Source organism: Amblyomma americanum, chromosome 6 (assembly GCF_052857255.1).
Source record: "Amblyomma americanum isolate KBUSLIRL-KWMA chromosome 6, ASM5285725v1, whole genome shotgun sequence".
In the NCBI taxonomy this organism is placed as follows: Eukaryota; Metazoa; Arthropoda; class Arachnida; order Ixodida; family Ixodidae; genus Amblyomma; species Amblyomma americanum.
In genome coordinates, this window is record NC_135502.1 from 87,491,883 (window position 1) to 87,636,061 (window position 144,179).

At 44.8% G+C, this 144,179-nt stretch overlaps 1 pseudogene across 1 annotated transcript; it reads right to left on the minus strand.

Annotated features, from left to right (window-relative positions):
• Positions 1–28,370: 28,370 nt before the first annotated feature.
• LOC144094822 (uncharacterized) lies at positions 28,371–73,784 on the minus strand (annotated as a pseudogene). Its single transcript, XR_013306587.1, has 5 exons — positions 73,542–73,784; positions 34,371–34,721; positions 32,509–32,823; positions 29,407–29,658; positions 28,371–28,513 (listed from the first exon to the last, which is right to left on the minus strand). The product of XR_013306587.1 is annotated as an uncharacterized LOC144094822 (transcript).
• Between the last annotated feature and the right edge of the window lie 70,395 nt (positions 73,785–144,179).

The following is a 144,179-nucleotide window of genomic DNA, read 5'->3' on the forward strand; positions in this document are numbered from 1 at the left end:
CCATTATAAACACCCTTACTAAAACTTGATCTTCAGAGTGAAGCAGATACGCACAGCAAGGCTGTTTGTCGGTTAGTGGTGCAGGTGAAAACTTTCTAAATTGTCATTCGTTACGATTAAGGGAATAGTCAGGGAACTGTCTCTATCACTTGACAACCACGAAACGGAATTTTTGGAGGGTGCCTTTGCGGAGTTGTAGGTTTTGATCAGTGTTGATAAGTTCGGTTTTTTAACGTAGTCTTGGCAAGAAAGGTATAAATGTATGCAGGTATAAAATTATAAAATATAAATGTATAAAATTTAACTGAAAGTTATCACTAGTGTTGTTTGGTTTTTTGTTTGTTCACGTAGTCCGCGGTGTTATACTATGACTAAGCGAACAACGTGACGTTTTCGGAGCTGTTACTGAACTGTGAACAGTTGAGTAAAAAAAGAATGTGAAATTTTTGCAACCTTTCACCCTTTCAGCACATCCAAATGCGAAGACCAAAGTTGAAGGGAGCATACGCCACGCAGCAAAAACATTTTGCCGCTTTCACCGCAATCTCAAGGCTTTTAGGCTACCAACCACCTGCAGCTCTTTGAAATAATGTAATAACCACCAACAGCCCATGTTCTTGCTGTTTTATCCTATGTTATGCCATAAATAATAGAAGTACACATAGTTTGTAAGAAAGCTTGCACATCAATTCTGGGAAGACAGCAAAGAGTAAGAGCTGAATCCGAATAGGCGATAAACCCCGCAAAAACGTGCCTAAGAAGGACCCGGTTAAGCGATTTGCTGACAAGTGACCGTGATCATTTCCCGAGCCAAAAGAGAAAAAGAATAAAGAACCAACTAAGTGCTTCATACTAGACCTTACTGAGGCTAATCACCCTTTTCACTTCAGATTGTTCTTTTGGAATGAGGCGGTCAGCAATACAACTGAAGAAACAGACGTAAAACAGAGGACGTAAAAAATGACTGCCTCCCTCAATTCGTTTCCCACCAGCAGATAAAGCTTAGCGTTTATCGTTCGCTTGCAGGTGCCGCATTGATTTATGTGCTCGTCGATGACTGTCAGAAGGGATCTAAAGAACACATACAATAACCACGGAGAAAACGCACTTCTAATGCGTCGGTGTCCGATGCCATTCATCAGCACTACCCCTTGTCATTTTTCTTCAGGGCACTCTAGATGAGGTTTCTTAGGGGGGGGGGGGGGGGATGTGTGCGGCCGCAAGTATTTCTTTCTCGAAAAATATAATTCCGATTACTGTTCCTACGCTTGGTGACGTCTTTTTTTCGTTTGGAATCGTAATAGAACAGAAAATGCTGGAAGATTTACATTTTTTTTTTTTGCTTTTTTGAGGCGATAGCCAACGGCCAATAAATATTTTCTCGTGCGTTCACAGGAGGACACTACTACTACAAGCGGTCAATTCCTTCTTCCGACCATGTAATGACTCCTATTAAGAATCGATCTTTCCTTCCACAGAGTTATAAACTAACCCCCATGAGCAAAATTTAACACAAAGCTGGAGTATAGGCTTCCTCAAATCGCCAGAATGTTATTCCTAAGCATATACTGCTAGCTGACGAAAAATTTCTTCTAAGATGTGAAAGGCATTTTACGCGCTTAGACGAGCATGTCAAGCCTCGGCCAGAGGCCAGACGGAACGTTGTGAATGTTAAATCGCCGCACGGAAGAACCTGGAAACCTCCGGACCTTCGTATAGCCATTTGCTGTGCACTAAGAACCAATTTTGAGTCCCAGAAAACCTTTTGTATATATCGTCGTCGAGACTAGATGCAATCATTCAAAATGTGTCGCTATGAGTGTCAAAACTGGAGTAGGTTTGACTTTGTCTTTCTGCCTTTGGCTTTCTGCTTTTTCTGGCACAACTAACTACTGAAATCGTCTTTGCTCAGCAGTTTCCAACCTTGTTTTTCCACTCAGTGACCATAAGTTCTCATTGTCGTTTATAAATTTGAGGTACTCTTTTTTAATTGAGACAAAAAATGACCTATCTTGAAATTAAAACTGCGCTAGTGCTGTAAAACCCTTGACGTGGCAACATTGGTAACAGTTGGCATTAACTGCCTGCATAGAAAGATCAGGAGCATATCTTGTATCTTACTGTAACAACGAAAAATGTAAATGTTTTCTGTTAGGTTACCAAAAGAACATTATTGCTGCGATTGAATCGGCTCCTGGCATTACACGGCTAAGAAACAAGAATTGTTAAATTTTGGTGGTTCGGCCTTGAAAGCAGGGTTTAATAGAAACTCAATTAAATAATTAATTATATAGCCTTAGTGACGCTTGTAAGACAAACTTCTTTAAGGATTTTTAAGCACTCTAATTTCATTCTTAGAGCTTCAGTCGTCCTGAGAATAACGAAGGCGTCATTTTTACGCATACAAAATATTTTTGCACCCAGAAATACGGGCATACGCCGTGACATCGCTTTGCAAACATTATTTCACAAGTACGCGCACTCCAATAGATCATGCTCATTTCACCTAGATGTCCCATCTCGCACATCCAAAAGATTGCACAATCATCTCAGTTTTACTCGCATCTATGGTGACACATTAGCTTTCAATTCATCAGCATCTCCGCGAGCCATCAGATTATGGAATAACCTCCCAGACCATACTGCCTCGCTGTCTAATCCTGATACCTTCCATCATCATCTCATTGCATATTTCACTGAAGCCATCTTAACATGTTGATGCAATCTCTTTTACGTTTTCTGTTACGCATTTCGTTTACTTTTTCTCTCTTTTTGTCTGTATTTCTGTTTCCAAATTTTGTTGACACTAGCAAACGTGCCATGTGCTTTTTAATTTTGTTTTTTGTGTAATGTACCCTGTGTCCCTTTTTTGGACTTATTTTGGTGTTCCTATGTCAACTTTACCTTTACTTATCATGCGTTTATATTTCAGTGTTCCTATGTCAGCTGTCCTGTATTAAATTGAGGTGTTTCAAATATTTGCTGATCATGTATAGTGCCTTGTTTCCTTGTTTATGCTTGTCCCCTATTAAATTCTATCTTAATGTTTTGCCGCCCCCCTTACACAATGCCCTAGGGGCCTGTAAGGTATTTCAAATAAAAAAAAAAGCTGGTGGCGACGTGATTATATTTGCGACTACTAAGTGCTGCTGGCCTCACAATAATACATGCTGCCATTATTCAGTATATGCGAATGCGTGCGATATCATTACTTTGTAGGTTTTCTGGCTGCTAAACAGCCTTATTAGGTAGCATCAAAAGAAAGCTGGGCAGTACAAAAAATTGCGACGTGTATACGCGGTCGTAGTGTGTATTAATCTCTGGCTGGAACATGCGTGATTTCTTTTTCTAGAGGAGCCCTATACAAGGAAACAGTCCTCCTCATGTAGCATTCAGGTGTGGGATAAAAAACATCATGCCACTCCTAAGGGATCCTCCATTTAATCTCGTGATTTCGAACTGGCAGGTGTAGGCGCCAATCTGTTCTTTTTCACTGAAATCCCTCAGGATGGCGCGAACACAACACGGGCATTTGTTTAAAAGCGCGGCCATCGAGTACCTCGTTTTTTCTCATAACATATAACATAGAGATGATTTACGGGGCAAAGATGCCTTCCAGAATGATTATGTTTCATGCCTAAGTGACGAGCAAACAAAAAAATAAACACCACGGCTGTTTTTCCGGGTAAAAAATTAAAACACCGCTGTCACGAGCACATGGCGGCGTTGGAAGCCACGATGTCCGGCCAGGACGCTTCACTGGACAAAACAAACCGCTTTATCCGCTCGGGTGAAGCCGTCAGCGGAGCCTGACAGAAACGCAATCAACTCGGGGCTTCTGACCGAAAGCGGACAACAACACGTTCTGCTTTTTGTTTTTTTTTTTTTTGCCGACGTATACGGAAAAAAGCGCACGGCATACAACTAATGCCTGAAAGTCAAAGCTTCTTGCGTTTATGGACGACGCTCTTCGACACCTTGTTGTTCACTATAGTGAGGGAAAAAATTCTATACTCTAAGGATTTGGCGTTGATTTTTTATAAAGCGCTACATAATCGTAAACATGTACTACGCTATTGCGCTTACTGTTCGAGTTGTCGCATTCCATTTATCTAATGAGCACAGTTAACGTGTGCGCTTTCGGGTATAAGCTATATACGCTGAAAAATTAGGCGCTTTGCTTCATGACCTCTCGAAACTTCGATAGCAGAGTTTGGCTGTTCTCTATAGAGCGCATCTACGCTTCCAGAGCTCTCTTGCGAGCACGGATTTTTGGACCCACAGTTAATGCGAACGGTTTCTGCGCCGGAATACACTGATTACTATTCTGCTTACGGAAAGTATGACGTACGTGTACTCTTTCCTGTGGCATCCTTTGCTTACAGTCTCATGCTCTTTTCCTTTCCTTCTTTTATCAGTTAAAATACGATTAACATTTTAAATAAAGCCATTATGAAGGTAGCCATGATTTCAAGAGGCAAGGAAGGCAGGTTGGCCGGCTGCTCTTTAACTGCGTAAAACATGTTTGGCACCGGAACGTACTCCGGCAGAGAGAGCTCGACCAGGAAATAAAAAGGAACATAATATATCAGAACGAGAGAGGTGCAGCATCAAGATTAAATGAATGAAGGCAGCATAAAAAGCTGCGCGCTTTACTAAAGCCGATTTGTTGTATGAAAGAGTGAGGGGAACGTTATCGCATCAGATAATGGTGACAAAAAGAACTTGAGCAAGCACAAAGCAGGAACGATTCAAACACAAACACAAAGACTAGCGATCAGTTAATTTTAATAGCCAACTAACTTTCCACGCAGGGTGTGATGGTTTTCTCCCTAATTAAATCTTCAAGTTGTGAATGTTCATCGAAAAATGAGAGTTTTTGCCTTTCCGAAATACTTTTTCTTGTGGAGGGATACATTTTTGGTAGACGTTAATTTCTCTCGTTCCTTAATTTTGTGTTATGACTTCTTCGATGCTGCTTTTTAAAGGGTTGGAAATCAGGGAGGCGTCATCAGTTGCACCGAATTTTCATTACTCTCTTCCAAGACATTCTAGCGAGCATATATATTGTAGACTTTTTTGGCTGTTAATTAGTCAAGTAACAAATGAATTTTTTTTCGCATGATGCTAACAAAATTGTCGTGCGAACGATTCATTACGACTTCGCTGAGTTCATACGAGCGATCATGCGATAAAAAAGGCTCGCTTCAAAGGCACACGACGTTGGCTAGTGTTACTCATAGAGCAAAATAAGCCCCCTGAATTAAGTGAAATTGATTGAAATGAACACGGTTACATCTTTTGTAGCGAGAGCTACACTATGCTACCCTGTCGAGTATTTCGCCGTGAGCCTGGAGGCTGATAGTGTGCATGCGCGAAACCTGAAAGGAACAGCAGATGCGCGGCGCATGACGTCAGAGTTCGCTGCCTCCGCCTCCGCCGCCGTCGCGCGAGGAGCCGTGCCGGCGTGACTGAGCCCGCTGGCGCCGCGAGGGAATTCGCATGCGCGGCATCCGGAGAAAGGCAGCTGGTGCGCGGCGCATGACGTCAGAGCTCGGCCGCCGCCGCAGCCACGTGTGGTGTTGTGTGGATAAACTGCGTAGGTGCGGCTGTGTGGATAAGAGCAGAGGTGATACGACTCGGTGTGGAGATTTCAATAGGGAACAAGACTCTCATAGTCGATGCGTGAAAGATAGTTTGATTTTAATTTAGCTAGCAATCCTCGCATTGAGACTACACAGTTGGGAACTGCCTTTGACCTTGTGTATCTCAGAGAACGCAACCAGTCTAAATTCTGTGTAGGCAGCATTGAGAAAACTGCGCGTTACTTTACCGATCATCGAGCAGTGTTTATCTCTGTAAAAACAATTGAATAAATAAACAATGTCCTTCATCGAATACTAATTCAGAGCTTAACATTATAGTCACAACAACAAGCTCGACATCATGCGTAACCAGTGGGGAACTGCCTCTATCGCTAAGTATGTTCTGCCATAGCTGAGCTAAGCCACTGCCAATTTTTTAAAACCTTTTTCTGGACAAAACAGAAATGTTAGTCCATACCTGAAAAATTGGGCCAAGCACTAGAAAGTTCTGAGATTACTTGTGTTTCTTACAGAGCCGAGCGGGAACTTAAACATGATACAAAGAGATATTTTATGCTCATGATCTGCGTCGTATGTTCGCCCTGTGGTCTCTAAGGGTAAAATTTCACCACCATTTCCAGCTGTCCATGTTATTGAACTAGATGACTTTTCACAGAAATTTTTAACAACGAAACTAGAAATGGGAATGGAGGCTTAAGCTTCATCTTAAAGGTACGACGCGATAGAGTTAATGGAATAATGGCCATATATGCGGAATTAGTCATTCTCGACCTTACATTCATATGCTTAAGCGATCCGCCACTGCCCCGCGATGACAGGTGCTACCACCGGTGGGGATTGTGGGATCGAATTTGCTCTTCGCGAGCAACCTTTTACGACCAATCATTATATTAACTGCTACCTGCCACGGTGGGCAGTTTGTCCACAGTCCGGTGGGCAGATTAAGATGATGCCGCACGCTCTGTGACCTAGGTGATCTAGATAGGTTGCTTCTCCGGGGATTTCTCGCTCCCAACACCAACGACGGCTACGACGACGACGCAGGATTTCCTGCAGAACCGGAGCTTTAACGCTATCGCGTTAAAATGATGTCCATCAAGATGTGAACACGGCTCGTAAAAAGCGCAAGTCCAGCTTTCCAGTGTACTACTCGATCATGAACAAAGAAAAACGCCCCCGCCCCCAAACTGCATTTCTGCGTTTAACTTCCTTTTCATCTTCATTGAATAGAAATGACATCAATGTGCTAGAAAAAAAAAGGAGGGTTGAAAATGAATAAAGGAAATAGGTTAAAACAGAGGCCCTCACTTACGCCAACAACAAGCAGGTTTTAATTCTAAGATTTGATTGTCGTGGCACCCCCGTTTTTTAATAAATCAATGCAGCACTACCTGATGATTGTTAACGAAACACTCCTGAGCGTAGGAAAACAGATTGAAGGAATTGAAGAAATCTGTGTGTGTCTGTTTACTCAGGTTTAGATTTTTGGAGCTGTGTGTGTCGTTTTTGCTACGTTGAAACATGGCATGGAAACAAATGTATATATCTTTTTAAGCAATACCCAAACCTTATTTCATACCTCCACGTACTGCTTTCTGCACATAGTGGCCAAAATTACCAAATTTGCTTCGCTACTAAATTTTGCGTGCAGCCCAGATCTCTCGTTCTTTTCAATTCCTCATAATTTTTGTTTTTCTTCCCAGATTCTAACACTGATTTCTAGAAACCATGAATTTTCCAGAAACGCAAGTTATACTTTACCATGTATGCACGGGTGTATATCACAAATACCGGAAACGTATTTGTGATATCCACCTCAACATCATGAGCACCGATGCCTTTTTGCCTTCAGCTTGGTGTTTTCAACCACCGACAAAATATGAACACTAAAAAGAGCATTCATCACACCGCTAGTGTAGCGATATAGGCCAACTTAATTCACCGGTGAAATGCAGAGGCTCGAAGTCCGATATACATGATTGAATGCACAGACGTTTTTAGTCGCGCTCGTCTTCGGTGGGTGCAAACCTGAACGAGATAAAGGTTCTTTCACTTCTCGCATGACCTTGGATGTTGCTGAACTTTGTTCGCCATTACTTACCGCAGTCTTGTTATTTTGCTTAAGAAATGCTTGTCAAAGAGTGTGCTATAGAGGCAGTCAAGAAGTGAGAGGAATTGACATAAAACAAAACAGGATATGACTGCCAACACACAGAATACTAAGCTGTGCTTCGTTTGAGACAGTGGCACTGCAAAGGGAGGCCTCATTACACTGTCATCGAGCGCCTGCTCTTGTTTCAAAGCCTTAGTCGTATTGGAAGGGAACAAAGGAAGCGTGTGTCGAATGACGCTTATCTTTTTTTTTCATGATACCCACCACGCTGGCCAAAGAAGCATTCGCTTTCTTCGACGCACACACGAAGGTCCTGATAGCAGCATAAAAAATAAGGAAGGAACTGGCAGCAGTAACAATACAACACGGTCGAGCGCCGCATTTTCGGTCTGCAGCCGACATCGATGTTTCTCGTGGACGAACCCGTTGTTGTCTCTCGACGTCGCCGGAACATGGGCTCTACGTGTGTGGTGCGTTTCTATTTTGCCGCTTTTAAGTTCTTGCTCGTTTACGTCAGGCGTGGTTGCTGCTGGAAGAAAAGCGTGCGTGTGGGTAGGGGGAGGGGAGAGGGAGGGGGCATTTCCAGCAACTCGGAGCTTCCGGCCATGTAGCCCTGTGCTGTTCGCATCAGAAGAACCAATCATTGGGACGGTCCACGTCAGCAAACGGGCGATGTTGTCATACTCGCAGCTTCGAGCGAAAGCCCTCATTACCAGGAATTTTGGATTGTAAATTCGAGTACTTGCGCTTGATCAATATTATTAAAAGTGAGAGAGACAGTGAGCATGGCCAAAACGAAGGTCAAAGCAAAAGCTTTTCCTTGTTCTTATGCCTGCCTCGGCGATTTTCTGCGCACTCACTGAGCGAAGGTAGCTGGAGCTAAGCAAAAACAGCGTCTTACTACACTGGTGGTTATCCAGTGCCGTTTTTCATGTCATACACCTGCATTCCTGTCTTCTTTTTCTATACCTCACGGTTCGAATCGTGCGAACGAACCGAAAGCTAGAAATCGTGGCAGTCTTTTATGCATGTAGCTTGTCCTCCCTCCTCCCTTTCTTCCACTATTTTGCCTCCCTCTTTTCTCCCCCTCTTCACCTCTCTCATCAAATAACATTAGCTCTATCTACCGTCGCTCAATGCTACTCTCCTAGCGTTAGGCACTGGCGATAAGTATGCATAAGGAGCGAACCACGTCACCCACACGCATTTTATGTCCGAAGTATATAGTTACGCCTGGAAGGTTCGCCAGAAAAATGCAGGCAGATTGAAAGCAGTGATTAACTGTGCACGGTCCAGTTACGTCGAGGGAACCGTAATCACACGGTCCGGCAACCATGCGTATTGGTTTCCCGCGACAGTGCCGGCCGTGAGTTTCCTCAATCGGTCGCGATGAACGCTACGGTTTCAGGCGTGGCACGAAAAGAAGAAAAATATGTCAAAATTTTTATTACTTTACTTTCTTGAAAAGCCACCCGTGAAAGTGATTATTGCCTAGATATATATTCTGTGTTGTGGCTTTAAATCAATTTAAGGAAAGGTTTTTTTAAAGCTTTTTCGGTCGTGCAGACCAAGGATTCATGCCGACGGTAACTAAGAAAAAAGTAAAAGCGAGATGAAGGCGAAATTCTGAGCATCATCGAGGACATCATCATCATCATCGAATTTACATCGAACGGAAGCATCGAGTCATCATTAGAAATAAAATTTGAAAAAGTAATATCAAAATTCGGACTTTTCCTTGTTGCTATAAGCGGTTTCTAAAACGTGTTACCGCTAGTTAGGACAAGCATGTTCAAACTTTAAATTGCCTGGTTTACGCTCTTTTTGACAGCGCTTTCTATGCTGCTGATCCTTTCCAAGCGCACGTGTTTGGAGTAATTGGTCAAATTACGAGGTAGTGATCCAAAATGCGTAGTGCAGAGCTGTCCCGGTGTAGCAGCTCGGAACGCCAAATTCAAAGACTACTATATTTTGCAGCATTTTGCATGTCTTTCAGTCGCGTACTAAATGTCACGCTTTTTTCAACGACTTCACCACAAGGAAGTTCTAGTGGCAATAAATTTTATTCATTACAGGGCAGAAAACTTCCAGAACATACGGTCGAGAGGCAGTCCATACTACGCTAGAGACCCAGCTCTGAAGCTAGGCGCACTAGGAGAGTACATCAGCAAGAATACATCAGCAAAAATACATCAGCAAGATACAAAGAAAGGCTTCCATTTTGATAATATTCGGCCGATAGCTCTAACATCCAATTTGGTAAAGCTCGTAAAAAGAATTTTGCACAGCCGCCTATCGGCGCAGGTTTCAGAAGTCGACACATTGAGTTCTGCCCAGATTGGCTTTCGCCGCGGATGCTCCATATGGTCTGCCCATGTTGATTTAGAGAGCAGAGTCCGCCTTGCTATGCACAAGTATGAAGTATAAGCATTAGTGACGCTTGACATTGCTAAAGAATACTACAGTGTTAGATATTCGATTCTTCTCTCTCTATATTGGCATTACTACACCCGCCGTTGTACATTTATGCATGAATCCGCCAATTGTTAACAGGACGACAGTCCTTTTGCTCTGACGGTTCCTTCACCTCAGACACCTATGCCCAGACCAGAGGTGTGCCACAAGGTTCTGTGCTTTTGACACTGCTATTCAATATGCTGATGTGTGACATTCCCGTATACCCTGACGTTACAGTATATGTTTATGCAGATGACATAACCTTCTTTGCTTCTGCAACAGGCATTCATGCCCTATATCGTTCTCCCCAGGCTAACCTCAATTCGCTCGAGGTTTGGCTGGATTAAATAAATTTGGTATTAAATTTGCACAAAAGCACTGTGGTAGTTTTTAAAACCAACATGCCTTTATATATCTCTCTACATTATCGCTCGGACAGCATACCGCAGGTATAATCTTTCAGGTATCTAGGTGTTATGATGCCAACATGGATTGGCGGCCCCTCACCAAGAATAACGTTGAGAAAGGTGAGCGTGCACTAGTTAGGCTACTACGAATAAGTATAAGAAAATTTTGCATGCGCCGGGACAAGCTTGTACTTCTTTACAAAGCCTATGTCGACCCATTTTGGAAATTGGTTGCATATTCTTTTCTGGCTCCCCTAAATATAAACTTCATCCGTTGCTGCTGTTAGAAAGGCGCGCATTGCGCCTCGGCCTAGGTGTTCCTCAATCAGTTTTCACCACAGTTCTGTACCTGGAGGCTCGTATTCCTGACATTATAACTCCCGTTTTCACCTTGTAACTGTCAGGACTTTTTTGCGGGCACTTGAATCGGCCTCTGTGTGGCTACACCTATTTTCGTCTCTCACCTAGCCCCTTTTCTCACTCCTCATTGGCCAAGATTCCGCCTCCCTCCAGTGGTTTTTACTCAGAACCTTTTATCGAACATTGGTGTGGATGTCAGTTTTGTATGCAGAGTTGGTTGGGGAACGTCACCTGTGGAGATTGCTTTTTTTTATATTTTTCTACCTAATGCGAAGCATCTGCCTGCAAGGACATTAACTGGACTTCTCTTTGATCACCTTGCCCATTTCCCGCACCATACTGTGTTTGCTACAGACGCGTCTAGGGCCGGTCAGAAGGCAGCGGTTGGTATTTTTTCAGAGTCTCTCTCATGGAGCTTTTCGGTTAGAATCCCGGATGACACAACTATATTTCTAGCAGATTGTATGGCTTTTGGGCTGCCTGCTTTGAACATTCCCACAACTGTTTCTCAGGTGATATTCCTCTCAGATTGTCTCCCTGTATTGTTGGCGCTGGAGTCCACACGAAACGTTTTTTTGAGATGCTAACTAAAAGTGTTCCTGGATGGGTGAAAGAGGTGCGCTCTGTATGGATATAAGGTCGTTGCGGTATTTAGCAAAATGAAGCAGTATATTTTTTGGCAACATCGGCTCTAAACGCACCTGTTGCCTGTAGCGTCCCTAATCTTGTTCTTTTCGGAATGAGTCGATTTCAGCGTTTCCAGTTTATAACCGCCATGTGCAACGATTCCTTACTCTCTACTGTTGACTACCAACATCTCATGTACCCATGGAAGGCTCGTGCGTGCAAAACTCGGCAGTGTGAGGTAGCGATGGCACTCATGCGGTCCAGGATTCCCCGCTTAAATCTTTACTTATGTAAATGCGGGTTCAGTCACACAAACCTTCTTGCGGCTTGTGGCGAAGTCGAAACATTGGAGGATTTCCTACTCTCTTGCCGGCGGTTTGCACATGAGAGCAGATATAAAGTTGGGACTCACTTTGTCGGTTCCCCTCCTCCTCTCTTTCGGCGCGAGCGCTAGTGGTTTTGCATTGCATCAAGTCTGCGAATACCTCCACAATTACATGCCAGCTACCGGCAGATTCTCTTGCCGATTGTTTCCAAAATTTAGGCATTTAAAATAGCGTTTGGGTATTTTCATATATTAAATTCTCAGATATTCTCTCCAGATATTTTTTTCCTTTTTAATTGATCTGAAATTTCACCCAAGGCACAATCATTAGCTTGGCACCATTTTACCCTCTTCTTTGGGCTCTCCTCACTGAACCCTTGCCAATCCCCCGTCGTGGGTATGTGCCATGTCACGAAGGCAACAACAACATCAGCACCACCTGTAAATTATGCTTAGTGGATAAGGCTGGCACCTATTCTGCAGTTCTTACGATACGTCTCTCATTGTGCCAAGAGTTCAATAGCGAAGTGGCTGGCAGCGTGTTCCGCTTGAGTTTCTATGGCTCGCTCTATGCTGTGCGTTACTTCGCACTTTCATTTTATCTGAGCACAAGAAATCAGATGTACACAAGGTTCTGCAGTCCTCTTATGCTTAGCGACTACATTTATAATGCGTGAGCATTAGATGGGTGATGTGAAGAAAGTGGCGGATGAGTGAACAAAGTGAAGCCCTACATGAAGCCGTGTCCACAGAATTGGCTGATGTTGCGGCGTTAAATGTAGATAATGAGAATGAAGACGCGAAGAACGAAAAATAAAAGAAACTAAAAACAACTTGGTGCGTGGCCAGTGAGCGCAGTTCGTAATGCCGACTGCTCAGACATTACCGTCGTGTCGCCCATGCCAGCGCCATTGAGTTTTTTGTTTACTTTTTCTACGTGTGTGTCAACACTTTAGCGCCCACTGAACCTCCGCACGTGCGTTTCTGTGCGTGAGAAAAAGAAAAAACTGGCCGACAGTTACGCTTCTCGGTAGTGCGATTTTGAGATTTCAGGTTTTAGGTATATCTTGCACACTGTGCGCATGTTGGTTTGAACACGGGAACTTCGGCTACTGATCCGGAGTAGTTTCCGGGTTCGAACCCGACCGCGACGGATGCGTTTTTATGGATGCAAAACGCTAAGGCGCCCGTGTGCTGTGCGATGTCAGTGCATGTTAAAGATCCCCAGGTGATCGAAACTATTCCGGAGCCCTCCACTACAGCACCTCTTTCCCACTTTCTTCTTTCACTTCCTCTTTTATCCTTTTCCTTACGGCGCGGTTCAGGTATCCGCCGATATAGGAGACAGATACTGCGCCATTTCCTTTCCCCAAAAACCAATAATTATTATTATTATTAGATTTTAGGTGTTTAGATTTTTGCATCCAAACACATTCGCAGTCGTTCCACGGCTTTCCACTTGCGATGAGCTGCCTGAGCTTCTCGTTGCGATTCGAGTCGCCGCTCCCTCTGTCCGGCAGTCTCGCGACTGCGCTCTCCTCCACCAGCTTCATCATTCGCCTCTTCTTTCTCGCTCTTCATCCGTTTCATCAACACGTTTAGCAAGGTTATACCTATACCGTCTTCACCACTGTGCTTCAGCTTGCCGCCTCGCTATTGCCACTGGATCTGTTGACTCACATAGGCGCTCTCTTCTTTTGCATTGCTGTTCGTCTCACCGAGTACACGGTGTGGCTTTGGAATCTGTCGGAGGCCTTGCTTTTTTCATGATGTTCGGTTTGCTGCACAGCACATTCCTCTGGCGACTTCATCCTTCACCTCTTCTTGCATCTTCGTGTCCACGCAAAAGCGAATCTCGCTCTTCATCTATATTCGGCTTCAATTGGCACGACCCCCTCCTCCCATTGGCTGCAGCTGGAGCGCAGCTTTTCCGGGCTGGCCCGAGCTGCCTTTCATTGGCTGCAGTTGGCGTGATCCTCCGAGCTTACCTTAGCTTTCTCCCAATGAATACAGCTGGCGCGACGCTCCTCCAAGCTTACCAGATGCACTCCCAGGCTTCAACGTGATGAGTGACGGGTTTTCCGCTATGACCCATCTTGTGCAAGCTCACTGAAAGGAGACAGAATGAGACACCTGCTTTTCGGGAGCAATTCGCTCGGTGCGCTGGCTAGAGCGGTCGCTTTTCCTTAAGTACAGCCACCGAGTAGGACTTATCGGGTCTATACCACTGCAGCTATACGCGCAGCTTCTTTTTGCTGTTTGTTTTTCGAGAGCGCATTTGGCGGAAAATACTCCAAAGTCCTGCGATGCGTTCAAGTCTATTTTGCCGCGGCAGCTCCTGTAGGCTGCTTAGTGTTCACGGCTCATTCTGGAAAAAGGATGCTTAGAGGATTGCCGCCAACAAAGGGCCTTGTACAGGACAACAGAATTTCGGCAAACTCTGCATTGCGCGGTGCATTTTGCTCCAATTTCACACGTCGAAAACTCTGCTGGTACAAAGCCTCAGAGAAAGCCCGTCACGTATCTTTCTGGCACAGCACTCGAAACCACTTTACTGTACCTGACAATGCGGCCTATTCAAGATTTACCGAATGTGAAATTTTATTCCCAGCAGGCCTTTCTACGCCGCTTGAATCGCGTAAGATTCAAAAGAGCCCTTTCTCTGGGAAGCTGGCGCTTTAGTCTCATGTTTATTTTTAGGAAGTAATCCGGGTTAAGTTGTTTTGTTGGGAATTTGTTCGTTTTGAGTAGCTTGTTCCTTTCATTACGCTTCTTCTGATAACCATTTCTCATTTTTTTTTCTTTTATGCTATTACCTCTATATATTTATATTTTTATTGAGAGGCGACAACTTCAGCAGAAATTTCTCTTTGCGTTCACGAACAAGCGTCACCTTAGTGAAAGCCCGCTCTGGCTTGGCTTACTTCTCGGCGCGCCTGATTTTTATTTCTGAATTTTAGTTCTGCTCAAAAAAGAATACCTTACCGTAGTGATTAACAAAAAGTAACAGCAAACAATCGGAAGAATACCGAAAACCATTTTATCGACAAGATTTTCAGATGTCTATGTTATGAGATTTTGACGGCTTTGGACCCATGTAAGAAAAGCTGTATTTAAGAGTGAGTGGACAATTCTGTCTTCTTATTTCTAAAGAAAACACGTTCAAAGCAATGGAGAAAGAAAAAACTACATCTGAAACATCGTACTGTATATTTGTTTTGGAAGACAACAAGGGGCCACTCGCTTTCGCGTAAATTGCTTCGCAGGAGAAATAAAATTATTCCAATTACTTTAAAAGAGATTTGACCAGTGGGCAAAACATGTGGCATGGGGCTGACCAGAAACTTAGAAAAAAACGCGACAAGTAATTTTATTGGAATAACTAGAGCAAGCGGCGCGCAAAACCGAGGACGAATACAGAAGCTGAGAGGACAGGCGCCCACCTACCAACAATTTATTGAGAGCAATGAGCAGCTTTTTAAACACCGGCCAGGACCCACGCTGCTTCCTCTAGTCGTGCATCCAGACCAACGAGCCCAAACCACTACTCTAGCAATTCTATTAGGATGACAGACACTCGAGGACCGTAATACATGGCGTGCAACTTAACTTGGTACTTGCATTAAGGATTCAGACGCGTGTGCACTTGTGCTAATGCATGAAAGTTGGCAGGTGCCTTCCATATGCAATGAATATTTTGCTTTCTACTTTTGTACGTCCAAAGCCTGATAAAATTTCCTTCAGATCTTGAACACATTTTGAAACTTTCGAGAACAAAAGGCATACGACACTGAAATACTTCGTCTCGTGCTCCGCGCAATCCACTTCCGCTGTGCTCATGTGATTCAAGGTTATTTCAATTCCTGGTCTTCTCTGTCACTGCGCGAAGTTCTCACGTTAAGTTTGCAGCGGCGCATGCAGAATGTTTTTTTGGAAAACTTTGTGCATCCAGAAACAGATACTGCAAGTATGCAACGTCATTTCAAAGTCGACGTATTTTTAAAGCACCTCAATATGTGAGCGCCGGAGCTACCTCGGGTGCAGGTGCCGGCAGGAGCGCGGCGCATAGAAACAGCTCTAAACAAAATTTTCAAAATTATGTTCTTACTTTGCAGCATCCCTATGAAGGTGCCCTTTCGTTAACCGCTAGCGAGTACTTTAAAGAAGACCTTGAAAAAATAAGTAACGTAACTTGGAAGCTGATATCCTTCTAAAACGTTACAAAATGTGTGTTGTATACCCCTTGAGGCACATATCCTCTCTGTGCTTCTCTCCAGATTGCACAAGCGTCTCGAGGAGTTCAACGTGCTGTTGCGTGCGCTACATGTCATCACTCGGTAAAACCATACAACGTAGATGTATCTACGTGTTCTCAAACAACATAATATGTTCTCAAACAACATATTTAGCGAATGAAAGCGAACCGCGGAGCTCCGCAGATGACCACACAGACGACACCCCCGGCCGCCTCCGGCGTCCGCGAGTGCCCCTTGTTGTTCGGTAAAACTCTCTGCTCGGCGAGTTGGTTTGTTATGCTATTTGGGGATGCACCGAGCGCGACAGGGACGACAAAAAGAAAAAAAAAAGCAGCAGACGGTTTGCACGGAAACTTGTTTGTAACTGCGCTGTTAACTCTACGGTGGTGTTAGTCCGTAGGCAAACGCATCTCTTTGGCGGAGGTTTTCAGCATGCCACATGGAGCTAGCGGTGCTGTCCTGTCATCATAGCGTCAATCGCATGGACCTGAAACTGTCGCCTCAGCGCCACGTGATAAGCAACCTTGCGCGCGACGAGCAGACTACACCTTCGCAAATTGCATGTTTCCTTCTTTCCCACTAGTCAATCGGCTTTGTTTATCGAATATTCGAACTTTCAGCATCTGAATACAGAAACCGAAACACAAGTCGCCAATGGCCACCGCACGGCGTCACCGTCACACTTTTCGCCATTCTCAGTTTGCGTTTGTATTCGAGCAGCGTATCTAATTTCCATTCCTAGTTGGCGTCTTTATTCGAGCAGCGAACAGAGAGCAGATCGCAGGGGCTTTACAGTAAATGCCCGAGAGCGGAAGGTCATGTGAAAAACGCCCGGGGTACTAGCAAGAAAAAAGAAAAAGCTAGGACAGGAGGCTGAGATGATGGCAGCTCTTTCAAAGCTTGGGCAAAGCGACTATTTTCCCCCATCGTTGCCACTGGGAGAGCACGTCTGTCTACGTGTGCCCAACAGCGAGTGGCGCACAAGCGCGCCATGCGGGCCGGCAAATGCTCCGTCACGACCCCGTGATTGTGGAGTTCGCGGCGACGGCCGATAATCGAGACGTTAACGCGACGGGCTGTGACCGTATGAGGACGCGGCGGCGCTGAAGAACTGTGTATCTCCGGTGCTCGGGAAAAACCAGCAGCTGGCAGGTGTTGAAAGTGATGCTTCTCGAATATTCTGGGACAAGTTTTGGCATGCCCAGGAAGCCGAGGCTGCCGCCTGCTGTGGTGGACTGCCTTTTTTCTCCGTCCTGTTTCGTCTTCGCTGTTCGTCGGAAGGCACATTCAACCTTGCGCCGTATTAGTGCCAGCTCTTTGTGACAGTGTTCATCCCGCTGTGTGCATGTTCCCGAGCACTTCGTCTCCCATCGGAGTCCTGCCATCAATGAGCGATGGAACATTCCTCGAGATACTTGAAATAACGGTAAGCAGCGGAACGAGATTGATTCGAAAGGGTAAGCTGTGTTTATACCTATCCTTACATCTGCAGGAACCGCCGTACTTATTGTTTTTAATTTTCGCCCTCTTCTGAGCACTGCTGACGAACTTGATACCCATGTTGAAGAGTTATACTAAGTTTGAGACTCTAAAGGCCGTGTCCGCATTCCTTTTTGTTTTGTGCTGTTTTTTAACGTAAACTACGCTTGCTAGTACAATGCAACTATTTTGCGGGTTCCTTTTGTCCCACAGAACACTGGACAGACGAATCACTAATGAAGGAGCTTTCCTGGTTGTATAGAAAACGAAAAATTTGTGCAATATTCCTCCCTCTTCGCGCATTTTTTGCCGTGCAGCGTTATACATATTTTTCTCCTAGTGTTGCTACAAACAATTTTCACCATGACAAGAACACCTTTCGGTGCCCTTCTTCACGTTTTCTGGTGTTTGACTAGCTTGCTTTGTTTTCCTAAGTGGGGTGAAAACGCTGAAAACAACGCGAAAATTCAAGAAACTTCCACCATTATGCGTCGCATTTCATTTTATAATGACAGAACAGAAGCCGTGCTATATTCTGCGGCACTCTCTTGTTCATCCGGAAATAACACTGCTGAAGGCTATGTGAGGGCTAGTGGAAACCTACTGCGCTTCTTCCGCCTCCATGCTAGTGGCAGGCGGGAACTTCTAAAGGCGATTCATAAATGATGCATTGCAGCACGTGCAGTGGTATTTACGAAGTCTATCATTATATCTTCACGGAAAAGCGTATTTAACCTTGGGCCTTCTTTAATTTTGTATTTAGTTTTGCTTTTTTAACCGAACCGCTATGTAACGTTGTTTAACCTTGAGGTATACTCTAAATAACTAAAGAATCGAGCACTATATTCAAGTATAGACCAAAAAGTAAACTGGAACAATAGCTGAGCAGGAGCCGTTCATAATCGCCTTCCTCAGTGAAGAGCTGCAGGCAGACGAGACTACATCACGAGAACAAATGCTAAGGCTGCATGATAGTAAGAGCGAAATGAGAAAGTGTACAGTAAAAGGAAGAAAGGATCGTAATCTGTGAGCAGCCCCAAGGGCTTTTCCGAGGGCTGGCTGACGCAAGAGAACGGAAGAGACATCTACCCCTTTGCCGGACAGAGAAGACGCGCTCACACACATTACCCTGCTTGCCATTCCTCAGGGGGACAAAGTTCATTTCGCAATGGAATCGCTGCGAACTACCGCTTGCTCTTCTTGTCGCGCTGTATTTATTTGTTCGTTTTATCTCTGGCTTAAAGGGCGCAGTACCTGGGAGGAAGCCAGATGACATACGGGATTCCTCTCTGCTGGTTATCGCGGTCATTCGTCACCGGCATTTTTATGCTCAGTGTAGGCAGCCTTTTTCGTTTCTTTTACACTGGCACTCCCTTGGTGTGCTTCCTTTATTTCTGGAAATTAGCAGAGCTGAGCTTTTTGACCACCTATTCCTTCACCTCCAGTCTTTGCTCGAGACACGTGGCTGTTCTAAGTCGTACGCGATGAAAAGGGCAACTTGAGGAAGAGAAGCTGTTTTTACTGGGTGATGGTCATAGGCGCACGTTTAGTGAGAACGGGCACTTTGCCGCTAAGGAGCAGAGGACTGGTACTTAGCTTGAATGCGCGCAGTCACTGGTTTCGCGTTTACCTTGAACTCACTGCACTCCCGCCTACGTGCTTCTATATTTTTTTTTCCCGTGGACTGCAATTTCCTGGCTTTTCTTCTCTGGTGTCCCAATAGTGCTCGTGTATCGTGCCCATCAAAGCAACCTGATTGCGTGCAAGCAGCTGGGCGTCTAAGCAATGCTTCCTCAGCTCATCGGCGGGCTGAAAGCGCTCGGTCTCAGATGCACTCATGAGCTGACTAGTCATCCGTTCTCTGAACAGAAGTGCAAACTATGTTCCGGAGTACCGCCTGCGGTGAAGGTGCATTGTCAACGAAATCACTTCCCATTTAAATTTGCGTTAACCATGCTTGATAATAATTATTTTTTGTTCGGGTTTTCCTTGCTGATGGCTGTTTTACTTGGTACGAAACAAAATCCCTTTTCCGGTTCTTTTACGGCCTAAGCTTGTAGAAATTCGTAGCCGTGTTCTGGAATTGAAATAATGCTAAATAATTTAAAAAGTTCTTATAAAAAACAGCGAAAGTAACTGCATGTGTATGCGTCTATTTAAATTAATTCAATGGTAACTATGTTTGCGTGCTTCCCAATAACAAATGCCGCTTTTCTTTTTTTGCCAATGACTACGCGTGGCGCTTCAAGTCAAATGTAATGCTGCTGGTGATAGTGATAGATAAAGCTCTGTATACTAATACATGCTGGTTTTAAAAGTCTACATTGCAATCGGAAGTCTACTCGGCATCCACGCAGACCATCACATGTTTATTGTTCTTATTATAGGGCTATTTGTCACACTTCTGGAAGCCTTTACTGGATTTTCTGAAGTTGCTTCTGCGTGCGTGTTAAGGAAACAGTCCGCCAGACAGTCGAGTCTGTTAACCGGAACAAAGCTGATTAAAACAAGATAATTACGCGTCAGCGCACGAATAGTATTTCACTCAACAATTGCCGGCATATTTGCTCTGCAGTGTTCGCAGTGCGTATTTCGGAACCCACCCGACGTGCTGGCTAAGTGGGTGTCACATCCGGCCCCACAGTACGATGTTGCCAGCTCAAACACCTGTTGCGGCGGCGCCAGCTCGATGACGACGAGATGAAAAAGGCGCTTGTGTGCTGAGCGGTACGTGTGTGTACGTGTGTCTCATGTGTTCTTCTCTGTCTGCCGTTCTGGCATATTTTCGTATTAGTCTCCAACCAGCTCGTCCACCAGTACGCGCTTAGTCAGAGTGCGTGAAAAAATCCGAGGCGGTGGAATTTATTCAGGGTCCTCGAGAGTAATGTCACTCTTTTCCTTTCTTTTCTCCGCCCTTCGTTCCTTCCCTCAGGGCGCTTTTTACTTGTAAACTCTGAGCGAGGCAGTAAAAGCACCTTCCCTCGCCTCATAACTAATTATTGTTGCATTATCCTGCAGGCGGGGACGTGGGATAAATGAAAATTTACATTAACATTCTTACACCTTGTTGATGGTTGTCGTGGCAGTGAAGACGAAATAACATCTATAATGTGGGCCAAAATTATTCTTAATTGAAAACTTTATCTCTCATAACTGCGCGAAAACGGGTATTCTGGCTCAAAACAACGGGAAACGAAATTATATCCTATGGTGGTAACCAATCTCCTTTTCGTTCAAAAAAAAAGAAGATTGCTATTGGAACAAGCGCTACTTCAAGAACAAACACGAATCCCAAAAATTATCACGACACTAATTCAGCACCCGAGGTGAGCGGGTACACTGTTTACTTGAACATAAGTTGGACTGCGCAAATAACGACACAGTAGTTGCGTAAAAACACTACAGAGAAAGTAAACAACCAACGCTGTGGAAACGCAATTGTCTAAAGAAGGTAATTCCTTTAACAGCTGATGAACAAGTATTAAGGTGGAAGCGACACGGAGGTCGAAGGCAGGCTAACCTCGCGGATTCGACGTGGCAATTATAACTAATTTGACACTGACAAATGAAGCGCTGACATTGATTTTATTCCCGACGCCTCACTTCTGGTGATTTCGTTTTTATTTTGAGTGTCAACGCCTCACCGAATTTGAAGGCCTAAACAAATTGTGCACTACACTTCCGATAACCTGTGGCTCTGACGTCAAGGCTAGGCAGGAAAGGGAAAAAGATGGGCCTCAGTTTCCTTGCCGTTGGGGCAGTTCGTTGTTCGGGCTGGGGGCCGTGGCTTCGTGACCACCTCCCGCCTTGGCTTCGGGAGGTGGTGGGTTCCACTGCCGCTGCTGGCCCTGTAGCCAGCGGTTTTCTCAAAATGAGTACGAGCTATACCCCGGCCTGGTGCTCGGCTTTCTACGGTTGCATGGCTTCGCAAAGGAGCCTGTGCCTTCAAATCCCGTCACTGTGGACTTGAAAGACACATCGAAAGATAAAACTTATTCGCAGGCACATCGACGTGTCATTTTTGCATGGGATGCAAAAATTGCGTGATGTTGTCCTGACACCTCATGTAAGTACTCTTCTACGTTCATTAACGACTTCAGTATCACTGTCACTAAGTGTACGCCCTACTGTTCAGTGCTGTATACCCCAACAAATCAAAATTTATATTTATTCTATCTGAAGTATGCGTTTTGAAACATGCAGTATATCATCTGCGTACGCCGATTGAAAGTTCGTACACCTAAGTCGCCTGCAATGCACGTAAGTTGGCTGTGATGAGGAGTGAAGGAAGCAGAGTGAGCAAGGTTAAGGAAATGATTGAGCTTCGCTTGGTGACACTGCGTGGGAGTAATGCAGCGTCAAGGATGCTTCGTGTATAAAACGCTGCTAATTATTCACGCCTGGCGCTAGCCGTCTGGTGATAGCGCTGCATCCCTGTGTAGTGGTTCGCAATCGCCTCACATGGCCCATTTGGCCGCAGCAGTCGAAGCCAATCTCGTGCTTCCCCGCCTGCACGTAATCTCGTTAAACGACTTATGCGTTCTACGCGTCACTTGGATTTTTAGCTTCTTTTTATTACTTTTTCTCTTCGCTCTTTACAGCGCGGCATCTCTTTTACCGATACAAAGAATATCCAGCAGCCAGAATTTTTTGCTTAGTGCAGGCTAGGTTACTACACCTAGCCTTCTTCAGTCATTAAAGCTATTAATTCAACGAAGTTTGCCACCAACACGCTGCGAAGATCAACAAGGGTCCTTAAGTATGATGACACTTTTGAAGAGCATTTTTTTTTATAAAACTCAATTTTTCAAATTGTGTTTTATAAAATGCGATTTATTACTGAATGAGCTGTAACAAAACGATGCTGTACTGTAACAAATGGACTGTAACAAAACGAAAACAACATACTTATTACAGACTACTAATTTTGCTTATATCTGGTATCAAAAAATTTTTGATCAGAATGGTCTCATAACTTAATGAAGTGCGTGTTCATTGCCCATACATTAACATAAATATGGCGTTTTCAAGCTCCGCTTTAAGTATAAGACGGGATAGCGTTAATTCTCCTTTAAGCGCCCTGGGGTCCTCCTTGCACATCAGTTCCCACACACGGACACTGCCGCATGAGACACGCGAGGACCCCACTCACAAACCGCTCTGGTCTCCTTTTTACAAATAAATGTTTATTCTCTCTCTCACACTTTAACCAAGCCGAACAAACGTGTCTCGGTGGCCTAGGGGTAGACTTTTTTACTCGGCGCCAAAGGGGCACGGACTCGATTATGATCTCATCCCAGTTTTCTTTTCAGTGCAATCAGTTTACTTAACACTCTTAACGCGTCATAATGACGTTTGAGTCACAATGCCACCTTATACACAATCTTTTTGGCGTTTAAATCCCGTTTGACGTTAGTATCTTTCCGACCAATCCGCAGTTTCTCTCGCTCCGCCGAATTCTCAGCTGAAGGGGAGCATTAATGCTACCGCGTTAAAATGGTAGCGCAGAAAACAGTATTTCGTAGTCTGAACACACAGGACTTGTTGCTTGACAGCGGACTAAAGAGGACTCCAATGTGTGTATCCCTCGTGCAGATCAAAAACGTTAAAGCGATAGTTATACCGAATACACTTGTCACCATCTGCGTTCACTTCCTTACCAGCCGCCGCGGTGGCTCAGTGGATATGGTACTCGGCTGCTGACCCGAAAGATGTGGGTTCGCACCGGGCCGCGGCGCTCGCATTACAACGAAGGCGAAATGCTCGAGACCTGTATTCTGTGTGATGTCAGGGCTCGTTAAAGATCCCCAGGTGGTCGAAATTATTTGGGGGCCCTCCGCACCGGCGTCCCTCAAAGCCTGAGCCGCTTTGGGGCGTTAAATCCTATTAAGCAAACCAAACCAATTACACGTTGCACTGAACACGTTGGCGCGCATGGGATGCAATATTCTCAGGTCATTTTATATCCCTTTTCACATGCCTCTTCCTATGGCTCAGGCCCACTTTGATATCAGAGATCCTGTTATCACTGTGATTGCTGTTAGCGCTTTCTTTGGCCAACACGCGAATGCGATACTTTTTGCAGTTAGGGCGCATGAAGGCGGCACCATACCAGGAGCGAGGACCGAGTACAGCCCTCGACGTGAAATTTACTATTCTCATTTGCACAGATAGAAAGAATATTAAAAGAACGCTCCATAACGAGGCAGTCATCAATTACTCCCCAGTTAGGACTCTTATGCATATATTTGGTCTTTTCTAAATTTTCCATAGTTGTTATTTCAAGATAAACACAGAAATATAATATAAGCTTCTTTCTGGAGTATGGGTTATATGTTTGCTTAATATTTTCACTATCAGTAGTACGTAATCAGTGCACGTAACTACTGGACTACAGCCTTTGATACTGATAACCGAAAAAAAAAAGCAACGAAGAAGCGGATGATGGGGTAGGGGAAACCACTGCAATATACCTCAGTGAGGAGAAAATTTGAGGCAAAATGCATAAACTAGCTACTTGGTCCCCGTAAGCTAAGTACAAACCTTGTACGCAGAGTGCAATGATCTAACGCAGAAGTGAGGAGAAGAACCTGAGCAAAGTGAAGTGTGATCTCTTGGCTAGTGCTTGTAAAGTTAACCCAAAATGCTAAAGAACAGTAAGGCAAACATTGACCTAAATTTATGCTATAAGAGTGGATTTGTTTTATAAAGGAAATGCATGTCAACCAAAGGTGAGGCCATGCATAGTAATACCTACCATTATTCTGGGCTCTACTGAAGCTGTCGCACTCTGCAAGTTTGCGGAGTGCAAACAAAGCAATACTGAACAGAACTATAACACACAGTACTTACCGCAAAGGTTTCATCACGTACGCCCACAACTGCTGATCCGGCCAAGATTTAGAGGTGTTATGCAGCTGATTAACTTTTATTATTATTCTTAGGAGAGTGTTTTTCGTTGCGACGATTTTTGTTTGTAATAAATATCTGGCTCAGGATGTCAAAAGCTGGATTCACTTACCATCTGCTGTAACAAAACAATGCACGGGAGCCGCTTGATCCAACGCTTATCTCTCTTAATACATATTAAATTTGGGCGCATGCATATTATTAGCTTGTTAATGACCGTCATCTTTCTGGGGCGCTGTATGAAGATGCTGCAACGAATATTATAGCCGCGTCAAAATATAATAGGCCCCAAGGACCAAAAAAAAACTGGACTCAACGGAAAGAGACAGCGCATTATCGCGTTTACTTCCACCAATTGGTATATTTTGCAGGTTTTCGGGCCTATTATGCCTCACATGCTGGCCTACAACCATACTCTACCAGGCAGTACTAAGGGTCAATTGTCATGTGCTCCGAGGCACTTGACCGCATAGTGGCGCTGTCGATGAGGCTCCACCTGTGGCCACATGATCCAGATGTCCATTGGAGCGAGCGCACGTGGGGATCTGGGCGGGGGCGGGTACAGCCAATCGCATCATCGAGATGCCAGGTACGATTTGGCCATGGCGAGTATTTGTACAAATTTATTTCCGCTCGGAGTTGGTGAGGGCGCTGAACACATAGCATCAGTGATTAAAGCTTCTAAGGCCGTGATTCAAGCTTCTAATTCAGTAATAAAAGCTTCTAATTATGAATTAGAAGCTAGAATTGGATCAAATAAGTGATTAAAGCTTCTAATTCTAGTTATTAAAGCTTCTTCAGGAGGGTCGAAGGAGCAGAATGTAAAAGTGTTACCGTGCGGAGTGACCACAAGCCGCACAATGCAGCAGTTAGATGTGGAGTTCTTTCACCGAGGGAGTGAATGAAAACAAAAAAAAAGCATACAAGTGTAATTTGGTACGAAAAGCCTTTATTACGAAAGGGCAGGCAGTGTGTTGAGCGTGGCACTAAGTTTACGGTTGCTTGTCCAGTCATCTCATGGCTGCAGTTTCCCTTGTTATTCGTTGTACCTCGTCAACCAGTACACGCTACCACCTACAAAGTCAATACGATGAGCCGTGGTGCAGTTTGTGTACGCTACTTGTGCCGCATGGCGTAAGGCAAGCGAGTGAAGCTTTTTAAAATCCCCTCTGCCAGGCACAAACTGAAAAAAAAGTGAGCAAGAGAAAGAAATAGCAAAGCAGTGTTATGAGCGATCACCACCGATAAAAATACTGCTGAATTCTTAACACTCAGCGATCATACCATTATACTCTTGGCCCTTAATCGCTTTTTGAGTGGCCTTCTTCCGTGGAAGTGAAGAGACGACAAGGGCGAAAAGATTTCTTTTTTTTTTTTTTTGCTGGGTATGTTTCAGTATTTGTGGTTCAGTTGAGAGCATGTAAAGTTATGCGTGGTTATATTGTAATATTGCATTGCATTACTGCACCCATATCTTATACCTGGGTGGAGGGCAGTCGGATTGGAAATTGAGCAGAGATGATATATTAAATGCACTTTAACAAGGCGTCCAGTATTCCTGACGCAGCTCACCTTTGGCGCTGCACACTGGATCTATCAAGGCAGCAAACATCAGTCATAGAGGCGCTGTTCAATTTCCCAGCGGTACACTTCTCGAATCGCCTGTTGGCCTTCGTGAAAACTCTGATGTGAAAGCTGGTTGACTGGTCTCTAAAAATCGGAAAAGAAATAAGTATGTGAACACCTTTTTTATATTTCGGATATTAGATACTTAAACGTAACGGCATCAAAGCTTGAGAGGCCGTTGTATAAAGAATTAGTCGAACGCAGTATTATGAACTACATTAATATGCAAGACACATGATGTCCTTTTCTTCATTTCAAGCCAGGTATTTAGAACAAAATTGTTATCATGCAGTTCGTAATAAGCCGCGTTACCTTATGCACATAAAAATTTACAATGTCCTTGTTTTCCATTTTGACGAGTGTGCCTCTAGGTGAGCATAAAACAAGAAACAAAGGGATATTTTAATAGTTTTTGTATAAGTTCAAAATATCGCAAACACAAAAAGCCTATATTTGCTATTTCTGAATATATTATGAGGCAATAATCTCCTCCTTTTCCGCCAACTATTATTGGGAGCGTAACTGTTTGCATTCAAGTTGTTCTTCATTTTTGTTCTCTAACGGGTGCTTGATTGCATTCCTTTTCTGTCTGTCCTAAATTATTATTAACTTGCAGTCATTTCCCAGTGACATGTCCTGCGGTTGCGTTTGATACCGCATAATTTATAAGAAGTGGGCTGAGTGTGAGCTTCGCACAACAACATCAAAGCAGTTCAAATGAAACACGATCAGCTTTCACTGAATTTAAAAGTAGCGCTCTGCGTGCCTTCACGAGTTTTGAGGATATATCGGTTCTGAGGAAGTTTCGTTTTTTTGATTTTGGCAGGATAGACAACAACGGCCAATCAAGTTGTTGAGAAAGGCATTGTTCGCGCAAACATAAAAACATATAGGCTGAGTGTTATTGATATTTCCGAATATCTGGCCCTCTTATTAAGCTTCACAGTAACTACGTGGACAGTTATATGTCATGTGCGGCGTGCTGAACTAAACGACAAGAGCCCAGCTCCAACCTTACACATCTGGGAAAAGAATTGGGCTTCCAGGATGATGTAGATAAAGGAACACCCGGTGTGGATACACCGCGAATTGAAAAGAGTAATTTTGTTACAAAAATCGAAGTTATTTTCGTGTGGGAACGATGGGATTTGTTGTATACGTCACCCCAAACGGAACTTGTGTACAGCAGTTATGAACTTCTCATTTTAAACCAGGGAGACGAGAACGTAATGGCACAGGGCTGATTTTCTGTTCGTGGAGTTTTTCTCCTGAATGCAAGGAGCCATAAGCGAAGAGGTTTCTCAGGGCATTTTTTATATTTATGTTTCCATGGTGACTAGGGACAAAATAATCTTGAACTCGGGCAAGTGTTTCAACAGAATTACGAGCTGAAGCACTCCTCTACGCTTCCTCTACGAAGAATAGGACGGTGAACCTTATAGACTGACCAATTGGGGCTAATGAGAGTGTTTCAATTGATTGTTTCGGCGCAAGCATCACGCATCGTCGGAGGCACAACACAGCCAGCAGCGTCGAGCAAGAAGTTGAGAAGCCGCTGGTGGAAAAGCAGAGAAACATGATTTTGACGTTCACTGACACTTTTCTAGACTCCATGCTTCAGCGGAGTCAAGCAGTGACCGCCCGAATACACTTGCGTGAAAAGAATTGACGCATTTGGTTATTGTTAAATGGCATTGTTTAAACTGTTGCGCTATTTTGTAATAAGAAAATCATATAAGTGCTGACGCCTTCACGCAACGCAGAAAGCTGATGTTCAAAAAATTTGCTGTGGGAACAAAATTTCGCCTAATATTATTATAAAAATTTGTTGCCCTAGTGTAAAAAGTCTTATATTGTCGTCCCACTAACCACGCGTGCGCAAATTTTAGTGCAGTAAAAAAAGTAAATAAAAAAAACTGGAATATCAAATATTTCCGTTCACTGCTGTATGTTCAAAACGGAGGATCAGGTTTAAGAAAATGCTAGAAGGCAGCACTGTTAAATTTCGCTGAGCAACCCGGAATGTGCGCTTATACAATGAATGTCCAACCCCGGCAAGGTCTAATAAATTTTCTAAAAAATTTCAACTTTCGCCAAAGCATGTTTTTTTTTCTGAGACCAAATTTTCTTTTCGTAGGCACCGAAAACTAAGAGCAGAGAGTGAATGAGATTATATTCTCACCTTTGCCTAGCTGCCGGGTAGCTTAGGCAAATCCCGAGAGTTGCCGTAGTTGCTAGTGGCTTCTACGTCAAATTCAGCGTCAAACGAAACGACAGGAGTGCAGACAACGTTGACATAATGGCAGTGAGCAAGCGATTTCGTTCCACATCAGCTTGGCCGTTAATTTCTGAAACGAGGGCACATGAACGATGAACATGAAAATAATTCCTGTTCGCCTGATATACAGGTTTTCAGCTAAACGAAACTTCGTTAATTCGAATAGACTAAGCATTTAAGCTTGCATCTGTGGTGCTGATACGTCTCTAAGCACATCGCAAAAAAACTGCGCAAAACAAGCCGTTTCTCAATATGCAATCTTAACATTTGTTCTACTTCACTATACCATTCACTCCACTGTTACAATTCTTTTTCATTTATCAAGCATGGCAACATTTAATCAATTTCTTTGCCCGCAAATAATCCCGCCGTGCTTCGGAATAAACTAAATAGAGAGAGAGAGAGAGAGAGAGAGAGAGAGAGAGAGAGAGAGAGAGAGAGAGAGAGAGAGAGGCGAACGGAAAGGCAGGGAGGCTAACTAGGCGACGCCCGGTATGCTACCCTACACGTGGGAAGGGGAACGGAGGGTAAGATAGAAAGGGGAGAGAGCAAAGGGAGATGACTTTTCCACATGTCCGTTAAAAGAAATAGGATAAACAACAAACGAAGGCTCTGAAATGCTTACGGGAAAGGCATTACAACGAGCGGTTACGTACACATGTCATGGAAAAGAGCAATGATCGAAAACTCGGATTATGACACCTGTGCGTACGGGTCGCGTGTGTGTCAAGTCTTTTTTATAACTTAAATTATTTTTTCTAGGGAGGCTGTTCTTGTAACACCCAGGATTGTTTATATCGTTCACGATACCACAGTGATGACTTCTGGAGCCTCGATATTTTTCCAAACACCACTTTTTGCCGTAGTTTGCAGCGTCACGGCAACTACTGCTAGCTACCATCTAACCAACCGCAACGACACACTGGGCCCGAATCCTGGTCGGCACGAGTGTGCTTGGCTCACCACAGATGACGGTTTTGATGGTTCTAGCCACTGCCATAGGCGGCTATTCTCCTGAGGATGTTACCGGAGAAGGTGGCGCCACCCAGGAGCCCTTGCGGCACACCAGCTGCCTTGGTCCTCGCAGTTCGTACCCTTCAAGGCAGTGGTAGCGTGTGACAGATCCTTCGGCCGGTGACCTCCAGCATGTCTCCTCGCCACTTACGTTGTAGTAGCCGTTGACGATCTCTTGCGGGTCCGGTGAGCATCCAGCGTCTGCGCCGGCAAATAAAGTTTTAGCCGCATGCTTCCGCAATTTGAGAGTTTTATATGGATGCGGCCGCTTTTGGTACATTGGCAGTAACGTCGGCTCTAGAATCCTATATACGAAGCGCAGCAACCAGTGCTTAGGAGTACAGTTGCGCTTTATATAACTATCCTACAGGCGTGCTATAAAGCGGTATCTTAATACAGAAGTGAATTCTTGACCTCCTCACTTGTCGCGTTCGTGTCCGGATTCCGAGCTTTAACGCCAGTTCGGTACTGCTTGAGTGCCTCGATGCCTGCGTCGGTTTCTCAGTTTTTATCTTAAATAAGCCCTCGATGCTTGGCCGCGGCGTTCGATGGTCTCATGCCTCAAAGATGCAGAAATGCTGGTTTCCGCAAAGCTATTTTGTTGTTGCTAAATTGAGCGCGTGCCCTTGAATGGTGCTGAAGTCACGGTCTTTTTCCTTGTCGAGTTTCACTGGCTCGGCTTGGTAACACTATTGCTCTCCGATGACCGTTTTGATAGGTGTATAATATGTTTAAAATCCGGCTGGTATGTCAATGTCCTTATTCTGCAAAGTGTTGTGTTATTATTGCAGAAATAAATTGTCATTCTCCACCTTGTACATTCTGAGCTTGCAATACGGGGACTGTTTCTGCCTTCTTCGCCGCCATCGGATGTCGAATGATAAGAAGCTTTGATTTTTTTCTGCGGAGCATGTGTGTTCAAAGCCTTCGATAACAGAAGAAGTAAGACACCATAGAAGTCCAGATCAGCGACACCCCAGTTCATGAAGTGGAATCATTCAAAATGCTCGGGATTCATGTCAACCACAGGGGGCAATAATTCACTCACACTACAATATCTTAGTGACGTGGGTGAACAAGTTGCCCGATTAATTAGCAGAATCACCCTTCGCCTTATACAGGCATTTGTCATCAGCCGCATGGTATATGTGGGACCATGCCTTCTGCTGAAGACAGTTCATATAACGCATCTGGACAGCATAATTAGAATGCGCTGTAACAGAGTTATGGGACTACCGCTATGAACATCGACAGAGCGGCTGCTCCGCTTAGGAGTCCACAAGATGATTTAAGAACTCATTCAGGCACTCTTCACCGCTCAAGTGGTCCGACTGGCGACCACATAGACAGGAAGAACGAACCTCAATAGTCTCAATATTGAGTGCCCCCTCAACCTTACTAACCAAGCCATCCCAAGCGCCTGGAGGGAATTCTTCAAGTCTACTCCCCTTCCAAGAAGCATGCACCCGACGTACCACCCGGCACGAAGACATGCAAGGGAAAAGAAAATACAGAAACACTACTGCATGCAGGAAGGCGTATTCTACGTCGATGCCGCGTGTCCTGAAGGTGTACTAGCCACGGTGGCAGTTGTCCACAAAGGGAAGATAGTCGACAGACTTACAGCAGTCTGCCACAAAAGAGCGGCAGAATAGGTGGCTATAGGTTTCACGACCACACACCCCCCTCGCAATAAAAACTCAGACTCAAAAATATCACACCGAAACTTCATTAAGGTTAGGATTCCTCTGTTGGCATCCTTGATCCTCCAAACGTGACAAGCCTACGGTGAAATCAAATAGTTGATGTGTATACCTGGTCACCAGAGTACAGAAGGGAACGAGTTGCCACACAACTCAGACCGAGCTTTTCTCCCCCGGGACACCGAGAGATGTACAGTATGGTCCACTGTTAAAGGGAACATGCGATCGCGTGTCGTTGGTTTTCCGCGAGGCGCTGCTGCGTAAAATCGAGAAAGAATGTCGCGCTGATTATAGACCAGAGTTTTTTTCGGCATTCTGTCCCCCTGCATGGATCTCATTTTTCGCACCCACAACACATAGATTACCTCTTCTCGCTGCTGAATTGGCTTTTTCCATTCTGTTGTAGCATTTCGTGCGAAATAAGCAACATTTTCTCCGGACTAGATTATCCACGTGTGAGTGCTTTGGTCATATGCCACTCAACGTGTACTGTACGCGTTGAGTGTACAGTACGGTACGGTACGGTACGGTACGGTATGATATGGTATGGTATAGTATGGTATGGCATTGTATGGTATGGTATGGCATTGTATGGTATGGTATGGTATGGCATTGTATGGTATGGCATTGTATGGTATTGTATGGTGTTTTATTGTATCGTATGGTATGGTATGGCATGGTATGTGCTCACAGAGAGTCCAAGAGGTGTTTGGTGGCATCTCACAACCGCGCGTTCTGCCTGATATCTGCTGTAACCCTTACACATACGTGCACAAAGCATGCGTTAGCGACTTACGACAGCGAGTTCCACCCGATGACGCCTAATGCGGCGATGATGTACAGGTAGTGGGTTGGAAAGAGCAGGGTGGTGTCCTTAGTCCGGGCTTCATTGGCGTAAGCAGCTACCCTTGCTCGTTCGATAAGTTGACGTCCTTCTTTCGAGCTAGACAGCACCGCCTCCCGCCGCTCCGGGGTTGGCTGAGTTATGCTATCAAAGACTTGGTCTTTTTTGGCAGGCTCATACCATATGTACAGGTCTGCCTTCTCCCAACAAAATTTGCGTTCTGATTCGATGAAATCCTGGTTTGTGGCGTGTAGTACTAAAAGGGCTGTGGAATGTGTGAGTCTGTTTTCTATGGAGGTACATCTCCTGGTTCTTTCTCAGGTCACACGATGTTGGGCCGCGTGATATTGCGAAATATTAAAGCGTGCTTGTAACTCACGGTAAATGACAGCGCTCCATGGTGCATAAATGTCAATCAGATTAACAATGCCGACAGGAAAAATTACACAGCGACATGCTCCCTCTTTGTAACTATAATCTCCGCTGAAAGACAATACCACCCACCTCAGAATAGCTTGTGGGAGATGCCCGAGCGCCAGTCGGTGCCCAAAACGATGACGTGGCAGCGGAAAGTCAGGTTTCGGTACGACAACCAATCACGCACTTGGAAGACGCGATGCAGTCGAACCTCGTAAGTTGAGTTTGCCGCCGGCTGGACGCGGTCGAAGGGCACTGTGTTCAGGTAGACGCCGGTCTCGTCATTGTACACACAACACGCGGGTGAAGGCTTGGGGAACATGCCTCCGCAGTCCAGTTCCACCGTCTCCGTGCACGACACGCGGTCTGAGAACGTCGTCCAGCTACCGTCCCTGCACGAGCCTGCAGGACACGGACCGAAAGAACGCAGCTTTTTAGAAAGTTTAATTACGTACAAAATGCTCGTTTTGATTTCTACACAAAGCTTAGAAATTCCTGAAGTAGGGAAGATAATACACTGTAATTACGCTGCTCACGCCAATTATTGATTTAACTAGAGGTTGCATATTGTTTGTAAGTAACAGTCGCTCCTTATTTGAGCCCAGGGATGTACATACACTGACTTGCATTGCTCAATACGCCAAGGAAATGTGCGAAAGGAAAAAGTGCATGATGTGGCGCTTACAGGCACCACAGGGGATTAAATTGGAAAGCTATCCGCGCGGCAACAATAGAGAATAAAATTGAACAGAGGAAAAGAATCCCTCCTCTTTAAGAAATGAATCAAGAACTTCATTTGCGAGAAAAAGAGCGCGGCTTCAAGAGCATCGATGTCGCTTGCGGTGAGAAGGCAGTCTACACAGAGAGAACTGTGACCAGAGAAAAACAAAGCGGAAATAGTGGTGTATACAGTAAAGAAAATACCAGAATAATCCAAAAAAATAAAAAAATTACAAGCACGCACGTTCACAGAACGGGACGCCGGCTCCATCTATTGCGCCTCACCATCGGCGGTACAACTTTCGTGGAGGGCGGTACTGCAGGTTGATAGTTGTCGAACAAAAAAATTTCGTACTCTCAGCTTAATTGCCTCTTCTTTTTGGTTAAAACGGCCTCTTTCCAGTACATGAATACATCTCCGGCGGATATCTCGCGTCTTATTCGAGTTCCACTGAACCGTGATGTTTGGACACAGTTCGCCTGAGAGTGCCGAGGATGGGAGCTGAAAGCATTTATTGCCTAATATGCCTTGAATCATGGCCTACAGAGATCACCGCAACCTTGCAGCCCCTACTTCCAGATTCGCAGAGCCGTTACTGGTCTATATAGCCACATACCTCTCACCCACAAGAACTTTCTTCGCACAGTTCACTCTATATGTCTTACCTCTCGTACCTATTATGTTGCCATAACAATAGAAATACCCAAACAAGAGATGATAGCAGATCAGAGCTCAATAATCTCAAATGTACGTGATGTAGAATACGTAATGGTTGGACAAGCTCGAAACAGAATAAATGGCAACACGCGCTTCCTTCAGTGCCCCGGCATATTCTTCTGCGCGCCCCTTTCTTGAGTATAGAGCCATTTGGTGTCTAACCCGCCAAGAGCTGTGTCATAAACGCAACACTTCAACGGCAGAGCTCCGGGTAGCACAGAACGACTGACTGGGAATGGATATGAAGGAGACGGCAGAAGCTATTTGCCGCCTCCGTTTTAGCGTTATCACACTTGTTTGGTTCCGTCGAACAAGAGTGGCTGAACGAGTTTCTTTGACTCCAGGTTATAGTCCGACAACAGCAATAATTGTTGCTTCTATTGTCTAGAGGTGAAAGAGAAGTTTAGCGTTAGTGCAAAGCTCATCGTATTTCACATGATCTCACTTGTGCAGGGGAGCATGACCGCAGACTTCCGGGGCTTTCATTACACAGACCGACGTTTGCACTCACCGACGATGACAGTCAGGAAGAAATCGTTTTCCGAGGCACCAGCATCAGTCTCCACCCTGCAGGTGTAGTTTCCCTGCATGGACATGTATGCGTTGAGGATGGTGATGAAGGAGGGAGAGCGGTTGCTCAGGTCGACTCGCTTGTCGAACAGGTTTCGCGCCAGCGGCCGGCGCCCCTTGCGCCACACGTACACCTCGGCGCCATCTTTGAACCAGAGCACGCGCCGGAGCTCTTCGCGCGGCGACAGCACGAAGAAGCAGAGCAGCGTGGCCCCTTCCCCTTGTAGCACGTACTGCGTCTTGTTGCTGTCCGACATGAGGCGGACCTCGGTGACCACCACACCCAGCACATCTGTAGCAACAGAACAAAAGCGGATGGGAGAATCGGTCGAGGTTTCCTGCTTTCAATTTCACTTGTAGGCACGTCATCGTTTGACGTTGTGAGAGGGACACATCCTAGGCTTAGCCACCCCGGTGTCTCAGTGGTTATGGCGCTCGGTTGCTGTCTCGAGAGACGCGGGTTCCGGTCACGGCGGTCGAATTTTGATGGAGGTGAAATTATAGAAACCCGTGTACTGTGCGATGTCAGTGCACGTTAAATAACCCCAGGTGATCGAAAATTCCGGAGCCCTTCACTACGGCGTCCCTATAGTCAGAGTCGCTTTGGGAAGTTAAACACCAATAAACCAAACCAAACGCCATAAGGTTAGTTTCAGCTTGAATTCATATCTCAGAGCACAGGCACTTCAGCATTCTCCTTCTCAATGTGTCGGAGATTGTTGTGCCTTAGGCGTTAAGGGCAATGCATTATTTTTCGTGTTTAGTTTTAATTGTCCGCCATAACGAATGTCAGAGTGTTCATGGTGCGGAAGCCATAAGCTGTCCTTTCTTATACAGCAGCTGAGCTATTTCGCTCCAGACGTAAGTTTCGTCCTAATTCCTGAACAACCTTAGCGAAGCAAAAGGCCAAACCAGCAACGCCAGTGTTTATTTCGTAATAAATGCACCGATGCTGTTAATTTTAGTACAGATTGTAATAAATGCTATTCGCTCATAAATGTATGAATTCTTAGTGAAGAATATTCTGAAAATAGTAAACAATTCACATGATAAGCAAAGATATCTATGTCGAAAGAGGCACAACAGACTACCAAGTGTGAGCACAGTCATGGGAGGTATATCTGAAGTGGAAAAGCAGTGTGTCTTTCAGCAAAGGAAGAGAAAATGTACGAAATGAACTGGGTTTCAGACACGATGGTTGAGCTTGAGTGCAGTTGCTTAGGCATATGCAAGTTAAAGGCTTGAGTACAGTTTCCGTTCTGCAGCAGCGACGCTAAGGTTTCGCTTCCATCGTTCCACGATACACTGCTCCACATCTCTAGAGAATCTTGCCAAGATCTGTCAATAACGTGAAAACAACGTGGTAAATTAAACAAGTTGGTCTTATTTATAGGTGGATCATGTAACGAAGCATTCTTTTGGAGTCATCATTAGAAATTTTGCATTTAAAGTGACGGCAGCTTAATAATGCTTCTCGAGTGACGGACAGCGTTGAGCGCTTTATTTACTTGCAGAGGTACTGAGCGCTACCAAGGCTATTTTCACTAATTCCTGCGGAAGGGGGGTGGGTGATTTTAGCGCTTCAGTTTGAGGGATGTTATTTCGAATCCTAAAGCGGAAAACCGTGCTCTCACAAGTCATGTTCTTTTTGTTATCAGTTCAAAGAGAGGGGTGCATATATTGCTGTTCTCTTATCTGTTCGTGCGCACACGACTGAAGTTGTTTACAATCTTAAAATGAATAAAATTTCGTGAATGTCACAGACCTCATGCTACTTAATCGACAACTCCGAGCATGGGCAGTACCAGAAAAAAGAACAAAAGTACAGGCGATAAATACTCACATCCATTTAAAACTTCGTACATTTTGCTATGATTCGCGACTTTTATGTAGCCTACTTTGGTTCAAGAATTCAAGCCGCGATGAAAATCTAAACAAACCTTTTTTTGGCGAGATTTGATAAAACATTTGATAACTTTTAACCTTTGTACTTCGAAACGTTAAGTTTATTTAAAATTTGTTGAAAAACTGAACGCAAAATGCCGATATAACCATTCTGGAAAAAGGTTTTCGTATATACTGATTAATGACACGGCTTTAGTTTGCGCTGACAAGATTGCTTTTCGCGCACGCACCGAAAAAAAGGCTCTCATCGAAATTCTTTGTTCGCCTCGAGAAAGTTATAGGTTTTAAGATGTGCGCTTTCTCGTGGCGCTAAGCTGCAGAGGTTGGCGACGTAAGTGAAAAGTAAAAAAGAGCCCTGGCAGTTTTTCAATATGGCCAGCAGTGAAAGGACGTAACTCTTTGTTTGTCTAAAGCCATTGATTCTAAAGGATCATGGTCTAACTTGTTATGGCTGGAAAGCTTACACTGATTCGTTTCGAAGAAAAATACACTAAGCTGAGCCTGGCAACTCTTTTGCTTTTTGTTTCATAAGAAATCACATTGTGCCATGCGACGAAAGCGTCTTTTCGACGAAAAAAGTGGTCTTGGCGAAACGCTGCCACAAAAGCACCGGTTGGGCGTTTTTTTTTTCGTGAAACTAGGAAACCAATTACTTGATTTTTTTCTTAATTTTTACTCAAGACCTTTAATGCCCCCAACGAAGAGAAGGAGGCGCTATGGACAAAATATACAATTACTTAAAAAACAAATAAAGCAAGACGATAACAAATGGCCATCAAAAGATGTGAGTGACATCCAACCAGCATCAAATTTCCAGAAGACGTAGGTGCAAACCCCATAAAGATGTCAGCAGACCAAATATGGAAAATGAGAATATAAACGAAACAAAAAGGAAGGAAACATGCCGAGAAGTATAACGTGAAAAGCAATATAAACAAAGAATATATAACTGAGATGCGGCAGTAATGCAGTTTTGGGCAATAAACAGGAGTATATCGAAGCTCAGTAATCAATAAAAGCAAACAAATTACAAGGAGGATTAAGAGAAGCAGCGACCAAGAACAAGTATTAGCATAACAGTAGGTCAGCACTTCGAATTTTTCTAAGCTAATTGCAGTGGCAGTGGTTGACAGCTAGTTATTCCAGGAGATTACTGTGCTTTAAATAGCCGATGTCGAGTAACGGGATGGTGCGTGATATGTTAGAATTTGAAGCGGTGGTCGCAGCGTGAGAAAGCTGTTACGGGTGGCTGGAAGCAGTCACCGTGAAGTTACTGGTGGTGTTAAATTTTATGTGAAAGCGCTAGACGTGAAAGTTCAAGGCGATGCGATGACAGTGAGCTCAACGCATTTATTAAATCCTCCAGCAAGGAGGAAACTGTAGAAATGTAAATATTTCGAGAATATAAAGCGAGCAGCACGGCTTTGCGAAAAGTAGAAACTGTTACCGTAGGGGTGATGGGGTTACCATGTCATATATACCATTCAACATCTTCGAGGAGGAGAGATATCGAAGGACATAATTGAAAATTTCAGTTACAATATGCGATTCCTAGACATGAGTCAAGATAGCAGAAATTTTCTGAACATTAATTGTATGCCATCATACTGGCTGCAAAAATGGCAAAGATGGAGACCGGAAAGAGCAGTCGAAGTGGCCTCCTCAATCCTTCCGTGATCAAAAACAATTCCCGGCTCAAATTACCATTTCGTTATCCATAACAAATGTTTGACAACTCTCGCAACACGCGCGCGTGTAAATTCATTGCCTACTTTATTACCCATGAAAGTAGACCACCAAAGAGCGTTTCCTTAGGAGCTCATTTTCGTATTCTCTTTCGCTGATCATCTCCGCACACTCCAGCCGAGCACTTTCCTCCGTGTATATATAACACGTATTAAGGCCGAGCGCGACCGAGTGCCTTATATGAATTTTCATTCGGAGCTCAAAATACAACGACGGCAGCACATAGATGGAGCCTGGAAACTGAGGTGACGGTGGAGGTGGGGGTCCTCCTTTTTACAATTGTTCATCCACTTCTCCCTCTTTCTTGCATTCTTTCCACGAGTCTGTACTGCAGATTTATGCACACGCAACTCTCCGTCGGGTGAGCTTGCTTTCTGTTTTTCTGGTCCTTAGTTCGTTTGCATCGTTCTTCGCTTGCATTTCCTTCGCAGAATTTGTGAATATAAATGGTGAATTGCGAGAAGTTCCCGTCGGAGGAAAGAAAAATGTCGAAGGTCGTTTTTTTTTTTGCGGCATGGCTACTTATTTGTCGTGTAGTTTTTCTCCCTGGTTGGCGCCTTTCAGACCGCCTGAACGTGCTGAAGCCGCTGCAGCACTACGCCTGGACACGATGCAAATGTGATGAGGTAGTTACTGCGGGCATAATATTTCTTGCATATAGACTCCCTCACTTTGCTAATGAGCAGCCCTTGGCAATATTTCTCTTTCCTTTTGTGCTTTTTTACCCTCGTGATGCGGCTGTGACACGAACTTAACGGCAAGAGAAGCGAGTACGTGCTACGGTGTCTTGTACAAGCGAGTGCTTGTGTACAAGAGAGGAGACACGCTTCGCACTTCCGGTAAGAAAAAAGAAAGGACTGATGCTTATACCAAAGACAACGGGAACAGAACAAGAGAAGAGTGCTCTTTGAGGTTAAGCTAGAAACAGAAGTAAATACGTTAGTTATTTCGGGCACCAGCCTGTAGATCGGAAGTTGCAAAGCTGTTTGATATACACTCCGATGAAACGTGCAATCAAGAAAATGTATCGCAGATGTTTGCGAATTTTGTTTCGGGAAATAAACGAATACGCTGGGAGCAGAATATTCCTGTAAAAAGCGTTTTGTTGTACTTGTGGAGGCAACTAGGCTGTGCACGCTGCATAGGAAGGAGGCTTTCTCCTCTTTTGAGTGGGCAACAATCTGCTTTATGTCAGCTGCAACAGGCACCCTGCAGCTTGTCTTTTCCTTCGTCGCATTTTATGAACCCTTTGGCTCTGCGGCTGTGGTTACTAATCGAGCACTTCCTATGATCCAGGAAACGGGAGGCAGGCACACAGCGAGACGTGCGTGGTCGTACACTACTTCATCCGGTCCGTTGTGCACTCGGAATTGCAGAATTGAGGGAACCACGCCGGCGGGGAAAAATTGGAACAGTTCCCCTTGTTCTGTAATTTTTTTCTCTTTCCCTATTCCTACAAGCTGCAGAAAATGCCGCCTGCTCATGACGATCGCCCGCAGCTAAGCTTTCGTCAACATTCCTTCATTCTTCTGCAACTGCGCTAGATTTTCTTTACGAGTCTCCGGTTCTCCTGCGCATCGTGAAAGAGGGTGATGCCTCCCTTCCGGGAATCGGCGGGGAAGCGCGGTTGTGGCCGGAACTTGACGAGCCAAATACGAGACGGTGTTTGAATGAAGTACATGTACGAGCACCGGCACACACGGAGGCTCTAGCTCGGAAGAGGGGGACACAAATTGTCTCGCTGGTGTTAGTGTCAGCTGCTTTGCTGCAGAGTGTATCTGACTCGGTCTTGTCAAAGCGTGTGGCCTCCGTTTCGCGAACGCGGGACCTAGCTCTTTGACTCAAGAAATTAGAAGCTGAAGCGAGATGCGGATTCGTGATTGGAAAAAAAATTTCTCTCAGCCTTCTTTTCGAATAGTTCAGCATTTATCACAGCAAGGGCAGTCTGTTTAGACAGCAGGAAGCTAATAGCCACGGTATAATAGTGCAGCAGGTAACGAATCTGTTTGTTTGTCACGACAATGTCAAAGACGGGCCACATGCTTATAGTTAACATTTCGAGCCCCTGAGGAAAATAGCCCCTCGTAAAGTGAGCATTCACGCGACTACACAGGAGGATAAAAATGATAGCGCGATCAAAAAGAAGAGAACACAGCAAAACGCAAAAAATGCAATAGATGAAATGGGCTTCACAAAAAACCTGTGCGCAATTTCACATTTTGTAGGACGATTCCTGGTTATGGACGAAGCGTAAGAAACAAATAACACCGGGATGAATGAGACTACGGGGGTTCGCTATAATTTATCGGCTCGCGTCAGTCGCACTGGTGACGGCAAACGTTTTTATTATCAGTCAAAGAAATTATTTGTTTGATTTGCGTGCCTATGTAAAGCACAAAAAAAAACTGGCAGAGTACACACGCACTTCGAAGTAGACAATGTAGCACGATAATATTGACAGGCTCACAGCAAAGATTACAATCAGATGAAACTGATACACGTTGCCTGAGAGAGTTACAGAGCGTCAAGAGTGCGGGCGGCGTTCAGCAGCCCATGCTTCATAGTCAAGCATGGAAAGAGAACTCGCAAGGGATAAGAGTAGAGTCCTTGTTGCGTTCTAATCGAAGCTGGCGCTTTTCCTCCGTTCACCAGTAAGCTTGGCGGCTGGTCTTGAAGCCCTTGTCCTTCGCGGGTACCAGATCGTATATCGGTTACCCTTGTCTTGACGCATCGTACACAGAAGTGGAAACATGTTTAATCTTTCACTCTGATATTTACAGCTTACACTGAAACCGAACGCCGATCGCAATATCAGACACCGAGGCTCAGTCGCACGAAGAGTGCATTCAATAATTTTGGCCACGATAAGCAAGAGCACTTGAAGCTCCCACGAGAAATAGTGACAGGCTAAGCGTAACGTGACTCTCACTGAGACCTTTGAATTAGCTAAAGAGAGAGCGAAAGACGAAGGGAAAGGCAGGGAGGCTAACTATGCGACCCTACACGTGGGAAGGGGAACGGAGGGAGAGACAGAAAGGGGAGAGAGGGAAGGGATCACTTTTCCGCGTCTCCTTTAGTCATTACTTGCAGGGTACACAGGCACACATTTATAGTTCACAACCTTGCACTCAGTCCTGAGTCCTTCAGGAACTTGAAAAGTGTCCTCACAGCTGTCCTCTGCGATGAAGGTTTACTCCAAAGACCGAGAGTCTTGGCTTCAGTAAGGAGCCGAGGATCTAAGTGGCGAAGTGTTGCAGCCAGGAGTGCAAGCTAACAATGAAACCGAGGGCATTTACAAAAAAGGCGTTCTATTGTTTCGTCGCACCCATAGATCTCACACGCAGGAGAGTCTGCCATTGCGATTAAGTGGGAGTAGGCATTTGTGAACGCCACTCCCAGCCACAGGCGACACAACAGCGTAGCATCGCAGCGGGGGAGGCCAGCCGGAGGACTGAGTTCAAGTAAGGGGTCGAGGCGGTGCAAACGGCATGCAGAGTTTCCAGGAGAAGACCATGGCGCTAAAATATTATTTCGGCCAAGCATTCGCAGATTTATTGCTGCGTAGGCTCTTGTCAGTGGTATCTGGACAGTGTTCGCACTGCTGTGAGCCCATCGAGCGGCAGCGTAAGCGGCGTCGTTTCCGACAATGCCACAGTGTTCAGGTATCCACTGGAAGATAGTGTCATGACCCTCTTTTTGTGCCTGGTGTTGAAGATGTCTAAATTCAGCTACGAGTTGCTTGGAGAGAATTTAGTCCGGTGAAAACAGAAGAAGACTAAGAAAATGTCGTTACGAGCTTCATAAACTCAAAAGTACTTCCAGTGAATGAGCTCAAAGTTGGCGCAAATCATTAAAAAAAAACGGATACACGTCTCCTTTCAAAGGAAGCCGCATATATGAAAAATACAAAAAAAACTGGGGTGACACTCATGTTCCTCCTTTCAGGGTATGAAGCAACAGCGTTAATGGCTTCCTTCAGCTTCACACACAGTACCTGTTCTTTGCTCACAATCCCAAAATTATCACTTATCTGAAAACAGTTCCCACATTCTTCTCTTTGAACTCTTCCGCACTGCAGTTTACGGACATAATGTTGCTTCTGTATATACACACACTGATACACACTGATACAGCACTCACTGCACTACACACGCATATCACATGGCCGAAAAGAAGAGTTTCAACCGGACGCAAGTCCTGCACTCAGGGAACTTTAGCCGCCGCGGTGGCTCAAAGGCTATGGCACTCGGCTCCTGACCAGAAAGACCTGAGAAGGAGCTATCCTTATGCAAGCGTATTAGACAGCATTTTTTCGTGCTTGCGCAAGCGTGATTGGTGTGGAGTGCTCTCCCTTGCAGTTTTTGTTTTCAATTTATTTAGTCTTTCTTTGAACGCCATCAATTTCTCGCTACTAGAAAGGTCATTTTGCTAATGCATCACTAGCCCACAAGCTGAGCAGAATTACAAACAAATGTCTCGATACGGATGCAAGTGCAGACTGAAAATGGCGTTAATTTTAAAACGAAATACGAATGGAGATCAATCGAACAGCTGTTATAATTCTTTAAAATATTTCTCTGCAATTCCGTTCAACGCAACCGTCTATCGTATCAGCCACTTTGTGACACATATTTGGAGAGCGGAGTGCTTAGTTTTTATTTACTTCTTTTGAAGAGTTTTACTTATTTATTCTCGCGAATACTAGATTACATATATCTGTATGAGTTCTGTCTCATGAAGTAGTTTTAATGTTTTACGAAAAAGAAAACAATAATGGTGAGAAAGTTCGAGCTTCCTGACAAGGCAAATATGACTCATTTGGAGGGCGTAGTTATACCGCTTTTCGTCAGTACAAAAACCAAGAAAGTTGAAGCAGTGTTCTTAGAATTCCACTAGATTGAAGGATTCCAATGTACGAAGCTAGCAGGTAAAGAATGACAGGTATTTTATGTCACGAAACAAAACTCTTTTTATCCGCACATGAGCGAATAAGAGTGACCGCTTCCAAACATTCGGAAGAAGTCTGCAGTCTTAGATTAGGATACGAGGCTTGCAAGAAAGTGTAATCGAAGAAGCAGTAAAAAAGGCACTGCAACGCGGTGCTGCTAATTTTAACCCCTAGAAAGCACACAAGACTGCTAGACTTTCGACCGAGATTGCTGGGATGCACTGTAGGGAGGCTTGTTGGAAGTAAGCAGCAATGACCCAATGTCAGAACTCGTCCATCTGGCGCCAATTACGACCCGTTTAGTGCAGTATTAGAACAAAAGCGAGGCGCAGAGCTCCGGAACTGGGAATGCATAGCGTTGTTCTCCAGCGTATAATTATTTGCAATTTTATGGTAATTTCAGTGCACGATTTTTTTTCTCAAACACCTTTTGTGATATCCGCTTTGGGAGCGTGCGACGAGTGTTGCGACTAGGAAGACCTTTTCATTAATTACTTTGATGCCGAAGAAACGGACCATGGCGTCTATAATAACACCTGAGGACCGGTTCGTAACGTTAACTCGAAGTCGCCTTTCGCTTAATGTTGTTTTCTTTTCTGTTCAACCGCGAAAAAAAGAAGCTGGAGGCATTAGAAAAGGACAGCAATAGCTGTCATGCATACTATAAGGCGCTAATTCATCAATTTCTGCCAATGCATTCGCTTGTTTTTTTGTAACAGATGTCACAGTAGATTACTTTCCCCAAAACTAACTTCTCCATCAGCGTGTTGCCGTTCATTGCGCGAGCTTCCAGCGGCTACCGATTGATTTCATGCATACAGCCGCCCGAATGACGGAATGCGTGGCCTGTACTGCCTTCAGCACCACGAAGCGACAGTCATCGGGGCGAGATAATACTTTCAGTATGCTTACAGTCGCTGACGATAGCTGGTGCACAGGCCGCTTTGACTGCAAGTTTTGATTGCCGCGATAACTGCAAAGAGCATTGCGCATCGGCGGGCAAAAAGCGCAGAAACACCCCCATAACGAGCGCGCCGTCCAGGCGGTGATCAAGCACAAGCGAAAAAGCAGGCAAAGCTTGCTGCGCACCAGCTACTGCCAGCCACCGTAAACTTGCCGGGAGCATTATCTTGCACCGATGACTGTCGCTTCGTGGCGCTGACGGCAGTCCAGGCCACCCGTTCCGCCATTCTTATTAAGACTGTGGGTGGCTGTACTTACCGTTCTAGCGTAAATCAGTTTCTACAAATGCTGCCAGAACAATAGGGCACAAACCACGATAGGTGGTACGTACAACTTTAACTGCACCGGGACACGCTTCGACGAAGCACGCATCTAGATAACGATTAGTTTTGTTACGATGCCGTCCATGTAAAGAAGGGTATTGTGGTGCGTGCTTTCGTGGCCATTACGTACCCGACGAACAAAGGAAGGCTGCAGAGACAGCCTCTTGCACTGCCAGCCGACCGAGATGTCGCGCAGAAGAAAAATGCGTGGCTGCATATGGTGGAAAACAAAGAAGTATAAGAGGAAAAATAGAATGTTTGTATCGCACGATGCGACGTGGCGAATGAATAGTGACTAAAGTAACAAATCTGTCGCATAAGGCAACCACCCAAGGAAGAAATCTCTCAGGCTCGCAAAAGCGATAAGAAGAGGTTGTTAGCTGTAGAAAGAGAACGGAGCCATTGAGTTTCTAGTGAATAAGACAATACGCATTGCATTTGCGGGTAAAATATTTCTTATTACGATACCAATTGACCTGCAGTAGCTGCGAAAAGCCGGTGGGTAGAATATTTCTAGGTGCGGAGCAGTTATTCTTTTTTATCTTACGAGCTATGCCTCATTCTTGGCCACCATTCAAGGCACTTACGGATCGGATCGGGAAGTTTTGGCACTGAAAACCGCCGGAAACGCGTATAAGCGGCCCTTAGAGAATCAGTAATCTTCGTCAATAATAGCGCAGCACTATCGTATCCGAATATCTTTGTTCGGGAGATTCTCTTTTTATGCCTCTATATTTCCTACCTTTCGGCTTCGGTACCTGCGCACTTCATAAAACTTTGTGATGATGCTTTGCATCAATGTTTTTAAGCGTGGAAAACTTCATCCGGGTGTTTTATTACAACAGCGTCAGTTTTTCAAAGAAAAATTGAAGAGCGAAAGAGCACTGCTTTTTCGAGCTTTAAACAGATGTCTTATCAATACGCGCTTGCATTTACTGATCATGACGTGGCGTACGATTCAGCAAATGGTTTGGGCAGAACGCGACAACGAGGCACATGCAATTTAGTGGGTGAGCTTAAGTGTTACTGCGCGCTCCCTTCCCGCTTGAATGCTTGAGTTTTGTGTTCTTCTATGCTGTTGCACTGAAAAACTTTTATGATAAATATTACGCTTCAAGAGCACTGGCTAGATCATCGTTCAAAGTGTGCATTGTAGAATGTTAAAATCTTCACGGATACCCGTCTTTTTATAGATTACTTGGCTCCTGGATACCCGCGTCTCTGTGCTTCACATGAATATGGGTGAGTCTCAGGCGGTATTCTTGAGCCTTATATCTGTACATGCCGCAGTTCGCGACTTTAAGGCCTTTGTGTTGTGTGTGTCTGTACTTCTATTTACTTGGCTGGGTGGTGACGTGCCTGGAAGTGGCCACGGCTACTCTTGCCGGCGCGATTGCGAAGAAAAAGAAGTATGTCGGCCTAGCAACACTGCGCGAAAACGGGCAGCTGTTCCGTCATGGCACAGTCGTAACGCTAATACTAAATGAAAACCTGGTCTTACTTGAAGATCATTAGCAACCATCAATCGCACCTCTGCTTCCTACATTCGATGGCATTTTGGCTAACCGCCCTTTCATTAAGAAATAAATATTCTTATTATTGTATATATTTACTTATAAAACGCCGTCATCTATAACCTGTAACAGGTTCCGTGTCGCTAGAGGTAACAAATGCTGAACTAAGGCTCTCTGTTCTTGGCCTGATAGGAAAAAAGATATTCAGCACGTTTGCTTTTCGAATTAATTCCTGCCGTGTAGTCACATTCATGATGGATTGCTGACGTGCTAAATGAGCAGCAACAGAACAGATCGACATGAATACAGCGAGAGAGGTAGGACGAAATGATGGTCATGAAAGATATGAACAAAAGAAACAACACGATGGATCGCCAGACATTTCTTGGTATTTGAGACTTGGACGTGTAAACAAGGAATACGACTGTGAGGAAAACATAAAAAAAAAACTACTAGGCGATCTTATCCAAACTCTTAGGTTCGTTATATCCGGGGCCAGCACAATAAGGTCATTACATTCTAGGTCCAGACACGAAAGCTTAGGGGAGTAATCGCGCTTGGGCTCGTTAAATCCTAGGTAACACATAGAAGTTCGTTATATTCGAGGTTAACAACACACGAAACTTTCTTATATCAGACGGGGAATACTTAGGCTCTCTATATCCGAAGTTAACGCAGTAAAGGTCTTCATATTCAAGGTATCTTAGTGGAGCTTGTCGAGCGAATTTTTCCCAGCGTTAATTCTGTTACGGATAGCACCAGCGAAGTATTAGAACCAGAGTACGAATTTTACTCAAGCTATTTTGTACACACTGTGCGTACGCTACACTGCAAAGACATCTTCGGAAGACAGAGGAGCGACAAGTTGCGGTTTCACGCGGAGCCGACGCACTCGGATTTGGCACAAAATCTCGACAGGGCATACAAGATTCGGAACAAACGAGGCACCCCGTTTCGTCTGTGATTCGCGTTCCTAGACGCTATAGCGTAGTTTAGTGGGCTCGGAGCAGATTTTTCGTTAAGCTGACATTTCGCTCGGTGATCGTGCTTGGCGATCATTAAACAATATCGTGCGGTTTGATGCACTCGTAGTTGAAACACGAGCACTTGTGTTACGACGCACATTATTTAAATCTAATCCGTATTACAACCTGATGGCCACCTTACCTTGCTAACGTTCGTTTTTTATGTGCATTTCTAAACAAACTACCTTTTTCCCTGCAGTGATGAAGACTTTCAGCCTGCCAAATATGGAGCTGCTCCGACATTTGAGGTTTTATTTTAGAGAACACCTGAAAAATAGAGGCCCTCCGTTAATTTGCTGTACAAAAATTCTCGTACGGTTACCTTACTCGGAACTCCAATGTCTACGTCTCTGGCAGTGTTTATGTCCGGTCATTCAATAATGCTTTAAGGAATTGAAACCGACGTTAAAATAATTAGTTTTTTTGTGTGTATGGATCGCATATGCATTGTTTAGAAATGAAGAAACAGGAACATAAGCGGGAGCTTAACGCGTGGATCAAGGGACGTTCTGCCAATATCACCAAAGACGAGTCGCGTTCGTTGCGAACAATTATGTTTTGCTTTCTATGCCAAATGCGTGGTAGGCTGATCCATCAGTTTATGTCTCTGTTTTGACGCTATTAGCGAGGCGAAGTTGAAGAAAACGACTTTTCTGGCTATAGCGTGCATCTTGCCTGGCAGCGATGTTTCAAACTTCGCAGCACGCTTGAATAATGGTGGCAGTTGTTGTGTTTCTCTGAAACGAGCAGTTTTATGCATCCGTTCGGACAAGGGACAATGGTGCACATCGAATTTTTCTGCGAGAATGAGTCGGGCATTGAAGTTGTATCAGAAAAAGATGACGAGCAGATTTAGGACGTCGATGATGCGCTGTAGGGTAGAACTCAAGCGTTATGAAACCATGTTTGAGCTAGTTCGTAGCAACATGTAATCACATGATGTTTGGTTCAGTGACTGGGTAAATAAATATTACACATTTAATAACTTATAATCTTGTAACCGCTGCATGAATTAAGAGAAGCTCGTCTTAAGAGTGCTTTTTGTTTAATACTTTAGTGTTAATGAAAATTAAGAATCAATAAAAGAATGTATATTAAGAATTAAAAAACATGAAAAAATTCAAACAAACTGCATGGGAAAGTTGTGCGTTTTTCCCCTCAAAATAACTTAAATGAAAAGGAATTAACACTGCGCAGCATTCGCGCTCATAAAAGTAGATGGTTTTTCATCAGTGACAAGAATTTCGACAACGTTAATGCAATGTTTATTGATTTTTAAAATAATGAAGCGTCGGATCAGTGCACACCAGCTTCCCATCGCTGAAGACATCCGTCACTCCGTTGGCTGCGAATGTATCACAAGCTTGTGGACAAAAAACGCGAAATATGAAGGCGTTCAAAAGTCTCTAGGCCTCCGGGTTTCCTTCCGAGCAGTAAATTCAGGCTTTAAACGTACTCGGGAGGCTACCAAGGCCCTCAGAGCTGAGGATCCGGCCCTTCCTTACCCTCCGAAGGTTCCTAAGTTTGGGGGTGTAAAAAATTTCCGTAATCACAAGGCTCAAAAACAGACACACTGGCCTGGGAACTTCTAACTCTGTATATAGATATGCTAGCGCCAACAGCGTAATAAGCGCAAGCGCCGTTTAATTCTTAAGTTGTAAGGGTTTTTAAAGAAATATAAGAAACTTGAGAAAAGTGAGTGAAATTATATTTGAACATTTAGCGTCCAAGAACGTTTACGCTGCTGCTGTAAAAAACCATGATCCGAGCGAATTGTTTCCGCTGCGACCAAGACTCTGCAGCGTTAGCAGAAATAAGAAATGAAATTCTCAAAATTGCCTTATTTGCGCTTTCTTCATTGTTACGAGATTTGAGTTGAAGATGCTCTCTTACGAGTGCGTTCTCGTTGTCGTTTCACATACAATATCACTGGCCAAAGAAAATGAAAAGAAGAAAATGCAGAGGTGGTTTCCGTGTAAAGCCTTTCTAACCTTCCTCAACAAAAAGGACACGCCAGGCAACAATGACGTACTGGTAGCAGATAAGTTCGAATTGAAGCTGCAATGTTTTGCTGTGCCACAAGTCCCCTCGGAGTCCAGCTACTAGCAAAGCTCACAAAAATAAGCTGTGGCCGTCACGAATAAAGAGCTCGAAGCGAAGAAGGTTAAAAAACAAAACAGGACAAGTAGCCGCCATATGTGGATTTCTCTACTGACCCGACGTACACGTGGGCTTGACATCGTGGCCTGCTTATCGGGATACGTTTTTTGGATTTAGGCGTGACCTCTCGTTCCCTTGGCCGCTAGGAGAAGTGATGAATGCGCAGTTATGCTTCTTTGCCGAACGTTTTCTTTTTCTTTAGTATAGGAAGGCAATAAAGCAAAGAAAAACTCCGAAAAAGAAAACTAGAATGCACCAGTGGTGCTGTTCAACTCAGGACGCGTGATTTATAAGCTCGGGCTGTTTTGCGCGGAGAGATTTTGTATGAGCATGCCCCATAATTCTAAAGGGCGAAAAGGGAGAATTCTCCGCGGCTGAATTTATTCGTCTTTTATTCTGCCGTGTTTGGTACTCTGCGGTTCTCTTGAAACGTAGACGTACAATTAAAGGTTGCGGTTAACACTGTCGTATCCCTTCGTTCGGCGCTTTCAGCCCAATGCAGGAAGGCTAGAATTAATGAAATGAGACATGTACGTAAGGTTTTCTTTTGGCTAAACAGAGCACGGACGATCACTGCCTGTGCCATGACAGCGACTAACGACTTTTGACGAAACTATGTTACTGGAAGGGCTATCCTGGTGCATGGTGCTAATGTCCAGCTGTGTTCTTTGCCATGAATTAAGGAAGAAAATGAGCAACAAAAACAAAAGCATGCCCGAAGAAGAGCTGCAGCACTGATAAGTTTTTTTTTTTGCACCGCCATCCGCACGCGCGGTGTCATGTGCGATATCACCTGATTTCCTCTGATTGCTGTTATGAGTCTGTGTCATGTTAGTTGATCCATCCGTAATGCTGTCAGCATTTTGTACATCTCTTCTGGAACTCCTGCGATACTTACAAGGAACATTTTATATGCACCGGTAGCCACATCAGCTGTGGGTTGAGCAAGTTCTTGCCTCAGCGAAAGCGCATACTGCAATTCTTTCTTTACGCACACCGGTATATTATCGTGCCGCGCCATCGAGATGCACACCCAATATCTTGAAATGTCTTGATATTATTCTCCAGAATCTTGGCAATGAACCGACTCAAATATTTGTGCTTTGGAGGATGCCTGATGGATGAACACTGCATTCTTCAGTCCTGCTGAATGGTCGGATAGTGTAAGTCTCCTGACCCGCCCCGAGCCAATTGATAAGACTCCGGCCTTTCCGAAGTGTAAAAGCCCACCCACGTTCCGTGTCAAGTGCTTTGGGCTTCAGTGACCACCCTTTTTGCGCGTGCAAGACACAGTAACGTCGCTGACCCAGGACTTGGGTCTTTCAAAGTGGAAAACAGCTCATAGAAGGTTAATAATTGAATTTTCGCAATACCTCCGCAGATCGAACAGTTGACATGTTATTGCGGTTTGCTTTCATTCGCCTAGATGGCTTTGCATTACGACTCCGCAGGATACAGCGTAGAAGAGTGGACACATTTTCAAGAAGTCGCAGAGCAAAGATGCCGGGCACTTCGTATTAATATTTGCGTAACAATGTTTCCTTCGGAAGCCACTTACAATGAGACAATTAAGAATTTCGTGCTTAAAAAGTAGCTACATGCCGAGCCCCACTTAAGTGCTGTTCGTTAGCAAACGACCCGCAACACATGCATTCAAGTCGTGGCACATCGGGAAACATCTCTGCTAGAAATGTTAGCACTAATTAACTACTCGAAACTATCTCGCGCAAAGCTTGAAAGATGAATAGTGCGATTGCGAAGCAGCTGAACAACTCATTTTCGTGTTCGGCGTAGAGCCCCTGTGACCTTAATTCGGAAAAAAAAAACGGCTAGAACCCAGCTGTAATCCGGCGTCATATTAATCTTATACCAGGTGTTTCAGAGAATCCCGCCACTAATTTTTGAAGATAGCTTTTATTCAGGCCAAGAAGCGCTTGTTCGGGATGATAATACGACTGTTGGGGTCAGGTCAAATAAAAGCCTTCAAATTGACTAGTAAAGTGATTAACTAAATCCTAATAGCTTTTTTTACCAATGGCTGCCTGATTGCTGTTACAGGGTTGTAGGAAACGGTTAGTAATAGCCATATCAATATTAAAACTAAAAAAACGATTACCCTCGCCGCTGTGGCTCAACAAATTTGGGCCACTTCTAGTTCCATTCGCGAACCGCGCGCCTATGGAGAGCGCAGAGCGTCGTCCATCAAAACACGACACTCCGCAAAGCCGCATCCATCAGATAGTGTTACCCCGTGCCTCACGTACTGCGGTGCTCCCCGCTAATCGTCAGTTGGCTGCTCCAGCGTGGGCGGGGCAGAGGATATGACGTGGTACGTGCGCCACGGAGTGACGCGATTTGATTGGCGTCGCTTTTCGCTCTCCACATGCGCAAGGTTTTCGAATGGCGCCAGAAATGGCAAAAAGTTGTGAAGCCACAGTAGCGAGGTAATCTTTTTTCGAAATTCTAAAAACTAATATGGCTATTACTAACGGTCGGCTAGAAATCTCTAATAGCAATCAGGCGCCTATCTGTAATAGTTAAAAAGATAACTGTTAGGATTTATTCAATAACTTTAGTAGTGAACATGAAACGCCTCTTTTTCGACGTCTGCCAGCACTGGTGTTAATATACCCTTAGCTCAAAAAGCTCGTGTTTAAAACTTAATGACGGACTTCCCTGAAACACCTGGTAGTCATTGGAGCTATAATTGCGTTCAGCTGTGGGACTGGATGCATTGCCATGCGTGTAGCAGCACTAGCTGTAATGTGTAATATACATTCTTGAGTTAAGGTACTTAATAATAGCAAATAACTATTTTTGTCTGAGGCCCGATATTTCAAAATGGGGTTAGCAGTGCACTTTCTTTGATGTGTTTGCCTTGTGGGTGAAACTTCCAACCTACTATATCTGCGCCGAGGGAAGGATCTGAAGAGCTTGTAAAGCGGTTAAACACCCTTGATAGATTCCTTGCTACAAAATACCGCGTGCTATTCCTACTTGCAGGGAATTTGCCCGTAGTGGACAAACAAAACCGCGAGAGTATTTTGTTTTGTTGATGGGGCACTGGGCACGTGGCGCGAATCACTGAACAGGGGTCACTTAGCTTTCAATCTAGGGTCTGTGAATGATGAGCTTCACCAACGTTGATTCTAGCCACGAATATAACGCATCACGGATGGGCTACCGTCATGACGCCCATTTGACGTTGCTAGCGGGAATCGGTACACGCGGGTACAGTTCATACGTTGCATAGGTACATAGTCATAGGGCTGATCTTTCATTTGCTTTATTTATTTTGCTTGAGATGAACGATGTATTTCAATGCTGCTCAATTTAAGCCATCTATACATGTCTGTTTACAAAGTAAAATGACGCACTATAAAAGTTATAATGCACGTGAAAAGGCGCAAACCACAAAGGCGCGAATGCCAACTGTATTCTTGTATTGTGTCACTTGCTTTGCTTTCTAACCGATCTGGAGGCAGGCCAATCAGAAGTGTTGTCTGGCAGTGTTCTGTACGAGTATGCGCTTACTCGTCGCTAAAATATTATAGGAGATTTTTTAAAGCAGCTGCTATACTCTCGCTACCGCTTATGTATGCATCATAGACTTGCTCCCCAAAGAAAAGACACTCCCCAAAATTAAGACACTTCTTTTTTTCAATTTCGGAAAAGTTCATCGCCGCTGAATGCCAGTCATGGTGACGATAGAGAAAAAAGACCGATTCTATCAGAACATTCTCCTGCATTTTAAAGTGAGCATTCGAAAATAAGAGGTAATGTAGTTACCTTACCTCACATTTGGACTCCTTGACATCTTGCAGTGTCATTAGCTTAATTACTTTCAGACAAAAGCAAGTTAGGGGAACGGGCGTAGTAACCAAGTGTTTTGACGACGGTTAATGCTGTCTTTCGTGACCCATATGCAGATTTCAAATTGCTCGGATAGTTTATAGCTACATAGCAAACTCGTTCTCACTGCCATGCTCTCCAGTAACCTTTTAAATCCCTACTGATATCTACAATCCTCGATGGGCCTGATTATTAGCTTCCACAGCAGTGTACATCACTAGCCCCGACGTAGCCGCAGGAAAGCTCTTCAAACTCTTCCCATGAACGTTCGTTCAGTAGCAGGTGGTGAACTAGCAAAGGCACCCAACATGTTTGTTTTTTTCGCTTCCTTCATCGTGCTGTCATACTGAACCTCCATAAATCGGCCGGTCGAATGCGTTCACGGCGGTGAGCCATCGAAGATCGAAGGCTTCAACTTGATACGTATCCTTCCTAAACAACAAAGCTGCTGCACTATATCACTCGTAGCAACGCCTCATCGATCTACTTCGGGCACTCTGGTGCTATTAGCTCAAGATACATTATTATAGAACTTTACCGTGCGGCCGGTTCGTCACCTTCTTTCTTATTTTTGGCGCTATCAGCTTCGGAGAGAATACTCTCGTTTCTCAGGACTTAGCAGATTTGTTCCTGGAGCTACTATAATTATATCAAATCATTTAAACGCCGCTTTATTTATAAAAACTTATCCCGCACGGATGCCACGCCAGCAAACAGCAGTTCTGCAAAGCCAAAGCCCCAGGAAATATTGAATATATATTAAGCAGAGATCGTTTTACGATTTTTTCATTGTACCACTCCGGGCGTAACCGGCAATAAATTGCACGCATACTGTTTTCTTTCGAGTGTTTTTTTCAGTGTTTCCAATCAAGGAGTGGAACAGGTTACGCCACATTTTTTTTTATTCCCGTCTGTTTTCGCTCCGACAATGTTAGCTTTTTTTTTCGATGAAACCACTTATTTTTCTTGACCTTCTTTCTCTGTCTCCCTCCTGTTAGAGTATTCTCACTCAAAGTGCATAACAACGACCTGTTTCCTCACTACTTAAGAAACGCTTTCGCTTTATGTCAGGGCATACCGGCAACCCTCAAGGTGATTCGCTACGAGACGCTTTTATGAGGAGCGAATGTCGAGTAATATAACAGGTACCGAGCGTATGCAGTCCCGGCGCTGTTCTGGTGCTCTAGCGCCTTTGCCTTCGCTACGGTGAATGTTGCGAAGGTGCGCACATAAGTGCGCAGTAAAGAAGCGCGGCTTCCGGTCGGCGCGGCGTTCATGAGTCTGAGGGAAGCCATTCTAGGCTCCTCGACATTTCCGCGCCCTCAGCTCAAGCCCCCGGTTTACTGCCGTCAAAAAAACACTCGACGAGGTGAGAGGACTCAGCGGCTGACACGCGTCTACAACAGCAGGTGCTTTACCCCTGTCATTTCGCGTCATCACAGAGCGGCTCAACATAAACTTTACGATGCATTCCTCTCTTACTAGGTGCTGCAGTGGTGGAGATCCGGAGTAGAGTTGTTCTATTAAGCGGCATTATAAACAAGTCGCGTTATATGTCGTACCTAGACGCGTTCGTTTTTGCGCAAATTGGAAAATCAGAATGGCAGTGATGATTAGTTCTTTTTTGCTACGTCGTCTTCGCCATTTCAGTGACTTTCCGGCTTCAAGGAAACTAATATATAGAATCATGTGGTGGAATGTTTATGCAAGGAAATAGTAACAGTGTTTATAATGACTTGTAATGAATGAACTTTCTGGCCGCTCCGCGGACCCGCTGAGCAGTTACTCGAAGGTGGGGTCCACACACGTGTGGCTTCAGAGCGAGTTCCTATAACGGTGACGGGATGGTGATTAAGCACAATATCATTTTCATTCCTTTATACGCATCAAAAGAAAATTAATTTACTGAAACTTTATTCTGATGTCACTAAGGCATCACCTGTGATCTTTTCAGTTGGATGAAAGTGATATCATTGTTTCGTACTGTTCTGTACTGTACCTCAGTATAGCCTAATCGGCCGCATACAGCGTGCAACCACACCCGGACGAGCTGAACATGATACCCGTTTGGCGAGCCGCCCGTCTGGAGGCATCAAATTCATCTGCAGCGTTCAGCGGTCCACTCCTTGACGCGGCTTATATGATGTTCGCGCGTGTTAATATAAACGGGCTATAGGAAGAACCGGACATCGTTAAACTGTGGAACAAGCTGTCCGGGCCTATCTCCAAATTGCGCATTCTCTCTCTCTCTCTCTGTACGCTCTGTACCTTTCAATATCCTGGTGTGGATATAGCGGTACAGGTTTGATAGTTTCTGCGGATTCGAATTAAGTTTAACTTCAGACTCGCACTGAAACCATTCAAGGGCCTTAAATGTGCGAGAACATTGTTGTGTTGATTTCGCCGCTCTTCTTTTTTCCTTCGCACTGTACGAATAGCGCAATATACCTCGCTGTGGTGATCTAGGTTAAGGGTGAACTTTTAATGCAGGAATGCATTATGGAGGGCTTTTCCGCGCTTTTTACGCATGCGTCCGGTGATTTAATTAAAAAGAGGTAAAAAAGTTAGAGCGCCCTCACTTTCCGCTTGTTTTTTTTTTTTACACTCTATTTCATGCATGTCCTCTATTTTTTGCTGCCGTTCTTTGGTTGGCTTACAGCTCATGCCTGCAAACCCGTCCCTAAGCCAATTTTTCTCTTGGCCTTGGTTCCCGGCCATCAATGGCGCTTCTCCTGCTGCCTCACTCTACTGTGTCCCGAGATGGCTTTAGCCCCCAGCGCTTTGATTGATGCCCCAGAGTGCTTTGCCTATCAGACCTTTTTATTTGCAAAAGGCCTAGTGAGTAGCTATGCAACCTATAAGATTTAAGCCCGCAACTTTTGTTTCTTTTTTTGTTTGGTGCTTTTCTCTTGTTTGGCTGTTGCACCCTATGTAGTCGCGTCATTCGTTACCACGCCGTTTCTGCTCTTCGCACAAGGAATTGAACGTTTGAAGTATAGAGACTGACGGAAACCCGTCTGGTCGGGATGGTACATTACGAAAGTAGAAGGCGCCGACCAAAATAAAGGATGGGATGACGTTTCGGCTCCCCCACTAGAGCCTTGTTCACTATCTGACCAAAAGAAAGGTTGAGATGACGTTTCGTGAGGGAGCCGAAACGTCATCCCATCCTTTCTTTTGGTCGGCGCCTTCTACTTTCGTATGATCCGAATGTTCAGTTGAAAGTCCGTGCTCGTCCGCGTGTTGCATTGTGCACCGTGTCTCCCGCACTGTATGCAGCCTAGCTGAATTTCATCATAAAATCCGCTAATGAACTGAATAAAGACGCTTTATTAGCAGTTAGGTCATCAGGTTTATCAGCCATGGACAGTCAGTGCACGAAACCGTGCGAAAACCTCTAGCTCGTAAACCAGAAAGAGCCACCATAAGTATCCTTTACTGGAATACAGGATCAAAAAAAAAGAGCCAGCCGAAGAAGAGGAGTGCCTGTGTAAAAGAACGAATAAGCGGGGAGCGCAAGAATGTCGCTTAAACCAAAAATTGGAGACAGAACTTTAGACGGCACTTCAAACTTTTCAAAGCCCCTGATTCTACGACCGTGCAGACAAACTGATCACGAAATATTTATTGCATGTTACCTTCGGCTCTAGTTGTGATGTTTGTGGTCATTTGTTGGTTCCCCAGAGATTTACGTGCTTCCCATCTGCATGTCAAATGAACCGGAACCTCTTTGAGTTTATCAGTGGTTAAGTCACGTTTTGCATGTTAAACGATGCATCTAGCCTCAAGGCGTTAGGCGCAGCTGCCCAAAGTAGCACAAGTTCGCCTAAAGTTCAGGCGAAGTGCGCCGTTTCCTAACATGTTGAACGATCTTGCTCAAAATGTTCTTACACCGCATTTCTGGATCAGTAGCCTTCAGCGGAGCCAACTCCCTGCGTTCGTTTCTTTAACGTCGACTTTCCCCGAGACGAGTGCCGCCATGTGAGTGAGCGTGCAATATTTCTAGTGTCGTAGGTGTAGGTGCCCTTGCAACACAGTGCGCCGCTAATCTAAACTCGAACTGGCATGTGTGATGTTGTACTGCACATTTCACATAAACCGCGAGGGAAGGTTGTCAATACTTGTTTCGAGTAGCCTTGTGAACAGGAATCTCTGGCAGACAGGAAACTGTGACCAGCGTGACTGCGCTGGGCCGAGCTATTTTGGGCATCAAACTACAAAAGACTGTTTTGTTCTTGAAATAGGCTTTGTACATTGAGCAGCCATGGTCATTTCTTATCCCGAAGCCATTTAGAATTTCTGCAGAACTTTGATACAGCATCTTCAGGCGATTATTGTAGGATACACTTGCAATTGAATACCATGGTGTTCGTGCCATGAGCTTGAGAAACTTCAAACTCAGTCGACGCTTGGGGACCCATTGAGGCTAGATGAACTCATGGCAGGTTCCGCAGTAGTTAAACATTGAACGAAGAAATATGCCCGTGCGCACTTCTGCCAGAGACGGGGTGTGTGATGGCCACACGGCAGCGCATATATCTGGATATTAACAAATATTAGGGCACTTTGACGCTGCCTTCATGAGACGCTGTGTTATCCAAGTTAGTAAAGCGTGTTGTAGCTTCAAGCTGCCGATAACCACGAAGGAAAATATTGCTGCTAAAAAGAAAACTATTGCGCGTGAACGTAAGTCCACACACACCTCAGCGCGAAAAATTTTAAAAAATTCACTTCTCTTTTCTGTGAACAACCCATTTTTTAATATCAGCATAACTCGTAATGATCCTATGATGTCGATCAAGCCTGGCGGCTTGTGTTGCCATTTGAAAGCATCATGGTTTCTTGAGGAATCGAAATGCCTGAGAGACTGTCTCACTTATCGGTGGACACTTCAAATGCGCATTAAGGGAAGGGTGGAAGGTGCGAGTGAAGTAAGAAAGAAAGAACTGCCGTAGTTGAGGCGTCCGGAATAATTTTGACGACCCGGGTATTTTTAACGTGCACTGACATCACACCGCAAATGGGCGACTTTTGTGTTTAGCCTCGGTGGCTCAGTGGTTAGGGTGCTCGACTACTGATCCGGAATTCCCGGGTTCGAACCCGACCACGGCGGCTGCGTTTTTATGGAGGAAAAACGGAAAGGTGCCCATGTGCTGTGCGATGTCAGTGCACGTTAAAGATCCCCAGGTGGTCGAAATTATTCAGGAGCCCTCCACTACGGCACCTCTTTCTTCCTTTCTTCTTTCACTCCCTCCTTTATATTTTCCCTTACGGCGCGGTTCAGGTGTCCACCGATACATGAGACAGACACTGCGCCATTAACTTTCCCCAAAAAACCAATTATTATTGTTTCACCTCCATCGAAACGCAGCCGCCACGCCTCATGTTGAAACTATTCCGGAGCCCTCCACTACAGCACCTCTTTCTCGCTTCTGTCTTTCACTCACGCCTTCTTCCCTTCATTCACGGCGCGGTTTAGGTTCCCTCCGAGATGCGAGACAGTTACCTTATGTTTCATTTCTTTATAAGCAATCGAGATGTCCCCCATTAAACACTCACGCCTATCCTTCTTCTCTTTTTATATCCTCCCGCTCCTCCCTTCTCTTCTTTAAGGCATCCATGATGCTATGTGAGCTCCCGGAGCTGCGACTGCCTAAACGCGCCGCGGTCAACAGGCATTCGGACAGGAAAGATGGTGAAGCACGGGGATGTATGGGGCGAAAGAGGGGAAATGGCAGCGTGGAGAAGAGAGGGAAGAGGTACAGGAGAGGAAAGCCGTATCCGAGAGCGCGGCTCACGTTATGATGCAGGTTGGAAGGGGGTCGTGCGACCTGCGGCCGCTCGCGAGGTCAACTACGCGGCGCTTCTTGGCGAATTCCCGGCGGAGTCGGATCAATGGCGATACCTCAACTGCGCGGCACGCGGAACGCTCCGGTGATGATCGGGCCTCGGTGACTGAAGAGCGAATGATGCCGGTTACAGGTGAGCGCGAGAGGGCGCAGGTATGTGCTTGTATTAGAGGGCTCGCGAGAGGAGGAAGCGGGCAGGCCGGTGACAGCTGCGGCAATTTATCGAGCAACATTAGTCCGAGGAATGCGTGCAGGACGCGTGCTGTGGGAAGAGGACGCGACCTCGCGCTGAGTCTGAACTGGCAGTGCGGCGATGAAAGAGCAATGGAGCATGGGGAGCGAGGCATAATGGCGCTCTGCGAGCGGTGCGGCCGAGAATTTCAATTTGAACCGCTGTCGACATTACTCTTAGTGAGTGCCTGAGCCTTTACTGTTTTGTTGCAGCCTAAAGAGGCAATTTTTGTAGGCCACTTAAGCCATGAATTCTGGTTTTTCAGCTTCGAAAGTTTATACTTCGGGTGTTATATACGGTGCGTCGACGATCGAGCTCATGCTTGCCTCGTAGTATTATCGAGCGAAACAATTTTACGCACCGTACACAACCGTTAGAGGGTAGATAATTTGATAACAAAAACACTAATTAGTAGGATGCCACACATAACAGGTCGCACCGAATACGCGATTGTTCATGCACAACACACCTAAAACTGAACCTAAAACCTAAAAGCAATCCTTCTTGGGGCTTTTCTTGCTTCTCAGTGCTTGTTTAAGAAAATTCCTGCCCGTTTAAGTAAGTTTAGCGAGAAACAAATCATCCCCTCGATTCTAGGCGGCGGTTTTACTACCCTTCTATTCCAATACCGCAAAACAGAAGGAATGCAACGCACGTCACAGGTACATTTTGTCCTTTTTCACAATTACAGCAAATCATTATATAATAAAGGGTGACGAGCGGTTTTTATCTTTCGAAGAACGTGATTCTATCAGCGTTATCTGCTTCAAAGCTTCGCAAGACCACCGGTGGGAAAAGCAAAAGATGAAAAGGAAGACCTCCGTCGAGTTTGAGCCCCGTGCCTGGGCCTGCACGGTGCGAAATTCAATTTTCTCCAACCAAGGTAATTGAATGATCGATGACGCGAAGACCTTTCCTGCGGCCAATTAGTGCTTCGGCGATTTTCTCCGGGGCGCCCCTTTCCCGTCTGCGCTGCTATCTTTTTCTCTCTTAGTGGGCACACCGGTTCCGCACACCTTCGGCACGTATGTGTGCGTGCACGATGCTTGCTGCTTGGCTCCGCTGTTGCAGCTTCTCTCTTCGTCTTCTTCTTCTTCTTCTTCACCCCAGGTATATGGCACATACCCACTCGGGGGGATCGGCCAAGGTGTAGTTGAATAAACAAAGAAGTTTCCATGGAAGATGACGACAAAATTGTAGTACCAATCGTGAATTTTGAAAAATCTATGAATAAAAACAACAGAACAATATTGACAGTTAAATAACAGACCGCATTTTGGTGAAAAAAAAAGAGCTTATAGAACTTTAAAATAATTAGCACATCAACCTACCAGTTGGAATTATGTAATCGTGGAGAAACCCACAAATAGAACCCAATGCAAATCCCTTGGCGTTCGCACCAAACGATAATAATACTGGCAAAGATAAAGAGAGCCCTAACCTGGAGAGAGGGACCTCCAGGTAAATCTTTCTCTGAAGTGCGAACTTTGGGCAGTAGAGGAGAAAATGGTCTAAAGATTCAAATTTCCCACATGTGTCACATAGATTCGTCGGTGTCAACCCACACCCTCTCCTTTATCCTCATCGCCAGGGCACTCACATCCTATAGGCTTGTGGCTTATTTTGTTTGTGACGAGGGCGCCATTATATAGAGGAAGCACGGTACTCAGGTGGACAATGGACCTTGTCGCTTCACACTTCCAGACCAATCCGGGCACTTCAGAGGTTCATGTGTGATAACTATCAGCTAGTCTGCTGTGTCAAAACTACTCTGTACAATGGACCTTGTGGTGCATACAGTGCTTGAGTGCCTTCCAATCGCTCCTGATCTAAAATTGCGTTAGACGGAACTGTCTGCGTTGTTGAAGAGAAAACACTATCGGTGACTGGTCGTATATTATTAAAAAAAGTGACAAAAGTAAAATGTCGTGAACATAAACAAAAAATAAATATATACAAAGAGACTTAATATAGGTGCTCCTCTGAGGCTGCGCATGTCACATAGAAAATTTTGTGAGGTATTCAGTTTTCGCTATGCTATCCTGTTTTTGCACAGCTGTCAGCAATCTAGCAGCGGCAAACGAAGATAAAATTCATCAAAAACAAAACAAATTCAGCTTCCTGGAAGGGTGTTGCTAGATATTTTAAAAGTTCTAACGCCCGTATTTTTTCCAAGCTTCGTTACGTTTTCGCAATTTGGTCATCGGCTGAAAAATATACATGTGTTTGTTAGCAACCATTGTCGATGTGTATACAATGCCCTCACCCACCTAATCCACCTAATACGAAATCCTCACCAGGAAACGCAGACTCAGAAAATAATAAGCAACACAGCTTGTCACGGCTCTCGTGTGTCGCAGAATTTTGTACGCCACCCCGCACTTAACGCTAAAACAAACACAAACTCAAGAACTCTAAGCTGCAATGAACGTTCGCCACAAAGCCGCCAAGGGCCTATCCGTATATCCCGTGAAACAAACGACGGCAACAGACGGGCGTCTTCCTTATTCTCAAGGAACAAAAAGAACAACACATATACAGAGATGTAGCACGGTTGTCTGAAACGGAGCTGGGGTGCCACATCCTCTAACGTGCAGGAATGACCCCCATTCAACTAACGCCAATTAGTCAGTGCCCTAAGCTGCAGCACAGCATGACATTCACAAATATAGCAAAAAATATGACGCGATGCCTCCACGAAGGACAGCGTCGAGAACGAACAAAGCATCACCGCAGAGACAGAGCATGTGCAACGATATAGATGGGCGCAATACGCTCTAACATGGGGTAATTCACGTACGCATTATAGGGGCACGGAAAAACAATAACTCATACGGCGGAGCTCTTCTCCAACCCCCACAACGTTACTGTGCTGGAAATCTATGCGATGATGTATGCTACAAAAACCTCTGTACGCACTAGAAAAACGCCAACATTGACATCTGTCTACTGCATCAAAGCCATACGCAATATGCAACGCAGTCTGCTGGAACCCCGACTACGTGACATTCTAATCAAATCACACAAACGCAATGCCAACACTACAGTCTTCCTGCACTGGATACCTGGTCATAAGGGGATCTAGGAAAATGTGTTGGTTCATCAATTATCCCGTGAGACTAGCAACCTTGCGCCCTAGCTTCCCCTAGACAAAACCAATGTCGTCGGAAGACGCTGTCACAAGTAAAGAGCAAATTGCCGAACACTACTAGAAGATTAGAGAAAACAGCACACGCCTTATCATCCCACTAGCGTTCTCGAAATTTGGATGCAGTGATACAGATCACCTTTCCAGCTTTCCGTAGACCACGACAGATGCAGAACGCGTCCTCTACTACTTGGGTAATGCTGCTATTATCTCTCGTTTTTTTTCTACTAGCTACCACCAGAATTGCTCGGCTTCACTCGGTTTCGGCATATGACCATTGCGCACAAGCGGAGCAAGCGCTCTTTTTCACTATCGTTCAGTACTGGCCTCGATATAAGTTTTTTTTCGCACTCCTCTTTTACGATCTATCACTTTCCGCTCTGGTGAAATGGTGTCACTGCATTCTTGAAACAACGCAATGTGGGAGGGGGAGGTGGGCACATTTAACACAAATAAAAAATCTCATGGGGCCTCCTTTTTAAAAATGTACGTACACATACCTGCCCAATTTTCAGCCTTATCGGTTTCGAAACACATGTATACAAGTACGCGCTAGTACTGGGTTGCTCAGATTCGTCGACTCGAGTAATTTTCCTTGACGTTTCCGCTGTCACCCAACCTTCGTCTGTCTGCGGGCACGATTTGGTGTGTGAGCCTCTGCACCAGTTATAAAACCGTCGTTCATGCTATTAGGTTTGCAAGTACTAACACATGTGTACGTACGCTGTAAAATTACCCCGTTTCTAATTCTGAAAAGTGACCAAAAGAGCTGCAGAAAATATCCTCATCGAAGCGATTTATCCTCTATCAAAATCTTGCATAGTACGTTATATGTTAAGCAATAATCACCACCTGAGAGCAGACTTATGGCTACAAAGAGGCCCTGAAGAGATTTCTGTACTTTTCGCCATTTAAAAAGAAACCTTGTTCCTGGGGGCGACGACGGTATCTACTCTCCTCGAGATAGTCGCGCTGCCATCTGAGTTGAACGGCCCGGGAGGCTAATTTATTGGCGAACTGAATGCAAGCTCGAAAACGTCAGTAGTGTTTTTGGATTGTGTTAAATAGAAGTCGACAGGGCGTAGTAGCGCCTCACGTGAAAAGAATACGCACACTAATTAAAGAAAAATTGTACATATTTACTGAAAATCACATATATCTTGAGGCTATCGAGAGTTTTGAATACATGGAGCGAAAACAAAATAACAAAGACAACGCATGCATCTTTTACAGTTAATCAAGTGCAAACAGGGGAATGGTTGAATGTACCGAAACATCATAACACACCTCTTGCGATAAAATATTTTTTTGTAGCGCATATTGAAATAAAGTCCCAACAAAATAGAGAAGTCATGTTCTATAAAGGGCATGCGATCCACGAAAAGGGTATGTGATACAGTGACTGCTATACGAGAGCCCATAAATGCTCGTGGAAAACAAAGTAAAACGCTGTATTAGGGAAGTAGCCCAAGCGCTCAGAGATTAAAGCTTAGGCTCTGTCTCCAATCCTCTCGTCGGAGCAGCGAGAGCTGTGGATGCGATGCGGCGGTTTCCATAGGGGTTTTCCCCACGCGCTCGCGGAGGACTCTGAATGAAAAATGGTGTGACGGAGCTAGGTCATAATGAAGAAACGTTTTCCGCTATCTGCACTTAATTTTGAGTGCCTAACCCAAAATCAACTTATCAAAATGCATTTGTTTTGAAGTAATGCTCATTCGAGCGAAATCACCGTGAGGAAGAAAGATAATTGCAGAGGGGCAGAGGACAAGTGATGAAACAGCCAATGAGGGAAGCTACTGTGCAAGATTATTTCGTTCGACAGAGACTGCAAATGGGGCGGAGATTAGCGAGACGCTCACTTTCCCCATTAGCTGTGGAGCTCGGAATAACGCTGCGCCATCTTCGCCTGCGTTCGCGTTGAGAGTGCTATGCCCACACACTAAATAGTCTCCTCGAAAAGAACATATCAAAACCGTCCTAATGCATAATATGCTGGTACTAGAAAAAATTAATATAGGTTGGAGGTAGAAGCGTGAGGAGTTAGGCCCCCTGTCTTACTCCGTTCCCTATTCTGCCTTTTTTGCCTATAAAAGACAGGACAACGACAGAGCAGCTGTTGAACGTTCGCGGATTTAGTAACTGTCGCCTGGGGTCTCATTATCTTCTAGTTATATGTAGTGGATTTATATGTAGTGGTATGTGTGCATACATATATATATAAACATATATATATATCTGTGCGTGTGCGTGTGCGTGTGCGTGTGTGCGTGTGTGCGTGTGTGCGTGTGTGCGTGTGTGCGTGTGCGTGTGCGTGCGTGTGCGTGTGCGTGTGCGTGCGTGTGCGTGTGCGCGCGCGCGCGCGCGCGTGTGTGTGTGTGTGTGTGTGTGTGTGTGTGTGTGTGTGTGTGTGTGTGTGTGTGTGTGTGTGTGTGTGTGTGTGTGTGTGTGTGTGTGTGTGAGTGTGAGTGTGTGCGTGCGTGCGTGCGTGCGTGTGTGTGTGCGTGTGTGTGTGTGTGTGTGTGTGTGTGTGTGTGTGTGTGTGTGTGTGTGTGTGTGTGTGTGTGTGTGTGTGTGTGTGTGTGTGTGTGTGTGTGTGTGTGTGTGTGTGCGCGCGCGTGTGTGCGTGCGTGCGTGCGTGTTCTTTTTACTGCGAACGGATATACCAGGAACGAGAAGCTGGTCGTTATTAAGGCGACTGCTCCGTAAATGCACCTCTAAGCAGTTGTACTTAGAGTTGCGTTCAATAAGCACTTATCCGCAAGTGGCACGCAGATGTTAACTTCTTTTTGAGACACAAGACTCTACTAATTTAACTGTAATTCTTCAAAAAGACAAAGTTATCACGTCACAGTTTTTCAAAGACATTTAACAGGTTTTTAGAGAGGTGCCTCCGTTGCTAAAGTAACAATGTATACAACAGTGGCATCCACCATCATTTCTTCCAGTTTAGCACTCGCAGTTGCGAAATACGTAGGTGCGAGAATGGCAAACAAAAATTCGCGACAGCAATTTTAGAAGCTTGTAGTAATGGTAGAAATTCGTCTAACGTAGGTTGATAATGCGCATGTGGTCGCTAAACGATAACATTGGCTGACCATTCAGGAAAGTCTTATCAACGAATGAGGCGCGACATTCCCTTAAAAGAGGCAAAATTGCCCACCTGCCACTTTTTCGGCAGACTACTTCTTCGTAGCCGCATGGCTGCGTTTGTGTGGACGCTTATGAGTGACTCCTCTCTTATGGCAAATTTACTCCGCAGTGGCGGATTCTGCAAGCAGCGAAAAAATATTTATTTATTGTTAAGAATTGTTAGAGCTTGCATTTCTTCTTGTGAGAATCTTGAAGTTTGAAGTGATTTTTAACCAATTTTTAATTTTCAGGAAATAGAATTTTGTTATAAAGATGCCGAAATGCAGAGCGAAGAAAGATAAATTAGGTCCTGATGGCGAAGGAAATGGCTGCGTCGGAGGCTGCAGCGCCTGACCCGTCACATTCTTAATTTACTTTACACCTCGTGAGTCCGACTTTCGCTTCCATTAGGTGGCATATCATAGCACGCATATTGTGCCATACTTTCAGCAGCTGAGGCTGCAAATTTCGAAAATGTGGGGAACCCCACTGAACGTATTGCTTCCCGAAATTTGTCGCCGGCCATCTCCCTTTTCTTCCATTTACCTGTCGTCAAGAAGGAGATGCGGCAGGAAGTAGCGAGCGGCATAAAGACGCACAGGAAACTGCGGAGGCGACAAGGTGGCGAAAGTGCATTAGGAGGTGTCATAGTGAAGAATAAAATTGAAGATAGAAGTGTCAGTGATGGAAAGAAGGAAAGCGGAAGCTAGAATAGGCGCACATACAAAAGGCGCCGCACTCGGGCAAAGGAATCATAATAGCTCTGACACTTTCTTCCTAGTGCTGCTTGCGCTGAAGACTAATCTGCCAGGGATAAATTGGGCGGACTTTTGACATGATTAAAAAAATGCCCAAAGTGCGGAAACACTTTTATTTACTGCATTTCATTTTTCCATAAATCGGCTGGTTACCGACACCACCCGAGTTCTGTCGTCTTCCACTTCACTTCTTGATTTAATATTTGTTAGCAATACACTTCCAGGGTGTTGAGTGAGTGTCGACGACGGCAAATCTGACCGCAAATTACTAGTACTCTCATGACCCGCATCAGTCACTTGCAAAACGAAGAAAACACCGCATACCATTGTCAAGGACTATGAGCGTGCAGATGACACTGCAAATTTTAAATGTACTTGAGTACAGATTTGTCAAATTCGGCACATTGACGGATGTGCGTGAACTGTGGTCCTGTTTCAAAAACGTTGTACATACTTGCGAAAAGAGATACGTTTCGCTCCGAAAAAAACGCATAAACAGGGAGTACCCGTGAATAACGCGCCAGATTATTTAAATTAAAAGAAAAATAAAACGTCGGCGAAAAAGGAAACAAGAACGAGATTGCAAGTTTTATTAGCTGTTTACAGAGCAAAGTTTGGGATGCAAAAACTCGCTTCGTTGATTTGACATTGCCTTCTTTTATAGCCCACAACCCTCATAAGTTTTGGCGGCACTTATCTGAGGACCAGTGAACAGGTTCCATCATTACAGATTTCAGTTACACTATAAGTAAACCTGATGCTATTGCAAATGAATTCAGTAAGTTTCTCTAGTCCCTTTTCACCCGAGCGGACTCCCACGATTTTCTACCCGCTTACACAATCAAGGAACCCATGACAGAACTAATCATTAGTGAAGCTGGAATCCTTTCTCTTTTCCAAAAAGTTGACACAAAAAATCTCGGGGTCCTGATTTCATCTCTAACACATTTGTAGCCCGATACGTTGACTGGGTGTCTAAATACCTGCATATAATTTATACAAGATCCTCAGAAACACTCGTAACTCCAGATGACTGGCACTGTGCCAAAATAATTCCTATACACAAATCGGGCTCTAAAACTGAACTGAATAACTATCGTCCGATATCGTTAACAAGCACAATCTGCAAAGTGATGGAACATATTATTTTTAAAGCCATATTCTCATATCTAGAAAATAATAATCTCATTTACATAAAACAACATGGTATCAGAACAGGGCTTTCAACAGTAATGCAGCTTGCTGAAATTACTGTCATCGATGTCATCAACGCTAACACAATTAATGAAGGCAACCAGATAGATTCTATATTCTTAAATTTCTCCAAAGCGTTTGATATTTTTCCTCACGATGACCTTATAACAAAATTACCATCTTTTGGGATTGATTGCTACATTGTGTCATTGACTTCCTGCAATTTACAGAACAGAAAACAGTGTTAAAATAGGTGGCTACGTTTTGCAGAACCTGGATGTGTATTCGGGTGTACCCCAGGGATCAGTTCTTGCACCTCTTTTGTTTCTCATTTACATAAATAATATTCATTCCTGTGTTAGTTCATCAATCCAGCTTCGCCTTTTTGCGGACGATTGTGTCGTATACCTAGCTGTAAAAAAAATTAGATCAAATTCTCCTTAACAATTCCTTAGAATCAATCCAGACTTGATAGTAAAGCAGCTGAATGGGCTAGTTGGTTTTGCATCTTGGTGAAAAAACAGCGCACAAGCAGACACAGACAGAAAGAAGGGGACAGCGCTTGTCCCCTTCTTTCTGTCTGTGTCTGCTTGTGCGCTGTTTTTTCACCAGACTTGATGTAAGGCCTGGGGAATGAAACTTAACGCGGATAAGACCAAAAGCATCACATTCACTAATAAGAAGTAGCATCTAAGTTTTACATACACACTTGGTGACACACATGTTAAAAAATATGATCAGGTGAAGTATCTAGGACTCATCCTAACATTCAACCTGCGTTGGGAACCCTACATCAAATCAGTTCTTTCTAAAATTGAAGGTACATGAAATTAATTAAGGAGAAAGCTGCGTAACACGCAGACCTATATTAAACACAGTGCCTATAAAACTCTTATCAGACCTACCCTAGAATATGCGGGTATAGTTTGGAGCCCCCATCAAAAAATTTTAATAAACAAATTAGAGCACATCCAAAAACTAGCAGTAAGGTTTGTTTACTCAAAGTATTCACGCCAGACTAGCGCTACCAGTGTAATAATTCGATCTAATTTACAAAGCTTGTCACAGCAAACAATCATTTCAATATTAAAGTTTTTGTTCCAACTTCTTCACGGCCACTTCAAAATAACAAATTCACAATACTTACACCCCCCTTTCAAACAGTGGTATAGAACTAACCATAGTAAAACATTCCGTCAAGCAATCGGCCGTGTAAATATCCACAAATATTCCGTTTCCAACTGCCATATCCTATTGGAATAAATTACCGGAAGATGCGGCGAAGTGTACGTCCGTTAAATTAATTAATTACATTGAAAAAATTGACTTTTCTGTTTAATTCTCTCCTATTCTTTTTGTGTATGAATCAGAGATCTCTGTATTTTTGTATTTTTGTTTAATTTTGTTTCATCACATTGGTGCAATGTAAACACTCCTGCATGGACCCGAAAGGGGCCTGCAGTATGTTTAAAAATAATAATAAATAATAAATATGAAAGGGTCTTCAATCTTTCGTTCTTTTTTTGGCGGCTTACGACCATTGGCGGATTCGCGGAGCAAGTAACAGCGAAACGCGAGTAGCGGTGGAGCTGGAGACCACACCAGAGAAGAGTACGGGGAAACGGACTCAGGGCAAGCGAAGGAGGCGCTCTACGAGCAGCCATGGGGAGGGTACCGGAAGGGTATTACACAAATGCCACGAGAAAAGAGTGTGACTCACGAATCAAGAAACAGAAGAATGAAAAAGAAATGGCTCATAGAGGACCTTCATTGCCTGATTCCAGGAACGCGGGAAGGGCAAAGAGGAAGATGAGAGAGACGTTCGCTCTCGATGGCAGTGCGAGTGAGGGCGGCTGGCTGACGGTCACGGAGGAGGGGATTTACGGATGATGATTGGGGACAGCCGGTCGTCTAAGTATAGTGCCTCCGCATTTGGATATGTCGTGGAATAACGGCACCCGGAGTGATGCCATCGAGGCCTGGTTTGCAGGCTGCGACTGTTTGCGTATGTACCTGCAGAAATGTTGCGGAGGGGGGGGGGGGGGGTAGTGTAAGGGTCAGTTTCTAGCAGCACAAGGCGAATCAAGCAAATCGAAGGAGCAGCGAAATGAGCGCCGCATAGGCATCCCTCTCTCTCTTTCTTTACTCAACTGACGCGCCTTTCGTCCGCAGAAATGCGCACCCTCTAGCACACACACTCACACACAAAAAAACTTGGAATAACATTTTTTTCGATCATGAATTTATAGTTCCGTTTTACCAGTATCCTGATGCTATGCTTTGTTACTTTTGTATTGAGCTGGACTAGAAGCGGAGAGAAGCGCCCAGAGATCGATTGAGAAAGCACTCAACGCGATCGCAAGGAACGAATATTCAGGCTTACCGAGCGAGTGATTCCGGGCCGCTCGAAGAGTCTCGACGTCGAGCTCTTTGGTTGCTTCGATGCTCCGCGCGCCTTTTTGAATGCTATTTCAGCTGTCTGCTATTTATAATTATCTGTGTTTCAATGCGTATGAGCCTATCGGGTCAGTTTCTGGCTCGCTGCGCACGAATGTATTAACTTAGCCTATGGATCTTCGGTGTTTGCTGTGAACGGACGGAAAATAAATTAGTATAACTGGGGGGACGTGTCTCCTGCGTGAGATTGAAGAAGTGCGCGTTCGAATGGGATTTGCAGCCGACAAATACGAGCAAGCAAAATTAATTTTGCTTTAACTTCGCACGCATGAATGCTGGGTTTATTGGGCAAATGTTGGAGCCGATTGCACATATGACATGAGAAGTTATTGATTTTGATAGGTGAACCGCAGTGACTTGAATATGAAATGTTCGATTTTTAATTAACCGCACTCAGTGTAGCTTCAAGCCGAATCCACAGAGTAAATAATTACAGGTCTGGTTTATGATCGCACTAGTAAGATGAATAAACGCTTTCGCATGCTTACATGCGCAGAGATGCTGTCTAAAAATTTTAAGAGTAATTTTTGAATGGGCGCGCGCGCTTGACCTTAATAATAAAAGTGCATACGCGCATTATGATGTAGTTTTAGTTGAATGTCGCGAATAGTCAGTCTCAGGCATTAAGTAGCATTTCCTTCGTTGAAGAGTAAGAAGGCTAACCGAAATTTTTTTTTGCGGCTCAGATTTTACACATGATGAGCGAATGCAGAGTGAGACGAAACTAAATTTGAACGTATGCTAAACGAGCTTCGCGCGAACTTACCTTACATTTTGTCGCCTCCTCTTGCCGTGAACAGTATTGTGTAATATTCTCCTAAAATGACGACTTTAGGTAGCAATTACAATAAGGTTGCAGATAACCTCTTTTAGCTAATTTATGAGGAGGGGGATACGTTTAAAGCATTGAATGCGCACACCATTCGGGAGTCTACGAACTCCCTCGTTACTCGCAGATTATAGGCATATTGTCGTGTGCAGGTATGAGAGAAACGACACCGCCCCTGCATAAAAGAAGTTTTTATATCGAGCTTCTGTTCTTCACATTTCTTAATTTATTTGTCACGTATATTTTTATCAAGCTGTACCCAGAAACTAGGTTATAGCAAACGTTGATTATCAGGTTTTCAGAAGAAAAAAAAAGCACTTTCTCAGGTCCTTTCGTGAGAGATGAAATTTTGTACCTCCTTTATGGGCATTACTGTCTGCTTTTATTTCTCTAGTGGTCAATGTTGCTGCAAAAATAAGTCCTCTCAATATAGCCTCATCGACTCCATACTTTCTTAAGTATGCGCCCACCTGCTATGCTTGTACAGACGCCTCAACTAATAGAATATTTGTGGAAAAATTGCTTGATATATTTGTGTGGTTGCATTTTCTTGAAGTATATATTTCATTCTAATTCACCCCTCTCCACGCGAAAGCAAAAAGCAACACAGTAAAGTAGGTTTCGAAAGCTTTCCCGCACATAATTACCTTTTGCAGCAAAGACAGCATACCAGGCTCAAAAATTGACAGGCGTTCAGCGATGGACTTTGTTGCTAGATGCAAGCCTAGTCCCAGCTATATTATGCTGTTGCGAGGAAAGAGGCAGAGAAGGGGCGAGAAGGCACGAGGACTTCATTCATTGCTATTATTACTCGCAGTGCAGGAGAAGACTCGATAACCAGGACTATTTTCTACCGCCCTAGAAGCCTCCCATCCTTTGACGAGATCATCGCCCCCTTGCACAATGTGCCCCAAGTTTTTATTGCACTACGTGTGCTGTTGCCTAATATAAAACCTGTTTCTTGGACAGAGGAAGCAAACGGGAAGACAGGGAGGACCATAAGTGGTATGCGCCAAGTGAACTGAACTAACCATCTGAAAGTAGCTCTCACAATGGCTACAATTTCAGGTTTTGACTAACTTATCCGTTACTCAACGTGCAGCTGCGCTTGTGGGTTCCCAAAAACTTAAAATAACGCTAGTTTGTACCTTGAGTGCTCTGTGATATTAGACATTGCTCTGCATGCTCCACTACACTGAACAGGAGACGCTTTTGGAACTCGTGTGTATCTTTCTTTCGTCGTGCTATGTTCTCGCTTAAGTCTAAGTCTCAGAACTTTTGTTTAAATGGAGACGCTATGCTATATTCAGTAAAGTGTCACCCGGACAAATACAGACATTAGTATGAGTCTCACTATAAAGTGCGAATGTTACATGGTTTTCGTGCCCTGAATGATTGAGACTATGATTTCGTTAATTTTGGCTTTGTGGACGTGACAATTCAAAAAGAAAAAAAGCCTTATAAAGCCTCCGCACATTTTGCTTTCACCAGAAAACAAAGTAGAGAGAGCGAGAGCTAAACTACAGCCCTCTTCTCATCTCACTGGGTCGCCAGCTTCTGGGTAGACTTGCATCAGACGGGTACGTATATGGCATGTTCTGAAGCGGACCCACTACCTGGTACCCACTCTCCATATGGCGCCAAGAGAAAGTTCATTCCAAAGCCACTGTTGTAAATCTCCGAAGCGCCACGCCATTTTTGCAAGACAGTCCATTAATAGCTATTTTAGCTGGAGAGTGAATCAGAAGTTTCGCAAGATTTGACGAGCGCCATATCAGTGAACCAAAACGTAGACTTCGTCGAACTCGAGTGAAAAATATTCTGAAGAGAGATAAAAGTAAGATCAAGTTAATTTAGATAGTCATTATCTTGAAAACAATCTTTAAGTCCTCCAAACCTCATGGTACAGTGCTGTTCTAGAAAGCTCAGTTAGCTAACTGGGCTCTCTAACAGCGTATGAGTGCTAGAAAGTACTCGAGCTTGTTTTTACTTCTGAATGAATTTGCATGCACTCTTACGCGGAGAGCTAAACTGAAGGTTGCGAAGGTGAGTGAAGTTTGGGGGTGAAGAATGTGGTACATAACCACGTGAACTATAAGCGAGCTTTCTCGCGTTCGGGGAAAGGGTACTCAGTATCCTTATCATGTGTTCAATTGGTTTCTTGTTGGCAATAAATTAACTTTCCATGCTCGTTGAACTGAGTATGCTAAGGAAACAATGCCGTTAGCCAAAGTATTTAAAGAGAAATTGTTGAGGCTTATGTTGAGGTCAAGAAAAGAGTTGGTCATTTAGAACATGAAACAAAAATAAGACGACCATTACCTTCGGTTTGTGGAATTGATGTCATGTGATCATTCGTTAAAAATAAAAATACGCGTAGGACGCTGCTCAATCAGCTGCGGACTGTTTATCGGTAAAACGAACCAATGTGCAGATCAATTCGCAAGCGCGCTCGTATTTGCCCAGTCGCGTACATTTCCGTGCGATCGATGTATCAGAAGAAGCTCAACTGCTGACCGCATTTTTCGCATAGAGATGATATTACGGGGCTAAGAAAGTCATCTGAAAGAGAGTTCAAAATCTTACTTGACAATTTTCGTGACGCAGACAATTTAGAACTTCGTGAAGGAGGGTGAAAGCAAATACTAATGAATCATCCGATCATATAAATCTTCGCGTTATACCCTGCGAGATAAGAAGATGCAATGTGTGTACAGCCCGTTGAACATGGACCTGCTGGGCTAGTAGGTGCGTAGATTTCAAGTTCCGGTCATGAAGCCACAGCATCCATCGGATAGAAAAGAAGTACTTGCCTACTTTTGTAGGCCAGTTTCCAATGATAGTTTAACTGACCTCATTGATTCACAACGGGCAACGCCCTTGAACGCGAGATTAACACAGCCGAGAGGTCGCGCGGCGCGCATCTTTCAAGGCTAGAAAGACCCGCGTTGGCTTGCACAAAGAGCGCCACACGCGCTTACTCATTGGCGCACCCTCCGCATCTCCACCCAGCGGCGTGACCCGGAGGCGAAACGAACCGCGCGTGACCGCGGCACTGAGTCGTGCGGGGGCTCCCCCACCTGACACGGCTGCGACCAGGAGCAGGAGCAGGGTGACCCAACCACGCCGTCGTCCGCGCTGGCTCCTCCTTCCACCCGTGGCACCGACGGGCCGTGAGACACACAACTCCATGGCCGAAACGACGTTGCCTCCATGGACGTGGCGGCCGCCGGTACAACCTGCACCACTAGCACCTGTATCGGTGTAATATTCCTTCGACTCCTGTTTGGGTGCTGACAGGGCCAGAGCTCGAGGGAGCGCCGCGGGACGCCTTCGATCCGCTATCTGGCGTCGTGTAGCCACCGTTTCAACAGTAGTCGGGGCCCGTGCGCGCGAGGGAGCGAGCCTGAAGGGGCGCTGCCGCCGCCACCTCAAGCGCCCTCTTTCCCGTTCCCCAATGCCGAGAAAGAGAGCCCCCCCCCCCCCCCCCCCTTCTTCTCCGTGTCGGCAGGAGAAAGTGAGGCCACTCTCGGGAATTTAATGCGCCGGCGCCCTCCGTGCTTTTGTCTCGTGTGTGTGTCTGTTTCGCTGCGCTTTATACGGCTCGTGAGCGCGAATTATGTGATCTTCGTTCTTTGACGAGCCTTGCTTTTGTTTCCACCGCACATCTAGCTACTTCTTCGTTTGTTTTTGCTATTCGGGACTATCGCGAAGAAGCGCGAGCCGCGGTACGGCATGGGAATGGCTCCGGATACGCCGAGAGGGGATGTGCCCTCGCGAAAGATACTGCTTTGCGCCAAGCTCTTCGCTGTCGCTCAGCGTCTATTTTTTTATAGTAATTTTCTGCAAGCGTTCAAGACCATACTTTAGCTCTACTGCGTTCAATCCAAGCCGCTGCCTTCACTTTGCGAATAATCAGAAGCAGAAACAGTCCCAAGAGGAAACGTGTGACACGCAAGCAGTGCACAGACTTCTAGAGTCATTGTCTTCGTATTTGTAGGCTACTTTGTACATTTTTAAGTAAATAGATATCAACTAGGGCTCAGCATGGCTTCTACATTCGTTTCTGAGAATTCTTCATTATACAAAATTGAATAATTCAAAAGACAAAGTAACTATCGACCCAGAACGCCGATGAGACGGAAGCACATGATCAAGAGAACCCGCACCAAGCGCGAACGAAGAGAATACAACGTTAACAAGACTGTCGATAACGAGGAAGGCAGCGCAAACATGCACTTCGTCAGCATTGCTTTCTGCGCTTCCCGTTTTGCTTATTTTTTTGTTAGCGATCGTGCAGAGCCGAGGCGAACGTGAAGAACTAAAGCCGTCATGGCGACGAAAGTTGCAAGGCACTCCCTACGGCACATCTGTTTTCCACTAGAAAAGACGAGGAAGCATTAGAGCAAAAATCTGGGAGAACATATTTTGAGACCATCCACGCAGGGCATGTTTCTAAACGAAAGAAGAAACTTCGACGACCTGTCATGTGCAGGTCGCGCATGCGCTACGAAGGAACAAAAGCAATAGTTGACGGGAAATCTAGCCATCGATTACAGGTCGAAAGGACAGCACTGTACTCTATTACACATGTATGTGTATCTATTTTTTTTATTTTGGAGCACGCATTTTGCCTCGTCATGGATCTATTCCTGCCCGCCTTTACTACTCCTTGCGTGCCCTTCAGGAACACCTACTTTTTCGCCTGGGCGTTGCATAGTTAACCTCCCTGCCTTTCCGTTAATCTTTCTCTCGCTCTCTTCTACTTTATTTTTCGGTGCAAACGGTGACGTTTTATACTTCTTTGTTCCTTCTCTTTCGTTGTAGTCTCGACCCCACTTGCCATCGCAGAGGCTTTGGAAAAAAGCCTGCTGAAATATTCACGACCCATTGCGGCCGGCTCTTCGCGCTCGCGAAGGCGTCGCGGATCAGGAGGAGTGAACTCTCCAGCCTCCACATTGTTGTGCCCGGGCAGCGATTTCAACGTGACGTCTGACGCAAAGTGTTTCCGACGGAGTTGCAGTAAACAGGCCCTTGCACAGCGGATCTCCTCCAGCATGCGCTTTCTGGTTTATGGCAGTCTGCGCAATCTGCACAAAGTACAGAAACTGAGCAGTGGACGACGGCCCCGAAAAAACTTTATTTACGTCGTGAATTCGGACTGCTCTGTTTGTTTTGTCCCCAGAGTCGCGCCGTGGCCTCGACTCTGGGGACATCTATTCAGCTGTAGAAAGAACGCGAAAGGAGCCGCGTTCTATATCCAGCAGCTCGCATGCCATCTCCGAAGAGCCACCGCTTGCGCGGCTCTAAAACAAACCCGCGTCCAGCTGCCTTTCAACCCTGAGAAGTCGTCCTAGCCCTCTTCCACGGCTACGTGAAGTGACATGATAGCATAGCGGCAATGCGGGGAGTCCTGGGATCACCAGAATGTATGACCTCTCTCTTGTCACAACCCGCAAGATGTGAGTTTTTATGCACAAAGCTACTCCTCTGCCCGCAACTTCCCATTTCCGTTTGCTAGGGCACAAAACCAAGCTGGAGGCGCTGATGTCGCTATCTCACTCCCCCCCCCCCCCCCTCCCCGCCCCTTTTCTTTCAGCAGTGTCCAGAAATCGCCAGGTGTTTTCTCTCCGTAAGCATGTGGGCATCTGTTTTTGTTACCTTTGAGGTTTAATCGCGCTTTTACCCTTAATAGTGATTTATTACATTAACTATCGAAGGCAGAATAAAGAGGATAAGGTGGGGAAAGCTAAGAATTGCACCCTATTAAAATACAAGGGTGTGTCATCTTGGCCGGCCGTTTAATTGCGGGAGACAAGAAATCCACGAGCGGACAAGTATGAGCACTTAAGGCGTAGATGACGCTGTAAGTTTAGGCATGCGTTGAAGGTGAAGTTTTCTTCGTGAATGACATGAAAAATATGTTTGGCGTTTATTGAGTTTTGCTGTTTGTTCATTTTAAGGTGTTTTTAGAGCGCTCGTGTACACCGAACGGAATGCATTAGCTGGGGCGTTTGTCGTTTAAGAAGCGTCTTCGCTTTTATGCTGAAGGCAAAGAAACCTTAACAGAACGACAATCAAAACATTTTGATGCATCTGACCAAAATAAATCATAAACTTTTTTTTTGCTATGCTTCATAAAGTAAGCTGAAAAGTATTGCGAACTTAACATGTATGCATCACAAAGTAAAACAAATCTTAAGAATAAAAAAAAATGTTGTCTTAATTAGAAACTCGGCGACCAACTTTAGCCAGCAATGCATCTGAAGCTCTACTCAGAAGTCATCCAATATCTTTGGTCAGTGTGATGTCAAAAGTTAATGAATTCAAGTGAGAAATCACGCATTTGTGTAACTAATGTGTCAGTAAGCCGTCGTGGTTTGCCATGCTAAAACATTCTATGGCACTACGTCGCGTATGAGAATCACAGAATGAATTTCGGCGAACTTTCGTGTCCTTCTCAGGTGCAGACACAGTCACGCTGGCCGCCAACTGCACAAATGTTCGACCCATAACTGAATCCTTTTCCGAAAGCTACCACGATTGGAAAAACATCACTGAGGCACGTTATGTGAGTTAAAAAACCCTGTTCAGCTCGCTGGCTTATGAATATGCCCAGTGTTTTAGCGATCCTCCGCAGGTTCGTGCAGCAACACCGCACCCTATAGGTCAGAAATGAACTACTCCCGACATCTAGGAGCATTGAGCAAGATCAAAGCGAAGTTACGTGTCCGTTTAGCTCCCATTTAACGTCCATGATATTACACCTGCTAGGAAAGGACAGTGAGCACGCCCCAGCGCAAGCCTCTACTTAGAGAAGGTAGCGCGAAACAAGAAAAATGCTATGCAGCGAGACACATTTTCAGATCCTCGCGGTAACGCCGGAGTGAGTATTCTACTGTATTTTGCGAGATAAGCGAAATCCTTTAAACCCCTTATACTCTCTGCAAGTAGCTGGCCGTAATCAGTACCTCTGCTTCAACGTTCAAAGCAAGAAAAAAATTACCATGGTTGAGGTGCTGCTTAGCTTAAAAATATTCAGCGAAAAGCGCAAAGTATGCTGTGTATTCGTCAGCGCAAGCTAATCAGTCAGCTTCTTCTTCGACAGTCAGGTCACGGCCAAAGGGGCAGCTAGTCCGAATCCTTTCCTCTTGCCCTAGCTCTTGCCCTAGCTGCTGTCATCTGGCGACGATGTTTGGTTTGACCACGGAGGTTTCTTTCTTACGTACGGCTCAGGTTTTCCATTTACGACGTTTATTTTCACGCCAACACCTTCTTACCTGCTGACTGCGGCGGTTCCGACGGTCTTGCTTCTGCAATGAAGTGGGAGTTACACTCCCTGCGTGTCCTCCGCTCTGAGCGACAACTCAGACAAAACGGTCTCAGGCTCGTGAGGTGTGCGATCGGCCTAGTCACGTGATTACGCAGTAACGCCCCTGCCAGCGTCGGCGCTCGACCGGCAAACAAACCGTTAACAGCCTAGACCCGCGTAGACCTTGCTCCGAGTCGGAAAGAAGACGAAGCGGCCAGAGGCACCTGAGGAGTCCTTTTACTGTGTTGCAGGTTGGAGGTTATTCTCTTGTCAACGATGGCCATCGCAGTTCCGCTCCCTACCATTTTTTGGCCGCAAAACTGAAATTAGCCTTGGGGGCGGTTAAATAGCTAGCACTGCAGATTGCCCTCAGAGGGTTAATATTTGCTGCTGATCGATGCTATTTCGATATCCACAACTAAAATGAAGGAATAGGAGTCATTTTATACTTCGGACAAGAAAGCGCTTGCGAATTCAGGAAACGTATCGGTCAGAATTGAGAGCCTACTTTCACCTACGTATCACCTCGCAGCTAGATTCAAAACAACGTTACAGACGCAAAACTGGGAGAATGCACGAACAGAAGCATTGATATTGGTTCTTGTATGCCTGCGGCTTCGTGCGCTGGCTTCAACGACCACTCTTACATTTCCATTGGCCACGGGGAAACGCCTGTTACGAATGGCGCTCTTCCGAAGGCCGTGCATTTGAGTAGGCGTGTCTTCTTGTCTGCTATTCTTTGTTTCCGAAGAAAACTGCTGACAAACGACCGGCCGTCTCGCTGACGCATGGACGGTCGTTCTTCTAATAAACGCCACTGTCGTATCGGCTGATTGCAATATGACAACCCGCTGTTCAGGATGGCGCCCTCCCAGCGGTGGCCGCAGCAATTGTAACTGGGTCAGCTCGGTGTGGCCCCGGGCTCGTATGCGTTATAGATGTCGGCCTTCAGGGAAGAAGCAAAAAGGGGAAATTCTGATGACGGTCGAAGGTGACCTCGATCACAGAAAGACATTAAGAAAAAGAAAAAGCCGTGGAAGAAAAAGACGGCGTCACATATGAAGCACAATGAGAGCCTTACAAAGGAGCTGGAGATAAATCATCCTAGGACACTGGGACTGCCCATTCCTTTCGCAGAAGTGAAGAGGAAGGCTCGCGATACAAAGTTGCAACGATGCGGAATATAGAATGCTAGCGAGTTCGGAACTAAAATAAATAGGAAACTGAAGGGCAATAGGAAAGACACAAGAGAGATATGCTAAAAGATATTTTTTCTTTTGTCTTTAATATTATTTTTGCTTAATCTTTCAAGAGCGACAAGGCATAAAAAAAATGACATTAAGTGCTAATGAAATATTTTCGTTACTTGTAAATCGCGACTTATTTAAAGGAAACAACTAGATGGGTATACTGCATGAAGGCATGCAAGAGCGCAGGGCCATATAACCGGTCTCGTATCACGACATAATTGCCGGAAAGTACAGCGTGCTTTGCAACTAAAACAAACTACTTAGTGACGTTCCGTTAATAAGAGCTGATTATGGCACTCAGGATTTCGCGGTCGGTAGAAAAATTTACCTCCGAGACGATGCCACCGGTACTTCGATGTTTAGTTTGTTCCGTGCTGCACGCTTGAGTGAGTGCAAAGCCACACGGCTGTAAAGTATACAAGGTGTAGTTCTTTAAAACAAAACCAAAAAAACGTAGCTAGCCGCGAACCCATCTGGCGTGCAAACTGGGCGGATGGAGTGAGCCGTACTGTGCGACTATTTATCCGTTTTGCACTTTTGCTGCATTTTCGAGCAACACACTCAAGCTACAATGACGAATTATGACGAATTTGTGTTATAATGGTTGCGTCACCTGATGGATGTTATGGAGGCATTCAAAGAAGACGGCATTAGTTAGATTAAGCCATGCCACCTATGATGAAACCACAAAGGGAACGCGCCGGCGCCTGCTACAAAGGTTGCCATTAAAATCAGGGTCAAGAACATTCGAAAAAAAAAAACGAACATGGTGCCACTAATACTGTAGTTACTATGTGGAAGCAACGCCACAAAATAGTTGCCCATAAACAAACTTCTCTGAAGTTAATTTTGCTCAACTAGGGCGAGCTAAAAAGAAGACCAAATCTAACGGCTTTACTCATGGTGCGAATCACTCGAACAAAGTGAATGCGCGTTACAGTCGTTGCAATAGAAATCTATTTGGCAACTCAGGTGAAATCAGCTCCTGTTCTTTGCTGACGTGACGTTTACAGACGTCTCTTTTCATCTGTTCCTATGTTCAGTCGCTGAATAAAAAACAAATCAGATCATCGTTGCCAATTTACATTGTCCTCCACGTCCACGCTACAGCGACAGCTTGGTGAGAAGTGCTGCAGTTGTCACTCTATTGTTGCTACATGCACGTTCTTACCCGAGTGAAATCGTTTAAACGTGTGAGAGAAATGATCTCTCGAAAGAAACGCCGAAATTCTGCAGAATAGTGATGTTCAATATATTAGCTGCAGAAATAGCCGAGTGGTACAAACGCCTATTCTCGCGTATTCAGAAGAAACCAGAAATCAGCGCTATTCATACACGCACACACACACGCACACAAAAACAATCATTTCGAGCGTATGGTATTGACAGAGCCAAAAGGCGCAAGAGTACCGAATTTTTTGCGCAACAAATTTTCCCCTAATCTTAAAGCAATACTTCCCTTGAAGTGAAAACGCGAATCGAGCTTCTTCTAGTAGTCATACATGCGTGTCGCCCTTTCCTTCGTACGACTTGCGGACAATGGTGCTGTTCATATTCATTAAAGCAGGCTGTCTGTTTGGCATGTTATGTCCCCAAAATTTGCACCTAAGCTGCGTCTGAAAGTCAGAACACGGCGCGCATTTGTCTGCCGCGAACTGGTGACTAAGTGCTGAAGTGCTAAAGGATTAACAGGTGATTAAGAGGAAGCAGTATGAATGGCGAGAAAACATACTGCTCTAGTATTGCCTCAAGCACGCAATTTTTTTTTTCATTTTCATCCCGTTTTCTATCCGTTTGATATCACTTCTTGCTATCCTACTGGAAAATAAATGCACACGTGCTTATTTACTGTACGCTTCCTGCTCTCAGGCAGCAAGAGTATGCACCGGCTGATTTTTAATTAGAAATTAAAGAACCTCTAAACTATTTTATTGAAACCGCTGTTAGAGTACCCTGGAGAGAATGTGAGCCATATTTTCGGTGCTGCTGAGCAGATGCAGCGCGAGTTAGGGAATTCCTTAAAAAAAAAAGAACGAAGAGGCCTAGCATATACGCGGTTATTTTCTGCGCCAAAACATCCGACTCGACGCATATGACCCGAAGGGCAGTCACTTATTCAGTGTTCATACATTCTGGCACTATATTTACTATGCGGAGCCATGTGAAGATACGTCTGTGCGAGTACTCGCGCGTAGAAGCTCAGATGGGGCACTGCGTAGAGAAGGCACAAAGGAGAGGGAGGTCCATCAAGAGAGAAGGTAGTCTCTTCATGCATCATTACACTATCACAAGAGAATAAAGATTCATGCGCTTTAAAATGCTACTCGATAGTGCTGAACTAATTCTGAAATCAAAGAAGTAAAGTGAAAACTGGGAAAAAGGTCTAAAATGGTAGGAGTGAAAAAAGCCTGTTACGATATCAAAGATTTTGATGGAAGCAAGGTGAGAAAAAAGAAGTGGGGTGGTTGAGCAAGCGGAGTTTAGCGAAATTGATGGTGTTTCAGCTTAAAATATTTCGCTCAATGTTCGTGATTTACACTATTGAACAAGCATATAGGCATCTCATTCCATTTCATGCTTTTTGAGCATCCGCCTCGCATGCGGGAGGTGCGGGGTTCGATCCCTAGTGCCGCCAGGTACCCACCGGTGATACAAGGGGTACAAGTTTTCCCCTGGTCTGGTGCTCGGCTTCTTTATGGTGAAATGCTTGGGAAATGGGTCTTTGACCCCACCTTGAGAAATGAAAAATACCTTGTGTCATGGCACTCTTTGGCAGTAGATGCCCTTGCGCCATAAAAAAATCCATAATCATCATCATCATCATCCATTTCATGCTTTGGTTTACCTTCACTCTAACCTATATTAGGACCAAGCTGTGTGCCTGTCTCACATGCATACAAAGAGCAAAATTGCATTCAGAATGACTCTACGAACCGAATGACACCACTATCAAGCAGTTTTGGCTACTGGTTTTGTAGAAAAAAAGTGTACAAAGTTGCACCAATGACTTCGTAAAAATACCTCAATTTATTTATTTATTTATTTTTATTTCAATACCCTAAAGGCCCAATGCGGGCATTACATAGGGGGGGATTCATCAAGGAAAACTTAAATATACAACACAAAACATAAACGGCTGAACACAGAAATAAACAAGTTAAGAAGTAGGGTACAAGATAATAGGAAAAAGTGGCTATGAACAGATGCTTGGAAAAATGCACATGTAACAAATCCCACAAATCAAAATAACAAAAATTACACCTTCAGAAGTTAAAAAGGATGGCATCTAACATTTCGAGGAACGTTTGGGCCGACACGCACACACTGAAGCAAACAAAACGCACAAAACTAGAAACGCACATCATTCTACATTGGAATTTTCTAAGTATGACCAAAGAGCTGTTTGGAATGACGATGTTCCAGTGATATTCGCAATGCTAGACGGAAGCGAATTCCACTCTTCAATAGCCAGGACCAAAGGTGAGTACTTGTATCGTTCTGTCCGAGCGAAAATGGGTTTAGTCTTCTTGATATGGTCTACACGAGCCGATGTGTGCGGTGCCGGGAGAAGATGTGAACTTGCAAATGGTGTGTTGCTGTGGTAAAGAGTGTGGAAAAAAGATAAGCGGCTGAATTTTCTGCGCATGACCAGAGGCGGGAGATGGAGCGATGTTTTCAGTGCTGTTACACTTTGGTATCTAGAGTAACGGGAAAGGATGAATCGAGCAGCCTTATTTTGTATGGATTCCAACATGTTAATAAGATAGGTATGATGAGGGTTCCAGATCACTGACGCGTATTCGATCGCAGGCCTGATTAGCATGTTGAATGCATTCAGTTTTGTGTCCTGGTTGCCTAGGTGTAGTCGGCGTTTAAGAAGACCAAGTTTTTTTAAGGCTTTGGCAGTGATCAGTTCAATATGAGTGTTCCAGGATAAATTAGAGTTAAAATTTACACCGAGGTATTTTACCGACGCTGCAGTTTCAATGATAGTATTATTAACTGTGTAGGCATTAGGACTCGGGCTAGCAGTGGAAGTAAACTTAATATGTTTAGTTTTATCTGCGTTAATTACCATTTGCCACCTGTCGCACCAATGAGTTAGCTCGTCAAGATCAGTCTGGAGAGCAACGATGTCGCAAGGGCTCGATATTGCTCGGTAAATCACACAGTCGTCTGCAAATAATCGTATTGTGGATGTTATGTTCGACGTGATGTCATTAATATATATTAAGAAAAGCAGTGGACCCAGCACCGTACCCTGGGGAACTCCTGAATCAACACCTGTACGTCTTGATGAGAAGCTCCCTAACTTAACTGACTGAAAGCGATTTGTTAGAAACGCGTTAATCCACTGCGTGGTATGTTGGTCCAGCTGCAGGTTTCGTATTTTTATCATCAGGCGGTTATGAGGCACGCGATCAAAGGCTTTAGAGAAGTCAATGAAGATGGAGTCAATGTAGAGGGAAGAGTCGATTGCTTGATGAAGGTCCGTTATTAACTCAAATAACTGTGTCTGACACGATAAATGTTTGCGGAAGCCATGCTGGTTGTTATGAAGCAAGTTGTTCTGGTTAAGATGAGTCATAATGTTAGTGTATATTATGTGTTCGAGTACCTTGCAACATATCGAGGTTAGTGAAATCGGCCTGTAATTATTAGGAACGGACCTGTCTCCAGATTTAAATACCGGGATTACATAAGCGGACCTCCAGTCTTCTGGCACACATGTCGTATCGAGTGACTGCTGGAAAATGAGAGATAGCAGGAAAGCTGTGTGCTGGCAGGTTATCTTTAACAGTTTCGCGTTGATACCATCGGGTCCTGGGCTAGTGTGGTGAGGTAGGCGTTCAATTGCACGAGCCACGCCAAGCGCAGATATGTGAATGGGTGAAAAGGGAATCTGGATATGGGCCTCAGGAAGCAGGAGAGGATTGTAAATGGGCAAATCGTCCGTAAAAACTTGTGAAAAGTGGCTATTGAATTGCTCTGCACATTGTTCTATAGGTAGGGGGCTGCCGTTTACATCCAAAAGAACAGGAACCGTACTAGCGCTTTTAGGGTTAACAGTGTTCCAAAATTTCTTGGGGTCAGTTCTGATCAAACTAGGAAGTGTAAAATTAAAGTATTTGTCTTTGGCTTCAGAAATTTGTTTCTCAGCTATTTTGGAAATGTTTTTGTAGCTTTCCCAGTCTGTAGCTTCCTTTGATCGAACCGCTTTTCTAAATGCTCTTTTCTTCCTATTTAGTACCCTATTGACATCTGCGGTGAACCAAGGATCGTTAGTACGTGTGCTTATCATTCGTTTTGGCACGCATGAATCTTCAATTTCTCTGAGTTTCTCACGAAACAACTTCCAATTTTCATTAGTCGTGCGGTTATGAAAATTGGCCTGAAAACTGCTTGTGAAAGTTTCCAGCAACAGGTTCATTTTTTCAACATCCGCACGTGCGTAGTTGTAGATAAGCTTCTTGGTTTTTGTTTTGTCGGTCCGTGGAATTAGAAGAGAACAATGCACAACTTTATGGTCACTTATTTCTTCTAAGACGTGGATGTCTGAGAGTTCAGGATGGGTTGTTAGGATAAGGTCCAGGATATGGTTACCGCGAGTGGGCTCGTGAACAATTTGGGTGAGCTGGTGATATTGAAGTAAATGAAGGAAGTTAATGTTCTCTTGTCGGTTACTATCGGCTCAACAGTTAGCGTCGTCCAGTTAATCGCAGGAAAGTTAAAGTCACCAGCTAGAAATAGGAGGCAATTCGGGTGCTTGGCAAGGATCTGCTCGATAGCGTCGTTTAACAGTTCAATAAACTCAGGATGGCTACTTGGTGGTCTATAACAGGCGCCTATAATGCAAAGCATATGACCAAGTTGAGCAGAAACCCAGACTATTTCTAAGGGAGAGTCGATAGGAATAAGAGATGTATTAAAGTCTTTGTTAATCGCAATTAGCACTCCTCCTCCTCGTCGAGAATCAACCCTATCTTTCCTAAATAACACAAACGATGATGGAAGCGCGATGTCGTGACATGCAACGTCTTCGGTCAGCCACGTTTCCGTGCCCACGATGATATCAGCTGAGCAGGAATGTGCAATGGCTTTAAGTGCGTCTACTTTGTTATGTATGCTGCGGAAGTTTGCCAAGACCAAGGAGATTGGTTTGATTTTGTTACGGTTGGCTTTCTTTGCGGAACACTGTCAATTGTCGGGGGGCGTATGCCTGGAAGGAAGTTTTTTCACGCTGTCTGTTGCCGAATCATACCGGTAAACACCATTTTTCATGTGAAGCTTGTCAAATCTCACGGAATAGCGCTCGTTTTCTCTGATATTCGCTTTAGCGAAGTCGCGCAGCTTTTTCCGAGCATGTAGAACCTTCGGGGAGAAGTCTTCGTCTAGCCAAACTTTTGGTTCCGTAAGATCTTTTAGTTTATGTGCATTCTGAAATGCTTCGAGTTTAGATTTAAAGTTCAGAAATTTAACTATAATTGGTCGAGCTTGATCAGAACGTGGCTGGCCAAGGCGATGGGCACGTTCGATGTCACCGCACTGTATATTAAGATGATCGCTAAAGAAGTCCTTAACTATTTTTTCTGTTTCTGCATACCCTTCATGTTCTTCTTCAGCGAGCCCTTTAATAATCAAGTTGTTCCTTCTCATTCTGTTGTTCATGTCTTCGACTACACCTGTAAGTTCATCGTTTGTTTTGCGTATATTAGTCTTGACGTCTTCTACAGAAGAAGACACGGTGTCGAAGTTTTTCTTCATATCAAGTACAGCGGACATACTTTTCTCTATTACAGAAACACGGTCCCGGATGTTGTTTAAGTCCTGTTTGATTTCTTTTAGTGTTTCTGACGTTTCAGCATGGCATTCCTTTAACAGTGCGAGCACGTCATCAATCTTTGGTCCGGGGTTTGCTTCCACATCGCCCGCACAAAGCAAAAGTAGGGTCAGGCATGCGGAAAGCAGGAATGAAGTTGGTCTCGGGCAAAGTTCACGGACTAGTCCAGCCCCTGGTTTAAATCGATAGTTCTGTTCACATACATGTACGCGACAGGAAGCAAATGAGCCGATGCGAGCGCGATACGTGCACAAATCCACACCCATTGAAACACTGCAAATTGGGATCAGCGGCCACAGGAATATGCTAAAAATTGATCAATAAGTAAAAAGGCCTACCTAGAAAGCAAAGTGCACAAGTCACTGATATGCTCTTGTGGCCGCGAATCCCAGAAGTGCGAAGCCGGAGGATGGCTTTATAGGCGTCCCTGGTGATGAGTCTGCTCTAGGTGGCGCTCTCTCCGTCTGTGACGTCACAGGATGGGTCCCATTCAGCGGTGACACGCAACGGAGACACCAGTGGACAGGTAAGGCGTTCGATGATACGACGGGATGATGGGACGATGGCGAGAAGCTTGCGCGGCGCCCAGTCTCGGTAAGCACGCGGCAGGATACGGGTATCTAGAAAGCAAAGTGCACAAGTCACTGATATGCTCTTGTGGCCGCGAATCCCAGAAGTGCGAAGCCGGAGGATGGCTTTATAGGCGTCCCTGGTGATGAGTCTGCTCTAGGTGGCGCTCTCTCCGTCTGTGACGTCACAGGATGGGTCCCATTCAGCGGTGACACGCAACGGAGACACCAGTGGACAGGTAAGGCGTTCGATGATACGACGGGATGATGGGACGATGGCGAGAAGCTTGCGCGGCGCCCAGTCTCGGTAAGCACGCGGCAGGATACGGGTATCTAGAAAGCAAAGTGCACAAGTCACTGATATGCTCTTGTGGCCGCGAATCCTATCCTTACCTGAGGCTTTTGGACGTACTAACCAATATGTATTAGAATTTAAAATTTCTTCGAGAAGTATTATGAGGTAGCTGACAGGTGAGAAACTTCAAAAAGTCATCCGTTTTTCTAAACAATTTTTTCTGCCGAGATTAGTCTCGTCAGACTGTACACCCGCACTTCTAAAAACGCGTAGAACACAAAGGAGGCCTATTATAACAAAATAAATGACGTCTAATGGCTCGTTTGATAGTGTGGTAGTATTCAGCATGCAAATATACAGTTCGTAGCTTCACCGTTATCTTTTTCCTTGCATTTGAAGCAAGTCTTACCCTTGTGTCCAGCTGCTGCACAAAAATCTATCATAAGGTCTGCAATTTTATTTGATTAATGCAAAGTGTTTAGCCAATCTAATCATGTAATCTCTTTCGTGGTATTTGTGTTGAATAACATCTTCCTGAAGTAAGTTCGTGCATTTCGTGGAATATATAACATCATTCAAGGAGCTACCGTTTTCGCATAAAATGCGCATTAATAGTGAAGTTGCAAGACTAGGCCTTCTTTCATAGAGAAGTGATGATGATAGGGTACAAACTCTTAGTAACCATTAAACGAAATCCGAAATTACCACTTGGGGCACACTTCGGCACTATTAATCACGATAAAAAAATAAAACCAGACCTGCAGATAACAGCGCAAAAATGTCGAAATGAACTCATTTAATCTGTAGTTTCTTGCACTGCAGCCTTCTGTACCGCTGTCCATGTGGTTTTGTTATGGGACGGCAGGGTACGAAGAAATTCCGCCCTTGAGAGCTTTTGAAACACGCTAAGGTTGCTGATGGCGGGTTAGTTCCACAGAAGAAGTAACCGACAGAGCGAACTATGCAAGAGGGAAGAATAAGGGGGAAGAATAAGGGGGAAGAACAAGGGGGAAGAATAAGGGAAGAATAAGGAGAGAATAAGGAGAGAATAAGGGGGAAGAATAAGGGGGAAGAATTAGGGGGAAAAATTAAGGGGAAGAATAAGAGGGAAGAATAAGGGAGAAGGGATGCGAAATGTGGTGCCCCGAATGGTGGACAACTGTGTACATTGTGAAGCTGAGCGACAATTGCATAAAGGATGGAGCCGCCGCAGCCACGATGACCGGCTCCTATGAGAGCTAATTACACAGTCCCGTCGCTTTGACCCGGACAAGCGGAACCGCAGTGCACCCCGTGCAGCTACAGCTCTAGATTCCCTTCACTGTCCCCCAAAACGAGAACGAAAGGGCGCCATCCAACTCCGCGCGACTTTTACTTTACTTAGGCTTGCCTTCTCGCCCTTTTACTCCCATAGAAGCCTGTTCATTTCATTTCTTTTTTTGTTCTCTAGCGCATATGCTGTGATGAGTTCAGCTCCAGTGCTTCAGTCTGAGGACGCAGGGGAATTTTTGTACGAGAGACAGCCTAATTTATTCTGACCTGGAAGGGCCCACAATAACTAAAACTTTCTCGAATGGGAGGAGAAGGAACAATGAAGGGCGGGGAGGGGGGGGGGGGGGGGGGAGACAAGGCTTCAAGCATTCGTCCATCAAATCAACGCCGTCGACTTTCGGAAACAAGTGCTCGGATGTAGGAAAAATTTGCAGAACGCGTTTACAACTGAGCAGACTCGAGACACGGGACTCCCTTTGCATGATTTGCTCACTATCTGGTTTTTCCTTTATTCAGGGACTGCGTTTGATTGTTCTAATCTGAAGTATAAGCAGTCACACAAAAAAATGACTGTCTGAGAAAAACGGAACAAAGTTGTAAGCTACCCTCTTTTTTGTCACTTGTTGACACTATAGTGTGTAACATTTAAAGGCTGACTTTCTTTTTAGAGGAAACTGACATGATAACACTCTGTTATTTTCATAACTGGACTACAGTTCATGAAGTAGTATTCGTGAAAACAATAGGCAAAAATTGTAATTATGAGGTGGATGTAGATAGCATAAGAAGTTATTAAGATAATATTATTTTTAGTTATTTTCTGACGCTTGGGAGGTATATCAAAGGACAACTTATACGAGAAATGTAAATCGTGAAGTTGTTCTGAGGAGTTCTTCATAAAAGAAACATGTGATTGTAATGATAATATTGTGACGAAGTTCGTCGTCGTTCGTCTTCGTCTTCTTCGTCACAATATATTTATTGCACGGCAAGGACGACATTTCATATTATAATAATCCATTGCCACTTTTTGAAAACATTTACCCTCTGAATCCAAAACTCAAGTCTTTTGGCCGCTGCGGAAGAAGCAAACAGAAGAGTGGCTCGATACTCCTATATATGAACACATCACCATTAGAGGATAGTTTTCAGCTGGTAAAGAGTCGATTTTAAACGTCTAAAATACGCGCAATACAGCTCTGAAAGGACGCACATACTCAAAGCAATAATCATTGCCAGACCGTTCATGTTTTAGTTTAAAGCCATGTAGCTCCTTTTGGGAATTTAGGTTCCGTCTCAAATTGATTTCGACTACCCGGGGTTCAAGGTTCCCTGACATCGCATAGCACACCGATGTTTTTGCATTTCGCAGCTTTCAAAATGAGGCTTATGTGAAATATGAAAATATTATGTGAAAGACTGCACAGCTTACACATAAAACTTCACTTTAACGATGCTGTACGAATGTTCCCAATGATCTGTGGCCTTGAAGTGTTTGGTTTTGGGGCTATTTCGGTACCGCTTCTTGAAGGCATCAGAAACGTTCATGTACATAGAACATTGCATCAATGTGCATCATCATATTTAAATAGATAACATGTCTGCTTGGCCTAGGGGTAGTGTCTCTGAATAGCTACCTCGGTATCAGAGGTTCGATTCCCGACTGATTACCACATTTTTTTGCGCAATTCCTTTGCTTTATATTCCTATATGTCCTAAGGACGTTTGAGCCATGTTTCGCCGTTCTAATCACCGGGTTTCTAATGTTTTAATCACTCTCTAAATTGGCTGATTGACGTGTCACGTTGCCATCTTTTTTACGAATCTGGATTTTTTCGCTTACACCAAAGCTGATGATGCCGCCGCGGTGGCTGAGTGGTTATGGCACTCGGCTGCTGACCCGAAAGACGCGGATTCGATCCCGGCCGCGGCGGTAGAATTTTGACGGAGGCAAAATTCTAGAGGACCGTGTGCTGTGCGATGTCAGTGCACGTTAAAGAACCCCAGGTGGTCGAAATTTCCGGAGCCCTTCACTACGGTGTCTCTCATAGCCTGAGACGCTTTGGACGGTAAACCCTCATAAACCATAAACCATAAATCGAAGCTGATGATGACAGCGACGACGCCAGACTTTCTGCGACACAGGACACTTAACGCTGTCACCTTTAAAACGCATGGAATAAACGCTAGGAATTAAAACTCAGCGACACTTAAGCTGCGCCTTATAGGTATGACGCGATAGCGTTAATGGGTGCCTTCAGCGACATGGGACCCACTTTGCAAAGCACTTCCCAGACACGGACACTGTTCTTTATATTATCATTTTTGTGCATTTTTATATTTGTATTTTGTATATTTGAATGTTTTCTTATTCACCAAAGCTTCCCTTTAATCAAGTCAAACTAAGGTTCCTCATGGTCGAGCGGTAACGTGTCCAGCTAATGAACTAAGGAGCAACGGGTCGCGTCCCGGCACGACCAGTTTATTACTCTCTTCTCGGTCGAGATGTTACGTACAGGGTGTGTCCTGATAGTAAAGCAATTTTATCCATCGAAAAAAAATTATACAAGGTATCATTACAAAAATTTCATATTCTTCGAAGTAGTTCCCTTTGGCATCTACACATTTTCGACAGCGACTCTGCCATGCACTCTATGCTTCCTAGAAGGCGTCGACAGGAACCTCGTTTAGAGCCTTTGTCACGGCGGTTTGAATCGCTTCGATGTTGCCAAAATGGACTCCTTTCATGGGCTCTTGATTTTCGGGAACATGAAAAAGTCTGCTGTACCAAGGTCAGGACTATAGTGGGGCTAAGGCAGCGTCGCCAAGTTTTGCTTGGCCAGAAACTCCCGTACGCGCAGAGAACTGTGGCTGCGAGCGTTGTCATGGTGCAACTGCCAGGTACCAACGATCACATTTCACGCTCGGAGGCCCTTTTTTCTCGGTATTTCGAGAAGATACACGTACTTACGATGTTGTGCACTGTGATTTTTGGAATATCGACAGTCTCTGCTGTCATCTCCGCACTCATTCGGTGGTCGGTGTTCAATATATCACGAACACGAGACACATTTTCGCCGCTTTTGCTCGTAGATGGCCCGTCCAGAGCGGGATTCATCTTCAGTCTTCCCGGCCCGCCTTAAACGATTTCAATCACCTTCAAGTTTTACAATCTGACAAAGCAGAACGTGCACTGTGATGTCAGTGCACGTTAAAGATTCCTAGGTGGTCGAAATTATTCCGGAGCCCTCCACTACGGCATCTCTTCCTTCCTTTCTGCTTTCACTCCCTCCTTTATCCCTTCCTTTACGGCGCGGTTCAGGTGTCCAACGAAATATGAGACAGATACTGCGCCATATCCTTTCCCTCAGAACCAATTATTATTATTATTATTAAAGCAGAATTTCCGCAGGCTTGCTGAATAATTTGGTAGGTGTCGCCAAGACTTTTATTGAGTTTCGCACAGACCTTGATCGCGTAACGTTGTTCGCGTGCGGGTTGCCATTGCACGTTGTGACACAAGCACTATCAGTAGGTACGCAGAAACCGCGATCCTGACGCTCCCGGAGCTTGGAGTGGACTGCGATAGGCAGTGATGAAAAGCTTAAAGTTCCCCCCCCCCCCCCCCAACAAACCCAACCAATCGGAGCGCGGTAGGGCGGATAGCAGCGCCTCCCCCCCTCCCCAAAATAAAAATTAATTGCATTAATTTCTGGACGTACCCTGTGTATGTTCTACAGTGCACTCAAAGAAAGATGACCCGGTTGTAGCTTAGTTCTCTTCGTGTTCATTACATTTTCTCCTTTGTTCAATTATTTCAGAAGTGATAGCAAACTTCTCTTGACCGTGCAGTTGTCGCAAGGTGTCAGGCACGGTTTCCCTCTAATGTAATTTGATTCGGATTCGGATGTATTTGGATACGAGATTCGGATGTATTCTCTCTTCAGAATTCCAACAATCGATATGCGTGCGATGCAAGTTATTCAAGAAAATGTCGTTCTTTCTCTAGTCAAGGGCGCTTTTCATGGCAGCAGGGAAGGTCTTTACTTAATCGCATGTAGCAAATCTTTATAAAAAAACTGCGTTTTTTCTTGCAATACAGCATGCAGTATGCGCTATCTGCTCTAGTGTTACTATAGACTTTTTAGAGTGCAATGTCTTCTACATACGTCTTCCGCCTAGCTTAAATTTTGGGGCTTAAGGCTAGGACACCGAAAATTAAAACTTTCAGCTGTGTCATGATCGGCAACAGTGACATTGAAACGCGCGGGCATGCCTCGCAGATCATAGTTAAAGGGATGGCTGGTCGTGTGTGATTACTCTGCTATGTGTGTGCGCTAACACTAGAGCGCACGAAAGTTCGCAGTGCAAGAGGAGTTTCTCGGGGCCAGGGCATCTGTGCACATAGCGTAAAATAACTGCTCGCTAGCCTACTACCCGGATTTTCACTCACTTGAAAAAAGAAAAACTGTGATGGTAACGCGCCACGATCGAAACAATGCCTAAATGCGAGAAATAGAACAACAGCACAGATTTCGCCATTTCTACGTACTTCCCGGTGCCGATCCTTGCCATCTTCAGCGCCAAACCTCAACGGGAGCAGATACGCGGTTAAGCATGCTGACGCTGTCTAAACGATTTCGTTAACAGAGAGCGGTATAAGCAGTGAAGCGGCTGATTCTGAAATCTTACTGGGAAAATTCATGGCATCTTCATAAATTTTAAGAAAGCACGCAAGCCAAAGACGCACCTGGTTGTCGGGCGAACCAAGATGGGAACCGGAAGCTGTGGGCGTGGTTTTGCTAGACGTGCACGCTGTTTCGCATATTCTTTTTTCTTTCTTCAGAGGCACAAATTATTGCTGGCGGATTCATGTCACCATCCTGTCGACCAATCAGGAATTTTGTAGTGACGTTAACACTGTTTTTCTGTGTGATCGTTTTGAGTTGTTGAAAAACCGCGCGAGGCGATATGGTGGTGATTTGACGACCTACTCGACCAATCCTGAAATTTTCAAGACGTGAACAGGACCTCTAACGCTGTCGTGTTAAAATACTTCCGCATATAGCGCGTAATGTGATCGGTCGTGTCCCACCAATAGAAAAGTACCACTTGGAAGAGACCTCAGTCTTTTACAATCGTCAGCCTTATCTGCATGTTTCGTTTTACGTCCGGTATTTTTCGTACTCATAAGTAGCGCACCAATGAAGCTAAACAGCAAAATACAGCTAGGCCCATTTGCAGCTTTATTTACCATCGTCAGTTTTGTTTAATCGCGACGTTCTTGATGTGCGGTTTTCCAACAAAAATATGAAAGCGCGTTCTTACAATCTTTTCATATGGTTGGCAAAACACTGTTTTCCTGCCTACAGAGTAGCAAGGAGAATAACGAGTCGATTCCAAAAATCAGAACGCTCTTCAGTGTTTTGCTGCTCGTCATTTTTAAGCCCCTATCACGCGAATACGACATTACCACACGCACTCAACCCCTTTCACTGCCAAGAGAACGAGGGACGAACTGACAGTACGTTATCGGGATCAGAAAACACTTCAATGTGGCCATCTGTTAAAAAGAAGATAATACCGACGCCAACCGAAAGCGAAGTTCTCAAAAAAAGACACTTTTAAGCACCAATGTAAAATTTTAGCATGAACACCCAGTATGAGTATTTATAAGCGCAACAAAAACGTTCTAAATACGTTTCTTTTCACGTAATGAATGCTCATAATCAAGCAGGCACGATAAGGATAGAAAGAACGAAATAAACATTGTGCCTAAAATTCGGTATCTAATCATCGTCGTAAATCGTGGGTCATGGATTGTGGGATACATGGGACCACCGCCTGAGAGCTGCTCCTAGGAAAGAGAGGGCTTTAATGAAATTTGGCCAACATATTAGCCCTCACGGAAAGACCAAAAAGCAAGACAATGTGCAAGTGAATGAACGGAGCAGATTACAATACTGTTAGTTTACAGCATGACCTAATTTACATGCAAGGATAGGAACGCAACAAATAGACGGCAATTAAAATGCCGAAAGAGTGGAAAACAAAAATCAAACATAACAAAATAGAAGAAACAACCGAATGAGAACTCATAGAAAAAAAAGAAAAAGAGAGCGGTTCTCGACACTCGCGCTCGCCGACAAAACAGGGACCATCGTGGCCCTTTTTTCATCGATCTCAAACGGGAGGGCGGCGAGCCCATACCAGTTACGCGCTTGACCGTTGTCCAAAGCCAATAGCCTCTGCATACGCGCAACTGGCAGGACGACGCGAGAGAGGGGATAGATCGAGAAGGAAGGAGGGGGTGATCTGTTTCACTTGTGAGCTAAGCGCAATCTCACCGATCGGTGTGGCTATAGGAGAGACAGAGTAAAGGAGAAAGAGGCCACGCTTGCCTGCTTGTGCCGGAACACAAACGCGCAGCGCAACCAATGCAGCTCAAGGCTTGGGGATGGAGCTCTCGTTCCAGACAGCTTGTTTTGTTGCCGCTTGTTCGGGGTACGTACTGCGACGGGAAAAGAGCGATGGACGCTGCTCAGCGAAATGAAACATAAGGCAGGAGGGAGGAGAGATTGCGAAGTTAGAAAGGGTGGTGCAGGAGACGAAGATCTGCTTGTAAACTCGAGAACAGAAGGTGACGACGCGCGTACTGTGCCCGTTTCCGGGTTCGCGACGTTCGCTAAACGTAGCAACGCGGGTGTGCTCTCTTCGGCCCTTTCTGGCAGGCTGTGGCCCTAACTGTCGCGGTTGACGAGCTCAACATACTCGGAGCCTAGGCTTGCAATAACGTCCTGCACCATTAACTAACTACTGGGTTTGGAGAAAGAATCTTTCGCATGGAATGATTCGCAGCAGACATGCGCGGCATTCTTGTGAGGACGGCGGTGAAGCGGTTTACGGCGACAGAAGCTTCACCACTTGTTTTTGTACGGAAAAGGTATAAACTCAGTGTAATCGGTGGACGAGCAATCACAGGGAAAGATAGAGCTCCGTGTTAAAGCGCACCACGTTCGCCAGAGCCGGGAATGCAGCCTTCGCTTCTATTCTCTTGTTTTAATGGAAACAGCTGAGTTGGGGAAGAAAGATGAGGGCCTGTCACTTTGCGCTGGCATTGTAGGCGATATGTGGCGCTTATCTCAGGAGGTGTTAGCTTCCGGGACGTTCCGGCCCTTTATTTCCGTCGGCGACACAGTTCGGATGACAATTTAGTTGAGCTGGTTTACCGTAGCTCGAAGATTTCAGCAAGAAAGCTGTAAAGAAGAAGAAAATTCCGCCATTTTCTAGGCGTAAAAGTGACAAGGATAAATGCACAGTCTTTCCTGCCCCGGTCCTCTTTCACTCCTCGGCTGTATAGGCCCACTACAGCGGCCGACTGCTCTTTGCCAAGGTATGTATAATATGGAGCGAGAAAATGGCGCTGAGGTTAATTTTATTGTGCCTGCCGCAAGCGCATGTTTGTGGCAGGTATTGTAACAGCCCACCTAAAACATAAAGCAAATGCTTTCTGTATCGATCACCATTGCAGGAAACAAGTAATAAGTATCCGTCTTGCGTTTCCTCTCGCCCTCAATTTTTCGCGACGTGAAGTCGGGGAACAGCGGATCCCCCCCCCTGCGCAATATGTCTACGTCTCCCCACCAGGCTTGGAGATTACCTGTCGACAGGGCTGGAGGCAAGGAGGCGCGACGCACCACGTTATTGATGGCGTGATGCATGAGCTGAGTCTGCTAAACGTTAAGAGCACCGCCGGCTCGTGTTTGGTAGACGTCATGGCGATTGTGGCCTCTGGAAGCACCCACTCCAGACGCAACCAGAGCTCGATGGGCAACTTCTCCTTGTGCGCGAGATCGCAGGCACATTTCTTGCGGGTAGAAAATTATAAAGAAAGAAATGTCACAGCGTCAATACAAGTAAACGGTCTGAAAAAATGTTTTAGACCACAAAAGCGGCGCTTTCTTGTCGTGTTGTGTGGATGACTAATGAGATTTCCCATTGTTGCTGCTTTATTTGTTTTTCAGTACTAATAGCACTGGCTGCCTGCGTTTTAACGCAGACAGCCAGTGCTATTTGTACTGAAAAGTGCTATTAGTACTGGGCCACCTAGATCTCGTGACCTTGCGGTATTATCACAACCTGTGCGCCTGATAGTGAGAAAACTGCAAACCGTGGCAGAAGACAGTAAAAGTAATGATTGGTGCCTTTGGAAGTTCAACCTGGGCCGCACAAGGCCCACCGCCGGCAGCACCTGCCATCGCAGGGCAGGGGTGAGAAGAGTGGCGAATCGGGCTAGTTGGTGCACGTCTGTCATATCCTTATGCGAAGCTCAAAAGTACCCTCAATTTCTTTTTCCTGAAAGAAAAAAATGCACACTAGGCCTCACAGTTTGTCATTACAGGGTTCTGCTTAGCAAGGCTCTGCATCTAGTCATTGCTTTCACACGTTGTCAAGATTAGCTGCACCTGTCGGTAAAAAGTAAATCAAGATTTACTCATAGAAAAAAGGCGTTTTAGTCGCTTATCTCTTCGTCGGGAGAAGACCCCCAGCATGAAATTAATGCATTAAAGGAAGGGCATAGAGCAATCTAAGACAGCCCATATGGTGGCAGCCGCGCTCCACTCTCGGCCTTATCTCTTAGCAGCTGAAGTTCCACTGTCATCGTCCATTTCTATACTTCAAGCAAGGCAGCACACTTGGCCTCCCGGATGCATCCGCGGCTTCTTGAAGTGGCGAGTTGAACACTTTTCTTCTTGATCCTGGCAGCGCGCTCAAGGTACCTCGTTGCTTGCATTGCTTTCAAGCTGACTTCGTACTGGGCAGTGCAACCGAATTTGACATGTGGCATTCTTTTCGGTGACAGCATCACGTAGCATCGATTGCGGAGACCGCGCATGTTGTATGAACAGTTGACTTGAAAAGCTGAAGAAATGGAGCTTGTGCGCTCCCTAGGGGCCGGACTCAAGAGAGCCACTTGAGTGCTACAGCGTATTCTTTAAAACCTCCATTTCGTAAGACAAAAGATCCACTGAGATGTAAATTTTATTTGTGAACTACAGTGCACCTTTCGTCCACGGTGTACTGCGAGTGCAACACTAGAAGCGTCGCCTTTTTTGCTGGTTGTCAATATAACAGGAATAATTATGGTAATCTAAGACTGTGGATAACAATTCATGTATGGGGATACAAGTTTTGTAAGAAAAGTACTGGGCGGAAATGTTTTCACACTATGAATAAAAGCAATGGATTTTAAAGAACACAGAAGTTTTTTTCTCTCCCTTGCTCATAGCATTCAGTAGAAACAGATTGTCTTCTCTTCTCATTTTAGTGGTTCTATGATAAGAGGCGAGGTGCTCGCGAGTTCTTAACTAACGCAAATGGAGCAATTCAGGTGTGTAGCTAAAATATACCTGTTTAAAAATGTCCTGTTGGGAGAACTTCGCACTTTAGAGTAGAACGTCGAAACAATCTCAGCACGTTTCTTTAACACGATGCTCCTAAGATCTCGCTGCTCCTTCTTCGAATTACCTCAACATTTTCCTATTCTTTCACGTGGGCATACAGTATAATTTCTCCCGAAACTTTGCGTCTGAGTACAAACCAAATCTTCATTTGAGGGGCAAGGTGAATTAAAGCTAGCGCACAGTTCTCTGCACAGCTGTCCAGAGCGCTCGAATTGCGCACCAGGGAGTACATTTACGTGATTTACAATAAAACCATATCGTGCTTGTGCATTACCATGTATTGGTTTGATTCCTCGTGTCTTTAAAAGGTATATTGGACCTGGCACATAGCAGCGATTGTTATAAATGTACATCAGAGTACGCTGTTCGAGCGCTCTAGACAGGTTTGTGGACGACATCTTTTATAGCATTTACATTCCTTGCGAAATATGCACCGAAGGTTGATCCAGGTGAACAATCTGAAAATACAAGTTAGTCCAGCTTCAATTAGAGGATGGCTATATGTCCTTCTCCAAAATTAACTCACCACAGAACATTTGCGAGTGCAGGTCTGCTGTTTTAGGATTGTTATAAAGAAAACGGTTTAGTAAAGCTAAGTATTCAGTAGACTAAAGTTACACAGACGATAATGTCGTTTTTGTTTTATGCACCGAAATACGCTAATTTAGACAATTTCTGCACGTTTGTAGAGAGTGTACTCCTGCCCTTCAGGACACCAAAAAGGCTAATGACTTCATAATGCAGTAGTGTGCAATGTGTTTGTGTGTGAAGCACGTATATTCATTAATTGAAGTTGTGGGCCCCCTGCCCGTGCTGCCCCGAAGTGCGGTCACCTAAACGGCCTTGAAACTCTCTTGCAGCGTCAAGCAACAGTGTCATGCCTACTAACACGGCACTAAACAAAAACCTTGCTACAAGTTTGGGTACTGAAAGCTGACTTGCTGCAATCGCATGTAAGAGCTATACATCGCTAGCAGACCATCTCTGTTTCCCAGTGTAACATGCGTAACAGAAACTTTTCTACCGTCTCAGTGTTTCTCACGTCCAATAAAATACGTTTCTTTAGATCAGAATTTTAAAGCCTTTAAGTTATAGATTGCATTATCCTGTGTTTTACAAACAACAATTCTGGACACTGAACATTATGATAGGAAACTTATTGACTCGTATTCTTCGCACGGTACTTCTTCAGAATTGATACTAGCATCAAATCATGGCTGAACAAATTCTGAACAATACTGTTCAATGCAGAATTTCTCTTAGCAGTGCTCGAACGTTCCGGGAAACTTCTGATACAGGCGTACTAGTACTTTTTAAGAAATGTTTTGCAGCCCTGAGGTCTTATTCTATTTTTTTTATCATTTTCAACATGCGCTACCGCCAGATCGATTCAGCAATGGAATACGCCAGCTCAAGTTTTCGGTGCGCAGCCAACTTCCAATCTCTTCGCTTCCGGCAGGCAGGACGTGGCCCATTGTGAAAAGTCGCGCACATTTCATGATTTATTTTTTCTTTCCTTTGCAGGCGGCTGGTGGAAGCAGACCGACCAGCGGCGGCCGGCCACCGCTTTCCAGGAGAAACCAGCGGCGGTAAGACGGCGCCTTCTGCGCGTTACGTCTCGATTTGCCGCCACGTTCCACTCGACATAAGTGGCGGGGAACGAACACACGAACGCGAATGCGAGCGCGAACATCGTGGAATATCGTGTTACCTCTCCTTTTTTATTTCCTTTATTTTGTACCCTAGTGTCGGCTTTCGACCCCACGGAGCTAAGCTTAAGTAGAGGGCCGCCCTATTTGGAAAGGACCGGAAAGAAAACCCCTGAAGAGAGGTTATTGTGGAAGCAGTTCGAGCCTGAAACTGCTAGCGACTTTGCTTCTGCTAGTTGCTTCAGGCTATATGAATTGTTCATGTTGTAAAAAAAAAGTCAGACGCGTATATCGTTTGACGTATTTACCATTATCGTCAGAAGTTATTTTAAAGTGTTAGCATTTGAAGGGCCTGTGCAAGTGAAAATGCTGATCGCCGTGACACGTGACGCGATGCAAGCCTTGTGACGTCATTACAACCTGGCCACAGTGCAAGGTGGCTATATCGGCCCACTGGGTTGTGAGCAAATTGCCCACCTTGACCGCTCACAGTAAAATTATGGTTGGTCGCGAGAGGCTGCTCTGGATGAGCAGCCCATGTCTCCCAAGCCGCACTGGTTGCTGTTGCAAACGGCCATACGCCAGAGCAGTGGCCCTTTTCTTTAACGCTACCTCACTGCCCCAGGAGTGACAGGAAGACTTCCAGCGATCTGTGAATGTAAATTAGAGAAAGACCGATCCATCATACATGTGTATTAACACATTAACGCTATCGCGTCATACTCAAAAGGTGGAGCTACAACACAATTAGCACCAATAGAAAATGCTAACGCATTCAAACGATCCACCGAGGATGCTTTAACAGTTGTTGCTCTTGAGGACCCGGACACGCCATTAGATAAGGAAGGAACGGAGAAATGAACCGGGTGGCGTAGACAGCGCCCAGCCGTACTTTTCAAATTTTTGCGACAGCCAGGCAGTAAAATTTATCCAGGATCACTCCAAAGTAGAGGTCATGCTGTCTGTTACTCGCGTTCTGCTCTCTGAAAATTGAGCTGTGATTAGTTCTTGTGTGTACCTATTAAAACAACCAACTACATTTAAGCACAAAATTGGCCTCTGGCTTAGTACGGAAACACGCAGGTAAATCTTTATTTGACAAGGGGACAAACCTGTGGAATCCGCCTATTCGTGTCATCTGGATAATCGTTTCTGCGCTTAATACTCGCCTAACCGCACACGAGTGCTGCAAAAATGTAATACACGTATCGTTAGCAGGCGTTGTTCTAAACCTCTACGACTTGATTTCGTAAGCGAGACGGGCAATAAGGGCGACGTAATTTTTCTTTCAAGGCGGCGACACGAGTGTCGCAAATTGGCGTTCCATTTCCTTAATCTCCGCGAGACGAGAGGCGCACCCAGAACTCGTTTCCGAGCTCGCTTCTCAATGGAGTCGAGATTTCAGCCTCCCAAAATAGTCAAAACTAGACGAGTTACCCGCTGCGCATCCTCCCAATTGGGTCTACAATTAGGCAACGCTGGCAGTGGTAGCATTTCGGAGTAAGCACCAACAACGAGCCTTTGGGCATCGCGGTCTCGGGACGTGTTTAGCCTCCCGAGAAACAGAGAGAGGCACGATAGCGATCCGTTGCGCTGCTGGCTGTGGCTCAGCCACTCTGAAATGCATGCAAATTGCTCGCGCGCCACCCAAAGGTGATACCGAGCTGTACACGAAACCGAAAGCGACCCTGCTCAAGGGCACGCGTTGCTTGTTTTTCTGTTTTGTTTTGTTTTCTTCACTACTCAAGAGGCCTCCGGCGAAACCTCATTACCGAGTAGGCCTGAGCAAGAGAGCAAAGGGTGCTAATTATAACGTACCGCTCTCTACGCTGTTTAGAGGTCCCTTTTTCCTCACCAGCAGCCGCACTGCTGTGGCGGACGCTGGGCCGAAAAGCGCAGCTCCCAATTACATAATATTATAGAGGGCGCTTGTGAGTAGTCGGAAACTAGCCTTAAATGTTTGTTATTTGTTGGCTGTAGGTAAACATATAGCGTTTTATACTTTGCATTAGTAAATGCTTACTATGCTCTTTAGCTGCCCAAACTGGTTTGTGAGCGATATGATAAGTGCGGAATGTGACTTTCTTTTCACACCGCATTATGTATTACTATTGAGAGACCTCAGGGAGAAGGCCTTAAATTGGATACTTCCGCCTTTTCTCCCTAGAAGAAGTCAAACTACACGGCAGATTTCATTCTGACATTCATAGTTAAGGTGACTGCTAGCATCCGCGAAGACTTTTGGAGTTTGGTCACCCACTGTACTTTCGGATGCAACGAGACTAGTATAGCGAAATCATGCTACTAAATACATTAGTAAGGCTGCCGTGTAACCTGCGACTAGTTTTGATATAGTGCTTCTTGTGATGAAAATTCTGACTAGTCCTATCATTCCTACCGCATGAAAACTAAGATTTCCGGATCAGTCGGCAATATGGAGAAATTAATTTATTGATTATTACTTCCCCTAAAGAAATCGACTGTACTATAGCCAAATTTTTTTGGTGGCCCTAATACTGTTTATCTGTCTGAGGAACAACGACAAAAACAAATATTAATTTCTTGCGGTCTTTAGAATGCCCGTGGTATGCATCAATGAAAAATCGTCTTGTCGAAGCTGCCCTGTTCCACTCTTTATGGGGAAGAATGTATAACTAATAAAAATCTCATTAAGACAAAACCAGCAACAGCAGCATACAGTGAAATCAAAATCAATCAGAATTGCAAAAGAACACTAGTTTAAAAAACAGAGAAAAACTCAGAACTAGAGCAAGGTACGTGAGAATTATTCTATTAAAAAGGAATTATTTGTTATTTATGCTTTTCTAATTGAGCTCCGTGCCATTAATAATAATAATAATTGGTTTTGGGGGGAAAGGAAATGGCGCAGTATCTGTCTCATATATCGTTGGACACCTGAACCGCGCCGTAAGGGAAGGGATAAAGGAGGGAGTGAAAGAAGAAAGGAAGAGGTGCCGTAGTGGAAGGCTCCGGAATAATTTCGACCACCTGGGGATCTTTAACGTGCACTGACATCGCACAGCACACGGGCGCCTTAGCGTTTTTCCTCCCTAAAAACGCAGCCGCCGCGGTCGGGTTCGAACCCGGGAACTCCGGATCAGTAGTCGAGCGCCCTAACCACTGAGTCACCGCGGCGGGGCTCCGTGCCATTAGCGGTAATAAAAATGCGTAACTGTCACTGGAAATTACATTAAACATAAAGGTGAACATGCGGCTATTCTCATTTTACAGTAGTGATTATTTATTTTTAACCATGGTCAGTGTTCAGTGTGTTTATAATTTAATGCTGTTACTTTCCATCCTCTCTATCTACTCAGTTTTTCCATCACATGGTTGTCTTTCAACTCATGGAATCGTGCTGAAAAGTCAGCAGGTTCCTTTTTGAGGTGCATATTCACATAATTGATTGCAGCTCTACTGCACACTAAGCGCACCAGACGTGGCAACTTCTAGAAATGGGTGCTAAAAAAGTTGCTCTAATCATTGTCAACCCACAACAGTGAACCATGCCCTAAGAAGCCTTCAGCCTAGACGAAAGGTAGTACGCTTCGTAAGATTCCGGCTAGGCGGGGATAGGGGCATTGATGGAGTGGATTAATTTATAAAATATTTTTCCAAATGTGGCCCCAGTAGAAGGAACATAGCTTCCGCCTCCGCAGAGTGGTGTTAGAAATGTCGCCGCTCCACTATCGGATTAAGCAAAGGCCATTAACTTCGGACCGAGAAGGTATGCTTGCCGAAGATAGGGAGCCTGAGTTCGGCGGTGCGGCTGTAAGGAGCTTACGTTAATACGGTTAGAGATCTATGGTGCAGAGTGCTACGAAACAGGCATCGCTGGCCTGCGCGCAGGCTAAAGTGAGCAGAGGATATGGCCTATGGCTGTCAAAGGCTAGCGGCCCTACGGTGCTAGGGCATTGCCCTAGGCAGTGCCCGAAGTGTGTTGTCTAATGAGAAATAAAAACGTGAAAACAGAGAAAATAAAGAAGAAATGACACAATGCAGTTACTTTAGTCCAAAAGAAAACAAAAAGGCAATTATTCTCTTAAGCTTCTGCATCCTTCCGGTTCAGGTTTTCAACAGTTTAAAATTTTTATAACGCACACAAGCCTACACCCGCCTGTTAATCAAGAACATGGGAACAAGAATTATTAAATTTATTATTTCTTAAAGCTAATCGAATCCGTCTTAGAATTTTTTAAAATAACTGACAATCTTTTGTTTCAGAACTATAGCATTTTGTATTGATCAATAGATGATCACATTACAACAACCGTACCTCAAGAGTCAAAGAAAAACTTTTCAGAATTGCAGCTTTTACTCTTTCTATTTTGAAGTTGCTTATTGTGAACTAATTGGTTTGTTTGTCCAAACCGAACCAGGGAACTAGTCTTCGTAACTAAATTGAGCGCCAAGTTTCGTTGCGTCATTTATGAACGCCTCTTCGCGCACAAAAGCTAAACTTTGAAAAGAAGACACGCTGTGCGAATACTGCAAATTAATGTAAATGACGTGATTTCTTGAATAATGCGCCTTCATCAACAACTTACAGTAAAAGGCGTTTGCTTTCAGGTATCGAAGTGTAGCCCTAGAACCTATGATAGTGTGGAGCTGAGAAACCTTAAGCACGACAGTGTTTACGGCTCCGAGACGCTTGTAACTTTGACGCGGCAAAGTGGACCTGGTGGACTTTGTATATTAACAAAGGCTATTCAATGACTTTCTTCAACGTACCTCTACCAGACAATCTCAGGCTGAGCTCTGTCAAAAGCGCTCACATTATCTACCACACATGCCTGATGGCTCAAGGTCTAATTCCAGACAGCCTCTCCGAACGGAGGAGGAAAGCGTGAGAGTTTTCGATTATGGCATACTGCGACAAGGACGGTCACGTGGCTTACCCGACTGAAAGTTATGTAGCTTTCGCTGTACGATAACTGTGACTAGAAGGTGTCACCCTGGATGCTGCAAAAGCCGGCTGTGCGTGCTTGTGTGCTGTTGTGTCGTAGCGACGTGGTACATGTACAGCCTACACGGGCGCAGCCGACTATTCAGACCACAAAGTTAACACCATCAGCGTATTCGACCAAGGCGTAGATACGGCAGCTGTAATATCCGTCCCAACCATCACCACCCCAAAAGCGAAGGAAGCAGCCATAGCGCTAGCGATTGTCTATAACCTCCCCACTAACATTCAATGCATCATCATAGACTCTCAAGCCGCATGTACAAACTACCGGAACGGCCAAATATCTCCGCAAGCGGCCAGAATCCTCAGATATTTCGCCACCACTTCAATGAAATGTCGTAATTGTATAGACCCTTGACCTTGAGTGACTCTGCAACCAGGCTGCAACCAGGCTGCACACGGGGCTGCACAGCGTCACCCGGGCATCAGGCACCGACATCTACCGTTGTGCTTCATCGAAGCCGGTCACGAATAAATACGCAAGTCTGCTCCAGCATCAATCCCTGGACAGTCACAGATATATACCGCAGCGGTGGCCAAGTGGTTGAGAATCCGCCTCGCATGCGGGAGGTGCGGGGCTCGATCCCCAGTGCCGCCGGGTACCCACCGGTGATACAATGGGTGCAAGCTTTTCCCTGGTCTAGTGCTCGGCTTATTTAGGGTGGAATGCTTGGGAAATGGGTCTTCGATCCCATCTTTAGAAATTGAAAATACCGTGTGTCATGGCGCTCTTTGACCATAGATGCCCTTGCGCCATAAAAATCCATCATCATCCATCATCATCATCAGTCACAGATATGGTCCACCTCAGAAACGACTCACGTGAGAGGAGGCCTTCGCCTGGCGACCGCTACAACCCGATACTTATACCCATATGAGCTTGCCGCACACACTACATTCCACCCCGTACCAATATGTATGCCCACACTGAAATGATATCCTTCTCTACTGCACACCGCCTAGGCGTGCCAACTCAACCCGGCAGTACCCCCAATCCCCAAACCCACCTCCGCCCAATGGAAAGCCCTACTACCTAGTTCAGACCTGGATGAGCACTGCAATCTGGTGGACCACGCCAGGCTCACGGCAGCCGCTTAAAGAGCCGTGGCCTGCGGAATCCTCCCGTACGGGGCATAGTTTTTAATGGAGCTAGTGAATGGTTTGCGCCCTTATCACCATCAAAAGTCTACAGGCCAACAGGACCTGCTTTCTAATCGTGTAGTAGGACACATAATTACTCTGAAGCTCATAATCTGCATAGTAAAGCCGACTCTATTCTCGACCGTCGGGGTGTCCAAAGTTTTATAGATGCCTTAAATTATATGCGTGGTGGCACATAAACTTCACAAAGCACATTGATGAAGTGCATGTCAAAAACTGATCCGCTTAGCTGCTAATGGGCAGAGGAGCATTCCCTATTGCGTCTCCGCATGCTTCATGCTGTTGGTTACTAAGCCTTCATTAGCTGTACGAGGAGAACCGCAGCAGGCGGTCGTCGCCTGCGCTATGTTGCAGTGAATTAGACAGTATAACGGGTGGTGGTCTCCGCTTAACTCGATCGGAATCGCCAGTAATGGCCTACCGTGAAGAGTGTTCGCCAGAAACGGGTGATGACACCACGCCGTTCGAGTGACCGACAGCGGTAACATGATTTTTTTTATTTAAATCACTGTCAGCCCACAGGCTGCGTTGCCGAGAAGAAATATTTCGTCTTTTGATGCACCAGGCGCGCGGAGCAAATGCAGTTATCAATTGTGTTTGCAGGCGAGCTCGGCGAGGCATATAAACACGTTCAAGAGTGCGCGAGTCCAGCCTCGCCGCTTCGGTCGCCAGGGGCGGAGCAAGCACCCCAATCCCGGCCGTTCGCTTCAAGGTCTCTTATCTTACAATGGTGCGTTGTAGTTGGTTTGAGCCGAATATTAACTCTAGGAATTTCATGTTCATTACACGCAATGTTTAATTACCTGATAAACCAGCATCTCTTTATGAACTTAGAGACGCTGGTACTTGTCGCAATTTGCGTGGCTAGTCCTCCTGTTATTCCATTGCACTGAAAGACTGGTAAAGAAGCATATTACGATGGGCTCCAGCCAATTGTACTTTCTACTAGAGAAAAGGAGTATTTTTGCAGGTGAATGTACGTTTTATTATGTTAATGCTGCGAAGCTATTACTGCTCTATTAATAAAAAAATAAAACATTTATTTCATCCCAAAATTATGTCAACATAAGGCATGGTATAGATCGCACTGTATGAAGAAATGCACGCCACTTTTTCGTGTCTCACTGAGAAAAAATAAAACATGACAGCGCCTTGGAATGCATTTTCAATTGGATGAACATATAAAAGAGGGCCTCATTATTTTTTGCTGCCCCTTGTTCCCAAAAATCAACACAAATCCATAGATGTGCTGTAGTACAGATATTTAAGTGCATCTGTGTTTTGCGGAAGTAAAAGGACGTCACCTTAATTCAAACATTGCCGTAATTATGATTCGCTCTGGCACACTTGCATGCCACTTCAATAATCGTCTTTGGTTAGTTTAAGTATTATTTGAGTAGCGCTCTAGCTTTTGAAAACTGGATAACCAGCGTTGACGATGCAACCGTGTACACAAACTATTGACTGTTTGGAATGACTGCCAAGGAAGCAGTTCTTAAAATGATTGCCAATGTAAGGCATTTTATGTGCGAGAGAACCGAGTGAGGAGCACATAATAAATACGTAATAATAAAATAATAAACGCTCGCTTGCGTGTAACATTCATGCTGGCGTCACTAAATTCGCGCATAATTTTTCAGAACACTGCCTAAGAACACGTGTTTATTTATTTCTCTTCCAGCAAACTTTACCACTCTGTGGATGTAAAGTATACATGTGTTTCATTATCCAGAATAAGGCTCTTAACTTTACTGCAAGTCGCCAGGATTATTGTAGTTTCCATAAGAGCTTGCCCGACGCATCCTAATATTTTTTACAGGTATAGAGACAGCACTTACTTGCTTATAATTGTAAGCTAGACGGCACCAAAACTCTTTCATAGGAAATCGAAGGCCATCAAGGAAAAACAAAATATAGCTAACAAGGCTACTGTTTCTTAAAAGAGTTTTCTTCAGGTTACAAGAGCGGAGCCGCGCTTGCCGTGGGATATTCGATGCTCCAGCGAGATTGTTGCAAACTTCCGAAAATTTGAAGGATTTCCTGTCCGCGTGATTTGTGCGCTTTTCTTGCGGGTGCTCTTACATCCGCACTTATGGTCTTGCGAGGTTCGCACCGCGTAATGGATGGACCTCTCTCTCACGCAATACTTTAAACCGCGGCTTTGAAAGATGGACGACTGCGCAGCGGATTTATTGTCCGCTGCGTGCTCCGGTGGGGATGCGTGTTTGGAAACGCTCGGCTGAATACTTTATCTCGGGGATTAACCACGTGATTCAAGAACACCACGGCTCTAACCGAAGCTCGGCTTGAACAAACCATCACGCACACGGTGCAAACATCGTCCGAAACTTTTTCAGTGTGCAGCTGCCGTTTTTTTTTTTTAGGATCGTAACACAGAAACAAGGCGCAGAAGAATGAAAAGCCGCTTCGAAACTCTGCCTGTAAAACTTCCTGTTTTATTTACAGCATAGACTCTTTTTATCTTTTTCATCACAGAAGTTTTGTTTCCTCCAGGGCGTTCGAAATGTCACTGTCCTGTCATGGCGCCTTCTTATGTAGTGTACAGTGTTCAGAGCTTTGGCGGTGCTTCCTGACGGCCTGACGGAGTAATGCTTTCCTCTTAACTGAACATGCGCATGAACATTGCTCAGAAATAGAAGAACTTTGTCATCGCAATCGTGATAACCTGCGCGATATCCAACGTGCTTTTGCGCTCGGACATGCACGTGTCGAAAGGGCGATCATTGTAAGCAGCAGAATTTCGCTAGTTTGTTGTTGTAACGTAACTAGGCAGCAAAAGCTATAAGCGAAAAAATGGGGAAAAGCATGTCGGCGCCATACTGAAGAAATGTATTCTTGTAAAGCTCAGATGTTTACAACGCTGCTTTGATTTATGCGTCCATGCACCCGATGATTGCCTTGGCTGGAAAAAATCGAATATTTTCTTCATTTTTTAGGGAGACCGCTCTCCCCGCTGTGATAAACGTGACACTTTAGCGAATATAGTGGCAGCAGCAAGCAGTAAATGTCCAGATCTAAACATCCGTTAGTGAGTATCAGGGGAGATAGACGCAGACTATTATTTTAAGTTCGGTTTGTCCTTCCGTACTATGAACAACGGCCTCCCTTTTAACATAGTATACCACTTTTTGTTTATTAAACAATGCTTTCAGGTCACGACAGTTCTTGCTATTTCAGCACGCCCGCGTCATTTGCGCAACCACGCTCCGACAGCCCCGACTTGAGTTTCTAACACTTACACACTAACATAGGCGATACCTAGATTCTGATTGCAAGAAAAAAAAATTCATTCTTGCTCATACCGATGTCACAATGGTACAGACGCTCGTGATATCACTGTAAGTATTTTATGAAAAGGTAACGATAAAACCGCTCCTGTTGTTAATGGCTTCTATCCATTAGAGACGGTACCTTGTGGTGTGCGTTATAAACCTAACAGGGACTTCACATGCGCTTCTATGGCGAGGCAAAATTTACGTGCTGTTTTTAGAGGTAGCGATTTCAACGTAACTTATGGCTCGAAAGTGTTTCCCACGGAGCTACATTAAACAGCCGCTTGCACAGGCAATCCACTCAAGCCTACATTTCGTGGATTTATGGCTCTCTGCGTGATCTCTACCAGAAAGAGAAACTGAACAGTGAGCGCCAGTCACACAATAACTTCGTCACGCCGTAAATTCAGACTGCTCTTTTATATTCTGTTCCTGCCACGACCAAGCAGGAGCTCCGGAGCCATCTTCCCATCGGCGGAAAAAATGCGACCGGCGCCACGATCTCTTCCCAGAAGCTTGGATACCGCATCCGAAGAGCCGCTTCTTACGCGGCTAGTAAACAAACCCGCGCCTGTTTACCCTTCCACCCTGCGCGGTACTCCTGACCGCCCACGGCTACGTCACGTGACGTGATAGCATAGGGCCAACGTGGGGGGCCTGGGCAACTTTTGCTCCACTTATACAAGCGTGTATGAGCTCTCTCTTGTCCCTAATGCCGTAAGATGTAACCTTTCCTACATAAAGTTATTTGTCTCACCGCAATTTTGCATCTGTTTTCTCGGGTACGACACCAAGTCAGAAGGACGACAGATTGGGCGAGTTGGTGTTCCATGGTAACAAGAAAATTCAAACAGCGCCAGGCAACAGGACCAGAAAGAGGAGGAGACAAACACGGCGCTGATCGTCTCCTCCTCTTTCTGGTCCTGTTGTCTAACGCTGTTTCAATTTCTTGTTACCAAGCCAGAGTCGCCTATGTCGCTAACTCAGTCCCAACACTGCACACGGTGTTCTGTGCATGCTGGGCGCCGGCCGGTATGTCCATTGCACAGTATTATGTGGTTAAAAATTTCAAGTCTTCCTATAAAATGATTACGAAGTTTTAATTGATTTAAGCTCCTTGAACGAACTGGGCAGAGAGGATCAACAACTTGAATCTTGAGGGGGATTAGATTAAAGATCAAGGGTGTGTGTTACTACATGGCTGAAAGGCGCAATTGAATAAGTAGCTGCTCCAACGTGCGTTCGTGATGCGTCTGTGTTTACAATTGCCGAATCAATAGGATCAAAATGATTGGTAGCGCAAGCAGAACGTCAGCCTGGGGTGGCATTAAAAATTAGTCTTTGAGGAAATGATACGGCGCAAAAATTGTCTCACATCTCGACGGACACTCGAACCACGCCGTAAGAAAAGGGATGAAGGTGGGAGTGAAATAGGAAAGAGAGAAAGAGGTGCTGTAGTGGAACACATAAATAAATAACCCCCATGTGCTCATAGCCTACAGCGCCTGATTATTTTCAATGATGCTACTTGTCTACGCAATACATTGTTTGTGCTGTACGGACAATGATGGCCTAACATTACTGCAGATTTTCAACACATCAAAGCATTCTTGCTTTTACAGTGTAGTTGCAATGAATTTGCGTTTCTTTACGTCTCGTTTCTCTTGTCTTGTCTTGTTTCTCTTTAGTGCGTTTCTGATTGTCTGTTTTTGATTTTCTGTTTCAGTAATAAAGCTACAAGCAGCTGCGCAGCAAGCGGCGTGACATCTGTTTGCAGCCTATTGGCCTTCCGTGAGCGGGGCAGATATGATCGGAATTTTTCAAAGGCGACCCTTTAAAAGTCTCTCGCCGAAAGGAGTCGTTGATGGACTGCTCACTCAGAGTTGGGAGCAGGGCTTGGTCAAAAGCTGAATCGAAAGGGCGATGCGACGACCCATTCTCAGCAGCGCTTCCTGCGTGCGCTTGATTGGCCTGGCTCTCTTTCGACCACGGGGCGCCAATTAGCAGCCGCGTGGCTTTTGATATATTAGTAAAAAAGTAAATCAAACAGAGAATGGGAGCACGCTTCAAGTGGATTGGAAGTATAGTGGCGAAAACTCGCTTGACGTACTGCGATGAGGTGGTGGCATGTGATATTTGACCTTGTGAGTGGCAAATAGACCATGCCCGTGGAGCGCACCGCATTAAAGGGAAGCTGAAACGGTTTTCAAATCGCATGAAACGCTGTGGTTGGGAAGAAAGGACATTGAAAATCATGTGTGCAAACTTTTTCTCGATTCTATCCGCACACAGAGCTGCAATCGCTTCTTAAAAACCCTCCGCCGGCACGCCCTCGTCGCTTCCGGAAGCGCCGGGTGGGGGGACGGCAGAGACTGAGAACTGGCGGAAGTGACGCCATTCACGGGGAGTCGGCCGGCCGTCCGGCTGCGCTTGCTTCACTGCGGCCCGCGCTTTAGGAACCACAGATCAACGTAATCTTCTGCCAGCGCCGTTTACTTTCTCTCGATCGGGCGTTCCCTGTAGCGCTTGAAGCCTGTATATAAACCTGTTTGGCAAGGTACTTCTTTGGAACAACGCTCAGCCCACAGCTTTGTAGAACCCGTCGGTTGTTCTCCCTCAGCCTCTTCCACGTTAACCAGACAATCTGGTGGTACGCAGCATGCCGAAACTGCCTGCACAAAGTATGTGCATCAATATTTCTCTTTTCGTTATATTACTTTCTTACCTGTTTGTAAACTTTTTGCCTTTTCCAGCTGGTTCACATCCATGCTGAGCTACAGCCACTTCCAGCAATGGTTTACTGAGGCACACGGTGTTGAACTTTTTGAGCTCGTTACGCACTGTGCGCCTTTTTGCTTTATCCTGATTGCTTGCAGCTCGTGGCAGCACAAGCAATTCTCTTAATCTTTCATCAGCGCGCAGCACATGCACCCGCACCTAAGTGAACAAAAAAACCGATTATATAGGCCTAGTATACTTGAGCAAAGCAACCATTTGCATTCATGAGCGCTTGGTCATGGCTGACGATCGACAATGGTGCCAGAATTCATACAAATTTGTCCTTGAGTCAGAACGGCAAAGTGGTAGAGCAGCGGTACGCATATATCTGCCACAAGTAATTCTGCACGTTATCTCGATACGCAACCGCAGCAACTATATCTCGCAGCACACTAGTTTTGATGAGCAGCACTGCGAGCTCCGAAACGCAGCCATAATTATTTTCAAAAGCGTGTTCAGCATGAAAACGCACGGGGGTAAGCGCAAGAGTTTGATGGTTGAACAGTAGCCCGAACATGCGACAGAAGGAAAGCGCACACGGGAGCTTCCTCCCGGTCGCCTCGTCTCTTCGCGCTGTAGTACAGCAGTGAACCCACTCCAACTCATACATTTTGGCATTCTTTTGTAGTTCTAAAAGGCCTTCGGGAGCAATTAGGCAAGTAACAATAAATAAATGAACAAACAAATGCTTTACCTCGCACGACTCGTGTAAGCGTGCCGGTGATCTGATTTAATTCATGTTACAGGCGTTACCAGAAGTTGACGGCCAGGCTTTTATGCAGCAGCGGCACGCAGAAACGTTTCGGCGCAAGTTAATTTTTTTTTATTGCCACTTGCACCTACACAAAAGATATGCGCACGCATGCACCTACTAAAAACATACGTATCAGTCGAGATCTGGTATTCGTGTTACCCTGGTACGAAGTGAAATGCCCATACTGGGTTAACAAAATTTCCGGCTTGCAGGCGCCGCCATGCGGTCGCTTCTCTATTAGCTTCTTATCCGGCGGTGGCACCAGATTTCTGTTTAGCCTGTAGTTCTCAACGATTTCGGAATAGTTTTGCGCGCGCTCGCCCAGGTTCCGACAGTCCGACGGTTCCACTGTTACCCGGAAGCAAAGAATATGGGAATGCGCTGACTACCCCGGAGTCGACGCAGATATTGATAGCAGAGAAAGCTGGGAAGCACTGCTGCGCAGCGAAGAACCCGCTCGGCAGAAACAAGCCAATCCGCCTGGCGACTGATGCCGCGAAGAGATAGTCTCTTTGTTAGCCTTTAGTCACGGAGGCTCCGGCGCCCGCCCTCCAGGCCTGCGTGCCGGGGGCGGTGAGTATTAAGGGGTCTCCATTTCCGGTGGAAATAAAAGCTGTCATCCACCCATCCATCCAGTCGAGATTTCCAACACGTGAAAATGTCGCGACTTGACATTCGCTGCCGGCGCACTCCGCGGCGTCGTTGGTTCCGCCGTTTTCTGAAGCTGCTGATGGCTCGAACATGCATGGAGAAAGTCCAAACTGTTCAACACTGCTTGAATTATCCATAATTTCCAGAACGTAGTCCTTAAAAGCCCGCTGAAGCAACACGCTGTATACGCAGCAACGCCGTCGGTGCCGGCCGGCGATACCCGTGGATGACGTCACGATGGTCCCGACCAATCGCGGGCAAGAGCGGCGTTCGCTCGGCGCCCTGAGGCGATGGGGCGCATTTTCTTCTAAAAAACAGCTTCTTGCGTTTATTTCCGTTCTTTTTGAATGAGATATTCTGTTTCAGTCGACTAAAAACTATAAAATGACGTAGAGAACTCATTTTTTTCGAAAAGTGCTTCAGCTTCCCTTTAATAATGGCTACTAGAAGTCCACTCATAAAGGGTCGTGAATCGTGGCGGTTGCTTCCAGGCACGGCTCCCCGCTGAGTGAATGGACATTAAGTGGGTCCCGGCGTTCCTTCTCCAGGAGGGCCGGCATTAGTTTGAGGCTTTGGTTCCCGCATTTTTGCCGTTTTGTGTTTTTATTATTTCTGCATTTGCGCTACTCTCCGTTATATCTGTTTTATTTACAACTTTGGCGTGAGCCTCGCGCGGGATACCGTTTTTTGTGCTCGCCTTCGTCTACGAGACACGGCACTCCCTTGAGCGAGAACATTAGCCCTTAAAACTGGCGCAGCGCTCCATAACTATTTGCTAGAGGTGGAATAATGCAGCTGCAGTGATGTAAGCAAAAAAAATACTCATGTGCATGAGGCGTTGTGAGAGTGTTAAAATTGAGTGTACTGCGCAACACGGCTCCACAAAGCGACTTGTGACTGCATCGTACACAAGATGCCCTGTTAAAACTATGACACACGCAAATCATGAACGCATTTGCGCTGGTGAATATTTCGGTTTTCACGTCGATAAAACGGACCATATGGCAGTAAAAATGGCAAAATGGACATGGCGCAAATTTTCAATGTTTGCTTCATTTCTCGCCCGAAAATTGCTAATTCCCTCTTAGCCGTAATTAGTCTCTCGACGGATGTATTCATCATGCAAATAATTAGCTCAGGTTGTGAATTCTTTGAAAAAAATTTAATTGTGAGCCAACTGTGGAATACTGTAAGTTGCTGTTATAGAAATAATGAAGGCAATGGTTCATTCTTCATATATGCGTTAATACTAGAGTAGAAAACCAATGGCGAATGTTTCTGACGATAGCAAAAACGATAATAGCGAAAGATGCAAGCCTGCCGACCGGAGACTTGCGGATATATTGATCTTTATAGTAGAATCCTACGATGTATAAAAAAACTGCGTTAAGAAAAACTTCCTTTAAACAAATGAGCTTGTGCAGATTTTATAGGTATGGCTCTACTTTGTGCCGAGATTTTAACATAAAGATTACGTTCTTCGTTTGTGGGAGTAGAGGATAGTAGTTCGATCCATCACCTCTTCGAGCATTTATTTCAGAACGTCTGGTAGAAGAAATACAAGTGAGATGATACGTTTCCTGGTTTAGTGAAATGGAGAGCAGGAGAAAACACTCCACTTCTTGTACTCCCCTGAGACAAACAAGTCACAACAGGTGCTATTCACGAGCCCTACCATAAATATTCTGTAGCTTGTAATACCTTGAACTTGTTTGCACACCTCTTATCTGTGCTATCCTGAAGGAGAAATTTTATAATCTTCCGTTTTGTGGTTTATATGCACGCAAGCAACACTGCTGGATTCTCAACTGTGCAGAACTCACACATATGGATGTTGATAGGACGTTATACTTTGGATTTTTACAGCAGTAACTGTGTATGAAGGTTTCTTCTCTTGGGGCGAAAGCCATCGCCACCACCGTTAGCGTCGGTGTAGCAATTGAAACTGTTGCGCCGTTCTACAGCTCAATGGACAGCCATCCAAATCTAGATGTTCCCTTTGTTTTCCCATGGTCCCCGCACGCGTGTTCAATTTATTAGTTTGTTTATTTGTTTGATTATTTATTTATTTATTTATTTATTTATTTATTTATTTATTTATTTATTTATTTATTTATTTATTTATTTATTTATTTATTTATTTATTTATTTAATTGTTTGTTTGTTTGTTTGTTTGTTTGTTCGTTTGTTTATTTCAATACCTCACGGGCTTTGACTGGAGTATTATGTGAGGGGGGTTACATAACTTGGGTGCGGAACAGAAGCAAAATGAAGATGGTTATTTTCATACCGTTATACCAACCACCCACAAAATAGCAACCAACCACAAAATAGAACTAAAATTGAAAAACACTACAGAACACATTTACGAAAAAGCACACTTCAGAACAAAATGCCGCTTATTTTTTCTTTGAAAATAACATGACCTGAGATGTGAACAATGTTGTCAAGAAGACTATTTCAGTAAATGATTGCACGAGGCAGGGCTGATTAGTTGAATGCGGTGGTCCTTCCTGAAAGGCGTTTAAAACTCAAGTGATTATGCAATCGGTGAAATGTGCGGGCCGGTTGTGTAAGAGGTAATGTGAAGGAATGATGTCTGTAAACAATTTTATGGAAGAGTCCGGTAAAAGCTATTGTTCTGCGAGATTCTAAAGATGGAAGGGACAACGACACCCTAATGTTAGTTATCATGGAATGTCGGCTATAGTTGCGAGCTTGAAGCGAACGGCGTGATTTTGTAAGCGTTCTAGGGAATGAATTGCATAGTGTTGTTGGGGTGACCAAATGGAAGATGCGTATTCAAGTTAAGGACGTACAAATGTTTGGCTGCGAGCTGCCGTGTGAAGGAAGGTGCACCTCTGACGTTACGTTTTAAATAACCTAATGTATGGTTAGATTTGGCAGTTTTTTTCCTGTGTGGGTTTTTCATGAGAGATTATATAAAAAGTGAACGCCAAGGTACCTGTATGACGATGCAAGAGTGACTGGTCTGTGGTTAAGCGAGCAAGTGATAAGGTTATTAGGCTGTTAACGACTAAATGTCATTCTTTGGCATTTATCAGTGTTAAGGGTCATTTGCCGTGATGTGCGCCAGTTATTAATGTAGTGTAGATCTTCTTGAAGAGCGACGTGGACATTAACAGAGCGGATTCTGCGATAAATAACACAATCGTCATCAAACAATCTGAGTGTCGAGGTAATGCTTGACAGTAGATCAATAATGTAAATCAGAAACAATAACAGGCCTATTCCGCTTCCTTGCGGATCACTTGATGTTACATAAAAAACGGAATCAATGGTTATCAATAAAAGTGAATTGTTTAAGAAATTATAAAAAGTTTCTTATCCAAGAAATTTTAAACAATCGAGGCGCAAGGAGGAGAGTTTTGCTATTAAACGACAGTGTGGAACGCGGTCGAAGGCTTTATCATAGTTGAGGAATATACAGTCGCTTTGAAGGTTTTCGTCCAGACCCTGAAGCCGCTCATTAGTAAACTCGAGTAGTGTCTCACATGATAACCCTTTTCTGAACCCGTGTTGTTTTAAAAAGAAGAAACCGTTGCCTTCTAGATGTAGTGCCGTGTTAGATGCAACGATGCGTTCGATAAGTCTGCAAGATATACATGTCAGCGATATTGGGTGATAGTTAGTAACGTCAGTTCGGTCACAGGATTTGAAAATTGGAAAATCTTCCAATTTTCCACTCGTATGGTATCTCTCCTGTCGGAAGTGATTGCCGAAATATATGAGTGAGTATGAAGCTGGAATGAGCCACGGTATGGTTCAACATTATTTAATTAATCCCATCAACAACACATGAAGTAGTTAATTTTAGATTATTAATCATTGACGCAACGCCATAAACAGGAACCTCTATTCGGCTCATGCAGTCATAACCTGTTTCCGAAGGAATGTTGGAATAGCCTTCCTTCGTGAACATGTCGGCGAAAAAGTTATTGACAGTCCTTACGGAGGGTGCTCTCATGATGTGACGGAACCATGGCACCTCTATCGTTGCTTTTTCTCATTTCCTGTGAGGTCTAAAGGCAAAAAAAAAATTAATCTTTGAATTTGCCGGGTTCTATTTATGCATCGATTATGCCTCATATGTTAAATTTGTTCTTGATGAATTGTCACATTTTTCTTTTACGGTTTCTACGGAATGCATTGCGCACGCAAAATTTATCTAATGCCCTTCAAACAGCGACATGACGGTAGACGTTCAGCGACGTTCTAGGTAGTGCACTCTTCCAGTTTAGGGTTATTATTTTACTTGCATAATTTTAAAAAATTTCCACTTCGGAAAGAGTGAAGTCCAGTGCACTTCCACCCTTGTTGCAGGGATACCGTGTTTTGTCGCCTCTCTTCAAGGAGCCTTTAAAGAAAAGCTTGACCCAGATGTGACTCAGTTTGACCGTAGCTCTACAGCTCCACTTTGTGCTTCGGGGTGTCATTTGTTTTCTTTACCTTCTTGTTCCTCAAAAGGAACTCAATTTAAATGGTGTTTGTTGCTATCTTATGAGTTTTCAAGTCTGATGGAGCATCGCGCCGCGCTTGTAGCAAGGCTAGAGACTTTTGTGTACACTCCGGAGAATTTGCTAACTGCGCAAATGTAAGTCTAGATCATAAAAAGATAGTTATTTTGTTTATGTCGCGACAACAAAGATTCCTAAATCATTGCTATGATAATATTTTAGGCATTCACTGCTTGTGACTACACCTATTAGATTTTTTTAGTTGCGAGAAGAGACTTCATTTGACACTAAGCGTTTTGATTCTGGCAGTTTATGTTACGCATGTTTATGCCTGACAGGGTAAAGAATAGTTACCTGCGCACACTCGAGAATTTGCTGCTTTCTCCTAGACTTTTGCAAAGCCATCGGAGTATACGCGAAACTGTTCAGTCGTTAGCTCTGCATGGGAGTGGCTAACAGCGCTCCTCATGTCGCTCCTCATTGTGTTTTAGCCTATAGCAACGCATTTACGCAAATACAGATTTGTGAAACGGCCCCGCTTTTTGTTGAGACGAAGTAACTTAAACCACCTTTTCTGAAAACCAGCTATGACGACTTGTATGCAAACTGCACAAAGAAATATTTATCTAACCCACTGATAGTGCCTCACATTCTTGGTTTCATCACTGCACACCGGAATACCTTCAGGATTGTAATTAGTGGACAGAAGCATTAGTCAAGGACAGCCATTTTAGTAAGAATATAGTGATGTTAATTTGCAAATACACCAAAGAAACAATGATGAGAAGGCATACGTTGTCAACTTTGGCACACATTCCACTATCTTTACAATATGCACCGCTTAGTGCTGAAGCGAAAAAAGGTAGAGTGCAAGAACATCTACAGTGCGCTGCGATTCAAGCAGCTCGCAAAGCCTGAGTGCTTCGTTGGTATTGAGAGCTCGTGGTCGTAATTCAGGGAAGGGGCTACGCTATTGCGTTAAGCCCTTCGGTTCCTTATGGTCTGAAGCAGCCCCCTCTTGTTTTATGCTTCCTGGAAACAGTCACGTTTTCCGCGGAATGCCGGAGGAGCCGTACGAAAATCTCCGCTCAGTGCTGCAAGGCTCTGAATAATGCAACCCACCGGGCTCCAGCCCAGCAGTTTCCCATGGAAAGGCTTCCCTTCTAAAGCATCCTCTTTCGTTTTCCATCTCTTCACTCTGCGTCGAGCTGTATGCCTGAGCTCCTCGATGTGTGCGCCGGCTGATTTTGTTACTTCGTTCGTCGGAGTGGGCCATGTGATGAGATCGTATCCCATGATGCATATTTATGTGGCGGGACGGGATCAAAACCCAGTTGTGTGCAAACAAGGATAGGTCTAATAAAAAGTCCCAGGAGGAGCGAGTCGTCAGTCGAGGAAAGGGAGCTGTGTTTCACAGCATAGTTGTGTTTTTCATCTCAAGGTTCGTTAGTTCGATCTGGCGACGCCAACGTATATCCGTATCTTCAGCTTCTGTGTTCATTTGGACTTTTTTTTTACTCATACGCTCTCGGTGAACCACAAGACATCCATTACAATATTCGAACCTGAAAGCGATGCAACCCGAGTACAAGGCCGTCAAATAAGGTAAAAAGCCAATGAAAACTGGAGAAGCTGCAGAATTAGAATAAAATACATAAAGTTATACTAAATAGATCGAGAAAACAAGAGCACGACGCCGACCTTTTTACCTTTTCGTCGGTTGCGCTCTTTTTGGATGTCCCCATTATATCACCCATACCAGTTTTTCTCGCACGCTGGATACAAGTGCCGTTATGCAGTGATGACGTTTGAAGACTGCCATTGCATGACACCGTGGTAGTCCCGCTCGCAAGTTAACCCTGTAAGGTACACGAGACACATATGGCTCTGGATTTCAAAATGGTGTAACTAAAGAACTACCGCGTGCATAAGCATAAAGCTTGCGCATTGGACTCTTCTGTGCTTTTTTTTTTTACGAAAAACTAGGTCTTGGTCGATAAAGCTAGCTCTGGCCCCCTTAAAACGTAGCAGTTTTGCCCCCGGAAAGCAGCGGTTTCCGGCTGATAATATATGTGTATTTATGCTGCGTTTCTTGTGTGTTATTAATAAAATGGTGGCCTAAATATATTCGTTTGGATTTTTAATTACGACGGAAAGAGAAGGAACGGTTGCCACAGCGCATATCGGACTTTAGTAGAAGAAAAAGTGGCTTGGGACATGTGTGTCCTTATGTACTTTAGGAAAAGTTCGATTCTGCTTTGAATTCGTGTACGTGAGCGAAGCTGGCACCCTTTCGTGTTCACAAGTGTGACATAATAAAAATTATTGTTTTTTTTTGCTCGTTATAACTCTGTGACCTGTCCAATTAACCTTTTTCTAACTTCTGCTTTTTGCCTCGTAGGAGGATGGCAGGCGCAAATTTTTAGTGTATTAGAGAAACAATAATCTTTTTCGGCGACGACTGTAATCTTAGGGCCGCGTTACAACTCCAAGGTTAGGATTTTGATTTCCTCGAGGAAGATGTGGATAAGGTCGGACCACAGATTGTCATTGAGCGCATACACAAGCAGCAGCCTTTTAATCACTAGAGTAAACGCATCAAGTGAACTATATCGGAAACGTTTAGCTCTACTGACATTCCCGGGATGAAAGCCGCAAAGAAAATCCCATGGAAAAAGTCTCAAAGAGCAAGAAACATTCGAAAGAACGCTGGAGTGGAGTGCAGGAGTACGGGTTTGTAAAGTGCGCACCAGGCCAAGATATGGGTAGCGTCACAAAAATTGCGATTTTTTTGGAAGTGATGAATTTCGATGCGTTAGTTTCTGACGCACTCATAAGAAAGCTTGCATTACACACGCCTAAACGCAATTCTTTTCGCTACAACGAACGGCGAAGTAAAGGCGTTCCAGGAGTAAGCGCTTTTTTTTCTGGACATGGAAATGAACAACACCCAGATTTGCTACCATAAACTGCAAGCTAAAAATTCTATTAAGCCCTTTTTCACCTCGACTGAATATCAAAACGCCATTGCGCGTTCTCCTATCCCTGGTTTTTATAGCTGGCAACGAGGCACAAGTCTTGTGCAGAGGCTGCGAGTCGTTGTGACGTTCACGCAGACCGTAGCCACAGCACGCCAAATGCTCGAAGGTTACTCTGGCAAGCGCTGCGCGAATTGCTCGAAGTGGATGGTTATAATATTCAGTTCAATTATTGCACAGTTTTGAGAGTACACATGGGCTTTGTGACGGCAAGATACCGTTTTCTAGAGTTGCAAAGTGCGAAAAAGAAGCGGCTATGGCCGTAGCAAATGAACTTCCTTGAGGTACATAGCGACAGAAGTGTCCCAAGTCATATATTTTTTATTTAACACCAGTTTGCTTATTATCTTTTTTCTTCTTGTTTTGGAGGCCATATTTAACGCAGAATATTAATGTATTGATTTTACAGTCGCTCATATTTTGTGTACCTGACCGGGGTAAGAGTGCCGCTAGCGTTTGTATTGTTATATACAGCCACACTCAATAAGACCTGGAACACGAGGACTTTACCAGATGACGCGCTGTTTTGTGCCTCGTGTTCTGTTGGGTATTATGGCGCATAAGCAGCCTAAGCTACCGCGCGTCAAAACCGAGGCTAAATTCGCTGTGTCTCATGGCACTGGAACGAGCGTAAATATGCAGCTTCAAAGAAGCAGGATTGCATTGCGGAGGCTCTTCATCGTTTCCAGTGCCAAGAAGAATGTTCTGAAATCTGTCTTGTCTATTGCGTGCTTTATATTATCGATTTCCTCTGTACGGACGCAAAGCAAAATGCGGCTTAATACAAACTTCTTTGCTCTCCGAATCGTCTCTTTTCTTCTCTCGTCCCAGAATAGATACGGCTAAAACTCCTCGTCACGTCGAAGTTCCAGAATATTGGTGGTATTTTGTTCCGATAAAGAGCACGCACCTCAATGCCGCACCGTGATCGACAATCTCACTGTTTCCTGAACCGAGGCAGGCGTGTGTTTGTTCTTATTGTAGAATACGGGCTCTTATACTCTTGGATATATAAGTACAATATTGATATCTGTGCACATCTTTGTGAGACAAGGTGCTTATTTTCTCGTTCCGTGGACGGCATACTTAGTGTGATCGGAGAGAATCAAGTGTGTGCTGATAGAGGACTATGTAACAAGAGTTCGCCACAATACTAGTTTGCGAGGACCTATCTAGGGGGCGACATTTAAAATTTGGCTGCCAGATTTCCGCTCTTAGATAGCGAGCCCAGCGATAAAGCATTGTAAGATGCCTGACTTCATCCAAAAGAAATAATTTTATTACACGCGAACTTCGAGCGTAGTTTTGAATAACCAATAAATGAACTCACCTTGCCCCTCCCGATATGAACCTCTTCATAACACTTCCCCAATTTAACAAACAGTCGCGCGGATGATCCGCAGCTACCACGGGGTGAAAAAACAACTGCTTGATCAGGGCTGACGACGGGGAGTGTATTACACTTCATGAAAGTATTTCTAAAGCTTTTGTGGTTGCCGGCTCAACCGTCGCCGCGAAGCATTGAGAGAGAAACCACCAGTGTACTCTCAGCATTTTACCACAAACGACATATACGGATTCTTTAGGTGACGCATCTAATGTGGCATGTGAAACTCAGTATTATACAACAACTTGGCTCTACTTCTTTGTTTCACCCTCTGGAGTCTGGTGGAGCTGGTATTCACTACTTGTTTGTCCATTAGCTTGTATTAAGGTTTTTCTTTTTTAAAACGGTAACCATCTGTTCCTTGTGTTTGTGCTTAACAGACGATTAATTGACCGTTTACGTAATATGTTCGCGCCTGGTGGGCATAGTCGTGAGGGGCCTTTGTGAGGTTTATTTTTAAAAATTGGGCCACACATCCTGTTTCATCAAAATACGTTTTTCGTTATAGTCCCTGCACACTCCTTCCATAAACAAGGTGATGAGAGTTCTGATTGAGACGTTCTTTCCAGTATCGATGTATTGGCGGCTTTAACTCGCCTTTCTAAACAACAACGTAGTAAAGCGGGTGGAACGGATGTTTGCTCAGTTGGCCGCGAACCATTTCTTCATTAAACTTCACACGTCGACCTCACCTCTCAATAAGTGGCTTCGTGCTATGGGGACGTTTGTGCTATCGTCAATGAACTCCCACCTGTGCCAGCTGCGAGAGTGTATTGATCATTGCTTTCTGTTTTTAGTGATGTATTTTTCGGGGGACCATTTTCAACGGTCTCTCAAAACTCACGTTGAGATCATGTCCTATACTACAAGATTTTTGCCTACAATGAAACGTTTTAAGGTTCCATGAGATCTTTTTGTGCTCATGGAATTCTTTAGCTTGTGGAAGAGCCGCATGATATATCGTCAAGCAGACACGCCTTGCTCACCTAAGTCTGTTCAAAATGCAGTGTCCTTTGGGGCGGGGGTATATTCTGCGCAAAATTTACCTCTAGTCTGCCTGCCTTTTTTCGATGCATGTGTGTGTCTCCAGAAATCTTGATGTGCGGGCAGAGCGAATTCTAAAAACTGGCATGGTGGTTACTAACGGCCGGGTACATGTGACTAATTACAACCAGCGCCTAGCCCTATTAGTTAAAAGGGTAATTATTGTCAATTAGCTCCCCATCTTAGTGTTAAGATGATTCACCGGTTTCTGGTGTCCGCCAAGCCTGACAATACTAAGCCACTAAGTACATCAAAAACCGTATTTTTGAAAATTATTTAGTCTTCCTTGAAACACCCGGTATACTGGGATATTGCGTCTATTTATTTTTAGGCTATTTAACTTTAAGCAACGTCTTCGGTTTATCGCAGAGGCTGGCGATCTTGTCATTTTTTTTTGTTCGTCGCGTCTAGTAAGTTACCGGGTATCGGCTCACCAGACACCATTTGATTGTTCTTGAGGAATTGCCACCGCGCGAGGCTGATTCTTCTATAATTGGGACTGTTTGCGGCAGTTCAAGCTTTTTTCTTTTTGAACAGCGCTCTGATATTTGTTTATCGGTCCTTTGTCTTAAATGTTGCGCTGGTTTCAAGTATTTCGCTGTTATCTGGAAAACTTTTAGTGACCTTTAAATCAAACATGGATGACCATCGCAGCCATTCATAACCCACTGACTACCAGGACTGCGGAGTAACATTACCGCCACCACATTACATTCTTTTCAATGCCCGTTCAAGTCGCCCTGAATAAACAGCTTACTTCCGTAAGGTTTTATAACGTTGTTTTGGCGCCTCCATCTTTACCTGCTTCGTTTTCAGCGCTGCGTGACAGTGGGCGCACGGTGGTACCTCGTATGCGTGACATGCAAGCAGCCCTGAAGCAAGTCCATATAAACTCTCGGCTCGTCATCCGTCCTTATGTTAAGAACCGGCAGCAAATATTCTTGTACCGTCGTGCAGCATAGAGAAAAAACCATGCATAGAGAAACCCACCGCCAAGAGCCACGCTGGCTCCGAAGTGTCACAACAATCCCAATTTTCTGAGTTTTCTATAATCGTGAAAAGCGCAAAGGAATAAAGAGCTGAACACTGCAAGCAAAAATAAAATTTAAACGCGTTTGTTCAATAAAGCAAAGCTACCCGTCGAACAAAAGACGGCTGCACCAAAGAAGAACACGCCTTCCGGCGGAAAGCGGTGACGCCTAATCGAGAATCTTGAGAATCACGGCTTTATGAGGCGTGAAAGGGCTTCCAAGGCGCTTGCACCCATTGTACGCATGAGCTTACTCAGTTTATTCAGCAAACAAAGCGTACCGAAGGCGTCGAATACTCAGAGCTCCAAGCTTCCTGGCACAAACTGAAAAAAAAAAACTAGTGGAGCGAGTGCGCAAGCAGAATAGAATAGAAGTATGAGCGAAACAGAGAGGGCGCCCCCTTTCAAGAAACTAATGATAATAAACCTGTTTGCGAGAAAGCATTCTTAAGACTTTCTGCGAATGAATTTTGGATGGGTGAGTCTGGATGACTGATGCCTTCGTTTCAACGCTGTTCTTATATTTACGTTAGACGAAAAAGTTAAGTGCGTTCTGAAGACATTCCACCATGCGCGTTTGCCTCAGTCAAAGGCGGTGCGTGGAATGTGACGCGCTTGCCTCAGACAGGCGCGATGGCATGCAGCATCTGCTCGGTGAATTGGGTCTTAAAACTTGTCCTGGATGCATAATAATAATTTGAAGGCGTTCAAGTACACTGTTTGTGTATTTATGGCCTGTTTACTACACTTCCAGTGTTATTCCATTACCTGTGTCAACATAGTATCCCCAGTTTCGCGTTGTCGCTGTTGTCAATGTCCCATCCGTATCCCCATTCCCTTCTGGCGCAGAAATGCGGCGCCGTAGGAGGACTGAGAGCAAACAGCGAGTCTGCATATATTTGTACGAACCTCCCAGCCCTAGGTCACGTGCCACTCTTTTCTTGCCTCCCCACTCTGACTAAGACAAACATGGACAACCGAAATGGAATCGGAGGATCTAACCGAAACCGTGATGTAGTTTACACTTCCCCTCAGCCACGAATCCGCTCAATCTTTCTTAGACTTTTGCGACTATGAAGTTTTTTCAGTGGTAGTTCAGAAGCAGTGGCAATCGTTCATGGCGTCGTCATTGCGAACCACTCAGTGATTATCACTCCTCGTACTAAAGCGTATGGAATTTTTTATCGGTGCTTAAGCCCTTTTTGAGCTGTTTTTTTATTTCCAAACGATTACTTAAAATTAACATTAAAAAACCTTCTTAATAGTTTGGCACCAAGTTGGCATACAACGACTGCACTTATGTACCCCCTTTGCCAAAAGTAACCGCTTTTCGATTCTCAACCATATATAACGGAGCCTTTACTGGAGCACTAAAGACCGAAATATGTCAAAATATAAGGACGAGGTTCCCCTTATTTTGCACTGATTCAGAGGTTAAAGGCTGTCATGAGGGCTTCGCTACGCGGCTAGGAAACAAACCACCGTTGCCCGTTTACTTTTGGCAAAGACGGTACCTCTCTAACTTAAAATAACTATATCTTGATCACCACTACGAACACGAGAGCCATGCCTTTGCAGCTTTCACTACTGATGCCCTCATCTCTCCCGTATAACTACCAGCAATGAGGCCTGTGACTCCAGCACATAAAAGGGGGCTTTTTCTATTGACTTTCAGTCACCCCAACCTTTTTCAAGATTAAAACTATCGCTTCATTGCAGGTGCAGGCCCCGAGTGAAGCCATTATTCATTACACTTTTCCTGGTCACTATATATGTTGCTCACAGACAACGAAGGAGCTTTCCAAAGCTTCGTTAACTAGCTCTTCTTTCTTACGTTATCTCATTCGAAACTTTTCATTTAGAAGATATCTAGCACTATTCATCTCCTACGACACTGTTCTAGATCTGTATTAAGTTTTGGGAAACCAGATAGCCAGTGACTTCTCCCGGCAAATAACATGCGGAATCCATGCACCAAGGCCACACCTCAGTTTACGTCCCTACTTTGATACTGCGCGCTCGAAGACAGTTACGTTCCACCTTAGATGGGCTTCCTCACAAATCTTTTGGTCCTACATGTTTTAGAGAGTAATTTGTACAGTTAGGCGCTCATTCAAGACAAAGAAGACGTTCGGCCACGTGCTGGGAGACAGGTTCGGTTACCGGGTGGCGTCGGCAGAATGTCAGCAGTGTGGCGATATATATTGATTTTTGATAGCTAAACAAAAGCGTGATGGCGTCACTTTAGCTAATACGAGCATTAAATTTAGTCACTTTTCGCGTGTTGTCTACCACGTTCGCCATTGCGGCAAGGTGACCGAGGACCTGTGTATAGTGGCCGTGTGCGTGGTTGCAGCACAGTACAGATTTCGCAGCCGCCCTTTCGTTTTGACTTTATGTTTATAGCGTGAGGTATGCTTCTGGCCTTCCTACCTTCCACATTTATGGATAGCATTTATGGAGAGCTAAACCCAAAATCTTATGCCTTGTAGGCTTTGCTATTAGGCACGTTTTGTGCGACGTTTCACAAATTGGGTAAAATTTCATGCTCTAGGAAGATAAACGTAACGAAAAGAGCTTATATCGATCTTGATTTCATTGATAAACCAGGTAGGAAGAGTACATCACTCATCGCAAAGAGAGAGGCTGGCTGGCGGAACCACGGAATCGTTGCATGGCAGTCAGTGCTTTTAGCTAAGTGCTGCCCATTTAAATGTAACAGGAGGTCTCACTGCGAGTTGTCTTTATTGCTTACTTTGAAATGAAATCAACGACACAAAACCACTAGAAAAGATCCGGAGCAGCCAGCCTTCTGTCCCCATTAGCCGGCCTCTAAAAGCGTCGCTTCTCTTCAGCTGAATTCAGGGATGCTAACGGCACTCTTGCGCAGTGCTCTTATTTCGCTAGATTTTGGATTGCTGCTTGAAAACATCTCGGGCTATCTTGGTCTCTAGATCTTGCAGTTCGCTTGTACTTCTTCTCCAGGGCCAACCCATGCACTGAGGCGCGCCTATCGGTTCGTCGCGTGGGCCTCCATGTGCGACGATCTTAGCCCGTATCGTGGTGCTCCGCTCTCCAGCGTCGAGCCTTCGCTCTTGTTTTCATCGCTTAGGAGGGAGTGCGGGCTGCAGAAACCATCAAGCTAGCCTCGCCCTACCTCCGTTTCTACATCTTTCGTCTCTCTCTTTCTCTCTATCTTCCATCTTCCTTCCTTTTTACTTCTCTTTTTATTCTCTCGTTCTGTCGAGATGGCGATGAGAAGATCCTCTTTGCGCTAGCCGTACTTGCTTTGTGCAAGTTTTTCACACACACGTGAAGCCTCAGCTGAACACTGCGATTTTTTTATTCTGCGGCACATTTCAGGATGAAGCGTTTAATTCCAGTGGGCGGTCCTGTGCTTTTAATTGCTGTAGGGCATTTTCTCCGCCTACCTTCATCCTTACTGTTCTTTTCCTCGAGGAGAGGGGATACGAAATACGTTATTACGCTTTGTGAATGCTCTTTCGTGAGATGCGTTTCGTCTGACGTGGCTCTTTATGCGCAATGCTTACCTGTACTTTGGATAAATTAGAAAAAAAAAGAACTGTTCATTGCCCTGGTGGACTAGCTTGAATGTGAATTTGTAATCGCGGAAAACACGAAGCACGAACATCACAATGTGACTTTTCTAGAAATAGGCGCAATATATTTAACTCAGCGCTTCTTTTGTTTTGAAGATCAGTGCTGCGAAGGAGAGGTCACGGCATTTAACTTCAGATTACGTTTGTTTCCCTTAGTTCTCTCCTGTTTTCGGCGGAAAGGACGGTGCTTAACTTCGTTGTTCGGGTCATTAGGCGGACGAAATAAGAAAAAAACTTAATCGATCCCTGGAAACAAACGACTGACGATCAGCGTCATTTAAACGCTTTCTAATGCGTTTGGGCCGGCAAAGCTGTGGTGAGGCCACGCTTCGAAACGACAAGCCATTTAGCACGTCATTTACCGGCATGTTTCTTATTGTTCTAAGCCGTGTTAAAAGCTCGTGCCCATGTGAGTTAGGCACATCGATAGCGGGTGCGAAATCGGCTTAATAATTTTGAAGCTTTTGTTTACTTATGTTCGAGATAAGTATTCTGTGCCTCTGTGTTTTACACCTGATGCACTAGAAAGAAGTTTGCTAGCTTCCAGCAGTGTGACAAAATTTAGACACGCGTGGAAAAAAGGCGCCACAGACGCATCTCGCGCTTTTCATCTTCTGTACAACATTCTATCTTTCGCATTTTTCCCTGCTTTTATTCCCCTGTTATGTAGCATTTCTTGTGGCATAGTGATATTCCTCAGCCTCAAGAAAGAAAACAAAATGTTAAGTTCAGGTCTTAACGCAAGAAAAGAATGGCGTCTAAATCCGTTAATCCCTCCTATTGCAGCAAATGGGTCTTCCCGAAAATTCTCGAAAGCTTACATTCATTTTATGTATGGGGGAAGTTTAATGAGATTACTCGCATTCAAAGCACACTTCCCGCACCACTTCGTTTTATTTCTCCTTTGATGAATGTTGCAAAACACAAACACACCCAAAACTCCGACCGTCACAGACGACAGACCGGGAAAATACCTAATGGCGGAGAATTTCGGGATTAAGCCAAGCATACCTAATTTAGACTGCGTGTCTTCGGTTACCCTCCTGGTTCAGGGATCGCCAGTTCGTTACAGCGGGTAACAAAAGCCCTGGGTTCTGCTCGGTGACTGCTAGGATCCGAGAGGAGTATTAATGAGGGCGGGACAGGAACACCGTCAAGCTTGCATGCGGAATTGGCCCGAACGAAGCGGAACATAGAGAGGAAGCTCGTGTAGCGCTCCTTTCAAATGCCCTTCGTCAGGGCCCGCTCCTAGTTATACATGCGCGTTGTTAAGTAATTTCGCACCGGCAGTGCCTCCAAGCCGCAAAAACTTGGAATCGAGTCGTTGCGCAGAAATAGGAATGAGATCCTTTCATGTTCAAAACCTTGTTGTTGTACCCCCCCCCCCCCCCCCCCCATGAGCGTGGGAGAAAAAAAAGAGTTAAGATTAGCTTCTCTTCCTGCGTATATTAAAGCACAAAATGCCCTGAATCTACAGCAGAGATTTACATAGCAGGGTGATGATGCGCTATCCTTCAAATCACCCTGAAAAACGCCATTTTTAGCGGATCATGCCGCATATATTAACGCACAGAACTCTGTGTATCTATGGCGGCGACTAACAAAGCAGGGTGGTGGTGCGGTTACTCAAAAAGCATCCTTAAATATTGCGGCAGTGAGCGGCTTTCGCTCGGTATATTAGCGTACAAAACTAGCAGCAACGTAGAAAACGTATGAAAAGTACGATCATCGTACTTAACTTACAAGAATACCCGAAGTAATCATAGAGAAGTTTCCTCCTTTTTGTTGGTCGAAGAGCATCGCAATCCTTTCACTGCTGCCTCTACAATCCACTGTTATCAACTGCGCATTTGTTATCCAGCTCGCTCGCGGTATCGTGTGCTGAATAAACAAAAAATTCCAAGGCTTCCATAAATATACTGCGAATTTCGCTGGTCATTCAATGCTGCTCCACTGTGCTGCGGCCGATGAATGAAGTGGGTGGTTAAGCGCAGAACTGCCACTGGAAACTTAAGCATCTCTGAGACTCTGACGCAGAGTGCAGCCGGAAATCCGAACTAGTTGTTTTTGAAAGGATGCTGAATAGACTCGGGTGGGGGCCTCGGATATGCGGGCGTGAATTTCGTGATCCTACACCATTGTATAATTCTGGCATCGCGAGTTAACACGTCAGGATCCTCTTGTCTCTGAAGCATTATTTCTGCTTCAGGGGCGTTCACTCAGGACCATAACGTACAGTGGTCGCTTGCTCTCTCGTTCACATCGACATTCGCGGAGTTATTCGAGGCGCTGATTCTGGCCACTCACTTTCTGTGCCACACTATCCAAGGAGTGATTGACCCTCGCGAGCATCGCGCCACGTAGCGCTCTATGCACGATCCACGAGGCTGCTTTTGAGGCGCACTGACGTCATTGTCAGGAGGAGGAGGAGACTTTAATGAAACAGGAGAGGTCTGCCTGGTTGTTGGCCTGGCATCTGTGTGGATTCAGGTTGCGCCTCAGGTCGCACTAACAACTAGCCCTCTAAAATTGTGTAACTCGTTTGAAGGTAACATGCCTGGATTCGCCTCTTGAAGAATTTTTGACGTCCGATTTGATAGGAGTGCAGTAATTCCTCTATGACCCCCATTAATATGAACGATCCGAATTATGAACAATATTTCTGAGCCCCAAACTTTTCCCATATATTTTCACCTCGTTAATATGAAAACTCGCTGTTAGGACAATGGACATGAATAAAATGCAAAAAGCCTACTGTGGTCTGTGTAATGTAGTCGTGCTAATATGGACTGCGATAAAAGGAACATCTCTAACTCGTTCTAAAGAAAAATACAGTGCGAACAGAGACGACAGACTAAAAAGAAGTGCACAACACAAGCGCTGTCTCGCAGCTAAAATTTTATTCAGGAGGAAAACACATATAAAAGAGACTGAAATAATATCGAAGTCAGCAATCACATGAAGCAATCAACACAAGGAACAAACTCAAAAACTGAAAAGATAGCGCGGGCGCCCTTTTCTATGACCCATGGCAAATCAGGTATTGTCCAATAATCGTATCCCTCCATCAAATAATGTGATAGAAGGTTGGCTGATGCACGCGCTAATTTTCTTCTTTATGAACAACGCTTCCATAATTTCTCTGGTACGCTGGTCCGGGTGCCGGTACAGTACCTCGATTTTCTCAAATATCGCCTTACAGTTCTTTCTATCTTCGCACTGAGGGCAATGTTTAGATACATCTGACGATGCTTGTTCGTGTTCTTTTTGGAGTATATTTAAGCAGCGCCCGGTTTGTCCGGTATAAACCTTTTCGCAAGTGAAAGGAATCTGGTACACCACCGAACGCACACAATTCACAAATCTTGATCTCTGCCGCAGAGAACACGTAAAGGGGTGCATTTTTTTTCTTCCATTCTTGGACACCTGTCCCAGTCATCGGACACAGACGTTGAAGCTTTAGGGGTGCTGAACAGACCACGTTAACACTAAAACGACGAGCAACATTCCTCAGATTGTGCGCCATGCGATGCACGTAGGGAATGGCCACTGCTTTCTTTCTGGCTCCCGTTTTTTCTCCTCCGTTCGTGGTTCGGAGACCCCTGAAATTTCCAATAAGTTTTTCGCATGTACGTGTTATAACAGAGAGCGGGAAACCTGAGGCGGTCACTCGTTGCACCTGCAAAGAAACACCATCTGCTACGGAGTGCACACAAGATTTTTCTAGAGCAGACCTTAGGCAGGAGAGGGCTATGCCGTTTTTTACAAGTTTCGTGTGCCCTGAACAAACGTTCAGTATCGGTTTATTAGAGCGTGGTTTATTTACCCAACAAGTGTGGCCCTCCTTGAACATTACTATTAGTTCTAGGAACTGGAGTTCATCTTTTTCCGGCATTTAGAATGTGAAATTTAGACCCATGGCGTTCTTGTTAAACACTTTCAACACATCAACCGCACGTTGTGCGTGCCCTCCCTTATTTACTAGTACCGCAAAGTCATCTACATATCTCCAGATCTTAAAAGCAAGACCGTCAATGTTTTCACTGATCGCTACGTCTAATTTTGCTAGAAAAATACTACTGAGTATTGGGGCTACACGAGAACCGATACACACACCCTGTTTTTGCAAGAAAATTGTCCCCTGTCATTCCACAAAAGTTGAACACAGGTAAAAGGAAAGTAGTTCCAAAAAGGCTTCCACTGTGATACCGCTGCGGCCAGTAAATGCTACTTCATCGTTCTTTAGTGTGATGCTTTCCTTCACGGTGGTCAAGAGCTTGTCATGAGGTAGGGCATAATACAAGACTTCAACATCAATGCTAAATCTAAAACAGGTTCCTGGGTTGCTATCTTGGAGGTACTGGACGACCGCCTGTGAGTCAGAAACTGCATAGCGGTCTACTACTGCTAAGGCGCTGAGGTTCCTTTGTAGATAACCGGATAATGTGTGTTGCCAAGTGTGGCGCTCGGACACCATTGTGCGGAAAGGGATACTCGGTTTGTGTGTTTTTGCGGCAAAAAACATGTCCAGACTTGAATCTGGAGCTTTCTTTACACTAGAGGCAAGCGATATGAGGTTACACTCCGTTAGCATTTCGATTGCACGGTCCCTTCCTCGTTCACACTTCACCTTAACCTGTTTAAAGTTCTTATCAATTGCCGCTCTGGCTTCCTGCGAGTATGATGCCTCGGGGAGCGCAACGAAAAATCCTTCCTTATCCGACACCATAAGGCGCAATTCATTCTCATTGAGGAACGTAACCAAAGGTCGCAGGTTCTTAGAGTTCCGTGGCCTACGTACAGTTTTCGTCAATGCGTCGACGCACTCCACCACGCAGCGATGACGGTCTTCCTCGGTAACGCGGCCGGCAATGTGCTTCACCAGAGCCACCTTTTCCGGCGGAGACAACACTGGTTCAGAGCAGTACTTGGGGCCAAGCTTCAACAATTCCCTGTGCTGCTGCGGAATCTGGGCACCTCCCAGCAGAAGGACGTCCTCGCTGGCCTTCGTCCGTCGTCTGTGTTCGCGCTCTATTTTAATTTAAAATGAACGGTACCCAACTAGCCCAACTTTTCATCCTAATATCTCTAACTCCGCCAACAGATATTTCCATTCTTGTTCTTTGAGTGCTCGACACAAGCTAAAAATATTTAAAAAGTTCAAAAAAGCCAGAATGATGGTTTTCTTTGGCTGTTTCATGCTTTCCAGTGTCACGGTACCCGGAGGACGGACATTGCCTTTTGTCATATTGCAATATTGGTCGCTAAGCATGGTCTTTCTGCAGCTTATGTTACGTTTAAAGCCTGCTTCAACAGCTGTCCGCGTACTTATTGTAGATATGTGCTAGCCATGTGTGGTATGTAAGCAGTCGTAACAAACGATTCGTCATCATGTCATACGAAACCGTCATACGTGTCATAGACGACCATCTTAAGAAATTCGAGACAGCCCCCCAGCCAGTGCCGCTAAGCCTAGCTGCCTATATAGCTTCAATGGCAGCCAATCCGTCCTTCTCGTCAGACATCGAAGCCTATCGAACCAGCAAGGAATAAAAATAAATCCATCAAAGTGGTAAGAGTGATGTAGGAAGAGACGAAAGCAACACCAAATATAAACGTGTATGTTATGCTGCCAACATCCGGGAAATATTGGGCTGGATCAGGCCTTATGAGACGTAGATTAGATTTTTTTTTGTTCAAGATAGAATGGAGAGTGTGCAGAGAGTAAAGAATTGACAAAAAGAATGTGTCCTTGCGGGGAATTGATAAGTTACGACGCTTAGTCCTCCCAGCTTTTGGTTTATTCCCGAGAGACAGTGTGCATCGCCTTTCGCCGAGAGAACGAGAACAACAAGAAGAGAGAATTAATAAACAAACCTGCAAGGACGAAAAAAGTTGTGGGTGCTTGGCCGGCTCTACTAAGAATCCCATTACGAGCAGTTTTGCTTCCCGACGAAGTCCGGACTGAGCCGTGCCGATGGCTCTCGATAGCATCCCCCTGCGGGCACTCTCTAAAGCGCAGATATAAAGGGTGCTCCTGAGACATACTCCTAGCAAGGCTGACCACTTCTATACCCTGTGATAAACACTTTCGGAAGTGCCCACTTACTTTTTTTTCATAATATTTGTATATATTACTCCGTACACTCCCGTCCAAAGAGTGCTCCAAGTTTCCAGTTGCATTTGCTGCAAACATTCCTCAATCTAGATTTTAGAAACGGCTTTAAAAGTTATCTGTGGTGCTACCAGATTATTCCCTTTGTTTCTCAGAACAGCGCAAAACGGGAAGAGATTTTCTCGTCGCTTTTTGGGAGTAGATCAATCTTAGACACTCGCAAAAACAAGTAGAGGTATCGGGCTAGTCTAAGATTCTGCATGTTCTACCGTAAAAAAACCTAAATTGTAAAAAAATTGAAGGTTAAAGCAACTAAGCAAGGAAGCGCACCCTCACTTGCAGTCTGTATTAGGAAAGAACTCGCTGAACACAAGAGTAATGTTTTGATGAAGAATGCTGGACGTGATACGAAAAACCGGTCGTGACTTGACTCGAAAGTCTTAACGCAACAACAGAACACGAAAGTATGATTTAAAGTGAAACTGCTATAGGCAGGTGTCCAGTTCAAATTAAAACAAGTCTGGCTTTGTGCCTATAAGTTTAGCAAGCTGTACAAAATTAAAAATGAAGTATAAATGAAGCCAAAGAAAGCTTTTCGATGCAAAGATGACTCCAGGTGATCACCGTGACTTCCGGGCTATAAGTCAGCACCCAGTGCAGGCACGCTTGTAGGTGTCGGCAGGACTTAGCTCTGCCAAAGCAAAAACATATACTAGATTCTCCGCACCTGTCATAAAGGCCGCGGTGCAATCTTTCCTAATGGGCAAACTGCATTAGTCACAAGGGCACAGCATAATGAACGCCGTTCGTTTCGAGGCATCGCGACCGTTTTAGTGCGCTAGATCTAAAGCCCCCACCCACCGATCTCACCGATCTTTGTCTTAAGCCTGCTTGATTGAAAATAAAATAAAATAACTCACTTCATTTCTGCGATCGGGCTTCGAACCCACGGCGGCTCTGCATTACACTAAAACACCATGACCGCATTTTTGTCTGCAAAAAAAATTATTGACAATAATATAGGCAGTGCGTAAGAGACAGAGAATATTATCTAAATTTATAAAATTCGTGTTTGTACACAAGGAGACAAGTAAGCCAGAGAGAAGGAGTCAGTGCACGTGCAACTATGATGGGGCGGGAATGTACAGTAATTTGGAGAGAAAGGTCGAATATTGCAATCAGGGAAAGCATGAGATGAGACACGATTATAGCGAGAGAAAAAAGCGATAATTATAAAAGAAAAGCTCTCTTTAAGACGGGAAAGAAAATTAAAGGTTAAACGATCAGTATGGGACGTAGGACGGAAAGCGTCAAGGGAGACCCGTTGGTGGAGATAAGCGAAGGCCACGAGTGGGCTGTTGCCCGAAAAAAAAAAACGGGTTGTTCTATCAGTAAGGATTAAAAAAACTGATTTTGACGTGTATTAAAATCAATGGCTGCCTGTCGACAGTGCACAAGCCCATCTCTCAGTTCGGTGTCCGAACGTCACGCACTCAACTTTGTCAACAAAGTGCCACCAGGCTGGCAAGCACTCCATCGCATCAGTCCATGCCGTCCAGAGGGAGTGAAGCCCCAGTGCAAGACCGCAGTCCGTCAGTGTGGGGGACTCCGATGGCAAGTTCAGGAGCCGGAGACATGCCCGTGTGAGGTCCTAACCTTCACGGAAGAAACTTTAAAGTTCCTTCCAGAATATCGGCGTTGTATTGTCGTGTTCCGCTGTCTCGCGCTTAGCACACAAGAGGCAATTGGCACCGCGCAGGAGGTAGAAATCCCGCTCCTCCTGCCGCGCCCGCACCGACAAAATTCCCGTGTGGAAGCCGAAGAAGAAATCTTCGGAGCCCGTGGACGCGGGGAGCATTCGGACACGTCTCAGACTGAATGATTGTGCTTTGTGCTGACTGTACTGAGTGAAATATTGCATGCTAATTATATGTGCTCTTAGTGGAGAAACGCTAAGATCAGCATGCATTTGGTAGTGAATTGAAGTATACAGATGCATCATATCTCTGGAAAAGACCGCAACTTTCGTAATAGATCAATCGGTAGCCACATCTCTTGCAACTACGAAGTAAAAGCTGTTTAAAACGTTTGATCTACTTAGGTGTTACTGAGTGCTAAGAACTGCGTCTGAAAAGGGTTTTGCACACATTGCGTTTTGTAGATGTTATGGTGATGCGGCCTCTTATTATCACAGATCAATGAAGATAGCACTGTATGTCCATATCATGGTCTATGCAAAATGCCGTTTGCAAAATGTCGCGTGCCGAGATGGTATATGCATTTTTGGGCTAGGCACAGGATGCCGTGATAGCTTAGAGGAAGAGCATCCGCCTCGCGTTCAAGAGGGCCTGGTTCCGAACCTTGTGCCGCGCAATTCTCTAATGGATTAAAAAAACACCTTGTGTCGATGGAATTTAATAACGAGGCCCGAGATGCGACCTGATCTCGGTGACCAGAATCCAGCGCGCTCCCTCACCAGGACAGGATTTGGCCACCCTGGTGTAGTATTTTGCCACCACCTCCGATATTACTAAAAAAAAGGACCAGGTTTATTGAAGAGATGTGGATGAGGCATTTGCGCTGTAGTGGTACTAATGAAGGTGATGAAAGGTACCGAGCAGTCTTTAATTATGTCAGTTAATATATTGAAATCTTCCTGGGTAATCTCCTGGAGCAAGCGTTCGCTTGATTGTTTCCTCTGACCGCAAGTTTACTAAACGTATTTCTTTATTCTCCTGTACCTTTCCTTCATTTCTCATTTTGTGAGCGCTTGATTTTGTTTCGTTTGGCCTGCGTAGGTTTTCACTGTATTGACGAAATTGCCTCTCCTGCATTTGTCCTAAAAAGCAGCCCTAATTTTACCGGAAAACTTTAGCGAAATTTACGGCACCTTTATGCCTTATATGCGCAGCAGGCAACTACCTCGTTCTCAGCTCGTGCAAAGTTTAAACTTGTCACGTCGGTTAGTTTGGCAGCCTATTTTTCTGTCACTTTTCCGAGTCGTGCGTGTTGTGGTTTTTCACTAATAAATTATGACTTTGGTTAAAAACTTTCGCTATTGACTATTTTATGTGAGCTACCCTTCCCCAAAACAATTCTCGCAAACTCGAGTGTTCACGAACGGCTCTCAAACAAGAAGCTATTACTATACTTATAACTGCACTTCTCAGTCATAAAGAGAAATAGTTGAGCCTGTTTTCGCACATTGACACCTTGAACTTCAGCGCGACACACCAGGCAAACACGAAGGAAAAAGACACAACGAGCACGGACCATTAAAAATAGCGTCGGTATTCTGCGCTCGTCGCGTCTTCTTTCTTTTTCTGTCTCGTGCGTCGCGCCGAACCTCGAGGTGTTCGAGGATTTTTTTCTCCCTCCAAAACTCACGTGGCTGTGACGTCACGTTTCTATTTTTTTGTTTATGACGTCAATATTTAGTTGCCCGCGCACTTCAAAGAGGGTGCAGGGTCCGCACAATGAGCCGCCATGCTTTAAACATATGGGCTTCTATGCAAGTAGCTTCTATGCAAGCAGCATATAAGCCCACTCCTACTCTACATCGACCTTGCCTTCATGGGGAGTTCATGAGCTAACTTAGAGAAGAGCTGTATACCGAGGGCAATTTCAGTTGCTTTGCCGCTGGTCCTGCAGTTTTTTGCGCCTATCGGACTGGTGAGTCAAACTTGGTTTCTGGCCATTTTGGTTTGTCTAACCAGTAATTTCTTTAGCTTCGAGTATACGAATACTTCCGCCTACCAGGGCTCATTGTATCCCTTTTTCTTAGAATGGATCATTTTAAAAAGTAATGCCACTGAGTTTCTGTCATCCGTATGCATCACAATATGAAAAATACATCTTTTCCTTCTCAGTATGTATATATACGAAAACATTGTGCATGAAATTGCTTCTTGTGTATACATATATTTGCCCACTTTTTTTTCCTCAGTAGATATGATTATATATAGCGCATTCCTCCATATCTCTAAATAGTGATTAATTTGGTGTTGCACTTGTGCTGAATTCTCGTGTTATCGGCTCTGATACGTATCTAACGCCCTGTATCTTCATCATTCCGGCCACTCGTCTCCTTTGCATCAATGTCCTAAAAATTCTAACCTCGGGATAAAGCGGTGATGTAAAATGGCTTTGGCTACAGCCGGATAAAATTTAAAGTATTTAAAAGAATAACACAAGAAATAAATCGCTTAGCCTCCTGGATAGAGGAAGCCATTACAGTTCGGTCGTTCGGAAACATAACGGCCCGAGCAAAAACATTCCATGGTTCTCAGTCAGCCTGCTTTGTTACACGTTTTTTTTTTCAATGAGAACGAAAGAGTTGGAATGTGATGGGACACAAGGTGGCCTCTCTGAGTAGCGTCATTGAGAAAAAAATAAATCTGCGATGTCATTTATTTGATGGCTCAAAATACTTTCGTGCTACTTAATGCTTTGCGAACGCAAAATCTCGGCACGTGCTTGGCCGAGGTATTCACGGAGATTAAAGAGATTGGGTGCTTGAACGAACGAGGGACGGGAATATTAAGACGATACCGCGCAGCGTGCTTCTTAGTGGGGCAAATTAAATGCGGGTATTTCTTTTTCTTGTATCCTCCAAGTACCCTAGAAAGCCTCTCGACGACAGAGAGATTTCCGAACACGGTCATTTCTTCTTTAACTTAAACATTGTTTCATTTCTTTGCCTTTATTTCGGTGATGTACGCAGCCAAGCTGCAGAAAAGTAGCTGCAACTGTTTTTTTTTTGTTTTCTATTAGAATGTATGAAGTAGGAAAAATTTGCCCCTAATTTCCCTGCGTAGCGCCACGAAGCGAAGTAATGCGATCATACGCGGCCTCCTTCGAGTGCAGACTAAGCCTAATCGTCAAATGAACTTGTCGTACCTAATCCCCTTCGTCCTTTTTAATTTCTGTAGGATTCTATCATCGGTATTATGCCAATTTATACTGTTTTATTGCTCCTCTACCTGACGGAACGTGTTTACACGCTGCTCGTGACGACGTAAGCGCTGTATACACTGATGAAGAACGGTTTATGTGAAAACCACAAGCATGATACAAAGTGTTCATGGGACAATGACCAGTCAATGCACGCGGTGTATGTTCTGGGTAGCGTATTCATATGAAATGTTTTAACATAAAAGTATCACGTGTTGCAGTGAAATCTTACACTGACTTAACGATGTGAAAAATTTGAGAACTAAATTATAACTTGGTGGTGAGTAATCGGCTTCTGATACATTCCGCATTTCTGCGACGGCTGTCAGTTACCTTACAGTGCTTTGCGCAAACCGAGCCGTAGGACGTTACGAACTTGCCAATCGGGAATCAGCATTGTGATACTGGCTGTGATAAGGTTATCAGTAAACAATGTCTAGACAGAAGTTTCCACAGTCTTGGCGTCTTCAAACGGATTGAGTGAAAATGGATGCCTTTATAACGACATTTGGCATTGACTAGCCCACTGCAGACCGAGATGATTTACCATCCTGCGGAACGAGTTTTCACACAATAAATTTATCTGAAAACGGTTATGTAGTTGAGGACTACGCTTACGCAGAGTTAAAGCCTAAGAAATCTCAGAAACAGGTTGTGCCGCGTATGGACAGCGACTCCATACATTAGAAATCCTACCACAACAGTTGTGAAAGATTCACCCACAACGAAATAATGAATATATCGATTCCTCATTTTCATGCTCCCCGTTAGCGATATTAATGTAATAATATAGTTGGCTGATAAATCACATTTAGGGCGTGAGCTTCTATTAATCGTTCTTTAGTTTCGGGCCGTCGTCGTCTTTATCGGCGTCAGCAGCGCCACCTACTTGCCTCGGTTGGCAGGTGGCGAAGAGAGAAATGCCTTTCTTCAATTTTAGGAGAGGGAGAAGGTGGGAGGCGATTGGAGGACTAGTGGCTTAGGCGGCTGTCTTGGCTGCGGAAGGTTGCTGGTTCGAAACCCACTGCAGAGTATGAGCTCATGCCGTTCTGCATGGGCAAGTCCGGATGGGCACCTCCTCCTATCTGTCCATGCGAGAAAAACAGAACAAATGATGTCTGGGAAAAATTAGTTGCGCTCAATCATTTGCTTTATACACTCGTAATCATCTGGTGATAGTTTTTTCCCACTCCGAAGAAGGCGATTTTTATTACTATTGAAGCAGACGGCATCATGGTTCCTACAGGCATTGTACGCAGATCGTGTTTGAGTGTACACGGGCGGTTCGGCTTCGTCCACTAACTTGAGAAGTTTGGTTTGTTTTTATGGAATTTAACGTTCAAAAGCGACTCAAGCTATGAAGAATTCCGTAGAGGAGAGCTCGGGATAATTCGACCGCCTGGGGTTCTTTGACGTGCACTGACACACACTGACTGCCGCAAAGCACGGTCCAGATGCAATACATTTGCTTCTCATACTTTTTGGTTAATGCTGTATCTTCTTGCAACCTATCCTCTAAAACAAATACAAAAATTACGGTCGATCAATCAGATTGATGTGGAGGAAATGTGATAGCATGCTTCTTTCACCTGCAAATTTATTACATTTCTGGTTATATTCGAATTCTGAGTTCATTGTCTTTCACTCCCCAATCTCTTACATTTCTTCTTCTATTCCAATTCTGAATATGCAACTACAAAATGTGTGACATTCATAGATTGAGGCGAGTCGTCATGCGACTAACGGTGCAGAAGCACAGCGATTGAGCAATCTTTTTAATATTAATACTGTTAACACTTGCTTGAGCGACGGTACAGGGAGGCTATACAGCATGATGCACAACCGATAAAACTGACATCTCATTACGTAAACTTACACGCCCCGACACAAAATATGAAAGGCGCGTTCGATTTATGAACATGCGGTTGTCGAACAACTTCAACAAGGCAGAGCATTCCCAATTTCATTAACATTAGGAAAAAAAAAGTAATGAAAAACATCCACATGTGTGTCGTAAAGCTTGACTGACCTAGTGTGGTTTGTTCTCGCGCTCTGTTATCCCTAGGACAGAACATATCTATCCTTTTTATCTTTAATTATCCTTGCATTTTCTGAAATACAAGCTTTAATGTGGATTTTCACCTCCAATTTTCATGTAATTCGATCCCACATGTTTAGTATTTCAATCACTGAGTTCATTCTTCTGTATCTTGACGAAATGACGAACAAAACGAGTAACCATTCTTCGAATTCCTTCCAGTTTTAATAATTTTTAATGGCGGTTTCAGACAACACAGGCGTAATTCAATGATATCAGCGTGAATGTTTTGTAAGCAACTAATCTGACATTCTTTGTTGCATATTCTAATTCTTTTTCTCAGACAGTAAAGTTCTTGGTTTTTGGTTTTAAAATCCGGGTTCCTCTTCCTGAGCAATGCGATAAGAAAGAGCTCCCGCGAGCCTCACTTTTATACAGAAATTTTTTGGGAGGCAGCATATTTTGCACGCACACCTGATGTTGTGTCAGTCATTTTCTTCTCAGCACCTTTCATTTCTGGCGAGTCATTCTTCGTTCGGCATCTCCCTCCTGTCCCCTACAAGAAGAGAGATGGATGGGGAGAGGTGCAGGAGGAGAGGGCGACGGTTGACAGCTGACAGGTGGTGAGAAGCAAATCCTTCGAAACACTACCTAGCAGGAGGAGTCATTACACAGACGCAGACACCAACACCGGACAGTTTTCGCCTTCATAGCCCTCTAATTCTCTCGCAGTAAAACAATTCGGTAGGTGGGCGATGATGAAGACGAGAATTTTCGGGAGAGCTGAAATTCACATAACCAGCGTGGTTCGATCAAGAAAAAACAATCCAGGATGCAACAAGAATTTTCCAGAACTGAATTTCTCATAGACTAAAATCTATCGCGTGCTTCGCCCGCCCACATAGACCGAGGACAGAAACTGTAAACTGGTACTCCAAGATTGTCAAGTTACTAATAGCAACTCTCTGGTTGCATTTATTTGAGGGCAAAGCAGAACCCTTTAAATTTTCGAGCCATACATATTTTTTACAGCAGTACATGTAGTATGCGATATGATCTGCGACAGATGGAATATCATAAAGCTTAATGGCGCAGGGGAACAAACTAAGGAAGACACAGAGACAGAAAGAGCGCCTTTGTGTCTTCCAGTGTTCGTTCTCTTCAGCTATTCAACTTTGTGATGAACAAACTAGCCCAACAACGAGTGCTTCTGCGACAGATGGAAACAGGAGTAAACACGAAGGAATGACTGACGGAGCACACTGGCTTCAATCTGACGATTGAGTGAACAGTTTTGCTCCAGTAGCCTGTTTTCCATTTTTGCAGCATATGACAAGTGCGCAAGAACTAACGTTTCATTAAATGTCATTTCATTCATAAAGTTAATCTTTCACGCAGCGGGTGAAAGGGCGGAAAAGGAATCGCTGCGTAGTGTTATGCTGTAAACCGTCACTGGTCTTTCTATGTACGCTAATCAAAGGCGTTCGTTAAGCTTGCTGACATTTGTGCCAGAAAGCCCCTGAAACTGATCTTGATACTACTGTGACAGGGTTGCCAGCAAAGGGGAAAGTCCGCTCAGTCACTTTATCCTTTACTGTTTACGTCACCAATGCGTAAGAACGCATGTGCAATCACAAAAGCGATATCGGACGCCAGAGTGCTCAAATGCATTCTCAAGTAGGCACACTGTCCACGCGAAGATGCAAAATAGGCGTTTGTGTGCCGCGAATGGAACGTGCCTCGCATGAGCGCAGGCCCACATGTTTTCAGTCATGGCGCGGTCGTGTCGACGAGGCGAGGAATTCCCGGCTTTAAAGGAGCGCACTGAAGCGCGACGCCTGAGATACGGTCAGTGCGGCCTCTTTCAGGCTGATCGATTTTGCGACCGCCGCTGCATGTCACATTGTCTACACCCGTCACGCGTCCGCCGGGTCGTAAAAGAGGCCCTGTCTGAGCGCGGTTCCGCGAGGAGAAACCTTGCTCAAGAACTCCTCTTGCATGCCGCGTGGAGTACTCATTTGCTTGGCTCCGGCCGCGGAGGTCAAATTTCGATGGAGGCGAAATTCTAGAGGCCCGTGTACTGTGCGATGTCAGTGCACACTCTGAAAAAAAGCAAATATGGGAGTAAAAAGTCGTAAAGCGTCCTCTAGCGAACACCTTTTTATGAAAAGATGTGCGCTAAAGGACAGTTTTACTCCCTTTTTGTTTCCTTTGTTTAGAATGCACGTTAAAGAGCCCCAGGTGGTCGAAATTTCCGGAGCCCTTCACTACGGCGTCTCTCTTAGCCTGAGTCTCTTGGGACGTTAAAGCCCCATAAACTAAACCATCATTTGCTTAGCTGCTCGATCCTGGACTTGCCAGAAATGTTGAGCTGGAAGCGAGTGCGCGTAAGTTTTAAGATATCTTTGTAATTTTCGCTGCGTGCTTTATGTTTTTATTCTAAAATAAAGTTACCACATGTGACCTAAATTAAAGCGTCTCAAGGACGCAGAGAGTGACCTGATGAGGGAATGAAAAGAATATAGTTCGGTTACCCTGGGAAAGTTATGTTTAACGCTTCAAACTACTCCCCTCTCAGATATAATTGAAGACACTGTAGATGGCAGTAGCCGTCTTGTTAGAGTATATTCGCAGGAAAACTAGGATGAGCCACCTGCATTTAAGCTATTGTTGCCGAATTGTAGCCGAACTAAAGCGCGAGCGCCTTGTGATATGTTACCAGCAGTAGATAAAAAAAACGAACCCATGGCTGGATGTAGAATGTAACTATAAGAATGCATAACAAGCCGTGACGAAATGAAAGTATTTCCTGAAGCGCTTCCCTAATAGGGCTCCAAATCCCGCTTGATGAAGCGCCTAGATCATTGCGTGAGTCGACGTTTTCGTGAAGTCATGATTAACCACAGAAACTCGTTGAATATTGAGAACTACGGGAACTCAGGATAAGGTGCGCTAGACTAATAAGAAACACATGAGCCACTCTCACACATAGGACACCTAAGCATTCATCAGTGTACCACATCCGCCTGACCTGCGCAAGGTTAAACCAAATCTCCTATGCTGAAGATGAAAAAACGTGAGATGGTTGTTTCTACAATAAGAGACGTAGTGTATACTTCGCAACCACCGGCCGAGTAAGTGATGGGTAGCCGCGCGTTCTCCCGTCACGAAAGGCCTGCGTCTCGCATGCGAGGCTGGTCTCAAAACAAAAAATACATCTACACAAAAGAAAGTGCGGGAAGACAAATTCATGGCTCGGAAGTGAAGACAATCGCTCAAAGCATCGCTTAAGCTATCAACAGATTCCTTTCAGCGTTGAGCACTCCTACACAAAAAACAAGAAAAGTAAATGGGCTGCCATGGGGGCATTGTACCCAATTTTTTTTTTAGTTCACTTGTTTTTTTGCAGTCAGCCCGGCTTTTTATCCGTCGAGTTAGTTCTTAGGCTAGTTTGTATTCTTGATTGAAGCACAGCGCTTTGTTCCTCCTTCTCTTCCTTCTTTCTTTGGCTGTGTGCCGTTGCCAAGAAAAGATATGAGCTTCAATCGGCTGTTCAGCGCGCATTTCTCTCCAGCCGCCCTCCGCAGCGTTGCCTCAGTGCTTCTCTCAGTTTTGAAAGAAGGAGGAAAAAAAAAAGCGAAATTCATGCTAAAATGTACCGAAAATGCCCAGAGTTTCTCGCTCCACGGAGGAAGAAAAACATCCTCGCCGCAAGTGAATGTTTTCTCGGAGATAATGT